We start from the raw sequence: 144179 nt of genomic DNA on the forward strand, positions 1-144179 counted from the left end.
AGAACATTTATTCAAAGTCAAAGCCACCTCAACGCCTCTTCTAGAATTCAGAGAATGAAAAAGATAGTTTTCTCTCAGTCTTAGTTTTATAAAACGGCTTATAACGGCTGCCCCACCACTGAAACCGAAACGTATTAAAGCTTCACCGCAGAAATAGGCACGGTAGCCCCATGCATCAGCCCGCTGAGTTTCTCGCCGGATCTTCTCAGTGGGTCGCAATTCCGATCCGGTAGTAGATTCATTCGCGAAGCAATTGCTCTTAAGTTGTTAGGTCTCCTTCGGAGGCGCTCGGGCAGTTGTTAGCAAATCCCACCCCTCCTGGCTGAGCCTTTGCTCGCACTCCTGTCCTGGTGAAGCTGGAAAGGCCTCCGGGCCACCAGTAATCTTTCAATCATAAAAAAAGGCACAGTAGTTGTACCTACCCGTTCGGGCGCATAAGACGCCCTACTAACAGTAAAATACACAATAACAGACATAATAATTATATTAGGACTTTTTTTGCAGTATTGTGCAGAGTTTCACAGGTCGTTATCAACAGCAACCTATTTAATAAATTAAAATGCTGCATATAATATCTAACTTGTATTCGAATTACAAGGATCCGAATCTTAACAATGTAAAATATTGTAAGATTGCATCAATATATGTACATGTACAAATACATACTGTTTGTTCAGTTTTTATTAATTATTTATTAATACGAGTAATCTATTCATCTTTCTAGTTCTTATACAGACACTGTTATTTTGGCCTCGGAATGTTTTGGTTTTTTTGTACACTTAATTTAAAAATGAAAATTACGTTCATGAGTTTCACATTTCGCTGTACCTGTTGCGAGCCCTTTAGACTTAATTAAAATGAGCTGTCTAATTTATCTTAGTTCACACGTTAATTTTGTTGGGATATGTTTTGATTCATACTGCCAATTGTGTACCAGTGAGCTTAGTGCGATTTTTATAACGTTCTCGACAGGTAGCGTAAAAGTTAACTAAAATATTACGGAGTTGGAACGTTTGCCTACGGTTTCCACTAGCAACGCTGCTCTAACTGCATGCAAATTTGAGTTAACTTTTACACGATCGAGAACGTTAAAAAACTCGCACTAAGTACACTGAAGCTAAACGATTTAATGGTTTTATGAAAAGGCGATCGTTGTCTGTTTTTTTTTCTTGTAGAAGAGCAGACGTTCGGCTCGTCTGGTGTTACTGACCTTGAGACGAGTTTTTTTAATTGTATTCTAAGATATGTATATGTGGATAATTAGTTGTTTTGTGGCGGTATATTGAAACAAAGCAAAGTGAACAACATCTGAGTGCGATCCAGTCGGCTTTGTGGGACAGCTAAATAAAACGATTAAGCTGTAAAAACGAAAATGATCAGATGGATAAAGCAAAAATTTAATAGGACTAATTTAAATTGAAACGGCTCGTAACGTGAATTGAGTGAGACAATAGTTTGTAAGACATAAGCTCCGCCTATTTCTGCCATGAAGCAGTAATGTGTTTCGGTTTGAAGGGTGGGGCAGCCGTTGTAACTATACTGAGAACTTAGAACTTATCTCAAGGTGGGTGGCGCATTTACGTTGTAGATGTCTATGGGCTCCAGTAACCATTATAACACCAGGTGGGCTGTGAGCTCGTCCACACATCTAAGCAATATATTTTTTTTATCTAAAATGGTGTTATATACATATATGAATAATATAATAGCATAATTTTATGAAATCGTTTCTTTCTGCCGCGAGCAGTAATTAGTTTTAATTTGAAAGTTAGAATAGCCACGACGCAATTCGTTCACAAATATTCATTAATTTATTAACCAACACCCCTGCTAGGCTCTTTTCGCCATCACCCTTAATTATCTTGCGAAATAAATATTTATAATTACAGAAATATTAGATAATTTACTATCATGGTCATTCAAGACATTTAATGTCAACCAATTTTATCTGTTAAAAATGTCGGTCAAAAGTGTACCTACTTTAAAATCAAATTAATTCAAATTTATTTTTTTAAAATGGTTTTTAATAAGCTTTTTTTTCCTCAGTTATTTATTTTTTACAGTTATTCCCGTATTGTGTTTACGAAGCGAGAGCATCAGAGAGAAACCGACTATACACCTGTACTAGATGTCATGCATTATCGTCGCTTCAATACAATTTATTACTCGCATCAAAAATGATTTGCCTTACATTTACTTACTGACACATGATAATTTTATATTTTCAAAGTTTCCCCAACTCGTAGGTTGATTTCATAGTCTCCTAACAGTAGGTCATGCGCTGTTTTATTATGTTCAACGATTCGTAAACTTATTTAAATAATAAACTTAAAGTAGTTTAAATTTACATTTTACATTGTTGTATTTTAAAGTAATGAAAGTAGTGTTTGGCTTCCAAAATTTAGTTTAAAAATACTGTTCATCTGAAATTTGCTTTAAATATTTCATCTAAAGCTTGTCCTAATTCTATCCACCATAGTCTTTTTAATAAGTAATATAAGGTGCATCTTCTATATTAGTACACCATTTTTGTAGACATACTTCATTCTAGAATTTTCTATCATTTCGAAAATTCGTGTAAACTAATGGCTTTCCATATTGTCAAACCAAATACTTTTTAAAATGTGAAAATATTTGTCACGAAGGACACTTCACATTCAACAAAATTACCTGCAACGTGTTTGTGATTATATTTGTCGTAGATATAAATCAATCGAAAGATCGAGATTCAGTACTGTGACAGGTGGGTGTGTTTGTCGAAGAACAAGGTTAGTCTGGTGGTTGCACGATGAAAGCGAATCGTCGTATAATGAGAGTGGAAGGTGGTCGGACAGCGGTCGTGGTAGCAGGACGTACAGTGCTCGCGCACCTCGCCATGCGCACACGCTCGACACATGGCGCGTCGCCTGGCGCTGCTCGCGCTGCTGGCGTGCGTGGTGGCGCTTCGCCGCCCGCCTCCTACTTACGACGACATGTACTACTCCGACTCCGGGGACTCCTATTCCCTGTGGGATGATTATGACGACTCCTACGAAACAACCCCTCCGCCGCGATTACGTCCTACGACGACTAGTGCTAAAGTGATACTAAGGAATAAAGTTCCAAAAGTGAACGTGACGGTTAAAACGTCAAAAGGTGATGATAAAAAAATAATAAAAACCACAAACATTAATATTGAGAGTCATACAAACTTTATAGTGACAAAGGCTCCTGTTGTGAGTCAAGGGACGGTCACAAGGCGCCCTGTGATCCAAATCAGTGAAGACTATGTTATAGTTGAATCTCCAGAGCTACATGCCGATCAGTTTTCAAAATCTAGCACGAAAAAGCCTGTGACGTCACGTCGGCCATCCTCCAGCAAGCGACCTACGACAAAGCGGCCCCCAACGACTCGTCGATCGCGACCACCGCTTAAAACTACCAAAGCTCCAAAAGTAAAAAAACCTACATGTCCCCCGAAAAGTACTGGGTGGCTGTCATCATTTTTTCAAGATGTCAAAGAAAAAAAAACTCCCAAGAAACCCGCAAAATCAGGTTGGTTATTAGGTGGGTTCGAGATGGATTTATTTGGTCTATTTGCGAACAATTCTTTTTAAATTTAAACTTTTGAAGCCAGTATAGATTTTGAATGATTTTAATAGTCTGCTGATCTTAGACATATATTATGCGTATACGTAAGCGTCCTCATCCTCCTAAAGCCACTATTTCCTCACCTATTAGAAAACATCATAACTTTATAAATTTCCCTAACTCTCCCTTAATTTGTCTTGATAGTAGATATAAAGATAGATTACTTTTCATTTAAATCAAACCACCACAAGTCAACACAGAATCTATGAAAAACAATTTGGAGTTAAGTAGGTAATACAACACTTTGCGTCTTTATCGCTTTTACTTTAGAGTGATCTTTTAAAAGATCAGTTACAGAATGGAATCGTATTGTGATTGTTGATTTCCATGTTAAAGTAACCTATTGTAAGAACTTAAGCTGCTTAGGTACCTATAAAATTACATAAATATAAAGAGATTATATTATGTTTTCTAAACATACACGGGTTTGGACTGCAATCCTATACTTGCCTATTTTTTCCATGAAACAAAATGCGTTCCAATTTCAAGTCCAGACCCGCCAGACTCCAACGCAAGGCGGTGGTATCATTTTAGCTATGGTGTGCACGGGCATAGTAGCCACCGTAAGCCAGTTTATCATCTAGGTTAATAATTAGAAGATTAATACTATATACGCCGTGATTTTCACACAAAATTGTCAAGAGGTTTCTTAATCGAGTTGAATAAAACCGCAATAAAATCGTTGTATTATAGAAGACCATGATTGAGGTGGCCTGTGACAGTCAGGTACCGACAAATGTAACCGATTAAAGTAATTTCCCAACCGCATGCATTCGTTCGCAGAAGAGCTTTGTGATAAATTGTATTATAACACTTTCTAATTTCAAAGCTACTCTTAATTTAGTTTTTTAACAAAACGTTCCTTTCTAGACACCAAATTTTCTTATACTAAAAACATTATCCAGTATTGAACAAGTTCAACGGCGGATGTTGTGAGGTTAAACTAAAATGAAAACTGAATAATTTTTTGTGAAGAATGAAAGTTCCATCATCAATATTTTGAAAATATTCTTTACATATTTTTTTTTTTTATTATATAAAGTGATATAGAAGTTATTTTTTAAAGATTAAATTCTAATTTAATGAAAATCAAACAAATTAAGATTTTTTTTCATTTTTATTTATTGCTTAGATGAGTGGACGAGCTCACAGCCCACCTGGTGTTAAGTGGTTACTGGAGCCCATAGACATCTACAACGTAAATGCGCCACCCACCTTGAGATAAGTTCTAAGGTCTCAGTATAGTTACAACGGCTGCCCCACCCTTTAAACCGAAACGCATTACTGCTTCACGGCAGAAATAGGCAGGGTCGTGGTATCTACCCGCGCGGACTCTCCAGAGGTATCACCACCAGTAGGATTCGTGTTTGAAAAAAAATTAAGTTATCAAAATTATTAAACATGAGTAATATGAATTCCAATACGTAATTACAAGTAGAAGCAGGTATGTTAACCAATAATTACTTTTAAAATGTCTTTAGGTTTATGAGAAAACTGTTGTTTTCTATATACAACTAAAAATCATAACCGTATTAGAGATAAAACGGTAGGTTCTCTCGTACCAAAAGAAGACAAAATGTTCTTTATTGTAAAACGTATGCATTATTTTATTTCGGAGTCGATATTGTCTAGCAGTTAAATTAAGACTAAGGCAATAGACCCACTAAATGCTAAAAAGTATTTGAAAATAGTCAAAAAAGCAAACTTGATTTTGAATTGACTGTTTCAAGTCACACATTGATTAAAAACATTTTAGCAACAAACCTAGCATGAGAAATCAATTTCCTGTTTTTGTTTCAAACTATTTGGGCACACCTATTTTAATTAATTCAGATTAGGGCCATTTCAGTTCAGTTATTAAAATTAATTATTAAGCACATCAATTTTTCTGTACATACACCCATTAGTTAATGACGCACAAGTTTCTATACTAACAGATTAACTTCAAAGTTTTTTTTAACTTTCACGAAATCGATAATGTAAGTGGTTTACATACATCATTCACGGAAACGTGGCACGTCAAATTTCCTTTCTCTGTAAGCTTAATTTCATTTCACTTTAATTGTTTATATATTGACATGTCTTGAATTTCGTTTTTGTTTTGGAACCTTCGAAAGAGCCTCTGCTCTTGTAACTAGGCAGGCGAAATTAACGCTCAACCGGTCACTGATGCTCATTCACATGTGGGACCTCCCATGATATATGAATGAAATTTTCAATTTAATTAAATTACTTTTTGAAAGCTATTTAAAATTATACGGAAATTGGGATCTATGGTTCCTACATATTACAATAACGTATTATTGCCACCAGACGGCCGCCGGACTATTTCAGATTGCTTTGAGTACCTACACCTTTCCATAAAGTATGACCAATCATTTTAAGAACAGAATAATATGATAGGAGTATTATGTAATGTTGAGACCATCACTTTGGGATGGTTATATTATTAATATCTGCTTTGAATTATAATTAAAATGGTTTATGTCACCAAATGTTTTCTTTATAAAATGTGATAATAAAAATTCAACATTAATATGAGATGTAATGTTACATTGTATTTTTTACGACCTCGTTCAGGACAGATGATCATACAGGTTCAGAAGGATCTGATTAATGTCTTATATTATCTTCGACTAACGTGTTCTCTTAACGAATATTAATTAATATTTATTTTTCTGTTTATATTCGTCAACTTCCCAAATTGAATGCTGATGATGTTGTTGGGCCCTGTGCGTAATGCTGACTGCTTGTACCGCCACGCAATCACGTGTTTTGATCTGAAGAACAAGCTAGTCGTTAATATAATGCAACCGAAACTTAGACCATTTCGGATGCTACCTGAACATCAGCTGTAGCAAAAGCAAGGCTTAATATCTTAGTTAATAATAAATAATGCAAAAAAAGCAAACCGACTAAGACAAAATAAAATACGAATATCATCAGCGTAGTCGAAGTGAGATCTGGATATTGTTACGAAATTTTAATGAGATTGGATTAGAGACACCGGCTTTAATAAGAAGCAGCAAAATCATAAAAATCTGTTACTGTAGCTGTGTGTAACTGTGCTAACTAGATAAAAGTTCTGAGGTAAAAAAAATAGTCGAATTGATAAACTCCTCCTTTTTTTTCAAATTGGTTAATGTAAAACAAACATGTATGTGTTTGTGATTGTTGTTACATGATTTTTAAAAGTTTAAGAACAAGTGAAACAGATTCTCCGAAAATAATAGTATTCTTTCTAGTAGTTTATATTTATGGTCCCGGTTTTACCAGTTCATCAAAGTGGTCTCGTTGCGACTGTGCTCACCTCTGTCTGTCTCATAAGTCGCTGTGCCACTAACATTAAAAGTTTCTCCATAAAAATGTATCAGTTGCTTTTATCAAGACGCTAGATGTGAACTGAAAACCAAGTCGATTAGTCGATGAGAATTATTTCATAGAAGGAAAATGACTACATTTTTGTCTACATATAATGTTTTCGTGTGTGTGTGTGTGTGTGTGAAGTTTCTCTTTTATGTCGATAGCAAAATAAATGGTTCATTTGTGTGTAGGGGGCGGTACATTTAATAATAAAGTATGAATGTATTTTTGTTTGTATTTTTTTTTATTAAAGTTCCAGGTATATTTTCAAATATATACAATTGGTTTGTGAACAAAAAAACTTCATGGTTCGGCGGAGACGGCGGATGGTTCCAAGGTTCGGTAAAAGCCAAAAAACCAAATTATATTTTTCCAACGACAACCACACCAGAGCCGCTCACGCCTGCGCCCAGCTGGTTCCATACCCTTGTTGAATCGGAGGAAAACGATGGTGCCTACGCCAGCGAACTCAGTACAAGTAAGTACAATGCACTACATCAAACAGTGCGGAGCCTCGTTAACATAAAATATGATAATATTGTTCTAGTTAAATTTTCCAAAACTTATAATTCATATATAATTTTCAGCTGTTCTAGCCTAATTATTTAATTCTATTTTTATTTAAATGTACGTCTGTATTTAGTTTTTAATAATCTGTAATTTCTTCATTACAGTAGGTACGTTTACTTAATGGCTACTCAAGAGAGTACGAACATTAAAAACACTGCGAATAAATAATAGGTTAACTAAAAAAATCTTAAAGAACCACACAAAAGAATTTTCCAAACGAAAGCATCCTCATTATATCTTTTCACTTTCTTTTCGTAAAGGGTGAATCATTAGATGTTCACGTTGATGACCGCACTTGATGCATACATTCAAAGAGTCATGTCATGTTACATACAATGTGGCGCGCATTTACCAGATGACAGCCTCCGCCCAGCGTGTAAGCACATTATCGCTTATAATAGGCGATAGGTTACGTCTTTGTGTCACGGTAATAACTCTTGGTAAGATACTTCAGTTAGTGATGATAGGACGTACCTACATGGTACCACCACACTTGCCCATTTCTGATTCCGAGGATAGGCTAGCCATACAATAAGACTTTGATTTCACGTCTCAAGGTGTGTGGCAGCATTCACATTGTAGTGTGTATGAGATACAGAAACTACTTAACACAGGGATTTGTGAGTTCTGCCTTCGTTTATAGGTATTTCGTGTAGTAGGTGTTTCGTGTTCATCTGCGGAAAAACTCATACAACTCATACACTCAATATCAAATATTCAAAATGATCTGTAGGTACTCCGTTTTTTTATTTGTGTTTTAGCGCGTATTTATTCAATTGAGATGAAAATTGGAAAGCATACGCTTTCTAGACGAGTCGTTGTTTAGTAGTTGAATATCAATTTGAGGCAGGTAATGCGCGTTTATTTTCATCAAAATGCTGTTTTTCGTTATCTATTTCGCGCGTGGAAGAGATTCAAAAATAGCTGTGACCGTTCTTTTTTTTTCTAAAAATTATTATAATTTACCATTAGGTAAGAAACCAACAAAGAAATCTTTGAAGAAGACATACAAAGGTTATCAGTTGTTGCGAACATACCCAGACGTACAATGGAAGGTTCAAGAAATGTTAGATTTACAAGAAGAAGCTCAAGGTTCTGGTATAATGTGGTGGACTCCACCCTCTCTGAATGGCACTACGGATTTAGTCGTACCCTCAGACTTACTAGAAGACGTCAAAGAACAGTTAAAATCATCGCAGATAGATTACGATGTAGTTATTTGGGACTTGCAGGTAACTAACTATACCAAACTGTTTATAGATATATGTATATTTAGATAGGTACAGCGTGTGAATTACATAAGTTAAATTTTTTTTTCTGCAGAAAGCCATCGCCTACGAAAATCCACGTTTATCAAAAAAACAAAGAATAGAACTTGAACAAGTTCGAGGACATCCGATGACCTGGAGACGTTATCATCGTTACGCCGACATATTACGTTATTTGGAGTATTTACAACATTCTCATTCCGATGTAATAGAACTGATTCCTCTCGGTCGCTCTTCCGAAGGTCTTCCTTTAGTGGCTGTTAAGGTATTTCAATTGTATTTTTTATATGATATTATGTAAATACTATCTACATTTTAATATTATTTAGTCTTACTTTCAATTTTACACATTTTATTCATTTTGTTAGATCTCGGTATCGAATGACAATCAGATGAAGGAATCTGGAAATAAAACAAATAAAAAGAAATGGAAGCTTCGGTCCCATATGAAACCAGCTGTGTGGATCGATGGAGGAACTCACGCTCGGGAGTGGATAGCACCGGCTGTCGCAACATGGATAATCCACACTCTTGTTGAAGGAGAAAAAGGCTTAGGTTAGATTAAGAGTCCGTATTGCACTTTAAATTACTTCGAACAATGTTTATTTCTACTGTAGGTTTTTAAGCACTTAATCGATTTCTTGGACTAGTGATTTATTAATCTAGTAACCGTTCGCTGGGGACCAGATTCGATTTTAGATCGCTGATCAGTGATACATATTTAGTATTCGAAGTACTGCACTATACTGTACTGTACTGTACTGTACTGTACTATACTTGACTCGATGTTCGCCTGACCTGCACATGGCGCATAATAACTAGCTTGGTCGCACATATGTAGAATGCTTAACGTTTGTTACATTGCTTCGTAAAATATAGAGATATTTTAAATTTGGACTTCAATTATTATAATACATATTGTACGAAATGACATGCTTTCTAATAATAGGAGCAGACTTAGAAGTACTAAAGCAAGCTGACTTCTATATAATGCCAGTGTTAAACCCAGACGGGTATGAACACTCGCACACGCATGACCGACTATGGAGCAAAACGCGTTCACGCTCCCCCGATCATTCTGACGACTACTTCGTTGGCTGGTCAGTGAAAACTTTTCATAATTATATAACAATAAGTTTAAGCCGGTAATCGTATAAAGCGTACACTACACAGACTAAAAAAATACTCAAAACAACTCGACTCATGGTAGGACTTCTTGTGAGTCCGCGCGGGTGGGTATCATCACCCTGCCTATTTCTGCCGTGGAGCAGTAATGTGTTTCGGTTTGAAGGGTGGGGCAGCCGTTGTGACTATAGGTACTTGAGACCTTAAAACTTATATCTCAAGGTGGGTGGCGCATTTACGTTGTACCTACATGTCTATGGCCTCCAGTAACCACTTAACACCAGGTGGGCTGTGAGCTCGTCCACCCATATAAGCAATAAATAAAAAAGTGTATTTAGTACTATTAATGTATGTTTTTAATTAATTATTATTAACTTAATAAATTAGTGCAACAATTATTTCTAAATGACAGATTTGTTTTATGATTAGGGCGTGTGTGCTTAATGTGAATTTATTGGCGATTTTTTCCTAGGACGAAATGAGAATATCGTTTGCGACTTCTGTTAGTTGAAAAAATTTTGATCATGTGTTTTGTTTTTGTAAATATAGTTAGACAAGCTTATAGCCCATTTACTGATGAGTCTTCATTGTTAATCATGAACATCAGCGATGTTAGGGGAACGTTTTTCCATCCTATCCGTAATCTTATAAAGCTATAACAAATTCTGCATGTTCGATAAACACAAATGACGAGAGTTCACGAACAAGTTCAAGGCTGACATAACGGTTTTGTTCGAATCCGATGTTAATAGTGAAAAGTGAAATTTTGTAACAATTTAATTTGGCACTAATAACCGAGTTTTGGGTTCATCAAGCTACAAACTTTATGTACTTTTAATAAAATGTTCCAGTAGGCCATTCACACATCTACAATTACACGTAACGACAGAACCTGTTTAGTTAACTAAAGTTGTTGTTGTTAGTTAAGTTAAAAGTCAAAAGTAAAAAAAATATACCTCAATCAAACAGTCAGTTAGTTTTCCGATCAATCAGATTTTATTACACGATAGAAAGTCTAAGAACAAGCTTGGTGTACTTGGAAAAGTCCGTACCCACAAACAACATCATTAAGAATATTTGGTTACTTTCCATGTGAAGTGATTATGCATAATTCGCTTAGTACCTACCTTATCTTAGTGCATCTCAAAAGCGTGTCTGACACGCCGTCATGGAACAATACAAGTTTCCTCTGAGAAAGTTCAAGAAAAAAATTCCTTTCATATAAAACGTGAACACATTGAATCGATGCCTCTATAAACGACAATATAATGTCATTGTCGTTGCATGAACACGGTTTTATACTAACGTACCTACAGTTATTAAAAACACATTATTACGTCTGAAACAAGATGTTCAAGTTACGTTAAATAAAGACCATCTGTCACAGTGCATTATTTATGCTAAACATCCGTGTATTGGTTTTATTTTTTATCTTAAAGTTAAAGGATTGGACAATATTTTAACAAACAAGTCGTTTCTTTCTTTTGTCATTCTCCTGTTCTCTACTCTCTGTCCTCAAATTGAATAATAAAGCTTATATACTTATATCGGGAAACTCTTTTCAAATAGCTTCATCTATGGGCTCCGATAAACATTTAGTATCAGATGAGGCATCATCATTCCATACAGACAGAGCAATAAATTCATGATCGGTGCAATCATAATTCCATTAGAGCATGAACATGTCAAATTGAAGTGCCTTTTTTTTCTAACTTAAAACAACGGAAATCAATCTTATGTAACTATAATATGTTTAATTTGAATAATACCAAACGGTGGCACAAAAAATATATACTTAAGTGCATGTGTGTATTGCAATGAAAACAAAGTAGAAACACTCATGCTTTCTCCATACATTGTTTGTTGGTCGAAGGAAAATCTAAATAGTACTACTTCTGTAATTAGTTATGGCTAGTGAAAATTAGTATAGTGTATTAAATTTTCAATCAAATTCAAACTCGTTTCTCGTGTTATAAAATAGGTTTCCATGGAACTGGGGTCAAGTTGAATGTGTGGGTGTGGATGCAGACCGCAACTGGGACTACCATTGGGGCGAGAAAGACTCCTCGACGGATCCTTGCTCAGATAACTACGCTGGGCCCCATCCGTTCAGTGAACCCGAGACGCGGGCTGTTTCAGAATTTCTTGCAGAGCATCGAGGACAAATTAAAGTAATTTCCATTATATCATTGCCATTCTCTTTTGTTGGTCTCACCAATTTGATACTTAATAATAATTGGCCTTCACATGGTATATTATAGATTTAAAAGAAATGATTTTTGGTTTTAATGTAACTTATGTAGCAATAGTATTATTATTATGGGTGTGATTTCATGTTAATAATGGTCGTTGATTTCACGCGGCTTTAAAGTATACTAGCTTAAATAATAAATTAATTATTTTCGGCATCTTCAACCTAAGGTATTAAAATTTCAATGTTTGTGCCAAGCTTCGGGTAATGCAAATTGTAAAATCTTGTTATCTTAGTTCCTTGAAGTCCTTTCGTGTTAAGTTCAGGTTTCTTCAATAAGCTTATTAGATTGTAATTGCATTTGTATTTGATTATACTCGAAAGATAACTATGATACTTATTATATAAATCTTAATTTTTTAAGTAGGAAGTAAGTAAGATGGTTTTGAGAAAATGTTAAAGTACGTACCTAATGATTTCTAGTTCCTTATCGTCATTTTATATTGTTGGATTCGTTTTTTTAATAAATATTTAAATGCTTAAGAAATAAAATCGCATAGAAATGTGGAACGTTGTATTAGCTCAGGTCTTTCATTTCTATCGTCAGTCAGAGCACGCGCTAATATACATAATTTTATTCATCTACATACTTAATAACACTACCGGTCGTCTGAGATATTCTGAGTTCTCAGAATTTATTTTTACATTATGCTAAGATTAGTGTTCCTTAAATTTCTATTGGAGAAATTTATGATGTTATATTTTTTAAAAATTAAGACTGAGTAACAATTTTAATTAAAAAATTTAAACAATATTATGGTTGCTACTTGTGGTTTTTTACTTGTAATCGAGAAAGATTAAAAATCTGGTCTTGGCAGTATAACATCAGACGTACATACGTTTCATTTAAGTTAGTCTAATATTGTGATTGATCAACACTCGTGTGCTAAATACGTTAATATATCCAATCACATTCTATGGGAATATCTGACAGGATGAATGATGAAATAAATACGAAAAGACAGCCATTCACATTCTTTAAGAATATCCGACAGAATGAACGCGTTGATATGTTAAATTCCTAAAGCGTCGAATCTGGAATATTTCATTGAACAGGCCTCTTGGTAACTGGCGGAAACCTCAGTCCATTCAAACGTTTTTGTCGCTATTAATAACGTCATATTATTCGGTATGGCTTCTCTTAGCGCAGATCCTGTTCTGCATTTTTTTTTATTCCATATGTTGGTGGACGAGCTCACAGCCCACCTGGTGTTAAGTGGTTAGCAGAGCTCATATACATCTAAAACCTAAATGCCGCCATCAACCTTGAGATATGAGTTCTAAGGTCTCAGTATAGTTACAACGGCTGCCCCACCCTTCGCAGTTTCTGAGTAAACACTAATTCATTGTCTTCCGCTTCGAGAGTAGGAAAATTGGAACCTTCTTCTTATACATTCGCTGTGTGATTAAAGACAAGACTTTTCCTCGCGTAGCCTGGACCTTATCGTTTAGTATTTTCGTTTAATCATCTCCGAAAATGAGAATAAGTGAGAGACAAAAATGTTTTAATAATGTTATATGAAAAATATAAAGCTGTGGGTTGTGTTTAATTCTAAAATTAAAATCATGAGTGCACAAAATACAAACCACTGAGTTTTTCGGTGGATAATCACAGTGGGTCGTGATTCTGATTCGGTAGTAGGTTCTGCGAAGAACTGCTCTTGGTAGGGCTGGTGTTAGTAAATTCTCTCAGATTGAGCGCGTGAGCTCACCTACCACGGCGAGAAGCTGGAAAAGACCCTTAGGTTGTCAGCGAATAGGCAGGGAAAAAAAGCACAAAATTACAAATAGTTTTGCCGTTTAAAAGTTATTAGTATTGTTAGGCCCGCAAAGTAGAAATCTGACCTGACTATGGAGGTTCGAGACTCAAGTAAGCAAGTATGACAATATATCATTGGTTTAAAACCGTGAGCGCAAACCGCACGTCAAATAGAGAAATTGCGTCGGAAAGCGGCATATTTCGCGACATCAAATTAGATTAGTACGTTCGTTACTGTTAGATTACTGCGAACATTTTTAAAGTGAGATTTTTAAACGAGCCTAAGAATTTTGTGATTTTTCTACGTAACTTTAAAAATCACAAAATATTACATCACCATGACTAATTTAAAATTTTGTTATAACTGAATAAAAACATGCCAAGTATAGTTAGTTTCAATACTTTTTGCTTCAGGTTTTTATATCTCTGCATGCCTATACCCAAGCTTGGCTAGTACCAAGTTCCCAAGCCCACGCGCCCTTCGCCGATGATGGAATACTCATGGAAATGGGAAAATTGGCAACAACGGCGCTTTCCGACTTATTCGGTACCAAGTATCAGGTGAGCTAATTCTTCATACTTAACACATTCGCAAACGATCGGGCTGCATTGTACTTTCATTATTTAATTTGTTTATTTTCAGCTGGGCACTGTGGCAGATTTGCGGCAGCCTGCGTCTGGGATGTCTCATGATTGGGCCAAGGCTCGGGCTGGCATCAAGTTTTCCTATCACGTTGACTTGCGAGATTCGTTTGGACCTTACGGCTTTCTACTACCTGGATCGCAAATTGTATCAACGGCTCGCGAAACTTGGCAAGCAGTTAAAGCAATTGTGGACAATTTGACACCTTAATTTACTTTCTAGCAATATGACTCGTATTCGAATGACGAATGTACATACACGTATAACTAGATTGACTGTAATCATTTAAAATTATAAGTAAAATTAGATTATCAGATTTAATATGCAACCTTTGCATACTGAAATGGTATGAAAAAACGCGATAATTAATTTGCACGTAGGAAATTTTAACAATGCAAAATTGTAACGTTTAAAATGGGTGTTATAACCAAAGTTAAGATATCGGATAAGAGTTAATTGGTTTAGGCAAAGTTTTAACTGTTTAAATAAGTAAATATAGCGTTAAGAAAGGATGAATTAACAACATTAATGTTAATGTTAACGAGGGAAAAATTTGAAATGAAAGTTTGAATTGAGCTTTAAAAACACGAAAACTGTCGTCGGACAATCAGATATTACTTAGATTATTTCTTAGATTAACATTACCTATATATAGTATTATACATTAATAATTTAAATCATTACATCTTAAACAAATATTTTAAAGTATACATTTTGTTATTGTAATAATTTTACGCAATAGTTATTAAAGGCTATTCGATTCCTACGTTAGTAAGTTTATCCAGTGAAAAACGCATTTATATAAATCTAATTACAGAAAATTTAGTTACTTATTTATTTGTTTGAGAGTAGTTGTGTGATAATAGAAATTAAATTTATTAATTGATCGCGGTACGTGAGGTATTATAGTATATTAATAAATCAAAATAAGGAAAATTAGTTGTCAATTTCATTTCACTGTTACTAGTGTTTGTTCCTGCTGCTGGCATCGTTCGTTGATGTGGCTTCAACATTTCGCTACCGGATGCCAGCATCTTGTAACTGGCGCACCTTTAATTAGACCCAAATCAAGGCAAGTTGGATGGACTCGACTAAACGCCATGTTAAGTTCTCGCTGCTTTGGCAATTTAAGCGGCTATGTGGCATATATTTTTTCGCCCATATTTCACTAAATTAACGTCCCTTAATCACTTTTCTTTTATTTATTTATTGCCTAAACGCATGAACGAGCATACGGTGCACTTGGTATTTGGTCGTTACCGGATCCCATAGACATCACAAATTGAATGCCGCCACTAACCTTGAGATATGAGATTTTGGTCTCAATTGTATAGTTTACTCGCCTTTCAAACAGGCACTTTTGAAATATTGCTTAGCGGTAGAAATAAGTAAAAATTTCTGATAGCCTAGTGGTAGCGTTATTATGTGACAGCGTGGGTAGGTATTTCTACCCGCGCTGACTCACTGGTATGGTAATAAATAAATAACACTGGCAAATTATTAATAGGATTAATGAACTGAGAAGAACTGGCAAGAAACTCGGCGGGCATGTCTTTTTTTTTTATATTAAATATTATCAAAAAAATATTTATACAACAGAAATGAAAGTACATACTTGTTGAACGTCAAAAAGAACTACCGCCAATTCACAAAAACTAGCCTCCGTCCTGAGAAGAATTGGCAAGAAACTCGGCGGACATGTCTTTTTTTTAATATTATATTTTTTCTTTTTTTCAAATATTCATTTTTACAATGAGTATTAGAACGTAACAATTACTGAAATATTGAAATGCCCGGAGCGAGCAACTAATTCCCACCTTGTGAAATCTTCTAGATTCTGATAATCATTGACTTTATAGTAAGCTTTATTGCACAGATGTTCTTTAATAGTTTCCTTAAACCTATGTATATGTAGATTCTGAACATCTTGTGGGATTTTGTTGTACAGGCGCACAGACAAACACCCGAATGAATTTCGTATCTTATGTAACCTACTCATCGGCACAACAAGCTTGTGTTTGTTCCTAGTATTTCTATTATGTATGTCCGACTTATTAAGAAACTCCTCAATATGTTTACGAACATACATCAAATTTTCAAAAATGTACTGGGGTGGCATAGTGAGAACCTTAATTTCTTTAAATTTTTCCCTCAGGGATTCCCTTGAGTGCATGTTATAAATAACAAGTATAGCTCTTTTCTGTAGAATAAATATCATTTCTACATCGGCCGCATTGCCCCATAGCAAAATTCCATAGGACATGACACTGTGGAAGTAACTAAAATAAACTAAACGAGCCGTGTTCGCGTTTGTTAACATTCTCATTTTTTTTTACTGCGTATGCTGCAGGGCTGAGCTTACTCGCCAATTTATGAATATGAGGTCCCCACTGCAGTCTTATAAGGTGTTGATCTTATTCCGCCTGAATCATTTTTCATTTTATTGACTTTTATTCTATATCACTTTTTATACAACAAATATGTCTTCAGCTGTTATGATAAAAAATTTGGCTATATTGCCTGCGTTCCGTTTGCCTATTTAAAGAACAAAAAAATTAGTCAAAAAAAACATAAACAGACACAGACAAAGAAAAGAAACACAAAGGTTATGAACTGCACGAAAAAGGATTCCGAAGATCTTTTTCTTATTGCAAATAACGTACATTTATACATTAAGAAAAATATCATTTTAATTAATTTGTACTATTCTCTGGATTAAAAAATTGATGTTTAAGGCTAGCTAGGCTAGCTAGGTATAATTAAAGCCCGGAATCCTAAAATCCGGACAATGATCGAAGACACAGAAATAGCAGCGTTATCCACAACTGGCAAGATAGATCCGACAGAGTTCGATGTGACGATTGCAGCGTTATTGACGGGCTTAGGTGCAACTAAATATATTAAGATTTTCAAGTAAGTTTTCGCAACTAATTAATATCAAAGTAACAGCACATATTCCCCCAGTAAAACTTATTATTTTCTTAAAAAGAAGTAACTAGTTCGGTATAAAAAAAATTAGATTAAAGTCTAACTAAAATTCAAAGGAAGTTCAGCAAATTTTAAAAAAATCGCTCTCTAAAAATGTATTTCATTGAAAATGCTTTTAAGCAAAGATAAGGAAAATATAGAAAAAAAAAATGTAATTCTTTTAAAAAACATAAAAGTTTTACTATGTGATAATAGATTTAATTCATAAATTTTAAAATGCTTCATTTAATGCAGTGTATTATTTAGTTTTTTGCAACTAAAAGATTTGAGACTGGAAACAAATTGCTACCATTTTCAGTTTTTCTAAATAATCCAATTCATATGAAACCACAAATAACATAATTTAATGTTCATATAACTAACCCAACTTCGCAGTTTGCTAAGAACTCATGTTTGTAACTGTATAACTGTAGAGTGTATTTAATGGTCTTGCTCTTGACTGTGTAAAGTAAAAAAATATTTGTTTTCTTTTTTTAATTAAATGTATAAATATTTTAGAAAGCGCAATATAGGACAAAGTACTCTTATAGAATTAACAAATGAAGACCTCATAAAACTAGGCTTAGATGATGATGACATCAGAAAGAAGTTATTGGAAGAAATAAAAAATTTACCTATTTATGAAGAGTTCTCAATAGAGTGAGTGACTTATTTAACTTGTTTGCTATTTCTTAAATACATATATAAAAAAATGCTAACTATCTGCCATATATCGAGAGAGATAAAGGAGAAACCCCATTTTGGGCCTAAGCGTTACACGAATGGGATATGTACCAAAAAATTCGTCTATTTTGCTTGATTAACCTATTGAAATCTTAGCTTCATTGACAATGGCCAAGTGTAGAAAATAAGTTGAATTCAATTTTTTGTTTTAAACAATCTTTGTAAACATCTGCAACACTTATTTCAATATACGTAACTAGCTCCACAAACGTGCGGATTAGAATTAGAACATCCATAAAATAGGATCGATTTAGTGGAAATCAAGTGTAAAAAATAATTAATACTCTTTTGCTTTAGGATAAATGACTGTTTTTATAGGTATTTTAATCAATGTAAATAGAGTATGGCCATCGAATCGTGACACAACTACTTATAATGGCGGCAATTCAAAATATCTACAACTGACAACATTAAATATAGCATGAAAGAGTAGTTTTGCATTTTTATATTAATGTGACTATGCCATAGAAAAACACAAATGTATCAAATCGTGTTATGTTATCTTTAATGTTGCCAACTGAAGATATTTTGGATTTTGCCGTAAACCAGTAATGCGTTTCAGTTTGAAGGGCGGGGCAGCCGTTGTAACTATACTGAGACCTTAGAACTTATATCTCAAGGTGAGTGGCGCACTTACGTCGTAGATGTCTATGAGCTCCAGTAACCACTTAACATCAGGTGGGCTGTGAGCTCGTCGATGGGTATCTAAGCAATAAAAAATAAAAATAAAAAAGGCATGAAATAAAATGAAATGAAATGTGATGAGATAATATGGGAGCACGTAATGATTTATATTTTATATAAAAAAGGTTATCATATAAATATAGTTTTTCATATAAAAAAGTTTTCATTAAAATTAAAATAAGACTGACCTAAAGGTCTTAGTTACCAGGTCATAAAATCCCTTAAAAAAATCATTTCGTGCGCAGCGCGTTTCGCATTACGTTGTTTTTAATTTTTGGCTTTCGTTCGTTTTCGTAAACAACCTAACGCGCGATTTCTCGTAACAGGTTCCATTTTTATTTTAAAGCAACCTGTTGCTGCAACAGGTTTCGTAAAAAATTACTCATCTTTAGTAGGAAACAGCCTCAAAAATATCGTTTTTATTAAAATATCTCGAACAATAAACATAACCTAAAATGTAAACATTGTCTGATTTTACCAATTTGGCCATTGCTGGGAGACCTGAAAATTGGGCTCATGAAACCTTCTTAGGTATTGTAAGTTATGCCCAAATTCTAGCACTGTAACGCCAGGCCCAAGTTTGTATGGATTTCGGGTTTGTCCTTTGTAGCAATTTTGCCCTTCTATCTTATCCTGGCTGGAACACCTTGACTTACCAATAACCCTATTTAGTATCGAACTGTAATGAATAAATAAAGTGTACATGGGAAATTATACCAAGCTTAATATTAACATAGGCATTTTCTTGTCCTTGTATTTTGCACTCTTAATAGAACATGTGAAATCAGATATCAGGATGTAATAAACCAGTTTATCGAATGATCATTATAAAGGTGTAACCATTACTTTCCCCGTTTTCTGACTATATTATCTTTACAGCTCCTGTTAATTATCATGTTAACTTTCTCATACTATCCAGTGAGATAAGGGCAAGATACAAAAGAAGACACAGTGAAATAAAGTTTCTAATTTTCAAAATATTATTTTTAGTCTCTTAAGAAAATTTCTTCAATAGTTCAAATGGAACATTTGTGAAATATAATTAGTTATTTAGATGAAAATTTTTAATTCACCAAAATTCTATACTTGAATCTGTAAAATTGAATTTTTACTAAAACTCTTCTGATTCGACCTGAAATATAATAAGCAGCACTATGAACATGATTGTCATCTCATATTAACAAGAACCATGTGAAAAATTGACAGGTCGAGAAATGATTTTGGTATTATTCCAACTGAAATTGCTGATATATTGGAAGCAAGCTCTGAGCACCTGTACAGAATATACTTGAGTATAATGGCCAACACGTTAGCTTTGAAGAAAACTAAGAATATTACAGACTGTTTGATATACCGTGATCAGTACGCCTCGAATATGGCACAGGCAGTATTGAGTGAACTGACAACGATTTTAAATTCAATGGAAATCGCATTGCACACAAGGCTAAAGGTAAGTATAAAATAACACTACTGTATTAGTAGATTGGAGAAAAACAGGCAGTTCTCTCTAAACTTCACGTCTTAAACTTTCGCTCTTTTACCTTGTGGTTAGAAACGAAATACGAGCACCGTCTCGTCTCTTCCAAAAAGTCCGCCGACCTCGATGACGTATAAATCTGATGAGCAGTCACTCCATAAAATATTAATGAAAAAAACAAATAGGCCTAGTATAATAGCACCATCCCATTACTTACTCTGGTTTTGAAGAGGTTGCATAAGGGATTCACTGGTGAAACCATGTACTCGCACATTTAAATACGACTTTCTTCTTATATCACTTAAACACCAGGTGGGCGCGAGTTCCTTTGCCCGTCTGTCTAAAAAAAAATTACTAACGTCGCGTGACAGTACGCTTGACTATTTTCTTGTACCACTGGGAAAATATCTATTTGCCTATGCAGATCTCTCCACTATGGCGGAAATCGAGCCTAAAACTAGGCAACCTCATTGAGCATAAAGGATATCCTAATATACAAGAAAATGCACGTAATAATACTAAATTTATATGAGCAGATATATTTATTTTTTCAGGTACTCACGTCTGATACTAAAAAGCGTAAAAACAAAAAAATCATCGTGGGAGTCACAGGTAGTATCGTGATAGCAGTTTTAGCCGCGTTTTTTGTACAATCTTTAAAGAGACTTTGATAAATAAGTATGTTACTTATTGACCCACGCTATCAGCATACGGCCCAGCAACTATTAATATTTAGAATGCGATAAGTTTTTCCAACATATTAAAATATATTTTATTCTGAAATGGTTTTTAATTAAAACATTTTTACAGTTAATACAACCTTCGATGTAGTACGTAAGTGAACTAAATAGAGTGATGAAGAATCTGATAGCCCTTAAATTATCCCGCCAACTTTACAAATCTCAGCTAAACAAACGCTCGAAAATTTATTGTGCAATGGCACAATGCAAGAAAAGTCAATAGGCTAGCTAAATTATGTGGTAGGCAGCGGCTTGACTCTGCCCCTGGCATTGCTGAAGTCCATGGGCGACGGTAACCACTCACCATCAGGTGGGCCGTATGCTCGTCTGCCTACAAGGGCAATAAAAAAATATACATAAATAATCCAAATGTTTAAAAAAAATGCTTTATGATTGGGCATTTAGAGGTTTGAAGCATATTGTTACATGTCCCTGAATATAAATAAATAATAATATCCAAGTCTTGAAGTCGTCGTGGCTAAAGGTATGACGCCCGGTGCTTTCGTATCAAGCGAAGCAAACGGTGTTCGAATCCCGCAGGCGGATACCAATTTTTGTATTGAAATTACATACTTTTATTAAGTATGTATTCGATTAGAAACATTGGTAGATAGATAGGTTCACGATAGAATTCCATGGTGAGAGAATAACATCGTGTAATAAAAAATCAAACCCGTAAAATTATAATTTGTGTAATTACTGGTGGTTGGACGCCTTGTGAGTCCGCACGGGTAGGTACCACCACCCTGCCTATTTGTCTGCCGTGAAGCAGTAATGCGTTTCGGTTTGAAGGGTGGGGCAGCCATTGTACTGTAAAAACAGATCTTAGAACTCATGTCTCAGGTGGGTGGCGGCATTTACGTTGTAGCCTATGAGCTCCGGTGACCGTTACTTCGACCCAACTAAGCAATAAAACTATATAAATGTATACAATAATAATTTAATATAAAAAAAAAATCATTTTACAAAAATAATTATAAATAGTGGCAGTGAGGTTTTTAAATCGTTAAATATCCTTTACAGCTGCTATTGCTGTTTTGTTATTGATGTTCGCTTACGAATTGTATGCATCACAATAAACATTTCCAAAATGCAATGTAATAAACATGCATGCACGTAAATTAACTGTAACGTTGACCCAATTGGTATGACCCTACAAATCAATAATTTGATTATTTACCTTACGTAAACGGTGAGCTGTCTGTTGGGTAGACGATGTGGATCATCGGGAGTGACGTCAGACGCGGGGCGCTCCGGAAGCTGGAAGGCCGGTAGCGGAGTCCCGCTCTCCCTGGACCGCCGAACCCGCTTTATTGCGGCCGAGCTCGCCAATTGAAACGCGTGTCCGCTGCTCGAGCCCAATCTGCACTTGCCCCTTCGACACTGATATTTTGAATATCGTATTTATGATTTGAAGTGTTGTGTGACAATGAACCGCATAGTGCATATCGTAGTTTTAGGTGTACTACTATTGACGTGCTGTATAGCCGACGAAGTTATTGAAACAGGTAAATGAAACGCTAATTTATAATACTTTTTATTGCCCGTGCCGCTTAGGCAGACGAGCATATGCCCCACCTGATGGTGAGTGGTTACCGTCGCCCATGGCTCTCAAAAATCCCAGGGGAGAGCTAAGCCGTTGCCTACCGATATAACACAATAACAATTTGGAAAACTAAAACTGAACAAGTAATAAAATTAAATGGTAACTCGAGATTTGGTTTGAAGATTACACCTACAATCACAAAAATTTCCGACCTCAAACTATGTATGTTCGTAGACTTCACAGAAGCCGACTTTCACTTTAGAGACCTATGAACCCGCGTACCTTCTATAAAATATCTTTATACGTCTAATATAGACAGATCCAATTATAGTATAATCCAGCGTGACAGATAATGACCATGCGTGTTTCCATCTCGATTCCTATCTTTTATCTAAAATCTAAAAGACGTTCCCACGAACGTTCTGAGCAGACGCTCGAAAATTTCAAAGCGTGCCTACTGCACATAATTAATGGCAATTTTAGCAAATTCAGTAAAAAAATAAAAATCAATGATGATAAATATCTCGGTCGATATAAACCACCATTAACGTTTTAAATATTTTATTTATAAACCAAATTACAAACAAGCACTGTTGCGGTTTGTATAATTTTTTATTGAAGATTCATCGTTCATCCTGACTTGGCTTGACCGAACATGACAGTGCAAAAAAATTATAATACCTACATGTAACACTTTCTAGAGACTATGAAATCTCACTTCTTATTTTGTCTGCCTCGTCTGTGTTGTCTATTTTGTTTGTGTTTCACGGAATGATGAGCAACGGTTTCTTATTTACGACTTATTTTCTAAAGCTGGCACGGTATTTAAACGTTCTTTAGAGTTTAACGTGACCATTGTGTCGGACAAGTAATAAACAACATTGCTTTAAGTTAACATATAACCATAAGAACTCGGAATCTAACTTATTATTAGAGCTACGTTCGTATACTTTTAGAAAAAATGATAAACCCGGTATCGAACGCTTGATACCTTTATGGAAACGTTTACTTCACAGCGATAGGTTTAATCTTTTAGATATACTAGTCTTCAACCAATGACCGAAATTAGACGATAATGACTGGTACCTTAAGAATAAGATATTACATTTGTTTGTTATAGAAAAGTTTAAGAAAAAAATATTGAAAAAGCTAGCTGCCAATGGCTCCTAAAAAACAAAAAAAATGTAGCTACAAAACATTTAAATACCAAACCGAACTAACAATGAATTTACCTCTTTTATCCAGTTGATACAGGGCCAAATTCAGAGTATTAGAGCGAAGTAATAAAGTTATTGTAGTCCTAAGTTATCCTAGTCCAGCCATAAGTTCTGTTACAAATGAAAATGCATTTTTTTTAATGAAGTAACGTAATATTATTAAAATTTATACTTACATATTTATTAAAGTCTCAGCAAAAAAATAAAAAAAATATTCTATTCGAAACGGCCACTTTTGGCTGTTATACAGACTTTTAATCTGTTTGGCCACGAATCTATGGATTTACGTACTGTTTCCAAGTGAAATTTCGCCATTGCTAGCTCCAAAGATTTTTTAAGACACTCAATGTCGCCGTGTCGTTTAGAGCAGGCCATATCCTCTAAAACTGACCATAATTTGAAGTCTAAGGGTAGAGATCTGGGCTAGATGAGGGCCAGTCTTCAGCTGTTACAAAGTCCGCAAGGCTGGTTTCAAGCTAGGCTTGGGTAGTTCGTGCTTTGTGACCAGGTGCGACCAGAAGAACATACGGCTGATACCAAACTTTTGAAGTGTCTGGAATATGACCGACGGCTACATACCCACTTTGTGCAAGGCGATCACTGCAATACTATTTTCTTTAACACCCCATTACATATTGTAATTTGGTAATGAACACGAAAAAATATGTGAAATGGCGCAAAATCGAAAAAGGTTTTTAAAATAATATACGTGTTCCAAATTCAAAATAATTAATAAGTTGAAAAAAAGACAAGTTTTTATGTAACAGTATTTATGGCCAGGCTAGTTATAGTCATCAGTCTTTGATGCGTGTGCAAATTTTCAAGTTAATCAGACACCATGAAATCACATTCCGATAGAGGCACCCGTCACGTGCGGACGTGCTCATCGTCCACTCGATCGCCCGGTCTTTGTTCGCCCGGCTTTTGTTAGCCCGGCCATTGTTCGCGCGGCCTGTGTTCGTGATACATCTGCCGACCAAGTGTGTTTCCTGGAAGCTTTTATTTGTTTTGTTTTAGTTATTTTTGTGTTCGTGGAACATTTGCCGACAAAGTGGTTTCCTGCAAGTATTTATTTGTTTTGTTTCTTTTCGTAATTTCTGTTTTGTTGTGCTTTTTCTTTGTCCTGTAGTAATCGCGCCGCATTGCCACCTGTGTTCAATAGAACCGCTCAGGTCCGAGAAGTTGGGGCCTCGCCGCAAGGCGAGTGTTTTCAAGACCCGGGGCCGCCCCACCTGGGTACTCAGCGATCATGGACGCTGTATTCGCGGAATTCCTCCGACTTCGCCACCCACAGCTCGCCTCGGAGTTTCTGGCCTTCAAGGCCAATCACACTGCGAGCCCTCTCGAGGACTCCGCCGCGCTCGCTGCTCCTGCGTCGCCTGTACCTGCGTGCAGAGCTTCTGCATTGAGCACCGCAGCCTCTGTCGTGCCTGCCGCTCCCGTGTCGCCTATACTGGCGAGAAAAGCTGCTGCGTCGTCCGCCGTGACCATCGTTTCAGCTGAGCGATCATCCGCGGCCTCCGTCGCGCCCTCTAAAACACCTACACTTGCTCGTAGGTCGCCTGCACCCGCCTCCTCGTGCTCCGACTCTGACTCGGACATGGAGGTCGACCTCGCCCCCGCCTCATCGACGGATGGATTCACCCTGGTACAGAAGGGTAAGAAGCGTGCCGCGGAGTCTCGAGCTCCCGCGGCCGCTAAAATTAGCAAAGCCGTGAACGCGTCGCGCCCCCGCCCTCAGACTCCCGTTGCGCCCCCAGCCCGTGCCACTCCGTCGCCGCGTCCGGTGGCACAAAATAAAACCCAGACCCCTCCCCCGGTTATCCTTCAGGAGAAGGCAGCTTGGGATCGAGTTTGCCTGGCCCTTAAGGCCAAAAATATAAATTTCACGAATGCCCGTAACCTCGCGAACGGCATTCAAATTAAGGTTCAAACACCCGACGACCATAGGGCCCTCTCTTCTTACCTCCGTAAGGAGCGTATAAGTTTCCATACGTATACGCTCCAGGAGGAGCGCGAACTCCGCGTTGTAATACGCGGAATCCCTAAAGAGTTAGATGTAGAGCTCGTAAAAGCCGACCTGTTAGAACAAGGCCTACCAGAGAATTCTGTGCACCGTATGCACACCGGTCGCGGTAGGGAGCCATATAATATGGTTCTAGTCGCTCTCCAGCCTACCCCCGAGGGTAAGAAAATTTTTAACACACAGACCGTCTGTAGGCTCTCTGGTATCGCTGTCGAAGCCCCCCATAAAAAAGGCACTCCTAGCCAGTGCCATAACTGTCAATTGTACGGGCACTCTTCCCGTAACTGTCACGCGCGCCCCCGATGTGTTAAGTGTTTGGGCGATCACGCCACGGCCCTCTGCGCTCGCGACCAAAAAACCGCGACGGAACCGCCTAGCTGCGTCCTGTGTCGAACACAGGGTCACCCCGCGAATTACCGTGGTTGCCCCCGAGCCCCTAAAATAAATCGCCGCGTCGCCCGCCAAAACCGCCTCCGAGCTTCCGGCCCAGACATCAAAGCCTCGGCACCCTCTGCGTCGCAGGCTAAGCCAGCGTTCGTTCCGGCGGCGGTGCCCAGTGTCTCGGCCTGGGCAAAACCGCTGCCGTACACGAACACGGCTACAACTCCCTCCTCCGCGATTCGTCCCGCCCCCGCGACTCGTCCCTCTCCCGCGACTCGTCCCTCTCCCGCGACTTGCCCTCCGACCGCGTCCGACAATCTCGCTTTAGCGATCGACTTCTTTCAGTCGATCAACTTTGAGCGCGTTAACGCTTTGGGCGACGCCATTCGCGCTGCCTCCACTGCACAACACTTTATCGCCGTTGTGCAGGAATACGCCGACGTATACGCGTCATTAAATACGTACGTCCTCCCCTCACTCCGCCGGTAATCAATGGCGTATATAAGTAGAATAAAGCCCCTATCCGTAACGATAGGATTTTTTAACGCTTACGGTCTCGCAAATCAACGTGATCAGGTTTCTGACTTTTTGCGTGACCATCAAATTGATATCTTTTTAGTGCAGGAGACCCTACTTAAGCCCGCGCGCCGTGACCCTAAAATCGCGAACTATAACATGGTCAGGAACGACAGGCTCTCTGCCCGTGGTGGTGGTACCGTCATTTACTATAGAAGAGCCCTGCATTGCGTCCCGCTCGATCCTCCCGCGCTCGCTAATATCGAAGCATCAGTGTGCCGAATCTCACTGACGGGACACGCGCCGATCTTTATCGCGTCCGTTTATCTTCCACCGGATAAGATCGTTCTAAGCAGTGATATCGAGGCGCTGCTCGGTATGGGGAGCTCTGTCATTCTGGCGGGCGACCTAAATTGTAAACACATCAGGTGGAACTCACACACCACAACCCCGAATGGCAGGCGCCTTGACGCGTTAGTCGATGATCTCGCCTTCGATATCGTCGCTCCGCTAACCCCGACTCACTACCCGCTAAATATCGCGCATCGCCCGGATATACTCGACATAGCGTTATTAAAAAACGTAACTCTGCGCTTACACTCGATCGAAGTAGTTTCAGAGTTAGATTCAGACCACCGTCCCGTCGTTATGAAGCTCGGTCGCGCTCCCGATTCCGTTCCCGTCATGAAGACTGTGGTGGATTGGCACACGCTGGGCATCAGCCTGGCTGAATCTGATCCACCATCGCTCCCGTTTAACCCGGACTCTATCCCGTCTCCTCAGGATACCGCTGAAGCCATAGACATCTTAACGTCACACATCACCTCGACATTAGATAGGTCATCGAAACAAGTTGTAGCGGAGGACTTCCTTCACCGCTTCAAATTGTCCGACGATATTAGGGAACTCCTTAGAGCTAAGAACGCCTCGATACGCGCCTACGACAGGTATCCTACCGCGGAAAATCGTATTCGAATGCGTGCCCTACAACGCGACGTAAAGTCTCGCATCGCCGAAGTCCGAGATGCCAGATGGTCTGATTTCTTAGAAGGACTCGCGCCCTCCCAAAGGTCTTACTACCGCTTAGCTCGTACTCTCAAATCGGATACGGTAGTAACTATGCCCCCCCTCGTAGGCCCCTCAGGCCGACTCGCGGCGTTCGATGATGACGAAAAAGCAGAGCTGCTGGCCGATACATTGCAAACCCAGTGCACGCCCAGCACCCAATCCGTGGACCCTGTTCATGTAGAATTAGTAGACAGTGAGGTAGAACGCAGAGCCTCCTTGCCACCATCGGATGCGTTACCACCCGTCACCCCGATAGAAGTTAAAGACTTGATCAAAGACCTACGTCCTCGCAAGGCTCCCGGTTCCGACTGTATATCTAACCGCGTTATTAAACTTCTACCCGTCCAACTCATCGTGATGTTGGCATCTATTTTCAATGCCGCTATGGCGAACTGTATCTTTCCCGCGGTGTGGAAAGAAGCGGACGTTATCGGCATACATAAACCCGGTAAACCAAAAAATCATCCGACGAGCTACCGCCCAATTAGCCTCCTCATGTCTCTAGGCAAACTGTATGAGCGTCTGCTCTATAAACGCCTCAGAGACTTCGTCTCATCCAAGGGCATTCTCATCGATGAACAATTCGGATTCCGTACAAATCACTCATGCGTTCAACAGGTGCACCGCCTCACGGAGCACATTCTTGTGGGACTTAATCGACCAAAACCGTTATACACGGGAGCTCTCTTCTTCGACGTCGCAAAAGCGTTCGACAAAGTCTGGCACAATGGTTTGATTTTCAAACTATTCAACATGGGCGTGCCGGATAGTCTCGTGCTCATCATACGGGACTTCTTGTCGAACCGCTCTTTTCGATATCGAGTTGAGGGAACCCGCTCCTCCCCACGACCTCTCACAGCTGGAGTCCCGCAAGGCTCTGTCCTCTCACCCCTCCTATTTAGCTTATTCGTCAACGATATTCCCCGGTCGCCGCCGACCCATTTAGCTTTATTCGCCGACGACACGACTGTTTACTATTCTAGTAGAAATAAGTCCCTAATCGCGAAGAAGCTTCAGAGCGCAGCCCTAGCCCTAGGACAGTGGTTCCGAAAATGGCGCATAGACATCAACCCAGCGAAAAGTACTGCGGTGCTATTTCAGAGGGGAAGCTCCACACGGATTTCCTCCCGGATTAGGAGGAGGAATCTCACACCCCCGATTACTCTCTTTAGACAACCCATACCCTGGGCCAGGAAGGTCAAGTACCTGGGCGTTACCCTGGATGCATCGATGACATTCCGCCCGCATATAAAATCAGTCCGTGACCGTGCCGCGTTTATTCTCGGTAGACTCTACCCCATGATCTGTAAGCGGAGTAAAATGTCCCTTCGGAACAAGGTGACACTTTACAAAACTTGCATAAGGCCCGTCATGACTTACGCGAGTGTGGTGTTCGCTCACGCGGCCCGCACACACATAGACACCCTCCAATCCCTACAATCCCGCTTTTGCAGGTTAGCTGTCGGGGCTCCGTGGTTCGTGAGGAACGTTGACCTACACGACGACCTGGGCCTCGAATCAATTCGGAAATACATGAAGTCAGCGTCGGAACGATACTTCGATAAGGCTATGCGGCATGATAATCGCCTTATCGTTGCCGCCGCTGACTACTCCCCGAATCCTGATCATGCAGGAGCCAGTCACCGTCGACGCCCTAGACACGTCCTTACGGATCCATCAGATCCAATAACCTTTGCATTAGATGCCTTCAGCTCTAATACTAGGGGCAGGCTTAGGGACCCCGGTAACCGTACTCGTCGAACTCGACAAAGAGGTCGACGTGCAACCTAACCCATGCATCAGCCCGCTGAGTTTCTCGCCGGATCTTCTCAGCGGGTCGCGATTCCGATCCGGTAGTAGATTCATTCGCGAAACAATTGCTCTTGAGTTGTTAGGTCTCCTTCGGAGGCGCTCGGGCAGTTGTTAGCAAATCCCACCCCTCTTGGCTGAGCCTTTGCTCGCCCACCTGTCCTGGTGAAACTGGAAAGGCCTTCGGGCTACCAGTAAACTTTCAATCATAAAAAAAAAAAAAAAAAAAAAAAAAACCATGAAATCTGTGGAAATGATTCCGTTACACACAAACAAATATACATACATACCACATGTTAAAATTTGTTTCAAAAACAGAAGAAAATACTTCTAAACTGTTTTGTCTTTAGATATGCCTAAATAGGCATGTAAAATATATAAATTTTTATGAACAAAATTTTATGTAAAACCTGCAAAGTTTTTTAATACTCTAGAATAACACTATGACTTGAATTGTTGATACTTGGACAGACGATCTCACGGCCTAGTGCTATATGCTTACCGGAGCCCATTGATATCAGAATGTGCCCTTCTGATCTTCACATTTTATCTTAGTGGTTCGCGATTCCAATTCGGTGGTAGATTCAGCAAAGTACTACTTCCTAGGGCAGATGTTAGCAAATTCTTTGTGGCTGAGTCCTGTGAGCTCACCCACCGACCAAGGTTAAGGACAGAATGGACCCTCAAAGTTCCACGCAAATACATACGTGGAAAAAATAATCAGAACGCGAATTCTACCACTCAAATTCAGATGCGAAATCTATCACGTCTGTATTCACAGCTGTTTTTTGTTTTCGATTCATTTTAAATAATAACATAATTTCGAATGAGCACAAGAACTTCGGTTCATCACATAAGTGCTTTGTTTATCAAAAATCTTATACCGTTTATGACACCGCTCGTTGACCAGAGGTCGAAGTCTTAAATGCATTAAAGTACCGGAGACAAAGAGAACACAAATCATTTAGTAGATAAATAACAAACACTTCATTGCATACCGAGTAAATAATAAATCATGAGCACATAATATTATATATATTATAATATTGAAAGGTTTTTTTCGTTCTAAACGATTGTGCCACTGAAACTTATTTTTCACGTAATTTAACATTTGTATTATTTTTATACTTATATGTTAGTAGAAGTCATTGTGGGACACAGCGCAGAGCTTCCTTGCAATGTCACAGCCAAGAACGAGAATGACAGACTAAGCATATTGGCCTGGTATCGTAATGAATCTGCGGTGGCTTTCTATAGGTATCGTATGTTTAAAATTATTAACTTAAAATACTTTTTTTTTGTTACTATAGATTTCAGCGGCTTGGCTCTGCCCCTGGCATTGCTGAAGTCCATGGGCGACGGTAACCACTCACCATCAGGTGGGCCGTATGCCCGTATGCCTACAAAAGCAATAAAAAAAAAATCTCTGTGAATATCGAATACTGTAATATCGAATCAAGTATTTTTTTAAAACAATAAATAGTATATTTAATTTATGTATAAATGGCGATCACTCTATAATGCATGAGAGTAAGTAGGTAAATAACAGCATTAAAGTCACCTTGTTTCTTATTTTATTCTTTATCGGTTAGTTGGGTGGACGAGGTCACGGCCCACCTGGTGTTATGTGGTCATCGGAGCCCATAGACATGAACAACGTAAATGCCGCCACCCACCTTGAGACATGAGTTCTATCTAAGTCTCAATTTTATAGTACAACGATTGCCCGACCCTTTAAACCAAAACGCTTTACTGCTTCACGGCAGTAATAGGGGCAGGGTGGTGGTAACCCTACCCGTGCAGTCTTATAACATGCCCTACCACCAGTGATCATTTTTGCGGTTTTGATTTTTATTATACGATGTTATTCCTTCACCGTGAAAGTCATTAGTGAATATTTTATAAGTACGTATTCATTATAAGAAATGTTACCAGTATGATTAGTGCGAGTTTTTTAACGTTCTCGATAGCGTAAAAGTTAGCTCAATTTTGTATGCAGTTGGAACAGCGCCCCTAGCGGCAAACGTAGGCAAACGATCCCATTCCATACAAATATGAGCTAACTTTTACGCTATCGAGAACGTTAAAAAACTCTCACTAAGCGCACTGATTGCGGAATTCGAACACCGGCACAGTCGTATCGCTAGATATGAATGCATCGCGCATCTTATACCGCATGTCACCTTAAAACCTTGCTTCCGATCTAGAGTTTTATTTATCTATCTATGTAAACACTAATAAAAAATATATATATTGCTAACGAAGTCTCATTCCATTCAACCTCTATCATCAGTCGCGACCTCCGTGACGGTGCAGAAAACAGCAACCCATCTCCCGACAGTCGATACCGACTTGTTACTTCAGACTCTGAAGTCATGGATAAGCTGCAGATTGTAACAGTACGACCATCAGATGCGGGTCTCTATCACTGCCTCGCGGACTTCGAGTTCAGCCCTGCTCACAAGACTAACGTGCAGTTAGTGGTTATTGGTTAGTGTTAAATTATAATTGTATATTAATCTATTTTCTATGCCATTTTAAACAACAGCCTTTCTTTTATAAAATAAACGCCGAAGTATTTTATGTTACGGATGCAGTAGTTCCAGTGTTTATCGTTCAAAACAAACGTATTCTTTGCCGAACGTGAATTTTACTTGTACAGCAAAACGTTGTGTTTCGGCCGCCTCCACTAATTGGCCCGCCGGATAATGAGGAAGCTGACAACGCCGGAACAATTCGCTCTATTTATTAAACCATTGCGCGATGTAAACATTTCAACGAAATTAGCAATTTAATTAGGTACAATGTATGGCGTTAGAACGTCACACGTAAAATTTCGAAACACCATTAAAGTTTTGCTATAGAAAATAATCAGATAGAAGATAGTGTTTTAAATAAATTAAATAATTGACTTAAACATTTATAATAAGTCGAATTAAAATTTACTTACTATATATAAATTTATCTTTAGGTCGTGAGTAGAAAAGGTATATAAAAAAATAAAATAAAAAACCTATCATTCTGCTCATCCTAGTTACTTGAATTATAATTATTTTAATCGTTTGAAACCTCTTGGTCTACCTTAGTTTTCACTATTTCTCGTTTTTACCACGGCATTGCCTGCCACTGGAATACAGATCATCTATACTACCTAGAACCACTGCTTTAATCCACATATCTAATGTAGAGCCTCCACGTCACTTGTGGGTGATCCACGAGAACGGAACTCAGGTAGCTAAAGCAAGCGCAGGAGTCAACGTCAGTAGGAATGTGGGACCATACTACGTGGGAGATACAGTACATCTATTTTGTGTCGCCTTTGGTGGTAAGTTTTCTCTAACACGTCTTTTCAAAAATAAATAACAAGTTGTGTTATTTTAGATTAAAACGACTTCTTTGTTAATAGCATTTTATATTTTGATGTGTCTGTGTGTATTTATTTTCATATAATTTATCATTAAAAGATTATCGTCGTATGGACATGTGATCCGTAAAGAGCAAATGCATATGACTAGGAGATGTATGGAAATGGTAGTGTAAGATAGTGGGTTAAGAGGTTAACCGAAAAAGACATGGATGGAGCGTGTGAATGATGATTTGAGAGAGAGAGAGGACTGAGTATTGAGATGACGGCTGATAGAAGAAAATGGAAAAGAAAAATTCGCTGTGCCGACCCCACCTAGTGGGATAAGATGGGGACAAAGAAGAAGAAGATAATACATCATTAAAAGGATTTTGAAATTTTAGATAGACAAATCTCTCTCACAATAATCATCAATATAGTTTCTAAATCATGTTAATGACAGGGAACCCTCAGGCGACACTATCCTGGTGGACAGAACAACGCCTCCTGAAGAACTCATCGACAACACTCTCAGAGCAACGAGTTCGCACTAACATAATGTTCGGTCCTCTCCGGCGTGAAGACCACGGCCGCGTACTCACCTGCTACGCAAAAAATAATGAAAGAACGAAGCCTCTTTCAATAGACATTATCATAAACATGCTCTGTAAGTAAAAAAGTTCTCTATCATACTAAGGAAGTAAATCGATTAAAATAATTTATACTGTAGTATTTTAGTGTACAGGAAAAGCTCCTTATCCGCGCTTCCTTCATTCGCGGACCCAATTTTTATATTCGCGGGTAAATTTTGGTAGGCAGCGGCTTGGCTCTGCCCCTGACATTGCTGATGTCCATGAGCGGCGGTTACCACTTACCATCAGGTGGGCCGTATGCTCGTCTGCCTACAACGGCAATAGAAAAAAAAGATTACTTTATTCGCGTATCTAATCGGTACATTGGTAACATTGGTACAAAAGGATTTCAATATGTGAGTATCTAACCGAATATCCTCTGCAATTAGTAAAATAGACCTTATTACAACTATGCCTAAAGTATATTTTTATTTTGTCACCTAGGAACGTATCCCTTATATGTAGATGTAAATTACCATTCCTTAATTACATAACATATACCCCGCGAATAAAGATATAATATAATTACTGTATATTAAAATATGCAAGTGCCAACCCTAATACAATTATTTCTTAAAGGACGTATTGATTCGTATTATGAAATCGAAAATTTCTGGTTAAATTTTACGTAGTGCCTCCGGAACTTGTATCTATACGGGCTGAGGGGGCGTTTACTTCGGGCGGCGTTGAAGGCAGAGTGCGAACTGGAGAAGCCATAACATTGCAGTGCAGAGTAATTGGGGCACACCCCCCACCCCCACTGCTGTGGAAGCTTGACGATTCGAAGCTTGTAAATTTAGAGCAGAACATAACAGTGAGTCATAACATTCGTGAACCGTTTATAGTAGGCTTACCTAGTCATTTTCTTTTCTTTTACGAGTTGGTCTTGTTAATTAGTCCACAATAAAGTTTGTAATTTTAATTAAAATGCGTTTATTGTCCAGCGATACTATGAGGTACGATTACTCTAATCATAGTCTCACTAATTTCAAGGCATAAATCAAAATACTGTTTCTTTAGGTATATCTGTAATTCATGTTAGCTTACGTAAATTCTTGCGTTTTGACATTTATAGAAACATTTTTTTCCTTACCTATACTGATAGTCTTGAGAGGCTATTTCAGCTTCGCCTTAACGTGTAGGTGAGCTCACGGGGCTCAAACCGGGAGTGTTGCTAACACTGACCCTAACAAGAGCAGTGCTTCGCAGAATCTACCACCGGATCGGAAACGCGACCTACTGAGAAGATCCGGCGAGAAACTCAGTGGACTGTGTCTATGGGGGGTAGAAACATATTGAACGCTGTCTGTTAAGAAAAAACATGTGTGTTTTTGTCATAGATGGAGCCTTCGCAGCGCTTAATAGTTAGTGAGGTCCAATGGACAATAGACCGTCGGTACGACGAATCCCGCGTGACGTGCTGTGCCCTCAACTACCAAAGAGGAAATGACACCTTCGAATGCGCACAAGGAATACCTCTGATTGTTTTGTGTGAGTCATTTTCCAGGATTGATCATTCTTCGCTGCATACTATCCATACCTACTAAAATTAATTTATGTTTGTGTGCAATTCACACGCGGTATAAGTGAAATCTTCAAAAGTTCTCAAAAATCTTTAAAAGTCTCATTTCGTCGCGGGCTTAATCCTATATATCGAAATATATTGTAAAACACGAAATATATCGAATTATAAAAACACAACTGTGGCGAAGATCGTTCGCTTCAATAAAAAATGCTTTGATTAATTTTTATTTTTTGTATTTCCTTTATTTACGTTAGCTTATTTCAGTATCAATTTCAATAAAATAAGTAAGTGGTATGTAATTTGAATGACCATTTGTTTCCGCTTCTTTACCATTGTAATATTATTATTACCTGTATTATTACAAGATACATAATAAGCCAAATCGGGACTATAATCGGAGCAGTTGCTCCATTTGTTGTAGAATAATTCCAATAAACAAATATAAATAAATAATATAATAAGCTGTGCGAATGACTTCAGATGATATTAAAAAGATTATCCTATCCATTAGATCTAATGCTGTTGGTTATGACAAAATCATCCGTCGTATGATTACCACAGCTTTAGACCATCTTATTCTCACTATACCCACATCATTAATTTCTCCTTTAGTACCAACATGTTTCCCTCCCAATGGCGTAAGGCTTATGTCATTCCTTTTCCTAAAATACCGAATCCTACCCTTGTTACTCACTTCCGAACTATATCCATACTTCCTTTCCTATCTAAGGTTTTAGAAGCTTGTGCGCACAAACAACTGTCCAACTTTATTCATTCACACAATTTATTGAGTACATTGCAGTCCGGTTTCAGACCTTGCCACAGCACTACTACCGTACTCCTTAAAGTGATTGGCGATATTAGAGCAGGTATGGAGGACACAAAGGTTACGGTATTGGTTCTGATAGACTTCTCAAACGCTTTTAATAACGTCAATCACGACATCCTCTCATCCATTCTCTCCCATCTTGGGATGTCATCTGGAGCATTGGATTGGTTCTCGTCCTATCTTCGAAGTCGTCAGCAGTCGATACACATCAACGAGTCTTCGTCTAGTTGGTGTGATCTGCACTCTGGCGTTCCTCAAGGCGGCATTCTTTCTCCTCTACTATTATAAATTTTTATTAATCTCATTATCGAAAATCTTCAATGTGCGTACCATTTATATGCCGATGATTTGCAGCTTTATGCTCAGGCTGGAGTCGATAGTGTGTCTTCGGCAGTTGGAAAAATAAAACGACCTGTCCTACATTAAATCCTGGTCTGACAGTTTCGGCATAAGCGTGAATCCCGCCAAATGTCAGGCTATTATTATTGGAAGTCAACGCTTGTTATATCGGTTGGATATGGCATATGTCCCATCGGTTATATATGATGGCTCAACCATCAACTGGTGTTCAGTTGTAAAGGACCTAGGCCTACTTATTGAATCCAGTCTGAGTCGGCGAGCCCAGGTCATCTCCGTGTGTCAGCGAGTTACACTTACACTCCGTATGCTTTACCGCCTGAAGAATTTCCTTCCGCCCGAGACCAAGACAATGCTCGTTCAAACTTTGGTCTTCCCCATGATCGACTATGGTGATGTGTGCTACTTTGACCTGAATGCAGATCTACTCAATAAACTTAACCGGCTTCTCAATAACTGTATTCGATTTATTTATAATCTTCGGAAATACGATCACGTATCTTCTTATCGCTCCCAACTCAAATGGCTCCCCATTTGTCAACGCCGTAGCTTGCGTGCTCTCAGTACTCTTTACTCTTTGTTGCACTCCCCAAATCCACCTGCTTATTTAACTACTTCTTTTCAATACTTAGGGTCTGACCACAGCCGAAATCTTCGTTTTTCTCACAATCTTCTTGTTCGCTGTCTTCCACATAGTTCTGACTTTTTACATTCTTCATTCACTATTCAGTCTATTCTTCTATGGAATGCGCTCCCACTCAAAATAAGGTCGGCCACTACACGTGAAGCGTTTAAGACGAAGGTTCGAGAACTGTTTCTCAGAGAGTTAGCAAAGTCATCTAATTGATAATATTTGTTTATATATGTTTTTATATGTATATATTTATGATATGTATATGTAAATATTTATGTATATCTATTTATTTAAGTACGAGTATTTGTATCTATAAATATTATGTATGTTATATATACACATATTTTTAAGTAATATCACCTTCACACTACACCTACCAAGCTTCATCTCTGCACTCCCCTAAGGTAGACCGTTAGAGAATTCCTATGGCATTAAGTCCGCCTTCATACTTTCTAGTATAAGAAGTTATAAATAAATAAATGTAGTGGATATCGATTACATTTGCCCAATAAGATATGATATGATATATCATACACGTATGTACCTACGCCCGATAAAACTACACAAACTGACTGCACAAAAATATCGCAAAGATACATCGTTACCGTGTGTGTCGCCCATTAATGACACTAAATGATGACGCAAAGGTTTTATTTTCATTGTTGTAACCAGGCGAACAAATTAGCTTAAACACCTAAGTGTTAAGGTACCACAGCGTAATTGGCGTACATGATGTCGAAGTCTCTACTGTAGCTGGTAAAATAATGGTTGTTTAAATAGAAATGCGTAAATGCGCAGCAGAAATATGAAATAGAATGTATCTAATGGGATAATGATGGCATACCGGTACGGGCCGATTTTTTTTGGTTTTTTTCTGGTGGCCGGTGGCCTTTCCAATTTCACTATGATGTGCCGAACACGGGCTCAACCAAGAGAGACGGGCTCAGTAATTACGCACGTAAACACCCATAAAATACGAAAGGTTTTCTCTTACAGACCCTCCAGTTGTAGAGATTATTGTTGAAGGAGAATTAAATAATAATACTTTGGCTGTTGCAAAAGGCTCTAACGTAACGCTTGCTTGTAGCTATCTAGCTAATCCATCTGTGGACCAAATAATGTGGTTTCATGAGGTAAGCATACACCGTTTTCTTTTAAACCTATTACAAATTTATCAAGCATGGTAGCAGCAAGCTTTAGGTAGCAAATTTTAGGTGGCTTTATTCTAAACGTCTCCAGGCTACATACAAAGATTACGACAATTTTATCTACTGTTTGTTCAAAAGCAAAAATGGCCTACAACTTGTTATAACCGGAATTAATTATTATTACTTCACTACAATTGGTATTGACAGTATCTTAGATTGTTCTTGTTTAAATGAAGGATATAAAAATAAAAGAAATACCTAGATAAGAAAATAGGAGCAGAAGCTCTCGAAGTCCACGGTAATTTTTTGCTAATAAAAGAGACCGTATACATAATGACTTCTGACTGAAAATCAATCTCTGAATATTAGGATTGATATGTTGTAGCCGATATAATTAACGTCTATCTAATACCGAAAATAACTGTTATTAAATGCAGGTGTCTCTTCAGTCTTATCCTCAACGTTCACTATAAAAAGCTGTGTCAATGAGAAAGTTAATGACAGTTCCGTTAATTGTAACAATTATATACTTTCTATAAGTGTTGACTTGCATATCGCTAAAGCATAACCCTTCCTTTTTACAATTCCTTCACGAAAAATTAAAGCAAACAGTGCTTAGTACGTTTTCTGTGGCATTTTAAAATATTCAATATTATTATTAACTAAATTTCTGTTCTGCTCTTGATTGTTCCTTAATGTGTATGGTTTTTCAATAATTATTAACACTTTTAGGATGCCGTACAAGGCAATGAAGGTGAGGTAACTGATAAACTACACCCGATTTTGGACCTGAAGAATATATCTGAGAGCGACGCCGGCAAATACATGTGTACCGCACATAACGAAGAGGGGTTCACAGACAGCGAACCGATTTTTATAGATGTCACGTGTAAGATGATTTTACGAAGCTTTACTCTGATGTTTTAGCGCAGCAAATAAAAAATAATAATATCGACATATGTATGAAAATATAATTTTCTTAAACTCTGGCTGCATTTTTTTAGTTTGCTCGAATTAAGTCAGCCGACTAGTTTATGTGTGACGCCCGAACTAACCTGTTATTATAATAACAAGTGCTCTTTTGGTTGTTGTTTTTTTAAGTATTTTATTAGATTTTTCTAGTATATTTATCGCTCTAAATACCTACAAGTACACAGTCGACCTGGTGAGAAGTTTCTACCCAAGCTCATAGGCGTTAGGACATGAAAGCTCCAACCAACATTCTGACATCAATGGTAGGCAGTGGCTTGCCTCTGCCCCTGATATTGCTGAAGTCCATTGGCGACGGTAACCATTCACCATAAGGTGTTCCGTGTGATCGTCTGTCTACAGGGGTAATAAAAAAAACTGCAGTCTATGTCTCAACTGTGTTGTATAACGGCTAGCCCAATTTACAAAACAAAGGCTTTGCGACAAAAATCAGCAGAACTACGGTAACTAGTACATTGTACAAGTACTAGTAAATTGGTTTCTCTCAAACTTCTCTTAGAAACTTAATAAACAAAAAGAACACCTATTAATATTCAATGTTTATTTGCGTAACGTTACCTATTCCAGATCCAGCTTACTGTGAAAATTCAATGATAATAGAATACGGTTTGGGCGATGAGGAGTCTATAAATATGACGTGCAATGTCAAAGCAAATCCAGAGCCAATCTCATACCGTTGGATTTCGGTCAACGCAGCCGCGAACATCACTACGCTGCGCAACCATCCCCAGGTTATGAAGGAAACAGATGAACCAATATTGGTTTATGAACGACCAAATAACACAGCGTACAGTAAGTTTAATAAATTTTATTTTTAGTTTTAGATATTACTAGCTTTTGCCCGCGACTTCGTCCGCGTGGTATACTTCACAAATAATGTTTTATTTTAGAACAAATTTGGTTAGCATAAAAAACGTTATAGTGAGCCAACCTTAACACATAGATATATTCTTTTTTTTAATTATTATTGCTTAGATGGGTGGACGAGCTCACAGCCCACCTGATGTTAAGTGGTTACTGGAGCCCATAGACATTTACAACGCAAATGCGCCACCAACCTTGAGATAATTGACTACAATAATGTCCACGGTAGCGCGGTCTCCGTCAATGTTCCTTCGGAGTTGTCCGATTGCGCTGAACTTATTTTAAGTGAAATAGATGTTTTTTCTGATTGTCTCACTACTTACAGGAAAAATCTGTCGCGGATCATCTCCCAATTAAATTAATCTTAAGCAATGAATGAAATGTATTCAAATCTTAGCTGTATATTTTTTTTATTTTTGATGTTAATGCACTGTCGATTGCACCTATAATTGAGGTGACATCTGCCATGAACTTTTGTCAATTTGTCAATGTTTTGTATTGATGATCACTTTGTTGGTGCGACTTAATAAATAAATAAATAAATATAAGTTCTAAGGTCTCAGTATAGTTACAACGGCTGCCCCACCCTTCAAAACGAAACGCATTACTGCTTCACGGCAGAAATAGGCAAGGCGGTGTTACCTACCCGTCCGGACTCACAAGAGGTCCTACCACCAGTGCTGTCGCGAATTTTTTTTTAGGTCTTTTAAAGGGGAACAATTCTGTCATACATTATTTTAGCAAAACTCTAACGCACGCAGCGGAAGCTCTCAAAAGATAAAAATAACACCGATTTTGAAACATTCTTTATTGGTGCTCCGCTTGCATTGGTCTTAGCCTGATGTTATATAGCCTATAGCCTTCCTCGATATATGGGCTATCTGGCACTGAAAGAATTTTTCAAATCGGACCAGTAGTTCCTGAGATTAGCGCGTTCAAACAAACAAACTCTTCAGCTCTGTAATATTAATATAGATAAGCACGCTAGTGGTGCATTACACAAAATTCACAGTTTATTTAATTGTGTATTAGGTAAACGTATAAACACATCTAAAATATACACATAAAAAATAATTAGGTACAAAGGCACTGCTAATTTCTTTAAGAAATCACTACCAGTAGACCTCCTAAGGGAGCTTCAAGATAATGATAAAAAAATGATGACTTACTTGACATGTCCTTGAACCTTACTCAGTTTTCTGTTTCAATAAATATTGTCATTTATTTGTTTATTTCTATTGAAACAGGTACAGTATTTTGTTGGGGTCTCAACGGTGTGCCTGATAAGGAAGCCACGCAAACCCCTTGCACGTATTTAGTAACAGATGAAACGATCCCACGACCGCCTTCTAATTGTGAAGCTTTGATAACTGAAACAAGAGACATTATTGTTAACTGTGAGAAGGGTCACAGCGGGGGATTGCCACAGGTTAATAATAATATGTTATCTATACCGATGTAATTAGGCAGGGACCTTGTTTTTTTCGGTTTTAAAGACCTATATCTACATACCTAGTCAGGTCATAAATTCTGTCACATGTTTAATGTAAAATAATTCAAACAAGTTTATTCATTATGTAACCATTCATATACCAAAATGAACTTAACAAAACATAGATTCTTATGACACTAAAGTTTATTCAAAATGACCTCCGTGATTTTGAATACAGGCCTTCAATCTGCGTGGCCAGTCGTCTATCGCAGCACGAACGAGGTCCATGTCAATATCGGCGGCTGCCTTAATCAAGGATGTCTTGAGTGACTCCAAATTGGGATGAGGCTTTGAGCACGCCTTTTCCTCCAAGTGTTGCCATATCTTGTAATCTAACGGATTCAAATCTGGACTGGAGGAGGGCCAGTCTTCGTGCCGGATGAAGTCGATTTCACGCGCTGCCAGCCAGTCTTGTGTGCTCTTCGCTCTATGAGCTGGCGCCGAATCTTGTTGGAATACCCAGTGCCTGTTATTGAACATGGTATGAGAAACAGGTTCCACAAGGTTCGTCAGGACTGTATTTTGATACACAACTGCATTCGTTTTTACACCTTTCTCACAAAAATGTATCTCTGTTAAGCCCCAATAAGAAACTCCCAACCATACCATGAGCGAGGATGGAAAATGACCTTGTTAGACACGCGGAATACGGTTGCTCGCTTCTTCACTACTGTGTGCGTACACCTTATCATTTTGTTTGATGTAGCTCTCTTCTACGGTAAAAAATTTTTCATCCGAAAAAAGAATTTCCCGATATTTTTTTCCCGCGTACCGCTTCAACAAAGCGCGGCATCTCTTCAGTCTCAGGTCCATTAGACGAGCATTCAAACGATGTTCTGTTTTTCTTCGATATGCCCGAAGCCCTAAGTCTTCATTTAACACCCTTTTCACCGTGGTTCTGCTTAACCCCATCTGAAGGGCCAACAGTTTCTGCTTACGTTTGGGATTTCTTTGAATTGGCGCCTTCACAGCTTTTATCACTGCTGGAGTCCTAACAGACCGAGGGCGACCACTTCTTGACCTGTCATCTACACTAGAGTCTTCATTGTATCGTTTGATGGTAAGATAAACGAATCTTTTGGTTATATTCAAAATTTTCAGTATGTTAAAAATTTGAATTGGCGCGTAACCGCAACGATGCAACGCAATAACTGCAACACGGTCTTCTTTAAGCGTCCACTCCATATTTAAAAATGAGTAAAATTCTAAAAGTATACATTTTTATTTTCATGAACAATTCGAAATTCGAATTCAATAAACTTTTATGGCTTTAAGCACTTTTAAGCACTTTTACTTTTTAAGCACTTTTGTGGCCAGCATTCTAAAAGAAAAGTTTTTACTGTGTGACAGTACTTATGACCTGACTAGTTATAATTAAAATTACTTTTACCGTTTACTTACGCTTTTATTGTTTTTCTTTTATTATTTCTGACATTTCGTATACTACAGTTTCAGTGGTGAAGGAAGATTAAGATCTTGTACGTCCACATTTAAATTTTCTAACTAAATTTCAAGCTATTTCAAAATAAAATAGTTAAATACTACCGATTTCCTTTTTTTGTGTAGTAGGTATCGCCAGCCGTTATCCTCTTTTTTTTTCAAAAATAGAAAATCATACAAAATAGAAAATGTGATAAAAATCTTATTATTGAGGCGTCAATAAAAAGTTAAATAATTTTAATACTTAACAGTAGCGTACAGTGTGGCTAGGATTTAAAATGTATCCTAAATATCTACTGTGTATTGTAGATACACTGTTCATTACTATTACTAGTAAAAAAAAATGATAATTTGAAAAATATTGATGTAGCCATGTATTATGTTTCAAACGTTAAATAATTTCACAGCGCTTCAAGTTTTTCGTGAAAGAGGAAGACACAGATAAACTCATAATATCCATTGTGAGTACAGAACCGGAATTTAAAATAGCGGAACCGAAGCAAGAAAGATACAAGTTTACTGTAATTGCAGTAAATGACAAAGGGGAAAGTGATAGTGTAGAAATTCTTAAAGAAGACATCATTAATAACATTCCAGGTTAATTTGGTACCTCAATAATTCGCATATGGATAGCCGTATTATCATATAAATTGCACATTGTAATTACTCGAGCAGCGAAAGACGCCCTTCCTGCAGTTATTGCCCGTTTAAAATTATGCAGACTTCATTTGGTGTTTCAACAAACGAATCGCCTTATCAATACAAATTCTTAGATTACTACAATTATATAACGAGCGAATGGAGCATACGATAGTCGAATGATATTTTCAAGTATGTTCTGGGATCCATTTAATACACATCGAGTAAATGGTTTGTGTCCTTATCCGACCGCGACGGGGCAACGCAAAGCCGCCGTCACCCGAAGCATGTCTTGTCGGATCATCCGGATTCACTCTCCGTGCTTTTAGGCCTCTGAAGCACCGGTCACCATCCTCGTCGAATTCGTCGATTACAACGAAGAGATCGGCGAGTGAACTAGCCCATAGACACAGCCCACTGAGTTTCTCGTTGGATCTTCTCAGTGGGTCGCGATTCCGATCCGGTGGTAGATTTTGCGAAGCACTGCTCTTGCTAGGGCTAGCGTTAGCAAATTCTCTCAGGTTGAGCCCGTGAGCTCACCTACCTGTCCGGGCGTAGCTGGAATAGCCTCTTAGGCTACCAGCGAAATCCAGAAAAAAAAAGTTTGTGTCGGTTGGTTTAGACCCGGATCAGCCCCAGAGCGCTGTTGCGAACATAACGACGCTATCCCTGGCGCTGTGCGGCGGCGTGGCGCTAGTGGCGCTGGCGGCGTGCGGGCTCGTGCTGTGCGCGCACGACCGCGGCTCCGCGCTCGACCTGCCGCGGCCGCACTCGGACCCGCCGCTCTGCGCCTACAATACTGAAGGTACGCTTACTGCCCACCAATACCCCACGCTCAGTGTGCTTAGTGAGAGTTTTTTAGCGTTCTCGATAGCGTAAAAGTTAACTCAAATTTTTATGCAGTTGGAACAGCGCCCCTAGCGGCAAACGTAGGCAAACGTTCCAACTCCATACAGCATACAAGAACCAAAAAAAACTCGCACTAAGCACACAGTTGCCTGATTGATGTACATGGCTAATATACTCAGATAACTGAAAAATCTGAATACCGTCACTTGCGTTTTTTTTACTTTATAAATTCACTTACTGAAATTACTTTTTTTGACAAAATTCGTAAATGTACACATTTCATTTAGATTAATAAAATAGTAACTGCGACAGCCCCACTTTTGAATCACCATTGTTATATGATAACCAGAGATACAATCGCGTCATAAATATTACTGTTTTTTTTAACATTATATTGAATTGAGAAATTGTATTGTAATTAATAAAGCTTAATTACAAAATGTATTTCTCTTAAAGAATCGAACTGCGAGACTTACCACGGCAGCGAAGACGGGAGCGAGTGCAACGTGAGACGCACGGAGTCGTTCCGGCGAGCCGTCTCGAGGTACCCGTCGAAGAATTTCGACGTGAGGAGAACGAGCTCGTTCCATTCGGCGCGCTACGCGAATGATACCGAGCCAGAACCTTCGAGCAAGTGCAACGACGTCATCCGCTACGGGAACAACTGCAGAGTGCACTCGCTACAGAACATCAGCAGGAAGAGGGACACGGATGCCTTGTGCGATCATTTAGTTCTACATCTGCCGCCGGAAACGAGCTACGGTGTTCCTAAGCCGGTACGACTGATTGTGCAGATTGCATCTCGCCGATACTCAAACGTTTATTTGTATAAAACAAAACAACAAAAACAAATTCTTAAGAAATCTTTTTGTGGAATATGTACCAAAAATCTCATAGTGAATTTACAAAGCAAGCAAAATTGATAAATTTGTGTAAATACTGATCTGTCTTGCCTATTATCTGCCGTGTGGCAGTCATGCGGTCTAGTTTATAAGACCACTAGCAACCCGCCCTCGATTCGCTTCGGAAACTGTCATTTATTATTGATTTCTCCACTATTTAATGGATGTTATTATACATATAAACCTTCATATTCAATCACTCTATCTATTACAAAAACCGCATCAAAATCCGTTGCCTAGTTTTAAAGATTTCTGCATACATAGGGATATAGGAACAGAGAAAGCGACTTTGTTTTATACTATGTAGTGAAGACACAATAGGATTGAGACATAGAAGGTGGTTCGTGGGAACATCTATCTATCTCGCTTTCACGATAAAATTTTAATGGAGGTTTTGATTTTGATTGTATTATTATTACAACAATTTACGTTGCTTACAGATGAACACGTTTTACACGATACCGCGTAAAACGAGGCAAAAACAAAGCAGGGAACTGAGCGACGAGACTTCCGAAATAACTCAAACGTCCGACGGATTTTCGTTGCCGCCCCCGCCGGACGAGTTCGGGACCTACAGGGCCGCAACCAGGATCCGGGATATACCGAAAGCCACGCCTACATACACGACGGTCGTAAAGAAGAACTCCACCGGAAAGGAGCCAGTCAAATATCAACAGTACAACGATGCGATATCGTCAATGAACACTGTCGGAGTCGTGCCGACAATTAGCGCGACGCAAGCGAGCGTGTACACGTATCCTGACGACGACCACCGCGGGCACCAGGTAAATACTAATCCTTTTGAAGACGATTCATCATAGTCGAATGTTTTTTAACGAATTCTTAATTTTAAAGGAAACGCCGAGCACTCTCGGAACCGCTAGCGTCATACCCACTTACAAAGCTTATTTTACCCCAAGAGAGTGCGGACTGTAATAGCATTATGTACTTTTTAGTAACAACGATTTCAATATCATTTTTAGGATTTTAATTTATTCGATACTAGCGACCCGCCATCGCTTCGCTCCGGAAACTGTAATTTATTATTGATTTCTCCACTATTTAATGAATGTTATTTATTATACATTTAACTTTCCTCTTCAATCACTCTACCTATTAAAAAAAACCGCATCAAAATCCGGTGCGTAGTTTTAAAGATTTAAGCATACATAGGGATACTATGTAATGAAGATGAGAGAATCTTACACCTTTTACCAATAATCTAGATCTCACTATTCAGTAGATTTAATAATGAAACGAATATTGTTACACGATAAATATTTATTTACAAAAATAGAAACATTTTTTTTTCTTCACAAAATCAGTTAAGAATTAAACTAGATCACTTTTCGAAATACATGATTAAATGAGGTATTATATTATATGGAACAATAACCGTGACTATTACATTATACGGTACAAAACATTTTCATTATAATTCAATGTTATTATCACTGCCAACGGAACAAACAATTCTGCCAGTTAATTATGTATAGTCTAAATATTTGTGCACACTAAAATGTTATTAGTTATATCTGAGAACTGTACCAATGAAACGAAATAAAAAAATAAACAAGCAAGATTCCATGTTTTTATTTATGATCAAATTATTCAATATTTATTTTTATCAACAGTCAACAGTTTTTGATTTTATTTACTAACAAATAGAATAATACAGCTAATTAGAAATATTTTATTGAAACCAGTTTTTGGTAAAATGTCAATCACGCAAAGAAATTAAGCTCTCATCACATTTAATAACCTAACATAGTACAAACAGGCGAATTAAGAGGCAATATTAAAAATAAGTGAAAGTTATATGAAAACTATCACTCTGTGTTTTGAATTAGTAACCAATGCTTAAATTCATTTGTAAACTTTATCTCTGTGCTTTACTCAAAGACGCTCAGCTATAGATGGGATACTTAATATTAGATATATTTTAATGAATATTTGCCCAAAGTATACGTACATTGTTTAGTATATAAAAATTAAAAATCCATGTTAATATATTAATATCAGTCTTGAACAAAAAAGGTGACGAAATCAGACTGAACAGAATTTAAAAAAAAATACTAAAATGTTTCAGTGAAAATAATAACTAAAAACTTATCATTAATCCATACGATCTAGGTGCGCCTGTGCGACTGACAACCTTTCTATCAGGTGTTGTGTGTTGGGACGAGCCTGTTAACAATGACATATTAAATACATTTCTGTAATATATTGGCAAATGTGACAATGTAAATGTAAAGGAAACAAAGGAATCATTAGATTAGCAGGCGAGAGTTACATCTTCTGCATGAATCCGTTCACAACAAGCCCGGACAGTTGCAAGGAATCTTTTGTACTCCCCATAATATTCGTTTTAGCAGTAAACACCACGACTTTTCAAATATGCATAAATAAACAAAGCAATGTATTTCGACAATAAACATACCATTACTTATTATATCATTACTAATACCAGGTCACCGTCCTCGTCGAACCCGTCGCTTGCGACGAAGGGCTCGACGAGCGAATTAAACCATAATAGACACAGCCCACTGAATTTCTCGACGGATCTTCTCAGTGGGTCGCGTTTTGGATTCGGTGGTAGATTCTGCGAAGCACTGCTCTTGCTAGTGTCAGTGTTAGCATCACTCCGGTTCGAGCCTCGTGAGCTCACCTACACGTTAGGGTGAAGCTGAAATAGCCTCTCAAAGCTATCAGCATAGGTATGATAAAAAAAAAATACTAACACAATATATTTATCGACAAATTCTTTTTTGATAAATCGAATTAAAATAATGATTTACAAAAGGTTGAAAGGCGTCTTCGTTAGTTCTAAAAGATAAGTCACAAAGTACGGACCTGAAGCGCGGACAGGGCGGCTTCGTGTAGGTCCTTGCAGCGGGCGAGCGCGCGGCGCCGCACGTGCGCTGCGAGCGGCTGCACGTGCGCGCGCGCCGCCTCCAGCAGCCGCGCCGCCGCGCCGCACGCGTGCGTCTCCTCGCCGCAGCCCAGCCACACGCGCTCGTTCACGCTCACCAGCCTGCGACCACGACAACTCTACATCTGTGTGGCTTAGTGCGAGCTTTTTAATGTTCTCGACATAGTATAAGTTAACTCAAAATTTGTATGGAGTTTAAACGTTTGCCTACGTTTGCCGCTAGAGGCGCTGTTCCAACTGTTGTAACTGAGACCTTAGAACTTATATCTCAAGGTGGCGTTTAAGTGGTTAGATGTCTATGGGCTCCAGTAACCACTTGACACCAGGTGGCAGCGAGCTCGTCCACTCATCTAAGCAATAAAAAAAAACTGTATACAAATTTGAGTTAACTTTTACGCTATCGAGAACGTTAAAAAACTCACACCAACCAAACACTGGCTTACTTACGTGCGCTTTCGAGAATCGCATAACCCATACACAATACAATTGAAACTACTACCGAGACATGATTCAAATTGTTTATTGATGAGTAAAGAGATGAGTGATTGGTATGAAATATAGCTTTTTTTATAATTTACAACAATATAGGAATTAAGCTTAAGAATAAAAACGAACATATTTATTAGTGTTAAGACTGGTAAAATAAACATCACACAAACATTTAATTTTAATTGTATTTTTTTGTCCAGGCTTATGTTCTGGTTGGTACCAATTGTACCATAGTATGTGGTTTGAAATTCTCGTAGACATTATGAAGTAAGTAGGTATCATAATTTTTTTTTGAATGTCTTTGAACATCACAGAAGTTTTTTCAACATAATTTAGCAAAGATAGTTTATTTATTATACATTCTTGTTTTATTACTTTCATAATTTATTTATAAAAGGACAGACTTCGTGACTATAATCAAAATATACGACTGTTTATGATGACTTCTTTAGACATTAGATTCTTACGTGACTCGTAAAAAACACTGCAAATACCTAAACACAAACTGGACTAAAAATTATAATATAAATAAAACTTCCATACTTGATGTAAATATCCAGTACTTGTTCAAGCGAGACTCCGATACTTAGAATCGCTTTGAACACCATGCTCTGATCCGCTCGAAGTTTACAACTCATTATTTCTAACTGGCGTGCAATGAAATCTGTAATTAACAAAAAAAAAGTTATTTTTGTTAATAAAGTTGTTTTGTTCGCTTTAGTCATTTTGCGGAACTTTTTTTTTTCTACCTAAGCTGAGAGCCTTGAGAGGCTATTTCAGCGTAACCTTAACTAGTAGTGAGCTCGCGGGGCTCAAACCTGACGACGTTACTAACAAGAACCCTAGCAAGAGCCGTGTTTCGCAGAATCTACTACCGGGTCGGAAACGCGACCCACTGAGAAGATCCGGCGAGAAACTCAGTGGGCTGTGTCTGAGGGTTAATTTACTCGTCAAGCCCTTCGTCGCAAGCGACGGGTTCGACGAGAACGATGACCGGTGCTTGGAGTACCTAAAAGCACCGTTAGTGGATCGGAAGGATCCGAAATGATGTAGCGGAACTGCTAAGCACTCACACAAGGGGAAACAATGTCCGGTGTTGACATATTCGCGTCCCAGAGTGGTGATTTTACTGAGCACCGAGGCCAGCCTCTCGTCGGGCGCGGGCAGGGCGCTGGCGGCCGCCTCCGCCTCCGCCAGAATGTTGCTCCAGATGTTCTCGACCAGCAGCGCGTCGTTGTGCCCCGAGCACTGCACGATGGCCAGCTTGCACTCCCACAGGTTGTAGCGGTCCGCGTACTCCTCATACAGCTGTCAGATTTATAAACAAGAATAGTACATTGTGCACCAAGGGAGACACGCGGGATTAGATGTCCTACTTTTTTCCCGCGGTACACATACTATTTTTTCTCCTACAAGGCCGAAAGTTCGTGGAGTATAGAGCCGGGGACCAGGGGCGAAGCCCCGGCGGGGGGTAGAACTCATAAAAAAAACAATTTAACTGTTTTTTAATTTTTAAATAAACTACTACTAATTAAATAAGAACTGTCTGATAAACTCATCTTTGTTTAATACTTCACTATTAAATTTTATTGCCCTTTTGTTTATTTCACTTTTACACTAAACACAATATTGCAAATTACTCGAGCACAACAATGTCGAAGAATTTTAGGTGCGTGAGAGCAGACGTAGACACTAACGCGCATGCGCACTTTTCAGTACCTAGGGAGAAAAAGTTACACTTTCTTCCCTGTTCAGCGGGAGGAAAAGTTACACTTTCTTCCCTGTACAGCGGGAGGAAATGTTACACTTTCTTCCCTGTACAGCGGGAGGAAATGTTACACTTTCTTCCCTGTACAGCGGGAGGAAATGTTACACTTTCTTCCCTGTACAGCGGGAGGAAAATTTACACTTTCTTCCCTGTACAGCGGGAGGAAATGTTACACTTTCTTCCCTGTACAGCGGGAGGAAAAGTTACACTTTCTTCCCTGTACAGCGGGATTAAAAGTTACACTTTCTTCCCTGTACAGCGGGAGGAAAAGTTACACTTTCTTCCCTGTACAGCGGGAGGAAAAGTTACACTTTCTTCCCTGTACAGCGGGAGGAAAAGTTACACTTTCTTCCCTGTACAACGGGAGGAAAACCGAACTTTCGGCGTAGGTAGGAGAAAAAAAAACTTTTCTTTAACAGCAGTCGAGCCGAGCTAAGTTAAGCTGCGAGTTCATGACGCATTTTAATCATGTTTTAGATACTTTATCTATTGTAGTGTATTATAGTAATTGAAAGTTTGACAGCTATTTCAAAAACATGTAAGTATTATTATGTACTAGCTGTACCCGTCCGCTTCGCTGGGCATTTAAAAATAACATTATTATTTCTCACCCCACAAAGATTCTCATAATTAACGCCCCCGCAACTGGTGTAGGGGGTTCAACACTCATATAAATATTAGCCTATCCATTAAGTACATGTATTTTCTACACGGATACCATGTTTCAAGTCAATCGGATGCATGGTTCAGTAGTTATAACGGAACATCCGTAAAAACCACTGTAGATTTATATATTAGTATAGATTAAGGATAAAAGGTATCTGGCAAAAACGTTAATAGTTCAAGATGATTGAGCATAATAAAGACATTTTTATAAGTATTTAAATAAATTTAAAATGTGTGAGCACCTGCGTGATCTCGAGCAGCTCGTCGTCCAGGCGCTGCATGTGCGGCGGCGGGGGGCGGCGCGCGGCGGGCAGGGCGGCGGCGGCGGCGCGCACGGCCCGCTGCACGCGCGCCACCTCGCCCGCCTCCTCCAGCCGCCGCACCACCTCCCCGCCGCCCGCGCCCGCGCCGCGCACGCACACCACGCCCGCGCACAGCCACGACATGCGCTGCGCCAGCGTCGCGCCCGACCTGCACAAGGCAAACCACACGTGATAACATTATCTTAACGCTGTTACCTTTCTCAAGTCAATTACTTTTGTGGGTAAATTATCGTGCGCTGTAAACTTATGGGAGTTCAAAATTCATATTTTAAAAATATGGTTAACATGATTATAAAGTACTTGAAATAACAATAGCATCAAATTAATTATACAATACAACAACAAACTTTCTTTTTATGTCCAGTACCCATTGACGAGTATACAAGTTACCCTTAAACATCACATTGTAATATTATTATTAATTAATAGACACAAAACGAAAGTAAGCATACCCCGGTCTAGTAGCGAGTCCCTCTAGGACTTGTGCAGCTGCGAGATGATCTCCGCACTTCTCTAAGACCTTCCACAGCAGGTCCAGTAGGTGGAGGGAAGCTGCGGGCGGCGCCGATCTAGCCGCCGCCTGCAGGTACGTCCGCAATGACGCAGGCGGCGCCCTCCCCAGCGACAATAATTCTGCAATGTTATCAGAAATGTTCACTTCGCTCCATTTCCGCCTCATCTCAGTCATAGAACTTTATCTCTGACATGCACGTACCCGAACCGAGATTCTTGGAGACTAGCCATTCATAAACGGCGACATGCAGCAGTTCGTCATCTCGTGACAAGCACTCCCACACCAGCTTTCTACCCTGAAACCAAGGAAAAGACAAGATTTAACGATGCGATAAATTTCCAAAAAAAATTCAACAGAGATATTTGTAATAGCGTCCGGTTGGTCCAGTCTACTGTCTTTAGCCCAACTGTTTCACAGTCGAATAGACTAAACTCACTAGCGCTACCATTATTACTCATTTTCCTTATTTTGGTTCTGTTAATGTAAAATTTTATATCTATGCAGTAGGTAACGTTGATATATAATGTTGAAAGTGAAGTGGATGGTTATGAAGTCCAAATCCCGCAAGTTGTTATCAATGTTATATATACAATGCAATTGAGACTTGGACCTCTTGTATTAAGGTGAGTGACAGCTTATAGGTGTGATACCTATGGGCTTTGGTAACCACTTTACATCAGATGAAGAAAAAAAACAATCATGTCGAAAAAAAATTATATCATATACCACTGCTACAGTTATTAGACAACTTTAAAATATAATTAGTAATATTGCATACTTGATAGTTGGCATCAGCTGGGGACAGAGTGACGTCAGCGTCGGCGGAGTGCTGCGAGGGCGCTCGGTGCGGGGAGGGCTCGGCGCCCGGCGCTTCGTTGCTGCGCTCGTAAAGACGCTCCAGAGCAGCACACACTTCGCGATAAATTTCCATTCTAAATTCATAACCATTAATTAATTAATTTCTATAAAGTAGTCAATAATTAAATACGTGATCGTAACTTAAAAAATTACACGACAGTTCGTTGTATTCTATTATTGTTTCACGAGCTATTGTCGGCCCGAAAGAAGAAAAAGAATATCATTTGTTCTTTGCCCACTATGCATATTTTTATGAACTTTTGCATTGCTATGTGATGGTAGTTAAATGCTTTTTAAAAGAATAGTATCTTATTTTTTGATTAGTGTCAATAAGCTCTCTTGTATTTCCATATTACTTATAGAACTGTTGTTTTGTACGATTTTTTTTTTTTAAAATAAATATAGTTAAAATTAATTAAATAATTTTTAAAAAATTAATTTTACCAACGTTTGGCGATAAAAAATGCATATACATTTTTTTTATTATCTCCTTTTGGATAAGAAAATTATTGTAGTTCTCATTTATTTCAGTTTGTGATGAAACTTGTACTAGTTTTTCTATTTCTTGTTGGTACTCTAGGGAAGGTTTCTGTCATGATACCCTAAAGTATGACAGGTAGCGAATAATTCCAAGAAATATTTGTTTTTCACACCAGTAGAACTTAAAGGGGTCTCACCAGTCATATTTTAAAATAACATTTTATATATTTACAACTTTACCTTCTGTAATAAGCTAGATGTCCTTCTCGATCTTGCGTGGGCTGATCACTTTTATAGTAATGCAGTGCTTTATCCTGAGGATCGAGTTTGCAGGCACAAGTAGCGCACAGTTCCACCACCCCCGAGTAAAACCCAACAGATGCCAGTTTCGAACAAACCAATGGCAGGTTCACATTTGGGGCCACATCCTGTATCAAAATATATATATAGATTAGCACTTAATATTATACATAACTATGTTGTTTACGTGTATGACAGCAAGCTCTTCACTTACTTTACACAGTTTTAGGGCATGCTGCAACATTTCTTCCCTTTCCGTGGGATTCTTTTGTTGTTTGGCAAACATCAAGAGTTCGTTGGCCTGAAATAAATTAACTTTTAATAAAGTAATTATTTGCATAACTGCAACATATTTGGACAAATAAATTTCTAGATTACCTTGGAGCAAGTAGCGTCTTCTTGTCTGTATAATGTTGGACATAATTGTCGTAGTTTCTGTGAAATTCCATCGACAGAAGCATTGTCACGCAGATATCCTGCCACCAAAGATCCTAGAAGTAAGCATGCTACTTCCTGACCGCCAACCAGTAATTCTCTAAAAATTAAAAAAGGACATTAATAATATTAACATTTGATGATTGTTTGCTATATAAATTTTCCAAAAGGACAATTTACCAATTAATAAAATTTAAGACAAAGAGCGAGTGAAATACTCAATAATAAAAATAAAAAAAAATTATGTATTACAGATTTTTTCATATCTGTTGTTATAATAGTTTTTACCTAAAACTTGCTGCTTGAAGAGCATTCTGCTGATCTGCGGGCAGGCTCGCGGCTATCACGTGAAACTGGTGCTCACATAGTACTCTCCATAGATTCAACATTTCTATTGCCATTGCTGCAAACATGAATCAACATCATTTGGAAATACATGTGTAAAACTGTAATTATACAACAATACTATAAATGGGAGTGTGTTTGTTGATTTATATTTCTTTCATGAAACAGAACAATAGATTCATGTGGTTTTTTTCAAAGAACTAAATCTTCATTTTTATCCTGAGAAAAAGCAATATCAGCAAAATACTTAATTATTACAATGTTAAGTCTAAAATGTAGTTCTGGTGAAACTACACCTAATGTTTAATAATAATTTTTCTTGCCATTGAACGTATTGTTTAACTAGTTGTCACTGTACCATAACACCAGATTTCGATTCCCGGTTGGATTCAATTTAATTGTTGGAGAAGTTTGGTATTCGAGGTCTGAATGTATTGCAGAACCCATAACCTAGGAGAAAATCATCAATTTGGGCCGTTGAATGCCAGTGGTTCATTAATTACATATCTAAATTATTACATTTAATATTGATGCTAGTGAAGTGTGAAATATTAGCATTACAAAAAATTCTGTATTGATATTATTATTGCTGCTTTATAATTAATATAGTTTAATGAACAAAGATTGAAAATCGTTAATAAAGATTAAAAGAATTACGATATTATTCTAACAGTCACAATTCTATGGAATACCTACTCAAAAATGTAAGTTTACTTACAGACAAATAACTTCAATGCATTTAGCGATGTGTACTCTTCAGAATGTTGCGGCGCTAATGTGCGCTGCATGAACGCCGCCACACGTTGCAATTTCTTGGCTATGTACGCACAGTCCTCGCCTGTCACTTGACTAGACATCTGAGAATGTACGGAATATCAGATCTCAATTAATTGTCATACGATAATTAGATTTAAATTATGGTGACTGGTTTATTACTTACGAATTCTTTACTGTCCGGAGTCTGGGATTTCGAGACGCATTTTAAATTCCATATCGGCAACAGTATTCGACCGACGTAAATATAGAGGCCGTTGTGTTTCGCACTAAATTCAATTGGCACAGGGTAGTTAGGGTCTCTTTGTTGCTGAGTGATGTTTCCGTTGAACGACGTCTGGTTGTACGGGGTCGGACTCATAGAGTATTGCGGCTGTTGCGTCATCATCGAGTGGTTCGGCGACCCCGGGAATGACTGGTTCATGTGTTGTTGGTACGACTGATTGAATTTGTTTGCTTGCGGTCCCTGAATTTGACCCTGCGGTCCTCTCGACATGGGCGTTGACATTTGTCGCGGTGAAAATTTGGGTGAACCTAAAAAATCGCGAATAATTTATTGCAAGACATTCAACTTAAAAAAACGAAAACTTAAATAACATTTTTGTGTATACCTACCTATACTGGAAGGCATCTGTGAAGAGTGCTGATAGATTGGAGCAGGAGTCATCTGGGTCCCATATAAGAAGAATGCTCTGGTAGCCCACTCGCTGATTGAGAGGTCACTGCTGGTGGTATCCTCGCACGCCAAATACAAGGCGCATGCGCATGCTTGTTCTACACTGTGCAGCTGTAATAATAGTTATCATTTACGATTATGTTACGACAGTACAAGTAGAGTACACTCAATATTGTTCTGTCCTACCATGTGGGTGTTTAAATGTATATCATGACAAACCTGAAAGAAGTCCTTGACAGCATGTGCTTCAGGACCCCGACAGTCTCTAAGTAATGTTCGTAGTATGTCTGGAGCAGCTCCGGCTGTTATGATACAGGCTCCCGCCCCTGTCACTACTGCCCATCGCGAGACACACCACACTTCTGGTAAATGGACATTATTTTGTTTATTTTATCTATATACTGGATTCATGTTTTTTATCAACCTGGATCGAGAATCCGATTTGTGAATGTAATCATGGTAATAAAAACCTTTTTTAGTGAGAAGAGCGTTGGATATGTGAGCGGCATGCTGGTGAGGCAGCGCAGTAAGCGCCCAGGCGGGCCCGTCCAGCGCCAGCACGGTGTGCGCCTCGCTGAAGGCCGCGCTGCCCGGGATGACGCGAGACAAGCACCACAGAGTCTCCGCCTCGCCGCCGCCGGATGAACATATCATTACCAGGGAACCTGCAATACAAATTAATCCATAATTATGGATACCTTGCTCGACTTTCATCACCGTTGCCTTCGCACGTACTATTAGTCGACGTCGTGGCCTAAACGCTAAAAGCCACGGGTTAAAAAGTATCAACGATTATGCCGGTATTCAAATATCGGTAACAATTTCTTTAAAGGAAATGTGTAGTTACACCTATTCACATACAAGTACCCTAATGAAGGATGTTTTAAGTTTCAAGGTAGGTTGTCTAATGTCTATATATGTCGGTATCCTATGCTACAGTCATTACTGAAAATAAAGAGATCTTTTTTTTCCTACCTAAGCTGATACCCTTGAAAGTCTATGTCAGCGTAAGCGGGCCAGTAAGTGAGCTCACGGGGCTCAAACCGAGAGTGTTGCTAACACTGGCCTTTAAGTACTTCGCAGAATCTACCACCAGATCGGAAACGCATCCAACGGAGAAGATCCGGTGAGAAACTCAATGAGTTGTGTCTATGGGTTAATTTACTCGCCGAGCCCTTCGTCGCAAGCGACCGGTTCGGCGAGGACGGTGACCAGCGTTTGAGGTAGCTAAAAGGAGAGAGCTCAAGCTTGTTTACTTACATCATTCAATAAAAAAATTGTTGTATCTCATTTGTTGTAAGTCATTATTTGTCATTTGTCCTACAGAGATCAACTAAGTATTCACAGCATTTTGTGGCAATTAATTCAACACTTACCATTTTCGTAAACAGCACTGTGAACTTGTTTTGGCTTTAACACTGATGAATTAGGAGTGAATCCAGGGGGCAGCCTTACATGCAGCATTGTCAAGTACTGTGGTCTCTGTATACCACTTTGGTTTGTACTGTAAATCAAAATAGCCTTCATATAATCAATATTTCATCATGTATTGCGTATATAATGTATATGTAATAATTATATTGGTTTTTTTATGCAGCATGGAAGCATTGCATTACTGGTGGCCCTTAGGTCTTTCTAGTTTCACCAAGACAGGTGGTCGAGCACAGGCTCAGCCACACTTGGTGGATTTGCTAACAGCTACCTAAGCGCCTCCAAAGAAGACCTAAGAACCCAAAAGCAGCTGCTTCACGTATGAATCTACTACCGGATCGTAATCGCGACCCGCTGAGAAGATCCGGTGAGATACTCAGCGGGCTGATATTTAGGTTGAATGGAATTACATTTGTTAGTATATATTATAGTATAGTATTATAGTAGTAGTAAATAAATAGTAAGTAAATAGTAGTATAGTTTTTGGTGGTATAAGTCTGATACAAATCAATACTTACTCTCCACTTCCCGTGCTAAAATATAATCTTGCTCCAGTCTGTGTGACTGCTACTAAATTCAAATGGTCAGACTCTGATTCATCTACAGCAGAAATTGCTATGACAGGTTTGAAGTTGCTTACTTCCAAAGTTCTGTAAATAAAAATTTTGATATAAAGTTTTTTACTACTGATTATTTACTTCTTTGATTTTTCAGAGTTGTGTTTGTATTGAATCTTAAATCAAAAAGAATAATGGTAATGTTAATGTTAAATAAATCATTTAATATTACAAGTCATTTAATATTTACATTTCTTAAGTGAGTTAAATCATAATCTTTTTTTGAATCGGCTAAATGGACCTATTTTTTTTCATTATATTTAAGACTGACTCAACTTACTTCACTATATCCACAGCTGCAGATACAATCTTTCCTTGTGTTAGCCTTACAACTCGACTGAGGCTGTCACCATCCTTGCCAAGATCAAATACTTCTATACAGCCTTTTTCACTGAGTGTATACAAAATGTTCCGGGAATCATCAACTTCAATTTTTACTATCGGATCCTCGTCATATAATGCGGCATTTAGAAATGATGGTACTAGGAATGAAAGAGTGCTGGTGGAATGGTTCACTTTCTTGCAATGTTTACCAAACCATCCTAATTGTGCCTGCAAAACAAGACATCAATAATATACTATAGTCAACTAAGATTTGTTTTTAATCTAATATTATAACTAATTATAATGAATACCACACTAAATTGTTTTTCCCATTTAAACTATCTTTGTACTTCTTTTGCCAAATTAATAATTTTATTATATAAGAAAATAATAAAAGAAAACATACTATGTGTAGATGTGGTAAATACTGAATCCCAAATATATTCACTCCAATTGTAAATCAAACCTAGTTATTATCTTAACTTCATCTTATCATTTCTTTACATAGAGTATTCTTTTTAATTTTAATAAAAAAGAGGAATGTGATGTTAAAAAAGCTACAGCTATCTGTGATAAAATTTAGATTCTCATGGCCTTGAATGGCATTGAATGGGCATACATGACTTTATTTAAAATTATAATTTAATTTTTTTTGTCTGGTCCCTATTTATTTTCATTAATGTATAATTACTTATGGAGATATATAGAAATAGCGTTCCTTATATTTATTAAATATCTTTAATTTATCCTGGATTTAATTACCTGATAGGTTATTTCATACAGACAGCCATCTTTACCTCCCATAAATATTCGACCTCTTGAAGTGGATTTAACACACATCATTGACACACCATCAGTTGGCAGAACAAAGACAGGTTCTGAGACAAGATGTATTTCTTGAAATTCTCTTGGAGAATCGCTTTTGTTTGATGAAAATGTCACACCTGGAAATTAAATTCTTAAAGTCGCAATCAACCATCACAATCAAGCATTTTGAATTTTGTATTCTTACCTAATACAACAATTTCCACTGTTGTCGTGAGAACAAGCAAATACTTGACAAAATTCTGAAACACCCCTGGTTTTGGTTTAACTAAGCCAACACTGACTATGGTTTCTCCTAATCCATCGAAATATGCAACATCGCTCCCATGTTCAAATGCCCAAACATATATATTGCTGTCTATTGCAAGCCAAACTCTGCTAATTTCAGGGAAAACTCCCATTAAACAATGGCATTGCATATCTGAATAATATTTAAAAGGAAATCATGAATTATAATTAATATTATAAGCACATTTTTTTAAGTTAGAAAACAATCAATTTTCAGAGTGCTTTCTGTTTGATATACTTTTATTGGGTTAATCTGTCTCAAGCTCATTTATTTTTACAGTTCTTTAAATATATTTTTTAATTTATTTGTTTTCTTTACCAGTACTAATTGCATTTTCAGAACCAAAGTAGTGTGAATCTATTAAATATTTTATGTGAGATCATCAATTACCAACAAATTACTAATAAGAACTATAAAAAATTTGTAAATTTAAAATTGTAAAGGATACGAGCAAAGTGTTCCATAATCTCTGGTGGCAGAGGCACTTTGTTGAGAATTTTCAACTGGGACAAGTTAGGATGGTTCAGGAGAGCAGCAAGGTTGCGGTAATCGCCAGCATTTAACCCACTGCATGTTGGACTCCGTTGTGCTGCAATGCCAGTTAACTGAAAATTATTACATAAATGTTTATTTTTAGACTAAAATTGAAAAACCATTATTCTTAAATAGAACTTATGCTCAAAAATTTTTCGATGATGTTGATGATGATACCAAAATATGTTTGTAACCTATCTAAGAACATATTTTTGGTTAACTAGATTGAATAGGTAAAAAGAAAGTAACTAATTTTTTGTTTTCAATTTTATACTTTCAATTTATATGCTTTTATTTAACAATTATTTAAATCGCTCAATTACTTACCTCCAAAAAGGAAGGGCGCGAATTATCAAAGCTAATGTACCGGTCAAGCGTACAGCCAGCCAGCTCCAAAGATTCTAGCTGCATTTTGTAGGCACCTCCGTAGAACCTGAGCAATAAAGTATTGCTTAAATCACTTGTGATTGAAAATCTTTATTTCCTATTCCAAAAAATAAAAACTTTAGTTTATTAAAATTCAGTTTTGAGAGGTTATGTATCTGTCAAAAAGTTTATCTTCACACCTTTTCCTAACATATATCTGTTTGTTCGCAGACTATGAATGATTTTTTTAGCAAAAATTTAACTAATAAACGCTGTTAAATCATAAAAGTTAGTGAAACATTTTGTGTTTCATAAGTTAAGCTATAAACACAAACGGCTGTCTTTGAAGTTTGAACTTTAAAGACACAGCATTGCCAACATTTGAGAAAAAATAGAGTTGCTCCTAAATTAGTATTTTATCAGTCCATTATACCTTAATTTAGTTTTAGTCGTTTTGGATTGAAACAGTTGACACCATTGATTTACAAAATCAACTGAAGGTTAATTATTAGTAAATATCAAAGAATTACACCATAAGAATAACATTTTATTAAAGTTTTCCCGAAACAAATTATTATATTTTTATCAAGGGAAAATATTTTGATTTAGAAATAGTGCAATTAGTATGCAATCGACTCTTTCCAAGTGAGAGTAAAATCGTGTTTTATGTAATTAACACCACAATGGAAACAATAGGAGTTTTATTGTTGCAGCGGCATAAACAATTCTAAGCCATTATATTATATTAGTTATTAATAATACACATTATATTTTTTTGTCCGTTTTAAATTTTCGGCGGTAAAAAGGTCCCATGTCACAGACTATCTTCTTTTCTCACTTCTCGTGCGTTCCAGCTCACGCATCGTAAAAATGTGCGTTCTTAAACGCCACACAAGGCTGAAATATATTTATTTTAACAATGAAAACCCTTGTCCGGTAACGCTAACATAGCTTCTCAAGGCTATCAGCTTAAGTAGGAAAACCAAATGAAAATTATCTTTGAGAGGTTTTTTGGCGTGAACGCGAGGAGCGTAGGAAATGTTTTATTTTCTTATTTTAATGTTTCTGTATATGTAATCATGCAACGATGATGGCTTAATAACCGTTTCGCATCTGCGAAAGTGCACAAGTGTGAAAATATTTAGATCAGAACAGAACAAATATCTTTCTGGGCTGAACTTGTTTGTTAGGTGGGTTTTTATATTATGTAGGTACCATAAATACAAATACAAAAGAAGACCCTGAGAATTGAATCGGCTTATTTTACCTTTACGGCTTACTTTTTTACAGCCCTCAAAATAAGTTCTGAATTTGACTATATTTTTTATGTGTGTCTACTACCCCAGAAGTTTTTCCTAGGTGAACCGATTTTGATAATTCTTTTTTAATGGAAAACTGTTGCTTTTCAAAGATTATTTTAATAAATTTCCTGGATAAGCCGTTACACACCACCCACAGGCTGTTTTAACGTTTCTTCAGTATCGACATCGTTTAAATGGTAAAATAGCCTTATACTAACGTCATTAAAGTTTTAATTTAATTTCATAAAATACGTTTTAAGAGTAAGGGAATCCATTCTATAAATTTTTTCTTTGTTGTAAATTCTTTATTTCAAATATTAAATTTAAATAATATATTTAGTAGTAGTTTATTTTCAGACAAAAGAGGCACAATGTGTTTGAGTTGCGTAAAACTGTCGGCCTTTCAAAATTTAAGATTCTTTCAGTAATAATTCTCCTATAGGTTGACCAATAACATTGCCATCTCTGTATATCAATTGACCACGAAGATATGTTTCTTTTACTACGCCCTTGAGTTTCATATTCAGATACGGTGTTAGCTGTAACAAGTAAAACATTAAAAATAATAAACTGAATAGTATGTTCGTTGCATTGAATCAAATTTGTCTTAACCTTACCTTATTTTTGTGCCGGATAATGTCAGTAGTAATGACAAATTCAGCCTCTGGATCGAAAAACACAAGATCGGCATCTAGACCAGGCTTAATAGCACCCTTCTTGTGTTGTATACTACACAAATGGGCTGGTCCAGAACTTAAGTATTTACTGATCGAAGTCAAATCCAAGCCACGAGCTTCGGCTGCTGTCCAAAACAATGATAGCCCTGAAATTATGGTATATTGTATTATCTGTGCTGTGGTATTATTTTTTCTTTTTCATTTACGATTTACATACATTCAACAAAATCTATATATTAAAATAATTTTTAAAAATATAATTAACTATATTAGGTAATATACTTTTTTTGCGGATACTTTCGATATACACTGCCAGTAATTAGACAACGTTCGAAACAGATTAAATAAACGCTTCAAAAGCTCCGGTCTCCGGTCTAGAGTCAATCACACGACAGCAATTAATGTTCAATATTAGAACAAGAATAGGTAATCCAAATGCCCAACCGCTCTAGGATTCATTATTTATCAAATTTGTGAAGACACGTGCCCAACTGAAGACGGAAAAATAAGCCTGCATTATAATTTGTGTTAAACATGAGCAGTCATTATCAATACAAATTATTTTGACAGTGCAATGTAACACAGTCCAAAATTTAGTACATCTTCAGATCACTTCAGATCCAATCAGAACTCTTGGTTTTGTGAACTAACTATTCAGATGTTTTTCTCGTGATATGCGGACTCACTGTAGGTACAAACGACGCCGCGGGCACCGTTAATTTAAAATAAATCGTTATCTTCGCTGCAATAGCGTAATTAAAATTTTCTTCACGAGGACAAAATGGCCGCTTAAATTGACATTTAAAATAACGAACAACAACATAACCATTTTCCATTAACAAGAACCCCTCCTTGTGCTTTAAAAGCTTTACAACTACAATTACAATTATTCTCAAATTACAATCTTTAGAGACGGCAACAAAGCTCTTAGTACAGTCGGTACTAACCGAATTGCACGGAAGAAATTCCACCCCACGCTTCCATAAGATTTTTGTTGCACTTAAGGTCTGGAGTACACGGGGAGTGATCGGATACAATTAAGTCTATTTTATCTTCTAACAGGAAATCCCATAATTTTTCCTGAAAAAAAATTGCTTTGATTATATCTGATCTAATCCCATCACGATTGTCTGTAAATATTTGAAATATGCGAATATAATGCTTGGAACCTAATTTGATTTGATATCAAAGTTGTTTTCAATTTAATCAGATAAACCATGATGCGCGAATTTATAATAAGTTTTATAATAAGAATTTATAGTAAGTATAGTATTTATTTCAACAAGTAATAACTCATTTTCAATATGCTTAGCGACTAAATGATTTCTTTCTTTCTTTTTTTCTATAAATAAGAAATCACGCACTGTAGCATGTTCTTCTTCACATAAAGCTGCGAAGAATCCTCAACAATAGGACCTGGCATTGCTGACATCCACCAGAGACAGTGACTACTTACCATCAGGTGAGCCGTATGCTCGTGTGCCGACAAAGACAGTAAAAAATCTAATAATTCGCGAATAAACAATTATTTCTCTGTCAATGACATGATGAACACTTTTTCATCTTTAGTACTAATGCGGACCACATCAATATTTGATTTAAATAGAACGTAGGTAATGTCTGAGAATGGATATCATATTTTTGACCTGTTTTTAAGAACGAGCTCCAAAATTGTGTACCTAAAACTTGTTCACGGACGACCTTACTGTTTAAGGATAATGATATCGTTTAATAAAAATCACATCTGCGAAATGTATTCTTTATTGGGATTGCGTTGTGTGCCTGCATGGTTGATTGAGTTGCTTATATTATACATTCCGGTTTTAAGGGTAGAACAATCATCCTATTCATATTATAATTATTTATAATAAACAAGCGGCTCGCTCCGGCTCCGCTCGGGTCTTTAACAAAAATTTCAACGATATTTGACGTTATGTTATTTTTTTAAATAAAAGAACACTTATTTTAAAATAGTTAGACATAATATGCTGTCGCGACACTTTTTGTAAATAATGATGTTTTCTACAAAGTCGTAGTACATTATTTTATTCTATCATCAATAGTTTTCGCAGGGCACGCGATGTAAATAATATTTTACGTGATTTTTTTACACCTTGAGTTACATTATTGGAGTTTTAGTAAGGATCTCTAATTTTTTTCAAAGATTATAGCCTATGTCACACGGGAATAGTGTAGCTTCCAAACAGTGAAATTATTTTTCAAAACCGGTCAGTAGTTTCGGAGCCTATTCAATACAAACAAACAAACAAATCTTTCCTCTTTATAATATTAGTATAGATATAGAAGTATAGATGAAACTACACTCTTACGGCTACGTCACTGCTTCAGGTCGGCTGAGAAAGAAAAGGTTCAGCCGGCTTTTGAATTAAAATTTAACACTCATCTATGTATTCATCGACCAAGTTAAGAATTCCTCGAGTATATCGTCGAAAATTCATATAAAATCTACAAATAGCTGAAATTTCTCCCTATCTATTCGATGGTAGCCTAAGGGCTATTCCAGCTTCTCGCTTCTGGCGGACTGGTACTTCAGCTCACGAGTTAAACCTGAGAGAATTTACTAACACTAGCCCTAGCGAGAGCAGCACTTCGCAGACTCTCTCACCTGATTGGAATCGCGACCCACTGAGAAGATCCGGCAAGAAACTCAATGGGCTCATATATCTAATAAATACGGACAATCGAAAAATATTAGATTAATTTGAAAGCGAGTATGAATCTGTGGGCTATTTCTTATTTAGACACCTTGAATAGCCCAGTAGTTTTGTTATTTACCTGGTTATTTTTATCTCTAATGGGTGGAGCGCATTTAAATTCGCTATGCCCTTTTGGTATTTGCTCAGCGCTAAATGTTAAATAGTGATGGCAAGTTTCAGCTGTAATTCCGTTCCGCCAAAATCCATTGTTCTCACTTCTTGCTCGACGCAAGGCATGAAGTAAAGGGATTATTTCTGCAGATGATACGTGTACTATATGAACGCGTACACTGCAAAATAAACACAGAAATCAAATCGGAAATTGTACAAAATTACCACATTATGTGGCTCCCTGCTCAAATATAAGATCCTCGTTTTCTAAATATCGCTAATTTAAAACTTTCGTAAAGATATACATTTCGCTAATCTGGTCTTCTTGCTTCTGACCTTGCCTGTACAATATATCAGATACCTATTTTTTATTTGGTATTTCGATACATGTCTTAAAGTTAAGCAATATATATTATAACTATAGAAATAGCATTTTCGTAAGGTGTTTTAATTATTATGAGTATGACTTACTTGTGTTTCTTAACAAATTTTTTTATTAAATTGAAAGCTTCGAGTTCCATGCTTGCAGGTCTCGATTCCAGGAATGTGTGATATTCTTCAAGATCTAAAATTATTCAATATAAAAATTTATATTTCGATATTTAGCTACTTAGTATGAAAAACAATTGAGACTTCGACCTCATGTCTCAAAGTGGGTGCCGGTATTCATTCATGATGATTATTGGCTCTCTCCTCCTCGCGTCGTTTCCTCACTGCTGAGGGTCGACACCATCATGTTTGGGCAGATTTTTTTCATTTGTGCTGTCTTTGTAAATTAACAATTTAATATCGGCTTGGCCGTTAGTTCATCTGCCCGACTACAACCAAAAGGAATAATTCATATGTAGCTTAACAACAAAAGACATGGTTAAATAAAATATAAAAAACACGTGTGGCACTCGGGGACTGCCGCGGTAAAGCTATTGCATAGCATTTTTTTTTCAACTTATGGAATTATAATTAGATAATAATAGTTTAATATTAAAACAATAACAAAATAAGACCACGCTATATTTATAAACATTAACAAAATCAAAACATTAACTGTCACACTCATAAGCTAGACCGCGCGAGAAAGAGATGGGCAGACTTTTCATGATGCGCATGCAGTGTAACGTCAAGCTGCGCGCTTTTTCACAAACACTACACAAGCGCAACGTGTGAATGAGTTGAACGCGAGCTACATGGTAGACAGAGTGGGGGGTGTTAGATTTTATTTTCGTTATGGAATTTCTTGATTCGGTCGCCGCGCTCAAAGCCCGCGATAAAAGCTATACAATAGCTTAAAAACCGCACTAACAAATAATTTAAAAATTTTAAATCATGTTGATACTGGTCAGGAAGTTCAGTTATAATAAATTGTATTATCATCGGTCCTTGATGCATGAGTAAATTTTAAATAGAAATGTTGAATTCGGTGAGAAATACATTCAAAGATTCCGTTACATGCAACATACACGCGAACCAAACTAATAAAAGTGTGTTTTATAATAATATTTTGGTATTTTGGTAGTAGATAATAACCGAATGACCGATGCCAAGTTTTGGTTCAAGTTGAATGTTTATCCAAACAAACCAATCTACAAATATAAATTAAAAAAAATTAATTATTAATATATTATTATTGATATAAAATAGTTGCATTTTTTTTATTCAATCAAAAACTACGTGCTCACCTTTCTTTCTCATTTTTTCTTTATGGCCTTGATCGTAAGCGCAGTCGATTTCAGCATGGAACTATAAATACGAAACCAGTATAAAATAAACTTTTTTTTTTTTATTGCCCTTGTAGGCAGACGAGCATACGGCCCACCTGATGGTGAGTGGTTACCGTTGCCCATGGACTTCAGCAATGCCAGGGGCAGAACCAAGCTGCTGCCTACCGCAACCTAACCTTCATAGACTACCATGGCTCTTTAAAAACAGCAGTACAGGATCATAGAGACGGTTGTCAAGCCATTTTGGTCCGTCACGCCGACTAAACGTCTCATTATCGTCATCATCATCGTAACTATACTTGAGACCTTACAACTTATATCTCAAGGTGGGTGGCCTATTTACGTCGTAGATGTCTATGGGCTCCAGTAACCACTTAACAGCAGGTGGACTGTGAGCTCGTCTACCCATCTAAGCAATAAAAAATGAATGAATTAATTCTTATTTATTATTATTAGAGTGAAATAGAACTTTTGATTTAGTTTTTAAGCTAATTTATAGACATTAGAAAATGCCCTCAATGACGGTCTAATATGTAGTAAAGTTGTTGTTTGATATTCGAACGGATAAAAGAATATTCAATGATTCGATATTTTTAGCCATACCAAATTTTTATGGCAAAAATCTTGAGTGTAAGCTTATGTATTTATTTTATAGTGTTATAACAGCATTAAAGATAACCGAATAAGTATAGTTTAAGACGTATATGTTGTTACCGCAAGCACCGATCCAGTTCCTTCAAGACAAGCAAAGGCTTTTTGTAAATCCTGTAACTCAACGTGAGGAAATTCATCCACTCCACTGGGGCACAGAAAACATTTAAATCCCACAACGCCGGCTTCGACCAGATCCTGCAGTGAATCCTTTACAAAAAACCAACAAACAACATTAATTTACGAAAAGTAAACATAATATTGAAATCTTTTGCCGACCGAATTTTGGATTACTCGATCAACTGTTCATTTAAAATGCGTTAAAGACCTTATCGATTTAATTACGGTTTGCCAAATCCCAGACAGAACAACATGTTCTTATTAATAAGAAATACCTTTTATTACACGTATACTCATTAAACGAATCGGTGCGAGATTGCCGCTTTATATATAGCATTATAAATAATAATCGATTTTAAAATACAAACAGATTAATTAGTAACTTTATAGACAGTATTTGAGCATCGAATTCGACGTGGCCTTAAGGATAAGACGCCTGGTACATTCGTATCAAGCGTTGCGACTACGCCGGTGTTCGAATCCCGTAGGCATGTACCAATTTTTCTAACGAAATACGTGCTTCACAATTAATTGTTCACATTTCGCTTCCAGGGTGTAGGAATAGCAACGTGTAATAAAAATCAAACTCATAAAAATATAATTTACGTAATTACTGGTGGTAGGACTTTTATGAGTCCACACGGGTAGGCATTTTGCCTATTCCTGCCGCGAAGCAGTAATGCGTTTCGATTTGAAGGGTGGGGTAGCCGTTTTACGGTAACAAAACTGAGACCTTGGAGCTCATATCTCGAGGTGGGTGACAACACTTACGTCGTAGATAGCTCTGGTAATCACTTAACACCAGATGAACTTTTTTTTTTTTTTTTTTTTTATGATTGAAACTTTACTGGTGGCCCGAAGGCCTTTCCAGTTTCACCAGGACAGGTGGGCGAGCAAAGGCTCAGCCAAGAGGGGTGGGATTTGCTAACAACTGCCCGAGCGCCTCCGAAGGAGACCTAACAACTCAACAGCAATTGTTTCGCGAATGAATCTACTACCGGATCGGAATCGCGACCCGCTGAGAAGATCCGGCGAGAAACTCAGCGGGCTGATGCATGGGTTAGGTTGCACGTCGACCTCTTTGTCGAGTTCGACGAGTACGGTTACCGGGGTCCCTAAGCCTGCCCCTAGTATTAGAGCTGAAGGCATCTAATGCAAAGGTTATTGGATCTGATGGATCCGTAAGGACGTGTCTAGGGCGTCGACGGTGACTGGCTCCTGCATGATCAGGATTCGGGGAGTAGTCAGCGGCGGCAACGATAAGGCGATTATCATGACGCATAGCCTTATCGAAGTATCGTTCCGACGCTGACTTCATGTATTTCCGAATTGATTCGAGGCCCAGGTCGTCGTGTAGGTCAACGTTCCTCACGAACCACGGAGCCCCGACAGCTAACCTGCAAAAGCGGGATTGTAGGGATTGGAGGGTGTCTATGTGTGTGCGGGCCGCGTGAGCGAACACCACACTCGCGTAAGTCATGACGGGCCTTATGCAAGTTTTGTAAAGTGTCACCTTGTTCCGAAGGGACATTTTACTCCGCTTACAGATCATGGGGTAGAGTCTACCGAGAATAAACGCGGCACGGTCACGGACTGATTTTATATGCGGGCGGAATGTCATCGATGCATCCAGGGTAACGCCCAGGTACTTGACCTTCCTGGTCCAGGGTATGGGTTGTCTAAAGAGAGTAATCGGGGGTGTGAGATTCCTCCTCCTAATCCGGGAGGAAATCCGTGTGGAGCTTCCCCTCTGAAATAGCACCGCAGTACTTTTCGCTGGGTTGATGTCTATGCGCCATTTTCGGAACCACTGTCCTAGGGCTAGGGCTGCGCTCTGAAGCTTCTTCGCGATTAGGGACTTATTTCTACTAGAATAGTAAACAGTCGTGTCGTCGGCGAATAAAGCTAAATGGGTCGGCGGCGACCGGGGAATATCGTTGACGAATAAGCTAAATAGGAGGGGTGAGAGGACAGAGCCTTGCGGGACTCCAGCTGTGAGAGGTCGTGGGGAGGAGCGGGTTCCCTCGACTCGATATCGAAAAGAGCGGTTCGACAAGAAGTCCCGTATGATGAGCACGAGACTATCCGGCACGCCCATGTTGAATAGTTTGAAAATCAAACCATTGTGCCAGACTTTGTCGAACGCTTTTGCGACGTCGAAGAAGAGAGCTCCCGTGTATAACGGTTTTGGTCGATTAAGCCCCACAAGAATGTGCTCCGTGAGGCGGTGCACCTGTTGAACGCATGAGTGATTTGTACGGAATCCGAATTGTTCATCGATAAGAATGCCCTTGGATGAGACGAAGTCTCTGAGGCGTTTGTAGAGCAGACGCTCATACAGTTTGCCTAGAGACATGAGGAGGCTAATCGGGCGGTAGCTCGTCGGATGATTTTTTGGTTTACCGGGTTTATGTATGCCGATAACGTCCGCTTCTTTCCACACCGCGGGAAAGATACAGTTCGCCATAGCGGCATTGAAAATAGATGCCAACATCACGATGAGTTGGACGGGTAGAAGTTTAATAACGCGGTTGGATATACCGTCGGAACCGGGAGCCTTGCGAGGACGTAGGTCTTTGATCAAGTCTTTAACTTCCATCGGGGTGACGGGTGGTAACGCATCAGAGGGTGGCAAGGAGGCTCTGCGTTCTACCTCACTGTCTACTAATTCTACATGAACAGGGTCCACGGATTGAGTGCTGGGCGTGCACTGGGTTTGCAATGTATCGGCCAGCAGCTCTGCTTTTTCGTCATCATCGAACGCCGCGAGTCGGCCTGAGGGGCCTACGAGGGGGGGCATAGTTACTACCGTATCCGATTTGAGAGTACGAGCTAAGCGGTAGTAAGACCTTTGAGAGGGCGCGAGTCCTTCTAAGAAATCAGACCATCTGGCATCTCGGACTTCGGTGATGCGAGACTTTACGTCGCGTTGTAGGGCACGCATTCGAATACGATTTTCCGCGGTAGGATACCTATCGTACGCACGGATCGAGGCGTTCTTAGCTCTAAGGAGTTCCCTAATATCGTCGGGCAATTTGAAGCGGTGAAGGAAGTCCTCCGCTACAACTTGCTTCGATGACCTATCTAATGTCGAGGTGATGTGTGACGTTACGATGTCTATGGCTTCAGCGGTATCCTGAGGAGACGGGATAGAGTCCGGACTAAACGGAAGCGATGGTGGATCAGATTCAGCCAGGCTGATGCCCAGCGTGTGCCAATCCACCACAGTCCTCGTGACGGGAACGGAATCGGGAGCGCGACCGAGCTTCATAACGACGGGACGGTGGTCTGAATCTAACTCTGAAACTACTTCGATCGAGTGTAAGCGCAGAGTTACGTTTTTTAATAACGCTATGTCGAGTATATCCGGGCGATGCGCGATATTTAGCGGGTAGTGAGTCGGGGTTAGCGGAGCGACGATATCGAAGGCGAGATCATCGACTAACGCGTCAAGCCGCCTGCCATTCGGGGTTGTGGTGTGTGAGTTCCACCTGATGTGTTTACAATTTAGGTCGCCCGCCAGAATGACAGAGCTCCCCATACCGAGCAGCGCCTCGATATCACTGCTTAGAACGATCTTATCCGGTGGAAGATAAACGGACGCGATAACGATCGGCGCGTGTCCCGTCAGTGAGATTCGGCACACTGATGCTTCGATATTAGCGAGCGCGGGAGGATCGAGCGGGACGCAATGCAGGGCTCTTCTATAGTAAATGACGGTACCACCACCACGGGCAGAGAGCCTGTCGTTCCTGACCATGTTATAGTTCGCGATTTTAGGGTCACGGCGCGCGGGCTTAAGTAGGGTCTCCTGCACTAAAAAGATATCAATTTGGTGGTCACGCAAAAAGTCAGAAACCTGATCACGTTGATTTGCGAGACCGTAAGCGTTAAAAAATCCTATCGTTACGGATAGGGGCTTTATTCTACTTATATACGCCATTGATTACCGGCGGAGTGAGGGGAGGACGTACGTATTTAATGACGCGTATACGTCGGCGTATTCCTGCACAACGGCGATAAAGTGTTGTGCAGTGGAGGCAGCGCGAATGGCGTCGCCCAAAGCGTTAACGCGCTCAAAGTTGATCGACTGAAAGAAGTCGATCGCTAAAGCGAGATTGTCGGACGCGGTCGGAGGGCAAGTCGCGGGAGAGGGACGAGTCGCGGGGGCGGGACGAATCGCGGAGGAGGGAGTTGTAGCCGTGTTCGTGTACGGCAGCGGTTTTGCCCAGGCCGAGACACTGGGCACCGCCGCCGGAACGAACGCTGGCTTAGCCTGCGACGCAGAGGGTGCCGAGGCTTTGATGTCTGGGCCGGAAGCTCGGAGGCGGTTTTGGCGGGCGACGCGGCGATTTATTTTAGGGGCTCGGGGGCAACCACGGTAATTCGCGGGGTGACCCTGTGTTCGACACAGGACGCAGCTAGGCGGTTCCGTCGCGGTTTTTTGGTCGCGAGCGCAGAGGGCCGTGGCGTGATCGCCCAAACACTTAACACATCGGGGGCGCGCGTGACAGTTACGGGAAGAGTGCCCGTACAATTGACAGTTATGGCACTGGCTAGGAGTGCCTTTTTTATGGGGGGCTTCGACAGCGATACCAGAGAGCCTACAGACGGTCTGTGTGTTAAAGATTTTCTTACCCTCGGGGGTAGGCTGGAGAGCGACTAGAACCATATTATATGGCTCCCTACCGCGACCGGTGTGCATACGGTGCACAGAATTCACTGGTAGGCCTTGTTCTAACAGGTCGGCTTTTACGAGCTCTACATCTAACTCTTTAGGGATTCCGCGTATTACAACGCGGAGTTCGCGCTCCTCCTGGAGCGTATACGTATGGAAACTTATACGCTCCTTACGGAGGTAAGAAGAGAGGGCCCTATGGTCGTCGGGTGTTTGAACCTTAATTTGAATGCCGTTCGCGAGGTTACGGGCATTCGTGAAATTTATATTTTTGGCCTTAAGGGCCAGGCAAACTCGATCCCAAGCTGCCTTCTCCTGAAGGATAACCGGGGGAGGGGTCTGGGTTTTATTTTGTGCCACCGGACGCGGCGACGGAGTGGCACGGGCTGGGGGCGCAACGGGAGTCTGAGGGCGGGGGCGCGACGCGTTCACGGCTTTGCTAATTTTAGCGGCCGCGGGAGCTCGAGACTCCGCGGCACGCTTCTTACCCTTCTGTACCAGGGTGAATCCATCCGTCGATGAGGCGGGGGCGAGGTCGACCTCCATGTCCGAGTCAGAGTCGGAGCACGAGGAGGCGGGTGCAGGCGACCTACGAGCAAGTGTAGGTGTTTTAGAGGGCGCGACGGAGGCCGCGGATGATCGCTCAGCTGAAACGATGGTCACGGCGGACGACGCAGCAGCTTTTCTCGCCAGTATAGGCGACACGGGAGCGGCAGGCACGACAGAGGCTGCGGTGCTCAATGCAGAAGCTCTGCACGCAGGTACAGGCGACGCAGGAGCAGCGAGCGCGGCGGAGTCCTCGAGAGGGCTCGCAGTGTGATTGGCCTTGAAGGCCAAAAACTCCGAGGCGAGCTGTGGGTGGCGAAGTCGGAGGAATTCCGCGAATACAGCGTCCATGATCGCTGAGTACCCAGGTGGGGCGGCCCCGGGTCTTGAAAACACTCGCCTTGCGGCGAGGCCCCAACTTCTCGGACCTGAGCGGTTCTATTGAACACAGGTGGCAATGCGGCGCGATTACTACAGGACAAAGAAAAAGCACAACAAAACAGAAATTACGAAAAGAAACAAAACAAATAAATACTTGCAGGAAACCACTTTGTCGGCAGATGTACCACGAACACAGAAACAACAAAAGGAAACAAAACAAATAAAAACTTCCAGAAAGAGCACTTAGTCGGCAGATGTACCACAAACACAGGCCGCGCGAACAATGGCCGGGCTAACAAAAGCCGGGCGAACAAAGACCGGGCGATCGAGTGGACGATGAGCACGTCCGCACGTGACGGGTGCCTCTATCGGAATGACCAGATGAACTGTCCTCCCATCTAAGCTATTGAAAAAAAAAACATTTTGTTCTAATCTTATTTTAATGCCAATTTATCAATCTATGCCTTCCATTTCACCGCACAAGGAACTTACATGATTTTGCGGTATCACTCCTCCCCAGAATCCTACATCAACAAATACATTTCCTTTAGCGGCTGTTGCTTTAATTTTCAAGTTTTCCAACGAGGTAGTTGGCGGTATCGAATTCCTAAAGATAAAAAACACATATGATTAAATATGTTACCTCAAAATATGGAATTTACTAATTGAAACATTTGATTTTGTGAAACATGTTAGTTGACAACCAGGGTTGTTATCGACAGCAATAGTACATTGTACACCAAGGGAGAAAAGTTGGTTTCCTCCCGCGTGTAAAATTGCGTGGCAAACACGAGGGATGCGTGCATGCGCACTTGTCAGTAACCAGGGAGGAAAAGTTAGACTTTCTCCCCTGTATAGCGGGAGGAAAACCGAACTTTCGGCGTAGGTAGGACAAAAAAAAAAAACAAAAATGTTTCTGTACGTGTAATGAAGATAATTCAAGAATGTTAACGGCTAATAACGGCAACCCTGAATTTGTGCTATAAAGCCATTTACGAGCGTAGAAGTTTATAAAACATAAAATATGAAAGTTATATTTACAAGGGCATATCGATTATCGTGGTAATCCCACCAGCAGCTGCAGCCTTAGTTGCCGTTTGGAATCCCTCCCAAGCGGTTCGACCCGGCTCGTTAATATGGACGTGCGAATCAACGATGCCCGCTATCAGCGCTAAATCACCACCGTCCACTACCTGTAATAATTGATATGTTAACAAGTTTATGACTGAATGATAAAATTTATTTTAATGTGATTTTTTCTATTGCCCATCTGATTGAGAGCTCATGATGCTCCTTATGATGCTTATGAGCATCAGCAATGCCAGGCGCATAGGTGACCACTGCTCGCCGCTTAGGACTTTTTTCGTTCGAAGAAAGACATGTCACAGGCCTTAGGACTGGGGAGTATATTTCAGAGCCGGATTATACGTGGTAAAATTAATGTCTCGGAAACTGTGAATGAACTCCGCTTCGTTAGCGAGTGTTGTATGGAACATTAACAACTAAACACAAACATAGTGTAGTGTCTCTATTTATAATACGGTTTTACGAAGTGTTAATGTATGAAATAACAATTATGTATGTATGTGCTCACTGTACATCTGGTGTGAAGTAAAATGAGGCGTGATGTTATCGACGCCGTGTGATAAGCAATTAGAACACAGACAAAAGTTGTTTTTCAAATAATAATAAATTACTTTGTGGTTCAATAGCCGTAAAACTTGAAGGTGTACCTAAATTACACTGGTAATCATTTACAAATTGTATCCTAATAACCATTAAAAGGTCTTTTGTTCTGTTTTAATATATCCAAAAACAACATATCGTCATTAAACCTAACCTACACATAATAAAGAAATTAAAGCTCTCAGAATCCCATACCAAAAACCCGAATAAAACTATAACGTACTAACTACTAGACTTTTATAGGAACAAGGTATATAAGAACGAACTTTGGTCCTCTTTATACCTTCTACTAGACTTGTCCTTGTACTAGTACTACCTTGTCTAGTGGGTTGTGGCTTTAAGAAATGGTTTATGATGATTTTGCCAGCGGTGTTTTATTATCGCATTAGCCACCAGTGTTAATATTATTGTGTGAAACTGATGTACTGATCTAGAATGAACTTTCAGTGAATGTTTTTACTAAGCACCGCCCACAGGTAATCCGATTGAGTTGAAACTTTCCTGTAGCTCTCCAGGAAACTTGTTTGAAAACATTGATGTTTCCATGAATGCTTTTCATCAACAGCTTACGCGCGGATGTCGCCATAACAAAAAACGAAGCGAAAGATTTTTAATATTCGACAATTTAAGCATATATACTTAAGTTAAGTCATCGACCCATTTAAAATCATGTTTAATGACATTCAAGTTGAGATAAATGAATTTGAACGTGTAGCGTCGATTTATTGTAATAATTTAAACACACATAGACCAGCAACGTGGACCTGTTTTTATTATGGACCACATCATTAATAAAATTACTAGTTTCCGTGGGTCAAAAACCTATTTCGCAAAATAAACTCTTGTCTGCAATCTTTACGAATTCAAGCAATTATTCTGATTTTAATTATGTTATTAATTATCTGCAAATTTATAATCCATGAGTTTCCTTGTGCATACATTAGAATAATATCAAAGAATGTTGTGTTTTATACGTATTTCGTATAAATGACGCATTGAGTATTTCTTGGCTAAATCTGTTTAGGATTTATTTAATATTACCACAATTTGCAGGCCTCGTCTATGATATTAACCTTGGTTTTATAGACAAATAACTAACGTTAAATTAGTTCAATATTTGTTGCAATGGCGTATACGTTCGATGCTTAAAACACGTGTATAAATACGAGCAGACAGACAATCATATCGAAGAGGAATGCATTGCAAATGTTTGCATACCTAACAAGATGAACGCATTTATTTATTGAATCTGGTTTCTTTTATTAAACAGAATTTGTGGTCAGCCTCGGTGCATTCAGACATTTTGATACGAATTATTAATGGGACCATAAATACCATGATCACAAAGCTAGTTTCATTCTTTATTTAGAAATGGTAGTTTTGCTTCTCTTGACCCCGATATTTCTCAGTCTCTGATTAAGTTCGGTTCTTCTTAGTCTCTAGTTAAGGGTTATTACGTTGCACGAAATCAACTTCATTTAGTATGTTATAAATTGTCTACTTGTTTATCTAGCTGATAAATAATTAATACCGGATCTTTTATAAATTATTATTTTCTAGTATACACTAAAATAAATGAGGTAGATTTTATCGCTTAAAGCAATCTCTTTTTAAAAACAAATCTACCATCAAGTCGGCCATCCCCAGCTAAAGAAAAAACGATTACATACCTTAATATTTTCACCACTTTCGTCCAAAAGTCGACTAACTTCTTTTCTTTCAAGAACTCTTTCGATAACACCATAGCTATTGACTAAAATACCGCCATCGAAAACCTTGTCTTCGACAACTAGACGCTTACTCAAAAACAGTTGTCGGCTTAACACCATTTTTCCTGTGTTCACACAATGTGACTATTACTTACAACGTACGGACGGCGTACGTAGAGATTAACTTAAATGTATTCAATGTACACACACATCATAATATATTTCGTAAGCAAATGTGAATACTACAGCGATAAGACATGGTAGGTTATCGAAAAATAAAACAATGACTTTTTTCAAATATCGACACTTTTATAGCAGTAATACAATGTTTTAGACAAATTATATAAATGGCTTACTCTTATCGCCAGCATTAAATAAATCTCTTTTTAATAAATTAGTCAAGCCATTATTATAACCCACTTAATAAGAAAAAAATGTTTTTTTTCTTTGTGTCAAGGGTTTAGGTACTGGTAACTATAGGCATGACAACGCGAATGCTGTAACCCACCTTGAGACATACGGTCTAAGCAGTTATGTCGCGAAGCAGTAATACGTTCTAATTTGAAAGGTAGGGCAGACGTTATACTATAGAACTCATGTCTCAAGGTGGACTGCGTTATTGATGTTGTTGATGAGCTCCGGTAACCGCTTAACATCAGGTGGGCACTAAGATCGTTCAACTAAATAAGGAATTTTAAAATAAATCGTCATATGAACAGGTTTGTTTGCCCTATCTGGGTTTTAAATATTTACATATGTATGTACATATACACATATATAAGTAAATACTCGTATATCAGTGTCTGACCGTAGTACAGGGAATTTTAATTCGGGGCCAGATTTATTTGTTTATTTTATGAGTGTATTTTTTTATTCCATCCACGAATGAACATGCTCCCGGCTTACCTCGTGTTAAGTAATAACGGATCCAATATACAATACAATGCAGCCACCCATTTCATCTTGATATTTGAGGTGAAAGTCTTCAATTATATTCTACTAGCTGACCCGGCAAACTTCGTAGTGCCTCAATCGATAAATAAAAGACCTAAACTTTTGTATAAAATAAACATCAAAGGAAAAACAAAATTGTTATTTTTATTTAATTCCGAGCATTTTCATATTTACTTACCTTTTAAACCTTCCCTGGACTTCCACGAATAATTAAAGACCAAAATTAGACAAATCGGTCCAGCCGTTCTCGAATTTTAGCGAAACTATCGAACAGCAATTCATTTATATATATATAGATTATATTCTATAATGACTCTCCCACCCTTCAAGTCGGAGCGTATGACTGTTCGCGATAGAAATAGACAGGATGGCGGTACTTATCTACGCTGACTTACCACTATTAATTAAATAAATTTATAAATTTTACGGGATTAACTTTTATTTTACTAGACCGGGAAAACGCAAGAATGAGGAAGATTTTTTATTATACGATTTGAGTCGATTCGACCAAACAAGAGTAAATCTTATTCTTAGAATAACTCGTCAGTTAATCGAGAGTAAATCAATTTTACGTTTTACCATCTACAATTCTAAAAATAGTGGGCCTATTCGGGAATTGTTACTATACCGCCGCCGCGCCGCCGTTTCGCACGGAATAACGGAGCTATTCCTACAATAAAGTAATGGCGTCAGTCAGTCCAACATCTGATTTCTGTCATTTCATAAATATTTATTCTGTTTTAATTTCAAGTCAACCCAATGCACTAAATTATTATTAATAGTCTGACATTGTATAATGCAACGTTTAAACGAAAAAAGATAAAACCACACGACAAAACTTGACAATTCCCTCAAACAAACAACAAATAAAAATAATACGTTTGACAGCTGGATATCTTACACAACAGCTACTTTTTCACACTAAAATACGGCAAAATCGAGTTGACGATTTGTATGCTCTTACACTATGCCGTTGACAACAACATTTATTTGCCGGATTTTATTTTTGTTCACCATTCCTCTGCTATTCGCGTATTGTTATTCCTAGCGCAAGTATACGTGGAAAAACGACTATGGATTTACTCGAAATTAAAATCATGGAATAGGTTATTCCTCGTATAGTTACTCGAGTATAAATTTAAGTTTGGTCGAATCCACCCTTACTGATTTATCATCGAAGTCGTTTGCGACCACGTTTTATTTATGTACATATGTATTTCCTTCGAAAAGTTCGTATCTTCCTGATGGATTTGAAAAACGCTCTAGGCGCAACACTTGACCCAATACACCGGGCGTCCTGTCGCTATCTTTTATTAATTTTACTAAAGTTTAACTTGTATCAGCAATGTTTTTAATATTAAGGCTTAAGCAGGCACTTACTTTCAACAACTTTACTCCACATGGATTCCGCTAAATTATTATTTTAAAACGAAACTATCACCTAAGATTGGTAAGTAGAATTCATTAAGGTAGCCGGTGATTGACATCGGATGGCAAAAGCTGAAGATTGTTGACACAGTATCTTAAATGCCAACGCTCCGCCTTGAACTTCACCTTGAAGAGCACGCGGGAGCTAACAGCGCGGTTCGCCGCCGTCCGCAACCCTCAGTCGAAAATAAGTTCTACTTTACCTCCATTGAGAGCGGCCTGCGAGGCAATACCGGTTTTGATCTCCTTAAAAAGGACACAATGATCCAGATTCAATACAAAGCACTACACATACTCTTAATATCATACAAACTAATAAATATCTTGAACATATAAGTAGAAGTTCAAGGTGTGTGGCGCATTTACGTTGTAGATGTCTATGGGTTCCAGCAACCACTTAACACCAGGTGGGCTGTGAGCTCGTCCACACATCCAGGCAATAAAAAAAAAAGTAGCCTAACACGAAAATGTGAAAAACGATAACGTTGACAGCCTTCAGACAGGTAGATCACGTTTAGGTTGACATTGTATGCCTAAAACAAGGACAGTGACGATTTCAGGGTCTACTTAATCAATGTACAGTTAGGTATAATGGTGACGCGACGGTGATGTGCCGGCAAACAATGCGAGTGACATTGGCGGGAAGAAAGGAAGAAACGTTGTTTGCATACCAATGACGGCAGACAGCGCCCAAAGCCGGCGAACCAAATAATTGCTAAGAAGTTGAAAACTTCATAATAGCCTTTATTAGTTACTGTTTTAACTGAGCTCCTGGAAAATAAATTAACCGAGCCATTTAATGACTAATTGAATTATGAGAATTTAAATTAAAGTTTTGAATATTACGTATTTGATCTTTGGCACAACCTATTTTCTAGGTTTTTGGGATTTTTTTACTTACACAGCATTAAATCAAAAAAATTATTAAGTATAGTAGATATAATTATTTTCATTGCTCGACCGTTACCTGTGAGCTATAAAAATGTCACACGAATAATTAAATAAACTATCCAAGCAAAGTGAGTGTCTTTCAACAGTTGGCAACCACTGGACGTCGTAGACTGTGTAACTTAGAGCACAGCTAGCAGCCGCTAGTTAGTGTACATTGTTAAAGCACTGTGAAAAAAGTGTTAACGAGAAAAGTGACTAATGATGCTGCTATGAAATTGATTCCGTTTTGTTGATCAAAAACATAAGGTGAGTCCTGGTCTTTTTTTATGAAGTTTTTTTTTTTTTTTTTTATTAATTGCTGCTTCTTTTTAATCATCTATTTCGTTATATTATCTTGACAAAATATGCGATGTTCAAAGAAAATGGCACACTTGGAACGTAGTATGTATCATTTATTTTTATAATCGATAAACTAATCTCATTCATCCAAGTTTATATTTTAGACGTTTTTAGTTTTTTTTTAAATAATTTATTTCTATAAAGAATGATTTATAAGAACATTGACAGAAAAGCTTGGATAGGAACCGGTAGTTTTCTCTAAAAAAACATTGTGGCTATGATATGTGACCATGATTCCGTTTAAAAAGTACACAATTTAAAAATCGTTCTAAATTACGATGTCTATTTTTATAAGCTTAACTTGACCATTTAAAACAATGGAAGTTATACCTATATTATTATATAATATAGAAAACACACATAAATATATTTACCATATAACGTTGTTTACCTCATGTTTATTGTTATGGTGGATAATTGTTTTTCTTTTTCTCCATATTACATGCTTCTTAATTTAACAATGATCTCAATAACATCATGCGCAGACTTAGCATAAAATGACTGATCAGAATTAATTTGTTTGAAAACAATTTAGTTTTATAGAATAGGCACCGATGCCTAATAAAAAAAAAGTTCTAGGGCACACTTTAAATTGAAATTGGCATGTTCTTGTTAGAAAGTCTTTGTTATTCATTTAATTTTCATACATGTACTTTGGACGCTTACCGCGATTCCTTTCACGTTACTTGTAATTTTACGCACAATGGTTTTTTAAAGCAGTTTTTAAAGCATTTCAAAGCCATATCCCACAAAGGGTGTGATATGGCATACATTACTGTATGATTTTTCCACTTGATATAGAGTAAATATGATCTCATTCATTTACCATCGCCTTTCGTCGTCGTAATTGTACACAATGTATAAGTCTATTCATAATCATTTAAAAACGAACATAAAATTTAAAAAAAGAAATTGGTTATTTGCAGTATACTTAAACGCGATTTCATAATATATTTCTTGTAATTGCCTACAATGCAAAGGAACCTGTTTACAGTACCTGTACTAAACACATGTGTATGAGATGTAAAAAGTTATTTTTATATTTACAAATCATACGAAAATATATATTTTTAACGATCGATCCAAAATTAAAAGCAATGATGGGTACAAGAATATGTACGAGATTCGATGAGATCCGATGACATCTGAGTATTTAACGCTTGGTGTTTGGCGCGGCGGCCGCTCAGTACAACACACGCCGCACCGGCGTAGCCTCATCTCCCGAAAAGACCATCCACAATAATAAACTAAAATCACTTACCATAAACTTTTTTAAGGTAACGAGCACAGAGAACATACTGCAGATGAGCTTTTTTTAAAAAAAAAAAACTTAATTCGGAAGTGCTAAATGCCTATTATTTTTACAGAATAAAAGGAGTTGGCAGTATTGACTTATCCCCGTAATGGGGCATACTACAGCAAAATGGGTAAGTTCCTTTTTTATCAATAAATCTAATAAATCAAGCGATTGTATTTGATTGTCAATCTGAGCTCATAAAAACCATTTATACCTGTACTTTAAGCTATAAAATACTTAAGAAATTTGGGGATCCGTAAATGTCTAGTTGGCGACTGCAGTTTTTTTTGTATAAATGGGCTCTGCTAAACTTGTCACATCCAATTAACTGAGTAATTAAAAATAATTGTAAAAGCTACTCCGTGATCTGAGTATTAAATTACAAAAACAAATGTTTTCACTAACCACAGCTTACTCATTAACTTTCAATGAATCAATTCAGTCATCAAATTTTAAGAAACATAACAAATCTAAAATTTGTTGTTATCAATCTAATCACATCTTGAAATTATTCATCGTTGTTTGCTTCAAAACAATAAACTAACGTAATAAAACATTAACGTAACGTAACGTACATTAACGTAATAAAATCAATTTTATCTTTTACTAGCTTTTACCCGCAGCTTCACTCGCGTCAATGGATTATAGTAAAATCTATACCTCAGGATTAGTAGACCCTCGTTTGTAGCCGTTTTAAAGCGTGACAAACTTCGATCAATAATATAGATCGAAGGTGACAAACCAATACACTGTCTTGTTTAAAATATTAGTATGGTTTATTGAGCTCACGTCCACTGCGAGGATAGCAAGAAGGAAATACCACTAACATACGCCCTTCGCTCCGCTAGGAAATGGACGGGATGGTAGTATTCTTATTTACTGGATCATAATACGCACTACCAACAGGAAATCCAAAGTAAATCAAAGTTAAATATTCAGAAAGATCATAAATTTAAATTCAATTATGCATTCATAGTATGCAGTCTACTTTATCAGCATACAGTATACACTACAAGAATATTCGTTTGAAATGTCATTGAACTCTCCTAAGCTTAGCGGTAGAGAAGCGTATTCATTCTCGCAAGAAGAAAAATTAACTTCCTACCCAAAAAAATTTAGCGAACTTAAAACAAGCCGCAGTGATTTCCATACACTCACTGGGCACCGTTAGTAGGCCCAAAATTTCTTTTCACTGCATTAGTTAACTACTCATCGTTTATTGCTTGGCTCATTGTATATGCGCAACATATAAACCCAGTTTTTATTATGAACTCGCACGCGAATCATGCACATACAACTTCGATCAACAACAGTATATACAACGATATAGGGCAGTGGAACTTGCTTGATCGGGAAGCATCTAGAAACACTTACAGAGACATTAACTTTTAAAGACTAGGATCGCGTATGTCTATATAGGTATTAAGTCCACTGGATAAGAATTTATATGAAGATATTGTGAGATTGACTTATTAATTGCAAACAGTGTAAAGTGGTGGCTTTTTTTTTGTAATGATTGCTCTTTCTAATCCTATTTATTTAGCTGAGCTAATGTACGTAAATAAAGTTCTAAGTGCTACTGAACAAATATTAAGTGGGAAAATATGAGAACACAGTCATTAACCGGTAAAACGTTGTTGACAAAGCTTTACTAACTGTTGTTTTGTCTTCATGTGTTAAACAGTAGTGACTAATATTACCCAAAATCGAATTATAAATACCTAATTTAGTTGTTTGCAAAGTTAATGTATGCTTTAAAAAAAAATTTTGTAGTCAATTTTTTTTAATTACTTTGATGGGTGGACGATGTCTTTTTTTTATTTATTTTTTATTGCTTATATGTGTGGACGAGCTCACAGCCCACCTGGTGTTAAGTGGTTACTGGAGCCCATAGACATCTACAACGTAAATGCGCCACACACCTTGAGATATAGTTCTAAGGTCTCAGTATTAGTCACAATGGCTGTGCCCACCCTTCAAACCGAAACGCATTACTGCTTCACGGCAGAAATAGGCGAGGCGGTGGTACCTACCCGTGCGGACTCACAAGAGATCCTACCACCAGTAATTACGCAAATTATAATTTTGCGGATTTGATTTTTATTGCACGGCCCACTTGGCCATAAGTATTTACCGGAGCCCATAGACATATATAACATAGATACTGCCACCCACCTCGATACAGGAGTTCTAAGGTCTTAGTTTTTTAGTACAACAGTTGCCCCACCCTTCAAACCGAAACACATTACTGCTCCACGGCAGAAATGGGCAGGGAGGTGGTACCTACCCGTGCGAACTTACAAGACGTTCTACCACCAGTAAATTCTGTGATCGAATGCTACCATGTCTAGGAATATCTGAAGCGTCTTAAAGGTGTCAGAGTGAGCATTCAAGAAGAAATTCAATTCTTTTAAGCCCGTCTCAAGCTTAATGGTGGTTTGCAAATTGTAACGTTTATAAACCTCGGTAACCACATAACATCAAGAAGGCCATGAACCAATCTACCCATTTACACCCTTAAAATTAATTCGTTATGGTTAATTTAAAATTTATATTCTTGTGAAAAATTGTCCCATCAGGTACGCTACATTAAATCAACTCAATGATACTGCTCGTACCTTGATAGTATTCAGTCCACGTGTAGACTCACTCGTCCCTCCTTCAACCGTCGCGTTCCGTCAATGCCATGTTAACCCTCTGGTTTCCTAGTTGTTATAATCATGCGTTTATATTACCTTAAACGCTTGCAGTATTGGCGATTAGCTCTATCTTATTTTATTCAACGTTCATAAGTCTTCTTGTTGATTTGCCATATGCTTAATAATCGTTTATTTATCACGTTACCTGGTTTTGTCCAAAAAAGTATCGTGTTCAATTTTTATGACCAAAAAAAATTGTCCTAATAATTGCTAAAATGTCATGCAAAACACCTTGGACTGGTTGGGATGATGACGATGACCCCGCGGGCAGTCGCTCAACTACCTGCCTCTGATACCTCTATGCAAATTTTGTTGTTTTCCGACTGGCTAAGTCAACGCGCTGGAAATCGATTCAAAACTTTATTAAATCAATAAAAATGTACGGCACGGACAAATTTTATTATAGACCTATTAATGCAATCTACTGCACATATTCATGAAATCATGCATACATCTCACCTTTTTTTTTAATAAGCAAATGCAGAATTCAAAATCTATTTTAATGTAATAGGATTGTCATTGACTCCTCGTTGAAATGTTTATTATAATAGAAATATAAAATAAAAATATTTCTAAGCCAGTCAAGTCAAGTGTTGATCTTGATTCTTGAGTTTGTCAAGTTATGTAAATTACGTAAAGAACGAGTGAAATACTTGATTATAATTCGACAGGTCAACGACCGCCACCTCCCACACAACATTTTCAGCTGAGGCATCTTCGATTGAAACTACATTATAGTCAATAATAGTATCTTTGACCTTAACAAATTATGCAGACAATAGAATTCGATAGAATGTTTTTTTTTTATGTTACTGTTTAGCAAGCTCCTCGCATAACGGTGCTAGAGTTCACTACAGATGTCCCAAAGTAATTGTCATCTATTGGATTTACGTAGGTAGCTACATAGCTCACAGCATTCAAAGCTTTTTTATACGGGGCAATAACCTCAAGCTTTTGTTCGACAAAATCAAGAGAAACATGATGGGTGACAAGAATACGAACAAGGATCTACATTTAAAATACGCTGTCAGAACAAAATGTTTTTGTCAAACGAAATTTTAAGCAAACGAGAAAGTGTGTTGCTAAGAATACAATATACATTGCGTTTTTTTCTTTCAGTGTGCAACGACGCTCCTGCTATGCGTATCTGCATTTGCGTCTCCACGTACATCAAGCAATTCCTTCATCAGAAGCGCAGTAGAAACTATCCCACAGCATGACCCCATTCCTGTACCCATTCGTGCATCAGTCGAAAGTATTCCACTTAGGTAATAGACATTTATATCTAAAGCGATGAAACCTACGAAACATTATCCATTATTACCGGTCACCGTCCTTGTCGAACCCGTCGCTTGCGACGAAGGTCTCGACGAGCGAATCAACCCATATACACAGCCCACTGAGTTTCTCGCCGGATCTTCTCAGTGGGTCGCGTTTCCGATCTGGTGGTAGAATGAAATAGTTAATAGTGAAATAGCCTCTCAAGGCTTTCAGCTTAGGAAGGAAAAAAAATTCCATTATGAATACAAAACAAAACCATTATTATTATCTCGTCTTATAACTTTCAGGAGCATACGGGATGAAGGTGAAGGAAGACTACCTCTAAGAGATGCGGTCGAAAAGCGACCGATACCCGTATTAAATGCAGAATATAACTACAAATTATTGGGGGCAAGTATTTATTTAAAACAATGCAAAACAAAACATAAAACTAAATATGTTACATTTTATTATAAGTTTTCGAGTAGCATTACTTATATCTCTTGAACCATGCATTTAAAAGAAAAAGAAGCATTAAAAAGATAGGATTCTTCAAGTTTCAAAACAAAATATCCAATATTTTTGTAACAAATTAACGCACGTTTGCGTACTTCTGTTGTTTCCACGAAGCTAAGTCACCGACATCACGTTTGTTTACTCGTGTAGGCTATATGCACAAAGAAAATTGATCTTTCACCAGATTTTCTTTGGGTATTTAATTACTATGTTTTTGTACAGGACGTGGAACGTATTAATAATGCAAATGGTTTTAATACCGAAGGATACAAACAATATTATGGCGCAGCCAGTTTTCTTAACAAGTAAGTCAACAAACAAGTCCCGTCGCAATATTTATTAAAAAATTAATTGAAAATCAATCGATCGACACGTTTTCTTTACATTTTCAGCGCCACACATAGTGATGAGCGGCTTCATTTAGGCAATGCGAACTTACAAGGTAATGTTTGGAAGAATTAACAATGCAATAATAAAAACACGAATCAGTTAGGTTTAATGGAAAATATTTTATTTTAGAAATGCAGCAAACTTCTGGGGTTGGTGCTGTTCGTCGATTAGTTGTTTGCTACATCGAATCGTGGGCAGCTTACAGAGCTCCACCGTTGGCTTTCACGGCCAGCTTAGTGCCACGATCTTGTACGAACCTTCATTATGCTTTCGCTTCAATGCACCCACACACATATTCAGTCTTGCCCGCTAACGAAGACTTCGATGTTATAAAAGGTACATAGTACACAATAACATGATATTTTTTTTGCTTTTCAAACTTCAAAACGAATAATTACTGGTTACTTGATTATAGGAGGGTACCGCATTGCGACTGGACTGAAACGTCATATACCTGGATTGAAGGTTATTTTGAGCGTTGGTGGTGAAGGCTCGGATCGTTTGTTTAGTGAGATGGTACAGGAGCCTGTGAGGAGAAACATGTTTATCGAAAGTGCCTTATCATTTTTACAAGAGCATGATTTTGATGGGCTCGATTTACATTGGGTGTATCCAGGTATTTATAAAAAAAAACAATAACACTGGTCTTATATAATCTTACTCTATGCTGTAGACAAAAGTTAAAAACCCGATTGAGTAAAAGTAACTAAGTTAAAAGAAGAAGAGGGTAGCAAACTATTATAATTCTTTGTATTGCTCAAACCTTTTTGATCATCTTCGGGCATCTTATCCTTTAGACTTTACGGAACAGCCAAATGCCGATAAAAATATGTTTTTTTAGAAAAACTTGAAAAAATACATATAAAACAACGTACTATGTATATTTAAAAAATGTAATAAAGAGGAGTTGTTTTTATTGTGCATATCTTGCTATATCTCTCCGGTCGCGTACGATCATACTTTGATCAGGATAACATCATGAATCATTATGTTATTAAAACTCTTCGTTTATTTCACAATTACACCCATCCCCAAATTTGGAAGGATCTCAACTATATCATTTCGGATGGAACAATAATGAAATTAATTGGACAACATTAAGCAGCAAAAACAACAACGCAATTATAATAAATCAAACGACACCTCATTATAATTTTATGCTAAAACCTGCCGCGCATGTTATGCCACATTTACAAAGAAAGAGATAATTATACATACATACCTACGTAATGAAATATCTTTTTATGCGTATACATTACGTTATATGTTGTATATTCAACAACATTAATGTTGTGTGTAACATTACAATAAGAACATAACTCTTCCTTTGGAACGATCGGGTAAACCAAATTAATTATACTTACTAAAAACGGTTAAAATGTCATTGTTTGATTCTAGGTGAAAAGGATGAAAAAGAAAAAGATCTGGTAACAACTTTATTATACGAGATCAGAGAGAAGTTCTCTTCGTATGGCTATTTGCTATCGACAGTTTTGCCGCCGTTTAGGTGAATATTTTGGTCGTTTTATGTCATTTTCATGGTATTTATTGATATAATACACGTGTTGGACAACAAAAGCTTTCTACTGATTAGTTTTTGTAAATAAAATAAGAACTTGTGGAACAATGTAACAAATTATTATTTTTAGATATCAAATAGAAGACGGCTATGATCTGAGTGCTGTGAGTGGGGCAACGGATTATACTATACTACAAGCGTGGGATATGACGCACGGGAGACGGGAGGAACCTCCTGCCAAAGCTGTTCAACACAGCGCTCTACATAGAGACCCAGGCGCTACATCACGGGATCAGCGATATGACAATATTGTAAGCATAAATTAGTTCACTGGTTTGAAATTTATTAAAACTAGAATTTTTAGTAAGGATTATTAATACATACTTACTTACTTTTTTTTTTTTTTTTTTTTTTTTTTTTTTTTTTCGGGCCGGGGGCCGAACCTCCTACGAGGTCCCCGCGCCTAGGGGGCGCGCGGGGTATGTGAGACTCAACGATCTGCAGGTGTTGAGAGCAGATCGCGGGCCCAAGGATTTTAGGGCCCACCCACTAAACGACTCCCCTGCACTCTTACACCCGACGTCCGATCTCCGTCCGGGGTCAGAACCCGTTCAGAGTAGGGGGGTTCCCGCGGTCAACACTACAACCAGACACGCGGCGCCACCCCGAGGACGCCCGACCGACGGGTCGTCGAGGCGATAGTCGACGACCAACGACGTCGGTCTCCGCGGTACGGCGGCCCTACCAGGCCGCCCGGGCGGTGCCGCTGGTGTTCCAGGATACCCCGCTGGGCCAGAACCAGCCTGCCGGGTCGGAACGCGATACACCGCCGACCGGGTTGCTCTTCAACAGTATGTTCGGCGACGACAGCGACGACGAAAATGCGGACCGCATCGCAGTCCGCAGCCGCCGACGCGCCGTCCCGTCCTCCTGGTGCCAGCGCGCTAGAGTGACGGTAGCGTGCGGCGCAGCCTCAACCCCCTTAGGTCGCCCCGTGACCATCACCGGGAGGAGACTGCCTCCTCATAGGGGCTGGAGCTGGACAAACGCCCTCCTCCGAACCCCGGCTCGACGGCGGCGGCACGGCGCCGAGAGGGAAGAAGAGCTCTCCCTCTCCCGTTCCGCCGCCTCCTTCTGCGAGATGGTGGACTCGCAGAAGTCGAGCATCGCCTGCCAGGACTCGTCGCTGCCGAGCATCGTAGCCACGACGGTCGGAAGCGACAAGTCCGGTCCTATTTTTGCAACGAGGACGCGGCGCTGCTCCGCGAAAGCGGTGCAGTACGCGAGCGTGTGCTCCGCCGTGTCCTCGTTGCAGCCACTGCAGTGGTGGCACTTCGGCGTCGGCTCCCTCCGGGCGACGAGGTGCAGGTAGCGACCGAAACAGCCGTGTCCCGTGAGCACCTGCGTCGCTCGGAAGGTGAGACGTCCTCGGTCGCGATTCACCCAGTCCGAGAGGACCGGGCGGATCGCCTCGACAGTCCGTCGCCCGTAGGCGGGGTCCGCCAGGCGGCGAGACCACGCCTCGAGCACGGCACGCCGAGATTGAAGTTTCCGCGCTCGAACTTCCGCCGCGCCGGGACGCGGCTCCCCCCTGGAGCGGAGATCGCATCGCCACGCGTAATCCGCAGCGAGCGCCTCCGCTTCTAGGTCCCAGGGAGGCGTCCCAGCTAGCACGCACGCCGCCTCAAACGAGACGGTGCGGTATCCACGAACCGCCCTGACCGCAATCGCGCGCTGCGGACGTCGCAACGCCGCAACGTTGTCACGGGTCAGGGCGTGGCACCACACGGGAGCCCCGTACAGTGCCATCGACCGCACCACCCCCGTGTAGAGGCGGCGCACTACCACGTCAGGCCCCCCGACGTTCGGCAACAGCCGACTCAGCGAGCCGGCAGCCGCCATCAGTCGGGGACCTAATCTTTCAAAGTGAGCGCGGAAGCTCCAACGACCGTCCAGTACGAGACCGAGGTACCGCAACCCGGTTGCCTCGATCTAACTTAACTTAATTAAGGTTTGATCTTGTTGTATTGCGTGTACTGTTTGAAATGTAACATAGCGTACCCATCGCTAAATCCGGTCACCGTCCTCGTTGAACTCGTCGCTTGCGACGAAGGGCTCGACGAGCGAATTAACCCATAGACACAGCCCACTGAGTTTCTCGCCGAATCTTCTCAGTGGGTCGCGTTTCCGATCCGGTGGTAGATTCTCCGAAGCACTGCTCTTGCTAGGGTCAGTGTTAGCAATGTTAGCATCACTCCGGTTTGAGCCCCGTGAGTTCACCTACTAGTTAAGGTTACGCTGAAATAGCCTCTCAAGGCTATCATCTTAGGTAGGAAAAATAATAATCACTAAACTGTTTTTCCTTGATTGATCTTTATTTTTTTTACTTTAAGTAAAAACAATCAAACTGACTATTTTTTTAAATTAAGAAATCGCATGTTCGTTTTACCAAATCGAAACTAATATATTTATGAATCTCTTTAAACAGGAATTTATGGTAAAATATATCCTGCGACACGGAATGGCCCCAGAAAAATTGGTGCTGGGTGTACCGCTTTATGGTCGCAGTTATACTTTAGCACCATCGACAAATCCTTATCCGGGAGCCCCCATCGATGGATGGGGAGAAGAAGGACCATACACTCAAACGAAGGGACTTCTAGCTTATTTTGAGGTTTATATTTTGGTTTCCTTAATTAAAGATAATTGAAATCACCTTTAACATTTCTGTAGTGACAGCTTTGTTGTTTTATTTTTAGATATGTATGGCTGAACGCGAAGGTAAAGGCGTAAGCGGTGTGGATGAAGCTGGTAACGCTTACGCGGTTTTCGATAATCAGTGGGTGACATACGATACCCCATCAACGATCGTTGATAAGGTAATAACAATTAAACAATTTAAATTAAGAACTATTTATTTTTATTTATCTGATTTGTAATAAATTACAGATGAAATACGTCATAAGTAGTGGATTAGCTGGAGCTGCAGCGTGGGCGGTCGACATGGATGACTTCAGAGGGTTATGCGGTTCACCATTCCCAATTCTAAGTGCAATTTCTAAAACATTAAACGGTAATAAAATGTTTATGACGATTTTTCTCTTCAACTATTTGCTTTTACTTTGTTTAAGGCATACTTGTTTTATTACAGGGGAAGAAGTACAAACTGACCAATCGACCCTTAAAATCGGATCGTGCGACTCAAATGCTCCTTACTTAGCTTCCGACGAGGAGTCGTGTGCCCACTTTCATTTCTGCACAGGAGCTATTAGTTATAGAATGTCCTGTGAAGATGATCGTTTATACGACCCTTCCACCGGTTACTGCGGGTATTATTTCGAAAATGACCATATCAATAATCAGATTCTCATAACGATTTTTTTTTCTAATTCCTTGATATGTGTTTAGGCACCAGGATGTAGGTAAATGCCTCCCAGGACAAAGTTTGCGAATCAGTGTGGAAGATGCAGCTCGTTATCTGTCACATGTTTATGAAACAGACTTCGAGGTGAGTGGTTATGATTAAAAATTTAATTTAACTAAAAATACGGATCGATTAATTCATATTCATCTTTTTTTTCAGTGGAACAATGAACCTATGAAAGCAGTGGCCAATCGAGACTCAGAACGCCTGACTTCAGACGATGTAGATATTAAGAAAAGTAACTACTTTGATAAACTCCACAATCATTTCGAGATAATACCGCGGATTTAAAAATAAATGCTAACATTTTAAACCAACCAATTTCAGATAAGGAAAACGACAACAAAGTGGTGTGCTATATGACCAGTTGGGCCTTTTATCGACGTGGCGACGGAAAGTTTGTACCCGAACAAGTGGACACACGTCTGTGTACTCACGTTGTATACGCATATGGCTCACTGTCCCCTGATGAACTTGTTGCCAAAGAATTTGATCCTTGGGCTGACATAACCAATAGTAAGAATTTAAACACAATTTAAACGGTTTTCTCATCATTATCAAAAATCGACTTTCATTCGATGAGTAATAAAACTTATTTGATCTTCTTTGCGCAAAATAATATTTAATTTAATTATATTTTTTTAGATTTGTACGAACGTGTCACATCACTCAGAGATGTTAAAGTCCTCCTTGGTTTAGGAGGATGGACAGACTCAGCAGGAGATAAATATTCTCGTTTGGTATCTTCAGATTCAAATCGATCTAAGTTCATAACGAAACTAATACCATTCCTTCGGATGCACAACTTTAAGGGCCTCCACCTGGATTGGAACTATCCCGTTTGCTGGCAAAGTAATTGCAAGAAAGGTGCTCGTTCTGATAAAGCAAATTTTGCTAAATTTGTACAAGAATTAGCGAAAGCATTACACGGTGCCGAAATGGAACTAGGAGTCGCAATCTCTGGTTACAAAGAGGTCATTGAATCAGCGTACGATTTAGCAACAATATCGCGTGAGGCCGATTTTCTAAGCGCTATGACATATGATTACCACGGTGGTTGGGAGAGAACTACCGCTCATCACACGCCCCTGATTCCATCGCCCAAAGACGCATTATCGTATTATTCTATTGTGAGTATTAAATTACAAATTCTGATTATTCTGTAATATGTAATGAACTTTACTTAGTAAAACACAACACATCACGCCGTTGATTTTTGAGATTATTTTTTATACTGCACTCTTTGTCAGTGAATATTTAAAATCAAGCGCAGAACAAGTAATTTATTGTTCGTTAATGAAAAGCATATTTGGGTTTTGATATCAAATTAAATTCAAATTAGCTGTTGATTAGCACTTTAGAATAAATGGCTGTTATTAAAATTTCTTTCTTTTTTACAGGAGTATGCAATCAAAGCGATAATTAGCGGTGGTGCCGATCCGAAGAAATTGCTCCTCGGCTTATCGTTCTACGGTCAGTCCTACAGATTAGCGGACGTGGAAAGCACCAGCGGACCCGGGGCACCGGCCGCCGGCCCTGGCGAACCTGGGGAGTTCACCAAGCAGCCCGGAATGTTGGCCTATTACGAAGTCTGCTATAGAGGTAATTTCTTGTGTGAACAGTCTTCATGTAAACATTTACATTAACGCATAAAGTGGCCTAAGCGTCAACATATTGATTATCACATACAACCAGTTTAATAGGAATTTCTTTTTACAGTGAAGAATTTGCGTTGGAAAACGGGACGACAGACAAACGCAGGACCTTACGCCTATTCAGACAATCAGTGGGTCGGATATGATGACCCGAAGTCTATTACCGAAAAGGTTTGTTCAATATTTGTTAATTTACGCTACCAAATAATCCAGCAGTTCAAACGGAATTCTTCGACTGATTGGATCACATTTTTAAATTACACTAGTTGTTTGATGGTCCAACTTTCGGCCGACCTGGTCATTGGTGATTACCAAAGCCACAGATACTACATCGTAGATACGGCCACCTACTTTGAAAGATAGATGTAAGTCTCAATCCTTTTCATTACAATGTGAAACCGAACCACATGACTATTCCACGCAATAATAATAGCAGGAAGGTGAATTTGCAGTATGCATTCTGCAAGTTTGATTTTCAATTAAAGGTCTTCACGAACGATTGTGATGGTAGCTGTTTGTTTCTGCGGCAAAGGAATAATGCGCTATGATTTGAGCATAGCTGTTAATCCAGTGCAATACAAATTTAATCGAACACCGAATGAGTTATGTATTTATTTATTTATTTATGTACACACAGAAAACAAGACACAGTACAGAGTAATAGGAAAATTATGTAAAATTATATCCGTTTGCTGCTTTATGCCACCGAAAACAAATGTTAACGTTTAATTTATAATGGTTCAGGTGGAATGGGCGATGCGTCTGGGACTGGGCGGCGTGACCGCTTGGGCGATAGACTTGGACGACTCCAGTAACCGATGTTGCGCAGAGCCGTACCCGCTACTACGAGCCGCTGGCCGTGCTCTCGGCCGTTCTGTGCCTTCGCCGCCCACCACGCCCTGCGAACGGCCGCCCGAGCCTGTCACTCCCGCTCCCCCCACTACTACCCCTGCAGAGTCCGATGGTTCGTTTTTATTTCAATAACACAACGATTTTATTAAAATATATTAGTTTCTTCGTGTATTGAAACTTATTAATACGCTTTTATTAGCTTCAGACGTATGTATGTTTGTAACGGAATCTTTGAACATAATTTTGACTCCCCTTCAAAACGTCGTATTAACTCGAAGTTTGGTATACTTATTAAGGGCCGATGACAATTAAATATTTTAAAAAAATTTGAAAAAATTTAAAATTAACTAAAAAATGAAAAATAAATATATAATAGTTTTAAAAAACTAACAAAATACGCTTTTATAGAAAATCCAACTAAAAAATAGAAAGTAAATTTTATTAAAATTTATATTAAATTAGTAATAATTAAATTATTATTATATTATTAATTAAATTTTTATTAAAATAATAAATTTGAATTAAAAATAGTGTAAGAAAAAATTTTTTTATTGTAAAAAAAACGTGGGGTGCATGGTATCAGTTGTTACAAACAGTAGTATACAATAAAATAATTTTCTATAAAAGCTTATCTTGTTAGTTTTTTTAAACTATTATTTATTTTAATTTCACGATCGCCGCAAAGACTGGTCTTTTGATGTCATATCAAATCATAGATATACTTAGTTGTTTTGTGTCTACATACTAAATGATGTAATTTAATTTGTTATCTCGCATATTCAGGTGGAGCGCACGGTGATCACGGAAGTCACGACCATCATACCTCCACGACCTGGCCAAGCTGGAATCCAACCACTACAAAACCAACCACTACAAAACCGACCACCGCTCAAACCTGGTGGCCCCCTGCTACCACCACCACCACGACCACCAAACGCCCAACCACTATTTCCACCACCAGACCAACAACTAAACCAACAATCAAACCAACAACCAGACCAACAACCAAACCCTCGACTAAGCCGCCATCCGTCACAGGTCAGTTAAAAGTCAAACAGTTTTCCCGAAATGATCATTATTTATGTAGGTACATAATGTATTTTTACAATGCATAATGCAGATTCAGGTACAATGGTAGATCTAAGGACATGGACATTTGCTAAAAAGACTTAAAGTCATGCAATTATTTTTATGAATTTCATTTATTTCCTTAATTTGCGTAATTACTGGTGCTATTACTGTTCTTAGCACTACAAGAACGGGTTCTGTTCCAATAGAATCGACAACCGGCTGTACAAACAGTTTTTTTTTTTCGTAAATTATTTCTCTCATTCGTCTATTCTCGTTCTATTAACAAGTACTTATTTACCGCATTTACTTATAGCATAGCTTTATTTCGTTATTAAAAATTAAACATATTGTGGCGAAACATTTGGTTCCGTAACGCGCATGCGCGACTGAAGAAATCTAGGAGGCCATAACCCCCGCCATGACAAGAAAAAACATTGTACATTTTTTTTTTAAATTACTAGATGGCTGGACGACCTCAAAATCTCAGGACCTCTTGTGAGTCCGCACAGGTAGGTACCACCGCCCCGCCTATTTCTGCCGTGAAGCAGTAATGTGTTTCGGTTTGAAGAGTGGGGCAGCCGTTGTAACTATACTGAGACCTTAGAACTTCTATCTCAAGGTGTGTGGCGCATTTACGTTGTAGACGTCTCTGGGTTCCAGTAACCACTTAACACCAGGTGGGCTGTGAGCTTGTCAACACATCTAGGCAATAAAAAATAAATAAATAAAGCCGCTTTTATTTAAGCGTCCTAATATATCCTGTACTATTAGGAAGTGTAGAAGGCGGGTCATGCACTGCCGGTGAATACAGCGCAGCGCCCGGAGACTGCGAGGGATACTTGCAGTGCGAGGGGGGACAGTGGCGGAAACATCGCTGCGCACCCGGCTTGCACTGGGCACCTTCTGTCAGTCGGTGCGACTGGCCCAGTTTCGCTAAATGCACTGGTATAACTTACTTATATGTATATGCTTTAATTGGCGTAAATGATACTTTAACTTTCCAAACACTTTGCGGCAGTGATAGACAAAACGTTGACAACATTTTTCATACGTGTATTCACAATTAGACAAACTATTTATTCTCGGTGACAGTAATAAATAGCGTATTGCACTGGGTATCTAGACTTTATGAAAATTACCGCAGATATTTTGGAAGCATATTTTTTATCTATCTGCTGCACTAGTGTTTAGAGGATCTAACGTTATAATTATAATCTGTCCAGTTTAAAAAAAAAAACTCGTTGGGTTAGTGATATTTATTTCTTTCTAATCACCCGTCTGTAGTCACCTCAGCTTTTTTTTCATGCATAGATGAGTGTTAACTTGTTATTAGTTATTGCTTACCCCGGGGCCTTTAAAAACAAAATTGTGAACGACGTAACAGAACTTGAAATTTTATAATAGTTCCCCTCATTCCTACCTCGCGGAATAATTGTGGTATGCCCTAATACTTGTGATGCCTTCGATGCCCGCACATATGCTGATACCATCCTTTCTACTTGTCCCACCGAAGCAATTATGCATTGACGTTTAAAGTGCAGTGAAGCAGTTTAACTTTATTTCAAATAATTTGAAATTTCGACATAACGTTTCAAAATGGCGGCATTCACTCTTCGAAGCAAACGCCCAAACGAATTTATATTAGTCCTTCGACATTTGAAAAAAGACTATATTGACACTCAATGGATTATCAGAAATGTTTATTTTCTAGCTACATCCAGTAGTGAATCTAGTACGGCAACCACAACTCTGGCTCCGATGACGTCACGTCCGCCGCCTAGACCCACAACTAGTAGGTGGACGACGACCACGACAACTACCACAACAACTACCACAACTACCACTAAGAGACCGACAACTAGACCTACAACTGTAGCATCAGGTTTATATGAATTTCCTAATTAATTACAATTATAGTTAGAACCCAATAAATGTTTTATATATGGCGACAATAAGATGGAGCTCACGATTTTGGCGTAAGCTTTAAAATTGGCATAATTTTCATTTTAAATTTGCCAGTGATTTCAATGAAACAATTACTAAAGTTAATTGATATGTTCAATACTTGTTGGTTCGACCACTGTGAGAATTGTGTGACCAAGTGTTCTGATAATTTAAGATCAACAAAAGTCCGTTTACGTTTAACAAACATCCAATAATTATTATTTTATTGAAAAAAAAGTGTTTAAATTAGAATGTATTCATAACACTGCTACTTAACAGGCATTCATAAGATAACTTTTTCATTGTATTTCAAGATCCCGTTTCCGAGGGGAAGCCATGTGGCAGTCAAGATTACGAAGCAGTGTCTGGTGACTGCAGCGCGTATCTGCAATGTGACAGCGGAACTTGGCGCATTCAGCACTGCGCTCCTGGATTACACTGGAGCCCGGCCCATAAGCACTGCGACTGGCCTAAATACGCACAGTGTGGAGGTAGCGACTTTATAATACTCAAAACGTATAAAAGGGTTCGTCTCGCGTTAATTCTATTCGTTTTACAATTCCCGCTACTCATTCGTGCAAGATTATGAAATTCCACAATCCCTGAGTAGTGTACAACGATAGCAGACTGGGATTCCTGGCATAGTAGTCATACATCTCTTTGATCAAGATATTTGGTGAACCAAAACTTGTATGTATTATCGGTATCCACAACACAACATCAAATCCTAACTTGAAGTTGCTTAATATAAAAATTTCAAATGCTTATAAAAAAACATTGCATTATAAAAACAACATTCAACTGATTAAGCAGCTACTATATTAACGCTTCTCACTTTATACAATTTAATGCTTTTTAAAGAAAACTGTTATAACATATACAATGAAAACAAAACTGTAATTGCAACGAAGTTGGTCATGTTGAGATGAAACATTCTTTTAAAAAAGATTTATTGAATTATATTTTCTCCGGATCTGGCGTGTTGTGAACACAATTTAAAACCACTTTTACTGGTTAAGCTCCCGTTTATTTATTATCATTAGCTTATTTCGAACGTTTGGAATATTTTACAGTTTTCGTGATCATGAAAGAAAATTAAAATATAATGACAATTAACAATGCGAGGTTGAGCTGTAAATGTAGTTTTAATTATTTATTGAATTGTTTTAATAGATTCCGCAACTACTACAACAACCCTTAAGCCGAAACCAACTCGTCCACCAGTACAAGCTACAAGACCAATGACTACACAAGGTCAGTAAACCTTAAAGTTTTTTTTTTTTATTGCTTATATGGGTGGACGAGCTCACAGCCCACCTGGTGTTAAGTGGTTTCTGGAGCCCATAGACATCTACAACGCAAATGCGCCACCCACCCTGAGATATAAGTTGTAAGGTCTCATCAGTATAGTTACAACGGCTGCCCCACCCTTCAAACCGAAACGCATTACTGCTTCACGGCAGAAATAGGCAGGGCGGTGGTACCCACCCGCGCGGACTCACAAGAGGTCCTACCACCAGTAATAAGTAATAACTTCCCACAATGCAATCTATTTAATTGATAATACAAATTTTTAACAGAAACAGAAAACCGATTTCACAGAATAAATTAACTATAAACGAAAATATGCTTTTTTTGAGAATAACTCAAAAAGTATTGGTTAGATGATAATGTAATCTAAACGGCACTACATGAGGGCACTAACTTTCAAATGGAAAAAGAAGCATCGAAATCGTTGCTCGTAGAAAAAGTTTTGACATATTAATATTACACCCAAAAATATAGTTAATTTAATGATCCTTTTTGTGAAGTCGTTTTTTCTTCAAACCCAATAAGTGGAAAATACCCAAAATCAGCAGCGATCTCTAAGCATTAACGTATGAGCCACCTGGGTACAAATAACCAATTTGCTTCTTTCTGGTACGAAGCAATAATACGTTCAATTTCAAGGGTTCCTTTCTGGTACGAAGCTATAATGCGTTTCAATTTCAAGGGTGCCTTTCTAGTACCAAGCAACAATGAGTTTCAGTTTCAAGAGTGGGACGGGATAGCCGTTATACAATTGATATTTCGACATCACGTCTTAAGGGACAATGGCAACATTCACGTTGCGATCTATGATCTTCCCGTAATCAATAGCACCTTTTTACAACACTAAAAAGTTTGGTTTTAAATGATCACTTTAACATCTCAGCTTCATCAAGTCAACCACATGAAGACGACGAGTGCAGCAGCAGTGACGTACACGCTTCAGCGTCCACATGCGACTCGTACTTGCTGTGTGTGAGCGGACATTGGCGCAAGCAGATGTGTCCGCCGGGACTTCACTGGGACAAACGGACCAAGCGATGCGATTGGGTCGAATTCGCTATGTGTGAAAGTAAGTATCAAACTATTTTAACAATATTGTCAAAAAAAAATCATATTTGGAAACAGATAAATTACCAGAATAGCTGAGATAGACCAAAATATAACAAAGTAGAGAAACGTCAGAAAAAAAAAATTCTTTTCATTCTGAAATGTCGATATAAAATAAAAGTGACTGGACAATCAAATGGTCTTTGAGGCTGCGTAAATCATAGTTCCAGTGGTAACCGGAGTCGAAGTCTGTCTGTCACCATTCGTTACAACGTTTGTTCCTAATATAAACCGGCAAATGCGTATTCTACTACGATATCGCTCAGCACGATATATGCTACTTCAACCAAGGCTTAACAAAACTATTTTAGAGTAGGCAGCGTTCAGACTGATAAACGTTTATCAGATGTGTCCGGAAGTGTGTCGATAGAAGAACATAAAACATATTTCCCGCCATAAATTTTCATTTTTTTCCACCATTAACCAACATTAACTTGAAATGTTTCGCAGCAAAACCATCAGCTACCAAGTCGCCAATAACAGTACCGACAAAAACGACTACGTCAGCTACCCGCAGACCAACAACTACGAGACGACCATGGACGACTACTACTTCAAAACCATGGGCCGACGAACCCCAGAAACCTGGAAAAGTATGAATATTTCTTATTTGTACTTTACACTTATATTGTTTAAATGGCAATTTGAACTTTTTTATCGCGTACCCTAACTTGAAAAAAATTGGCAAAAAAAAAGAAATTATTTCATACCTTATTGGGACATTCCTACCCCTCTTGGAATGAAGAATACAATAGGCTTACATTAATCAGTGAGTCATCGCACCCAAATTCGTTATTTATATTTAACTCTTATCACACATAAATAAGTTCCAATTCAATAATGGGCTCGTCTTTGCACGACAGGGTTGCCGCACCGGCACGTATCATGCGCACCCGAAGTGTGAGAAGTTCTACGTTTGCGTGAACGGTCTACTGATAACGCAAAGCTGCGCGCCGGGGCTGGTGTGGCGCCCAGATCGCTCGCAGTGCGACTTCCCTGGCTCCAGCTCATGCTCTGACCGCAGGCAGGGCGTCTCTGCACCCATACTCGACGCGACTAACTCGGCCTCTACTGCCGTCCATGTGCAAGAAGAACCGGGTGCGTCTACCTACACACTACATAATTTTTTTAAAATCAATATTAGTTACATTTGCCTTTTCAGAAATTGCCATTCATTCGTTTATCCTTTTTGTCACAAACATTATTTTGTGATTAACTTAATGAGCATTGTTTTTTTTTAGAATTTTGTGAAAACGGCCAATATGCTTCATTCCCAAATGATTGCTCAAGATATCGACATTGTTTATTCGGTAAATTCGAAGAGTATTCATGTAGCCCCGGCTTACATTGGAATCAGGTTTGTGAATTTTAGAAGCTCTTAATTTAAAGGGACAAATGCTCAAAAACAACTTTCACGTGATTAATTCTAATCAATTTGGCAGGAAAAACAAATATGTGATTGGCCAAACAACGTCAAATGTTCAATGAAAGGCACGACTCCGATAACCACGACCACGACTACGACGACATTTCGTCCCGTCGAAATGGATACTATTCACGAGGAACCTCAAAAGCCATATGTACCGTTAAGACCATCAGCACCCCCTTCTGGAACAAACTCTGATATATCAACGAGACCGGCTCTGCTTAATTGTAAGTTTTACCTTTCTGATTCAAAGTAAGAACTTTTATTTTTCGATAAGACCGCCATTTTCGAACTCGCTCGAAATTTAAAAAAATCCCAAGTGAATTAAACACATTTTTTAAAATTTATTTTTAGCACGCTATAAGCTAGTTTGTTATTACACAAACTGGTCCTGGTACAGGCCCGGTATAGGAAAATACAGTCCAGAAGATATCGACCCTACGCTTTGTACGCATATCGTTTACGGATTTGCAGTCCTGGGATCAGATGGACTTATAACTGCCCACGACTCTTGGGCAGATTATGATAATCGTAAGTTTAGGATTACAGCTTATTAGTAAATTTATTTAACATTCTACGAAGAAAACGGTGTCAGAAATATGGCGCAGTAATTATAAGCCCCAATCAATAAATTATGTACCTAACAAGAATTATACGATTATTTCATTCTTCCACAATCTAATATTAATTTTTTTTTGGCAGAATTTTATGAACGCGTAGTTGAATTTAAAAAATACGGTATAAAGGTTTCCATTGCTATCGGAGGATGGAACGACTCGGCAGGAGACAAATATTCTAAGTTAGTGAACGATCCCGCAGCAAGGGCCAGATTTGTAAAACACACTTTGTCATTCGTTGAGCAGTACGGATTCGACGGACTGGACCTCGACTGGGAGTATCCTAAGTGCTGGCAGGTAATTGCGATTTGTGTTCGAAATTAGTAGATGCGCTTCTGGAATAAAGCTTCTGGAATATGAAAATACTCGCTATATAATAATATGAAAATTTCCGCTTCATTGACTTTTAATGACATTAATTGGCAACTCTTGTGTGCTTTGCTACCCAAATAGACAAGAGCAGGAGAAGATATATTACTGATTAAAAAAGTGTGTATTTAAAGAGTATTATATGTGTAAAAATTGTATGACAAGTATATAATATATAAATAAGTATATATATATAAGAATATATAATCTCGCAAAACAAGTTCAAGTATATAATAAAAGAGAATCTAGGACTCGTATTTCTAGAAATCGCTAATAAGAAAACTTACAGCTAGTTTTAATCATTCATGTCGTTCTTTTTCTAGGTTGACTGTTCTCTAGGCCCTGATTCGGACAAGGAAGCATTCGCTGACTTAGTTCGAGAGCTCTCAGCAGTTTTCAAGCCTAGAGGCTTGCTGCTATCGGCCGCTGTATCACCTAGCAAAATGGTTATAGACGCCGGTTACGATGTCCCAGTATTGGCAAGACATCTTGACTGGATTGCTGTTATGACGTACGACTACCACGGACAATGGGACAAACAGACAGGACACGTGGCGCCCTTGTACTATCACCCTGACGACGACAAAACTTACTTCAATGCCGTAAGTTGAAGATTTTGTAAAATAGAATAAGTACTTTTCATTAAACAAACAACTAGCATGAAAACTTTATGATTAATGTATGTGTGAAGTATTCGAGGGCCTCAGACTTGGATTTGCTGCTTTGTTATAGCAGACCTCATATACATATAGTAAAGATACTAATTTGAGTCGTGATCGATCCAGAACACCGTGAGACAGTAGTCAGAGTGACTTACCCAAATGCCAAATACGTAGGCGTTTATTTTTTTAATTTAACAGAAATTGGACTTTTTTTTTTTTATTACTCTTCCTCCTTATAACTACTAACACTCTCGCTTGGCTTAGTGACCTCGCTCAGTATTAGTTGGATTTTCTTCTCGCACTGTCGCAGATATTATAGCGGTAATATTATTTTCACAGAATTATACAATGCATTATTGGATGAAAAAAGGGGCTCCAGCTTCTAAATTGGTTATGGGTATGCCGATGTACGGGCAAACGTTCACTATAGAAAACAGAGGGATACACGGTTTGAATGCCCCAGCCTCGACCGGCGGAGCGGAGGGTGAATACACAAGAGCCAAAGGATTCTTATCTTACTATGAGGTAAATAATACTTTAGTACTCTAGCGTTCACATCCAATTTAAATTATAACAGACTCGAATGGAACTTTCGTAATTTATAATTTTGCGTGATCACTAGCAGTAGGTTATGGTGCACTGTAAGTCACAATCTCGTGTTCCAGACCTGCAATATCATGACGTGGTCTATGGGGCTCTAGAAGATGTTTTATACCAACAGAGGCTTAAAATGTTCTGTATATTTTTGTCATAGACAAAATAGACTTAAACAAAGCATTTTTACGGTCAATGAAACAAACAATGTTCACATTATTACAGATATGCGATCGAATCAGGTACGACGGATGGACAGTTGTCAAAGATCCGCTACAACGAATGGGACCATACGCCTACAAAGGCGATCAATGGGTCTCATTTGACGACACCGACATAATTAAGCAGAAAATTAATTTCATCAAATCCCTTAACCTTGCTGGTGGCATGGTCTGGGCTTTAGATCTTGATGACTTTAGGAATAGGTAAAGCATTTGGTTTTTACGTAAATGACTAAAGTGTGTAAACAAATTTGTGATTTATCATTTTCTATTTAAAGGTGCGGACAAGGCAAGCATCCCTTAATAAACGCGATTAAAAAAGGTTTCCTTGATCAAGAAATCCATGACGATCCTATAGTAACAGAACCTCCATTGTTAGAACCTCCAAACGATATTGATGACTCTGACGATATTGAAGTGAGACCCGTTCATTCAAGACCAACTTCCAAGCCAATGAGAGATCCAATGCAAACAACTATGGCAATACAAACAACTAAGAAACCGTCAACTACCGTAGCTCCGTTCGTTGAAGAGCGTTACAGGGTTGTGTGCTACTATACAAACTGGGCTTGGTACAGGTAAGATCTCTCTCTGTCCGTAGTCGGGTGAAAGGATTGTTAGCACAACATATGCTAGCACCGGAGTAAGGAGCAAGTCCAAATTCTTGTCGTACTGCGCCAGATCGACTCTTCATCGAAATAGTGGCCCAGTCTGTATGTTCACGTATAAATCGTTGTGGCAAAAGCTAGTTCTGGGAGAATAATAACTGAGGAAAGATAATTAAAAAGTGCTGCACCAGCTTTCACGATTTATCGATATACCACAGTCATACAGTGTCCGAGCTTTATTATAAAATGAATCTATTAAGAACATAGGTGCATATAAGCACCATGAAAACTCGTAGACACAGACATTTTTCTTTAAGTACATGTGACACGTAGAACGCTGAGGCCTGCCCATCCTCGAATCTACGGATTTTTTAAACGACAGGCACGCATAATACGGTTGGACATGGAATATATTTATTTGAAATACTTATTTTTTTAGGCCTGGATCTGGTAAATTCACTCCTAGCAACATAGATCCTTCTCTTTGTACACACATCGTATACGCGTTTGCTGTCCTCGATACAACCCGCTTAGTTATAAAGCCTCATGACATTTGGTTGGATGTCGAAAACAGTAAGTCAATAACACTTTTATTATATTGATCACTAGATTTAGTAGTTAAAAGTGGCGCCTAATCGGTGTACTGTAATCAGTTTGGTTAGCTTAATAGCAAATATGGTATTTATTCTTACTTTACACAAAATTTTACACAGTATTTGATAAAAGGACTCAAGGATTATGAACTTTTTTCAGAATTCTACGAGAAAGTAGCTTCCTTGAAGAGCAATGGTGTTAAAGTTGTTCTCGGTTTGGGTGGATGGGACGATTCAGCAAGTGACAAATACTCGAGATTAGTAAACAGTGTATCTGCTCGTAGAAAGTTTATTGTACACGCCATAGACTTTATTGAACAGTATGAATTCGATGGCTTAGATCTAGACTGGGAATATCCAAAATGTTGGCAAGTGAGTAACTCTTGGCAACATTGATATTCATATGTAACTTTTTTGGGACCATACTTTATAGTAAATAATATTTCAGGTAAATTGTGAAAAGGGCCCAAGTTCAGACAAACAAGGATTCGCTAATCTTGTAAAAGAATTAAGAGCTGCGTTTGGTCCCCGAGGTCTTCTCCTTTCCGCTGGCGTTTCTGGAAGTAAACGCGTTATCGACGCAGGTAAATTACTCTCAGTGTATAGAACATATAAACGAATAAACTATATAAACTTTAATCATATTTTAACCACCAACAAGAAAATTGTGTTTTAATAATATGCCACGTTTTCTTATTTATGTGAAAAGAAGCAAATTTAATTATTTTTTTATTTTTAATAATTATTATTACATTATAATACTTTGTGTATTAATTGTATGTATATTTACGGAGATATGTATGTGTATATGTATGTGTACATATATGTATATGTATTTCACTGGAATAGTACACCGCGCATAGTTCGTTTCCAAATGATTCTTGTCCACCTGATGGTTGTCTGGAAGAGATCGCTCTTAGCGATAAGACCGCCAATTGTACTTTTTTGTGTTTAATGTATCGTACTGTTTATTTGTTTTTTGGTGTACAATAAAGAATACTCTCTCTCTCTCTCTTACGTTTTTGTTGTTTGACTTGTCCTAATATGTTGTTCAAACACATTATGATCACGTTTTAATGATGATGATTTCAATAGGATATGATATACCAACGCTGTCGAGAAACCTAGATTGGATTTCTTTGATGGCGTACGACTACCACGGACAATGGGATAAAAAGACAGGTCACTTAGCTCCCATGTACGCTCAAGAAGACGAAATTGATGATACTTTGAATGTAGTAAGTAAAAAACTCAATACTAACCACACGAGCGAAATAAACTGCTATTTACCATTTTCGAATTACTTTCTAGAACTACACAGTTAATTATTGGATAGACAAAGGAGCCGATAAAGAGAAACTGGTTATGGGAATTCCATTCTACGGGCAATCGTTTTCATTAGTAGAGGGCGTTGGAACTGGTCTCGGAGCTGAAGCCTACGCTGGCGGAGAAGCTGGAGATGAAACTAGAGCTCGAGGATTTTTATCTTTCTATGAGGTAAACTTTGTTTCAATTAAAAAGAAACACTTTGAAGTCGTCGTGGCCTAAAGGATAAGACGTCCAGTGCATTCGTGTTGAGCGATGCACCGGTGTTCGAATCTCAGGCGGGTACCTATTTTTCTAATGAAATACGTACTCAACAAACGTTCACGGTTGACTTCCACGGTGAAGGAATAACATCGTGTAATAAAAATCAAACTCGTAAAATTATAATTTGCGTAATTACTGGTGGTAGGACTTCTTGTGAGTCCGCGCGGGTAGGTACCACCACTCTACCTATTCCTGCCGTGAAGCAGTAATGCGTTTCGGTTTGAAGGGCGAGGCAGCCGTTGTAACTATACTGAGACCTTAGAACTTATATCTCAAGGTGGGTGGCGCGTTTACATTGTAGATGTCTATGGTCTCCAGTAACCACTTAACACCAGGTGGGCTGTGAGCTCGTCCACCCACATTAGCAATAAAAAAAAACTGTGCATATCTGAAAAAAACTTAATGTTTAATTGTTGTTGTCGTCTAGATATGCGAACGAATTAGGGTGCAAGGTTGGAAAGTAGGTCGTGACCCGGGCGGCCGAATGGGTCCTTATGCTGCATTCGAAGACCAATGGGTATCATTTGACGATGATTACATGGTACGTCATAAAGCCGAATACGTTCGGGCTATGGGACTTGGAGGTGCTATGGCGTGGGCTCTAGATCTTGATGATTTCACTGGAAAATATTGTGGATGTGGAAAGTCGCCTCTTTTGAAAACTATTAATCACGTACTGCGTGGGAAAGAAGCTTCTCCATCGTGCCCACTAGAAGAAAGTAAGTCCGAAATATAATATTAATCTCTTAACTCAATATGCAGTAGTAAAATTGGCCAGAATTTTTTGAAAATCTTATAAATGTTAACAGTACAAGCACCATCTACTGAAGTTGCAGTCGTTGAACACGATCATGATCATGATCATGAACATCATGATAATCACGATCATGGTGAAGACGGACATGACCATAATGAAGAACATATGACTCCTGATATGGAAAAACCTCCACCTAAGCCACAAGAAAGACCAGAGGACGTTGATATTACTGTAAGCTTTATAGAACCCCTTATCTAAAATAAAATAATTTATTTACAATATTACCTTTTAAATATTTTAGTAGAGAAAAAATACGTTTTTTTATATCTGCTTGAAGATTTCAAAATTATAACGCGGGCCATTTATTCGCTCGCGAGCAAGTCCAACGTAACGTCTCTTTTTTTCAGGGATCAAGCCTTGAAGGCAAATCTTGCACAGGAAACGTTTTTAGGTCAGACAACGCCGATTGTACGAAATACTATTTATGTATCAATGGAGCGTACATACAACTTCAGTGCCCTGAACCTCTACACTGGAATAAGGTGATAATTTACAAACCTTTATCTCAACTTTCAATATGTTAAGAACTATGTTTTTATTATCATGCAATGTATTAAATTTTAGAATCACTGCGATTGGCCCGAGAAAGCTCGTTGTGGAACTAAAGCTCAGTTGAAAATAGCCGGACAGTATGACCAAGAGACCCAAGCCGACAAACCTATCCTTGCTTGTTACTTTACAAACTGGGCTTACTATAGGTAAAGTTTTTACATTACATCATTATCCCAACTCCTAAATTCAACTACAAATTATCGAAACAGAAATTATCAAAAACAAATAATGGATTCACTATTCAAGCTGAGTCAGGTGAATTAATACGATTAAAGTGTATCAGTACCTAAGACGATCAATGCTCTGGAAGCTATTCTTATTCCATTGCATTTACTTATATGCATTGACTGTTTCATTATAGGAAAGACAGCGGTAGTTTTGGACCAGAGCAAGTTAACCCATCAATGTGCACACACATCATTTACGCTTGGGCACATCTTGACGACGAAACCTATAAGTTAGTACCGGGAATACCGGAACTAGATCTCGAGAACGGTGAGAATTATTTCGATTAAAAATATAAAGTGATGTGACACATAATTGATTACTAATTCCATATCATTGAATTTCAGACTTTTTCGGAAAAATTACCGAATTAAAGAAAACCGGAGTAAAAGTGATATTAGGTGCGGGAGGTTTAGTAGATTCGGAAAGCGACAAATGGAAACGGATGGCTTCTACTGCTGAAAACAGAATGATATTCATAGACTCAGTTGTTAAGTTCGTGAATAGGTGGAATTTCGACGGAGTGCAGATTGCTTGGCAGTATCCAGTTTGTAAACAGGTTAAGGACTTATTATTAATAAATATAAAAATGAATTGCTGTTCGTTAGTCTCGCTAAAACTGGAAAATGGCTGGATCGATTTGGCTAATTTTGGTCTTGAATTATTTGTGGAAGTCCAGAGAAGGTTTAAAAGGTAGATAAATATGAAAATGCTCGGAATTAAATAAAACAGCAATTTTGTGTCCCCCAAAAGCTTAGGTCTTTTATTTATCGATTGAGGCACTACGAAGTCTGCCGGGTCAGCTAGTTATTAATAAATAAACAAGAGAATCAACAAAACCTATCTTGCTGTAATGTGGATTACTAATAATTGTTTCATTATTTTAGGCTCCATGTATGTATGCATCACGAGACTTCTCTGACGTGGACAATTTTGCCGATCTCCTGTCAACGCTATCTAAAGTACTCCGACAGCACGATCTGGAGTTTTCGGCTATGGTCTCAGCCAATCCTGAGATAGCGGCGCTGGCATACAAACCCCACATACTATCAACAGAATTAGACTGGATATCTGTAGCGGCTAACGACTTCTATGCATCGAATACGGGTCGAGCATCGTATCTCATGCAACTGGATAACAATCAAAATGCAGGAATCAATAGTATGGTTAGTACCCACATTTGGAAAATACGTTTTTCACTTTAATTATATCTAGTGTCTGCTTTTTCTCAAAGAACCTACACAGACGATGCCTAATGTCAAAGTATTGGGATTACAAAGCTTGGTAATAAAATTCTTGCACCGATAAAAGTTGTATAGATCGGTACGTATGCAAATTTCCAGGCCAATCGGACATCTTGAATTTGCTGAAAATTACATTAAATTATTCAAAAAGTATGATTTTAGCACAGTATTCAAACTACTAAACTAGCTTTATAGACCGCCAAGCCAAGGGATCTGAGTGTGTTTTTGTTGTAATAGATGGGTAAACGACCTGACGACCCCCTGCTGTTAGGTTATCGCAGCTCATAGACAACAGCCCGAGATCTATTGTCGAAGTTTCAGTTGCATTGTGTACGATGCAGCCTGAGTCTGAGAGGCTACAAAATCTTTATATGACGTTTTCTCGATCAAAGAAACCTGAACACATGACTGCATCGCCACAAAAGCGGAAATTATGATGATACATAAATGGGCAGGTTTACAATCCCTATCTTACTAATAGGACAGTGCACGTAGGCGGATAGTATAATCATCGGTCGATTTCAGAATGCATCTCTAGCGTATTGGACTAGTGTAGTACAACTACAGAAGCTAGTGGTGGGAGTACCAGCATACGCTCGCGCCTACACATTGCGAAGTGCGTCCAACGCTGTTGCAGGCGCCCCGGCCTCAGGGCCTGGGGAGCCTGGAAAGTACACAGGGATACCTGGTTTCCTTGCATATTTTGAGGTTGGTTTAATATTGCACGAATTAAACGTAATTAAACGAAGGAATCTACACAATTTCCATTCTGTTCAATTTACATTTCACTTTAATATTATTTACAGTAAATTTGGGGACAAAAGCAAAGTTATGATACCAAAAATTGGATGGCTTTGTTCGAAAATCATATTTATACTGGTTTCCATTGTTGCTATACCGTTTGAATAAATATCGCGAAAACTGAAATTGCTCTGACGATAATTTCAAAGAATCCTTCATGTACCGATACTGTTTAAAAAAAACCAAATATCTATCTTTCTCTATAATTCGTACCGATTCTTTACCTTCATTTTCATTTATTCTACTCAATAACATAATCGAACATTTTGGACAGAAATTTAAAATTATGCTTAATTCTTATTTAGTCTTATTTTCATTTAAATCAAATTAATTTCATAGGTGAGCTTCTTATTAAAGTGAAACATTTGAGTATATTTTTTCAACGCATCATGTATTTTATTATATGCATAAATTTGGCATTCCTTTTAAGTCTGCAGTTTTTATTGACTACGTTTTGACAATAACCCTCGGGATAAATATTCAAGAATGACCATTATTGATGTATTAATCATCATTTATCTTGCCAATGCGTTAAAAAGGAAATTTACTTTTTAGATTTGTGAAGGTATACGTTCTGGTGAATGGAAAGATACTCATACACGTGATGGCACATTCGCCGTTCACGACAGACAGTGGGCTTCGTACTTAAGTGTCGAGGACGTCCACCGAGTGGGGACGTGGGTGTCGCGTGGTGGCCTGCGGGGCGCGGCGCTGTGGGCTCTCGATCTGGACGACTGGCGCGGGCGGTGCTCCTGCATGCCGCACCCGCTATTAGCTGCTCTACGACAAGGATTAACTGACCCCACGATACCGCTCACTTTATGCGCTTAGTAACAATTTATGGATTTCTGTCTTCCAACAAAAGTGAATCATGTAGATTGCTCATGAATTCCAGCATGAATTAATGCTTGAAACAATATATATTACGTATTTCCCTGAACAACGACACGGATTTTGTATTAATTTTAAGTTATTTTGAGGTAATTTACTGTTTCAAGACTATTAGTGAAGTATGAGATCTATAAAGAATGTGATATAAAATGTACATTTTACGTAAGATAAGAATTGAAATAAAAAAATTCCTTGATTTTTACTCGACTGCATTTCGACTGAATTATTCTTTGAGTAAGAGTACAAGGATTATTGACGGGAGCAACATGAATAAATTAAGAGTCATTCGAAATTCGAAATGTGTATTCAATAACCTTACATTTGTGATAGAAATAAGCATGGATGAAAGTTTTAGAAGCAAATAAATGTTTACAATTCTTTTAAATGGCTTTTATTCACTTTCGTTAGATATTTATGGATTAAAAATATCACTGACATCACATAAGCCTAGACTTGCCCAATCCCCCTGCTGTACATAGAACAAAATAACATGTGGCGGGTAGCCATCACACAATACAAGATAATTGACAGATACCTGAATCTCACTTACGACATTATCAACATAAGTGTATATATGCATACAAGTCCGAACAACATTCGCATTCTCGATCCTGCGGAAAGAATGGGAAGCAGTCGACGTCGCCTAAAACACGTCATCTCGGATCCTCCCGATCCACTAACGCTGCTTTTAGGTACCTCAAGCACCGGTCACCGTTCTCGTCGAACCCGTCGCTTGCGACGAAGGGCTCGACGAGTAGGTAAATTAACCCTCAGACATAGCCCACTGAGTTTCCCGCCGGATCTTCTCAGTGGGTCGCGTTTCCGATCCAGTAGTAGATTCTACGAAGCACGGCTCTTGCTAGGGTTCGTGTTAGCAATGTCGTCAGGTTTGAGCCCCGTGAGCTCACCTACTAGTTAAGGTAGTTAAGGTTACGCTGGAATAGCTTCTCAAGGCTACCAGCTTAGCTAGGAAAAAAAAACAACATTCGGACCGTCGGTCTACCGAACGTCGTACCCGCTCGGTGGAAGATCTTTCCTTTGTCGTTAAATATCCCACACTGGTAACCTGCGACGGAACAATTACAGCCTTCACACTTCATCATCAGCGGATCAAGAACTTCGGTTACCGCCATTCCTGCATTCTCGCAGATAAAAAAAAGTCATCAACAGTCGTCCCACCGCAAGCCAGCATCGCAGCCTCAACAGGACCATCGCAGCTGACTCGCCGCGCTTCCTAGTCCTACGGCACGAGTCTTCACTGCCTCATCACGCCACTACAGTCCATCGCAGCCCACAACCGGATCATCAACGCTTGGGGTCACACATCTCCGGCGTGGCAGCTCTGCATACATGGACTACTCGCGGTACTGACGCAGCATTCAAGCTCAGTCTCGACTTACCGCAGACTTCGAGCAGCACTGGCACTTGTAAGCTAATATCAGCACGGACAACGCTAATTTAATGACACGACCATCGGTCTCGGAGGGGACTGATGTGGCGAGTAGCCATCACACAATACAAGATAATTGACAGATGCCTGAATCTCGCTTACGACATTTTCAACATAAGCGTGCACATATAAGTTCCGAACAACAACATTCGGACCGTCGGTCTACCGAGCAATATGACCCGCTCGGTGGAAGATCTTCCCTTCGTCGCTTAAGCATTCCTGCAAAAACTTCAGTCATCCATGACCACAAAAACTGTAAAGGTTACGAAAGGGTAGAACTATAAAATAATGAACCCGAGATTCAGTAAGAATATTGACTTAATCAGAATTTCGCTAAATTTAATTTCATTTAAATGTTAATTTGGAAAAAAGAAAGAAAAAAGAGAGAAGTCTTATGAGCACCTACCCGGTAGGAACGCATTTCATTTTCTTTTCTTTTTGTGTTTGTATTAATAACGATTATATAAAAATAAAAATTTATAAATCGGGAAAATCGAGGGAAAAGGGCCTAGGGGTTAGAGGTCCCAAACGATGGTCGGACCAAATAGCGGAGGAACTAAAAATACCTGTCAGCGACGCACTCCACCAAGCTACAGGAACGGGATCGATAGAGACAGCTAGTAGACGGACTCAAACGGAGTCACGATCCTCAGTAATGAGAGACCAATTGGAAAGAGAGAGAGATATAAAAAATAGAGTCAGTATAAAATAATTAAATGAATCATAAAATATAAATAATAGCGAATCTAGTTGGTATTGCAAAAAATATATATATTCGGAAAACGAAAGCTGTGAATGCGGATGCCCAGAACAAACTGTGCGCCACATTGTCATGGAATGCCCACTAATGAAATTCGCAGGCCAAATGGAAGATCTCAAAAATATAACAAAAGAAGCTATCGATTATTTCACAAACTGTAAATTTGAATTATAACCACGCAGTGTAAACGAATTTCTGGAATATTAGTTAAGAAAAATAATATTATTTTATTTTACTGTATTTATTTATTATTATTGATTAAAGACACCTATAAAAAAGATTTCAGTTTTGTTAAGCATATAACATGTTGCATACATTACATGATAACATGAACATACAAGATAAAAGGTTTAAAGTCGTCGTGGCCTAAAGGATAAGACGTCCGGTGCATTCGTGTTGAGCGATGCACTGATGTTCGAATCCCAGGCGGGTACCAAGTTTTCTAATGAAATACGTACTCAATAAATGTTCACGATTGACTACTTCTACGGTGAAGGAATACCATCGTGTAATAAAAATCAAACCTGCATAATTTTAATTTGCGTAATTACTGGTGGTAGGACCTCTTGTGAGTCCGCGCGGGTAGGTACCACCACCCTGCCTATTTCTGCCGTGAAGCAGTAATGCGTTTCGGTTTGAAGGGCAGGGCAGCCGTTGTAACTATACTTGAGACCTTAGAACTTATATCTCAAGGTGTGTGGCCCATTTACATTGTAGATGTCTTGGTTGGGCTCCGGTAACCGCTTAACACCAGGTGGGCTGTGAGCTCGTCCACACGTCTAAGCAATAAAAAAAAAAAAAGCTGAGTTTGCAAGACATGTCTCCCTAACATTGACCTAATAGAAAGAAGGTCACACATCAACAATACTAAACGTAATTAAATAACAGAAATGAACTAACGCCAAACGCCGCACGCGAGACTGTAGCTTCTACAAGTATATATGAATTGAATTCGAATAGCAGTAGGTAAAAAGTTTTTTTACAAATATATAATTACGTATTTCAAGCTGAATTGTAATTTTTGATAATTTTAGATTAAACGTCCGCATTCAAAGAATCTGTATCGTTTCAAACTATTTGGCCTTGTATTGTTTAGCCAGCGTGTAGTTACGTACTAGTTTGAAATTACGTCATCGAATAATAGATTACTCAGTTTCGCTATTAGGTTACGAAATCGTAGCGATATTTAGTAAAAATTTAATAAATATTTCATAATTTTTGAAATGTTCGTTAAGACCAGATCACACTTATCAGTTAATTTAGAGAAGTGACGCTTAGCTTAGGTAACATGTCGAGGATCAATGACATACAAACATAACCTATTTGTACAACACTCATAGCGTGTAGTAAAGCCGTGTTTCGTATATGTAATACTCTACTCTTATCTGGTCTAGTATTATACGACTTGTATTAATATAATTTGGTGTGAAAGTGTAACAAACGGTTCGAGTTGACACTGCTGAAAGTGCAAATAAGGATGGGGAAATATTTATTACGCCAAGCTATTTTGTTCTCTAAGGTGGTTGAATTAAAACCGACTTCATCACTATTTGGAAATATTAGTAGAAAACTACACACTGATGAGGTATGTGAGGCTGAATTAAAATTATTTCTTCTACAATAGGTACAGTATTATGAACCGTCTTCTTCAATAATCACCGGAAATTATAACATTAATGACCAATAAAAATAAAGGTCAATATATTTTTTCGATAATGGTAATATTTGGAAATACGATCGATAAATTACTTATTGTCTGTGTGGACTGATAAATTATTTCGACAAAATTTAGTAGCATTTAAGAAATTTTAATTAACGATGGAATAAAGTAAAATATAATTTTAGAATGAGTTAGCAGTATTGAAGCATATACACGCGGAAAATGGAATTAATTTCGAATATTTTTTCATTTACCAACAACTCATTTATTTAATGTTTTGATTTTTTAGATTCCTGTTAAAGAAATCGAAATACCAGTGCAATGGGGTCGCCTATCGGCAAAATTATGGGGTACAGACCAACGCAGACCGATATTAGCTTTACATGGATGGCAAGATAATGCAGGCACCTGGGATCCAATTGCGCCTATGTTATGTAAAAACCGCTCCATATTAGCCCTTGATTTTCCTGGTCATGGATATTCTAGCTGGATCCCTCCAGGTAAGGAACTATTAATTACAATTCCAATATATCCAGAACAAAAACCGAATGCGTGGTCATTATTTTTCGATTATAATAAAAATAAATTTTAATTCTTCACCCTATTTGATTGAATTTTAAACAGTTTTTATAATATTTGGGACTTGTTATTAGTTATTACGACAATAACAATTTTTCCACATCCGTTTCTTCACAGGTATGCAGTACTATTCTTGGGAACTACCACGACTCATCATGTACCTGAAAAACTATTTTAAATGGGATAAGGTTTCATTATTGTGTCACTCTATGGGCTCTATAGCGGGTATGCGTTACGCGAGCGTGTGCCCTGACGATGTCGACATTTATATTGCAATAGACAGCCTTATTTACGACGACTACGATTTACATTTAGTGGTTGACAAATATCCAAAAATTTTGGAGAAGAGCCTTTTCGCACAAACACGCTTAGAAGAAGAACCACCGTCTTACACGTTAGAAGAAATAACAAAGCTATGGCACTTAGGAACAACAAAGTCAGTTGCGCTTGAAAGTGTACAGCATTTGTTGAAGAGAGGGGCAAAAGAATCAAAACGCTATCCAAATAAATACTATATCTCGCGAGATGCCAGATTGAAGTACACGTTGTTTAATCCTGAAAGCAAAAAATTTGTAGAGGCTCTGATTAAGAGACTGAAAGCTCCAACACTGTACATCAAAGCGATAGACTCGCCTTATGCGTCAGATGCTTTTTCTGTGGAAATGCGGGAAATAATCGAAACAAACAATGATAAATTCGAGTGTCACTTTATCCCTGGCACGCATCACGTACACCTCAATAGTCCAGAAACAGTGGCACCTTTAATACAATCTTTTCTACAAAAATATAATGTACCAATTTAAAAATTTCTAAATGTGAATTTGTATGTAGACTTAACATATTTATTTCACGCCGATTACATTAATCTTTTAGAAATAAAAATGCGGGTATGCAGGTTAGTCAATTTCAATAGATTAAATTAGGAAAATCTACATGTTATATTTTTGTTAAATGTTAATTAATTTATTATTTATAAATTTTATTACAAGTAACTACTTCGTATGATAAACTACAAGAGAACGATTTTTGTTTTTACCTCGTATGGTTGATATATTTATTATTTGACGTTACTCATAGCATACTAAGAAACATGCATATGATATACAATTCCAAAATTCATTGAAGAGTAATTCGTTATATTTGCATATGGTCCTGGACAATATATGGTTTAAATAAGTCTTTTAAAAATAAGTTTTCATGTGCGGTCATGATCAGCTAAGATAGCCGCCTATCACGAGACACCGTCAACTAATTTATGATTGTTGTAGCTTGTTGGTTTTAGGGTTTTGAGTACCTGGATGTGAAAATAAAATATTATTCTTTTCATTTACTTTTTTATTTTAAATAATGAATTTCTATTATTTATTTACACAATTCAGCACTCATATAGAATTCACAGCATTTTCTGAATCTAAGCTTAAATTTGAGTTACTAGCGTTACAAATGTGAGCTCCTTTTCGTACCGGGAGGACCCTTATCAGGGTCTCCTGCCATGTTAGTCCTTCAGATATCTTGAGCATAATTTCAAAAACTGAAAACAAATTTTTAATGCAAATTATGTAATTAAAAAAAAAGTAACTTTCATTAAATTGTTGTTGCCGTGTTGAAGGCAATAAGTTTAATTCATCACAACCTTCCATATCCTTTTTCTTTTAATAGGGTTCTCCACAATAAACTTTATTCTACCATTCATCTCCATTTTCAATCACACTCTTGTTCACTCTGACAGCTAATCAAGCTTAATAAAAGTAAGTAACTATCCCACATTCAACAGCCTCAAGCTAGGATTTCCTCCTGTATTACAGGTGCTATAGATATACAAGTACAATAAGTATTGTACATCCAGACCCTGAATAAGTTTCATGAAGGTACTGACACTGAAGCTTACTTATAAAATGCTACTTATACTGGTGGTAGGACCTCTTGTGAGTCCGCATGGGTAGGTACCACCACCCCGCCTATTTCTGCCGTGAAACAGTAATGCGTTTCGGTTTGAAGGGTGGGGTAGCCGTTGTAACTATACTGAGACCTTAGAACTTATATCACAAGGTGGTGGCGCATTTACGTCTTAGATGTCTATGGGCTCCAGTAACCACTTTACACCAGGTGGGCTGTGAGCTCGTCTACACATCTAAGCAATAAAAAAAAATTGTTTTCCTATGTTCAATCAATTAAAACACCAAAAAGTGAGAGATATGTGAGATAAAAGAAATTCAGTCTTAATTACCATGATCTATTGTTAAAACCTTTCTCGTTTTCATGTTAATATATTTATCTAAAGGTAAACGGCCATGCCTTATTCCTTGTTCCACAGATATATTATGACAAACACCCTGAAAATTAATTTGATGAATATATAATACAGACCCATTGAATTTTAAAATTAAACGAAATGTTTTTTATCAGAATTTACATACAATGGCTCCAAGCTAGTTCTTTTTTGTATTATGGGTATAACCAGTACCACCAGTCTCAGACCAAATATAATAAATAATAAAATAGGTATGTTAGACAAAAGTAGTGCTTCATGACATTGATTAATGATCCTAACTAATATAAACTCTACACTACTCTCTTTACTACTCTGGTTTTCCATCACTTGACTGGGTATCCATAAATAGATTCCCAGCATTAAAAAAAGGTCGGGTTTTCGATCCTCATGAATTAATATCTTTGTTAAAACCATTTTGTGAACAGGGTTCCCAGCACACATTTAATTTTCACTCAAATATTGTACACGGGTCTTGTGGCATGGTTACCAGCCTTACCAGGTCACTAGATCAACAAGGCTATAAACTACTAACAGATATTTCGAATCAATATTCAAAAAATGACTGTACTAGGTCTTGATTAAAAATATATATTATATTTCAATTTCACACAAAGATTGTAAAAATATATTATGTAGTACCATAGATAGACTACTATACTATAAATATACTAGTCACTATTGTGAACATAAAATATACTTTAAGAGCCATTTTCGATCCCTTATATAATATCTTCATTTTTTTCAAGTTTCGCAAGTTATAGATATAATGCAAACTACTTTTAAAGTTCAACTGACAATGAATACAAAAAAATAATCATTTACAATATACATATAGTTGTTTCTTTTAAATGTAAACTTTCACTTTACAAATACTATTATTAGTAGTTGAAGCATTAAAATTTATAATTTTGAAACAATCCAACACACATTACCTTATATTGATTATGATCAACTAACCCGCCTATTATGTAATAAGTATCATCATCAAAGCTCTCAATGATATTTTCAGATTCACTTGTCAAGTAAACCAGTTTTTCTTTTGGGAACACTTCAAGATAAGGTTGTTCATGAAATGCAATCTGAAAAAATTAAATACCTCTTATCAGTGATTGATACAATCATGTGTCATACATTTCAGGTTGAACTGCAGTTGTTATTCTAATGGAAACAGCAGTTTTTTAATAATATAGACACTTTTAACCTCTTTACTTTAGGCAGGATATAATGTCTACCTGTAAACATATACATATAAGTTATTTTCAAACAATACAACAAATATATATTAAAGTGAGTAGATGAAACTTTAGTAGTTGTTGTTATTGTAGTCCTAGGGCACCCTGCTGATAGATAGGGCCCTTACAAGTTATCTCCTCTTCACTCTGTGTTGCACTTCAGGTCAGGCTGCCAGTCCTCATCTCGCTATTAGTAGCAGTATATTTATGAACAATTTTCCATTAGAGCATTAAATGAAAAATTAATACTCATGTATACTAATGCACAAAATGAGTATTTCGATTTATACTATAAATAGTATATAAATATAAGTGCATGAAATATGAATGTTTGTCTATTTAGAAAAATCTAAAAATGCTGTTTTCGTATTATTTAGTTTCATATTAAGGACTAATGCACTTTTTCAAAATTTAGCATTTATTGTTTAAAAAGGACATTATTTAAATAAATACAAAAATAAAAATTCTTACATCCCAGTTTTCATAGCCATTGTGTCTAGACATATCATTTCTAGATTTCTCACCAAAACTAGTTATGTGAAAATGCAGTGGTTGTTCTGACCGTCTGTTTATGGAATAACATCGCAGGATTTGTTTGATCACTTTAAACCTATCTTTTTCAATCATTAAATGACCGAAACTTAAATCAATAATTATACCACCATGTTTCTTATGTTTTTCTTTCATTTTTTTCAATGCTTTACGACTTGGTCCTATGTCAATATTAGCCGCCTGAGCTTTTCTTCTTCTTTCCTTTGCTCTCTTTTTTTCTCTAGCACGTTTTTCAGCTTTATGATTTTCCCATTTAACCTTTTTAAGCCACTTACGCATTTGGCTTTTTGTGTAGGGTCTTGGCAAAATATTTCCTTCATTATCTTGCAATCCAGTGTCTATAGATATGTCAAAAAGAGTAATCTGAGGAAATAATTCCTCGAACTTTACAGTTTTAGCAGATGAAGAATTTTCGACGTTTTTTTCATTTTCTTCAGTCATAATTACATGGTACTTACAATTATTTCAATTATGAACTAAATACCTAAATGGTAGTGAGAACGTGAATAGAGAACTACTCAAAGCAGACCAGGAACTTCTTAATTTTAAAACACCACTGCAATTTATAATGCATTATTGTGAGTTTCGCGGTAGTTTAACAAATCATATTTATTAACTTATTATTATGTAGTTATTGGACAAATAATCATAGACCTAGTGCAAATAATACATTATTGTAGACACCACGTTGTTGATATTTATTTGATTTTTGCTTGTGTTACTTACGTCAGTTACGTCTTACTGGTTTATTAAAGAGGCAAAAGGAACATAGCCCATAAATATGATTTTAAATAAAAGTAAAACAATTATGAAATGATGCAGCTTCTCAATAAAATTGAGGGAATTTACTAAGCTTTTAGTGGACTTTTGGAGGAGAAGAAACATCGAAACCAATCCCAATAATTTTCTTTCATCTTAATACATATTAAGTGCATTTTCACAAATGCTAATAGGTTAACAAGCTACAGAAAAATCTATCGGTACACTTAATACTTATCGTGGCTTGTATCAGTTATACTTATTAGCTTGAAGGTCTGGTGTACTCTTAGCAAATTTTAGTTTTTTTTTATGTGTATGGTATTTTAGGTATTTTAAGCACATAAAAAACTATTAACTTAAAATACTTAATGACGTTACACTATGTTTTCTATTTTAAAATAATAATATTATGAACTAGCGACCCACCCTTACTTCGCTTCGGAAACATGAAATTTTATTATTGATAGCGACCCGCCCTCGCTTCGCTTCGGAAACATCAAATTTTATTATTGATAGCAGAGTCCCGCGATGTTACCCCCGGTTATTGTCATACCACGGGTGACGCCGCGGGGCGAAGCTAGTTTAAAAAAAGTTTGCAGAGATGAGCCGGAACAAACAGACAGACAAACAAAAATTGTAAAAAATGTTATTTTGGTGTATGTACCGTATATTTATTCATATACATGTAGTAAAAAGCGGTTATTTCAATATTACAAACAGACACTCCAGTTTTATTTATATGTATAGATAATCAATAATGATAAGACATGTTATGGTCGTATACCTACATCCAAGAACATATTTGTATTTTGTTTATCATACTTAAAGCATGTTTTAAATTTCTAAATTCTTTTAACAAATTGTTGAATTTCGATTATATTTTTTTTTGTCAAAACCGGCCTATAAGCAAATAGTGTCTGGAACAGATTAAATGTATATGTGATATAATTTATACACTAAACGTGTTTAGGGTGTCCTCACAGTTTAGTCCGCTACTATCTTTACTGGTGGTAGAGTGTTTTGTGAACCTGCACGGTTGGGTAGGTACCACAATCCTTCCTATTTCTGCTGCAGAGTAGTCATACGTTCCGGCTTGAGGGATGGGATAGCCGTCCTCCGTTGTGCGTTGTGATGTTTATACACTTTGGAAACGGCACTATACCAGGTGACCGTGAGGTCATTCACCACACATCTACAGAATAAAAATAAAAAACTTCGTATTTATTTGCATACTTTGTCCATTTAAATTTTAAATATAGCGAATTAAATTAAACTTTAAAGTTAAACTTTGTGAACGCGACAAAAATAACGCACACCGCCCATCACCCTCTTCGGCCAACTCATACCCTGGACCAGGAAGGTCAAGTACCTGGGTGTCACCCTGGATGCACATGACATGTGCAGAAATGAAATGTGCGGATCGAGTCGCGTGTAAAACGCTTTGTCTAGACACGCACCAAAATTTCATTTAATTACACATCATCTTGAATTGACCTATTAACCCGGATGATAAGAAGAGGGCACACGACGAATGATAAAAATTTCTTTTCTTTATTCTAACACGGCACTCGTTAACGTAATGTCTTCAGTAAGTTAAATCTTTTGTTTTCATAATTAGAATGAATCAAAATTAACAACACAAGCGAATCTAACTTGAGTGAACATTTTCGGTCTAGTGTTAACCAAACATTAAGCCAAACATAATAGTAAAGATCGTACATCTTGTATTGACATCAGAACATGAACATCAGCCACTTTGAAAAAGAAGACCCTCAGTAAAAATACAACATTTTTATTGTATATAGACCCATTGTTCGAGGCAACAAAAACGGTAGCCGGTATCAATCAGGATCGCAATTATCATCAAATAATATTTAAGCAAATTAAAAAAAACATTTGCGTTGATTTAATTACGCGAAATTGTCGTGAGCATTGTAATAACCACTTACTGTGAAATTGTTTACCAAAATTTTATCGGAAAGCGATCGTTTAACGTTGCAAATACTAATATTAATTGAATTATCCTCGGAGTCCAGGAGCTACGAAAGCTTAATACATAATTATCTTTGTAACGGGGATAATGAGGAAAAACTATGTGGCTTTAATAGTAATTCACAAAGTGAGCTTACATTTCGAGAAATTACTATTTATTAATTAAGTATATTACGGTCGGACACGAATCAAGTAATTATTCTATATTTCTGTTAAAAGATTTTTGTAAGTGCACTAACTATTTTTATTTACACAGAGCAAATTTCAACTTTGGGGTGGGTGTTTTGAAGAGGAACCTTCCTCGGTGCTTCGACGTTTGAACGATTCTTTACCGGTGGACTTTAGATTATTTCGTGAAGATATACAAGGAAGTCGCGCGTGGGCAGAAGAATTATTTCAGAGCCACCATTTGTCGGCCAATGACAATCTTGCTATACAAAAAGGTCTTGACAGTGTAAGTATAAATCATTATCATCATAATCATTCAACCGCAAGGAACCCGCTACAGAAATAACACTCGACGGCTTCGTCAAGTTAGAATGTTTTCTTGTTTGTAAGAATGGAGTTTTACGCTACGCTAATCCTTTAATTATAACTATATAGTATGATCTCTTTTACTTTAAAAATAACATTTCAATGCCAGTCGCACCCTAGATTACTCGCCCATTTCCACGTCAACTTGTTCAATTATTTTTATGCAGTTCTCAAACCGCAATTCTAATTATGTTGCCTAATTAATAATGATATGTTGTGTCCACCAAGCCATCTTTGATGGTGATATCTGTACATTATCTTATTTTGTTGAATCAGATCATTTTTGAGAGCCTAATTCTATGTTTTATTAACAGAGTTACATGCAAATAATTTCAGGACGGAAAAAGCTAAATTTTTTGAGGTTTATTCTTTTTCAGGTCGAAAAAGAAATAGAACAAGAACTAACAGAAAACGGCAAGCTTAAAGATGCTGAAGAAGACATACATTCTGTGATCGAATGCAGGTTATTCAAGCACAGTGGCGATGCAGCCTTTCGTCTACACACAGCACGTAGTCGTAATGACCAGTCTGCCACTGACACCCGCCTTTGGATGCTTGCATCCTTGCCAAAGCTGACATCTGCTATTGTAGAACTTATAACGGTAGGATAATGTCAATAACTTCGAGTCACCTACTGTTCAAGTTCGTGGTTGGGCAGTTCCCCCTAGTGTGATGACAATAAAAGTCACCTGCCCCACGTTCCCCATGCCAAGTAGTGCCTCGATGTCGCTACTCAGGAGGAGTTTCGGGGAGGGAGATACATGGATGCGATGAAGATCGGCTGATGTCTCATCAGTGAGATACGGCACACTGATGTCTCGATGTGAGAGAACGAGGAGGGGTTGAGTGGGACGCAGTGTAAAAGTGGGAATTCTGTCATTCCGTACATCTAGTAGATGAAAAGTTTTTAAGTATCAAGATACCCACCCAAATGATAATCAAAAATATTTTCACAGGTACTTGCCACTCGAGCTGAAAATGAGATAGATATTATATCTGCTGGCTATACTCATCTACAACGTGCTCAGCCAGTAAGATGGAGTCATTTTTTGTTGAGGTATGTTATTATAGTCTACAGTAGGTATAGTAACCGTTAATGTTGAGAAAAAAACAAAATATCTTACTGGTATCGTATTGTACTACTGATGGTATGAAATCCTGTTTATTTCGACCGTGAAGTGGACATGCGCTCCGGTTTGAATGGTGGGACAGCCGTTAGATAATACAATTGAGATTTAGACCACAAATCTAAAGGGCAGTGGTGGCATTTACGTTCTGATAGCTATAACCTCTAGTAAATACCATTGGTTCACCTAATTAAGCGAAAAAAAACCTAAAAAAGCAAATAATTCTCTCGAACAAATTAACAAATATAAATTACTCGCTTCGCTTCGGAAACATTAAAACACACATGAAATCAAAAAAAAAAATTAAAAAAAGTAGCCTATGTTCATCAGGGACAATGTCGGCTTCTAATGGAAAAAGAATTTTTCAAATCGGTCCAGTAGTTTCGGAGCGTATTCGAAACAAACAAACAAATCTTTCCTCTTTATAATATTGTACTAGCGACCCGCCCTCGCTTCGCTTCGGAAACATTAAAACACACATGAAACAAAAAATAAATAAATAAAGTAGCCTATGTTCATCAGGGACAATGTCGGCTTCTAATGGAAAAAGAATTTTTCAAATCGGTCCAGTAGTTTCGGAGCCTATTCGAAACAAACAAACAAACAAATCTTTCCTCAGATTTATCTCTCTCTCTCTCTCTATCTATCTATCTCTCTATTTAAAACTATTTTCGCCAGTCACGCATGGGCTCTCCGCGATGACGTAACAAGACTTGAGGAGCAAAGAAGTAGACTCTCACGTTGTCCACTCGGCAGCGGTGCGTTAGCAGGTTGCGCTCTAACCATTGACAGAAAAAGACTTGCGCTAAATCTTGGCTTTGACGATATAACGCCTAATTCCATGTTTGCGGTTGGTTCTCGGGATCACTTAGGTATAAAAACTTATTAAATCAACCATAATTATTTAAATTGACTCAAATATTATTAATTTCAATTTTTTATTTTATTTTAGTGGAGTTCTTCAATTGGGCGTCATTATGTGCATTGCATCTTAGTCGTTTAGCAGAAGATCTTATCATTTATAGTTCTCAAGAATATGGGATTGTACGTTTCTCGGACCAATTCTCTACGGGATCAAGTCTGATGCCACAGAAAAGAAATCCAGACGGTCAGGAATTGATTAGAGGAGCAGCAGGCCTTTTCTTGGGCGAGGCTTTTGGTTTTAGTTGCGTTTTAAAAGGATTGCCCAGCACGTACAACAAAGACTTACAGTCTGATAAAGAACTACTATTTCGAACCTACGACAGATTACTTGACTGTCTTAAAATTTCAGCCGGGTCCATTCGCACAATGAAAGTAAGTCACAAAGTTTCAATGTACGAGTATGAGAAATAAAAAAAAACGTTGCTATATCCATCACGGTATCTCAATTTCGACAACAAGCACTAGGTAATGAAAATGTTTTGAGGAGCGCAAAAAAGTGTGCATGAAACAGAATATCATAAATATTTATTAATTTAAGCTTAGGAAAAGCTTTATATTACGTGGGCTATAATAGGTACTTAACATTGCGCACCAGCTCTTCGAAGCCATCAATAAAATTATATATCCTATAAAGGGGGTATTTATATAAATAGTCACTGTAAAATATAGAAATATAAAGTAATTACCAGTAGGTATTCTATTGGTATTCATTGCAGTAGAATTACTGTTAGAATACATTTAAAATAATCGCATGATTTCTACAATAAGATGAATGCTAATCGTTTTCTTCTTTTGTATTAAAGCCAGTTTTTTAAATCTGTAATTATTTATATTTATGGTCAGTACTCACGACAATTATTCACAAAGGGAGCCTCGTTTAACCTTTTTGCGTTATTCTAAATCTGTCCAAGAATATATTCATAATTTTATAAATTTCAATAAAAAGAGAAAGGTAGATTTGTTCGAGATGGTCATGCTGGTTAACATTATACACTTTTTTAATACGGCCTATTAACTATTTGATTTGATGGTGGAGGTTGGTACCCACACAGGGGGGCTCACAATATGCCATGACATGTGTAAATTCCGGTTGGCGTGCGCAGTATGCTAGTATAATATTCAGAGAATACTACTACCTCTCCGTCATTGAATCCCTTATTCATCATTAAGTCTATCTTTAATGACGAATTGTCGTGAAACCCATCATCCATGAGCAAAGATTTGTTTGTGCTGCTTTAGACCATCGTGACATCACAAAGCCAGTGAAATGAGTTTCATATCTTAGCTACACTTGAAATACAAATTTCATTAATTCACAACGCTAATGATTAGCAAATTTTACTGAACGTTTTCTGATACAGGTGAATATTGATAGAGCCTTGAACTCTTTAGAACCCGGAATGTTGGCTACAGATTTAGCTCATATGCTAGTCCGCCGAGGAGTGCCGTTTCGCAAAGCACACCATCTTGTCGGGACTGCGCTTTTACGAGCCACCAACCTTGGATTGGATTTACGAAACCTGCCTTACTCTGAATATATCGCTATATGGTATGGTATTTTAAAATTTTATAAGTTTTACTGTAAACAATTAAAATTGTGCCGTAAAACCACCCTATATTTAACATGGATATACCTTATAATGTATTGATTTTCACCTCAATTTATAAATTATCTCATTATAGAAAACACACATGCAGGGTGTATCAGAACCGTTCTGCAAGACCTGGTGGTAGTATAAGTGATTGCAGAACCGATAGCACAAAGAATCACATTCGAAATTCATAATTTATTTATTAAAATTTTTACAAGGTGGGATTTCATGGGATGCTGGCAGCGTTTTGCTAACTTACAAATCCACAGAAAATTACTGCTTACAGCACACTATCATGATGAGCCCGGGTTAAGCCGGAGCTTAAAGTTAGCCTCTATAATAATGAAATATAAACCTCTGAGATAGCTTTTATTTATTTTGGGCGGATATTTAAAAGCGAAATATTATTTCTTTCCCACAAATAAATACTTTGTATGGAACAGGTATACTAGATATTATGAGAATGGACATTAATATAAAAAAAAAATAGCTTAATGCGCACCAACATAAAAAAATTGTATATTTCAATTTAATAAATATTCGAATTTGGATAAATATTTTGAATAATATAATTTTTTATTGATGTTTCAGTCCTGAATTTGGTACAGAAGAAGAACTAAAAGCGGTTTTTTCATGGGAAGCAAGCGTAGAACAATACACCAGCTCCGGAGGAACTGCCAGAAAAGCTGTCATTAATCAGCTAGAAATTCTACACATTTGGTTACAAAAATACAATAAAGAATGCACTGTTTGAGAGCGTCTATCATGATACCTTAAACTTTTCATTTAAATCTATTCAATTGGAAATTAAAAAGCTTTGTACACGTAAATAAAATGTTGAGCCTAGTATAATGAATATGTGCTTAATTATTTTTACTCAGCAATTAAGCAACGAAAGCTTAAGACCTACGCTTAATCCCTTTCGGGTAAGTTCCAGCTATTTTCAGTAATGAAAATTAGCATTTATATTACTTTAGTACATAATTTGTTATCCTAGTTTTCTATTTATTAGAAACAATATCGCTACGTTTTATCATATATGCGAGAGTATAATTCAAAATAGAAAAATTGTGCATTACTCAAGTAAACTTAAAAACAAACGGTAAGTATTCGTTATAAAATAAAAACAAACCATAAATAAGATAATACCACAAACACTCTTCAAATAAACAAAGTGCAACAAATAGTAATAACACTTTTTTATTAATAACATCAAATTAGCGAGGGTGTGGCGGTGGCTCAGTTACTTATTGCAGAGTCAATAGGTGGTTTAATACCTTTTTTTTTTAACTGTATAAATCCTAAATCTTATGTATTCTGGAGTAATACGTGATGTGAATTTTGAAATGTGTTTACGAACGCTCATATTCCACTGATCGTCAACAACGTATTTAGTTAAATTATTGTTGTATAAGAATTGAACTACTGTAAGCGCTTGTTTATAAAATAGAAAAAGCACTTAAGAGCCTTTTTTGAAAAAGTCAGGATTTTTGTTCCAAATAAATCCTTATTTATTACTCTCAAAACCCACATAAAGCACGACCTTAAAACGAAAATTAAATGACTAACTTCTAACGACACCTTTGTTATAAGGGGCTATCAGAGCACACATAAATTTTAAGCTATTAATGATTTTTATTAGTGTACTTTTTGTATTATAGAACAACATTCCCACCCTTCAAAGTCCAAACGTTCGATTACTTCGCAGGAGGAATACTGGTAGACCGAACTTACTGCCCACCAAACATTAAGTGGTTTCCATAACTTCTACCTTTGAACGTTCCTTCATAAACAGGCAAATTTTTTTCCTTGCTTTTTAAATTTGAGGACTATGATAATGGCCTTGAACGACTATTTATATAAAAAAGGATGAATTAGAATAAAAATATTGATAAAACTCACTGACGCAAGCAAGGCTGTCAAACGCCGAAGCCGTTGGAGATGCAGGGATTGCGGGTCAGAGCTGTCTCGCGCACCGTTCCGTGGGCGCCCCGCGAGGAAAAAATGCGGCGATTCACCCCCCGACCAGCACGCCTCACCCGCCCACCATGTTTTCCCATACTTGCCTGTCGGCCTCGGTACACACTCAACAGACAGCAGCGATAGAACAACACGCTGAAAAACTCAGTCTAGATGATAAAAAGTGTTTAAAATATTATAATACTGTTGATCTTGACGGTCTTATTGGAAAATAATAAAAATTAACTTGAAGTAATTTTCAGGTGAGTTTAGTTTGGGTAGCATCTTCGATTTCTAAATGATTATTATATCATTGTATACTTTTATTATCCAATTTTATAAACCAAAACATTTTCAATTTTTATTCGTTCATATATTTAGGGTAAATAATTTAGGTATGTACTTAAGTACTATGTTTTTTTTCCTACTTATGCTGATAGCCTTGAGAGGCTATATCAATGTTACCCTAGCGTGTAGGCGAGCTCTCGGGGCTCACACCGGAGGTGTTGCGAACACTGGCCCTAGCAAAAGCAGTGCTTCTCAGAAACAACCACCGGATCGGAAACGCGACCCACTGAGAAGATCCGGCGAGAAACTCAGTGCGCTCTGTCTGTGGGTTAATTTATTCGTAACCCTTCGTTGCAAACGACAGGTTCGGTGAAGACGGTAGCCGGTACTTGAGGTACCTAAAACCACCGTTAATGGAATAATTGCTACTGAACCAGACGTACAATCGATTTAAACCCAACCGTTGCCCACAACACGAAGAACTTCAATTATTTTCTAGCAATTTGTCCACCATTCGTAAACACACTTCGATTTACATTCATGCCTTTCTGAAACAGTGATGCGTTCTGTCTTAAGCCAGTAAACTCATGTTTGAGAGGCCCATACATTTGACTCCATACAGAAGAGGGCCATTCGGATTATCGATAATCCCATTCTCACGGATCATTTGGAACCTCTCAGTCTGCGGAGGGACTTCGCTTCTCTTTGTATTTTGTACCGCGTATTCTATGGCGAGTGCCCTGAGGAATTGTTTGAGATGATACCGTCATCTCGGTTTTAGCATCGCACCGCCCGCCACTGGAGTAGAGTTCATCCATACTACCTGGAGCCACTGCGTTTCCAGAGATCATTTTTGCTACGTACCATCCAGCTTTGGTATTAGCTCCTCTCCACGGTGTTTCCTGAGCGCTATGACATGTACCTACATCTTCAAACTTATGGAGAGTATTAAGCGGCAGACAGCTGCTTGGCTCTGACCTTGATATTGCTGACGTACATGTACAACGGTAACCACCTACCATCAGGTGGGCCGTCTGCCTGCAAGGGCAATTAAAAAAGTGTTCAACGTTTAACGGAGCGCATAGTTATTAAAATATCCACGTAATTACCATTTTTTGTGTATATTAGAAAAAACTATACGTACCTACCTAGAATTATATAAGTTAGCCTACGAGAAAATTATATAAAATACTTCTGAAAGTTACCACTTCTACCGCCTGTCAATTATCAATTACGTTAATGGTATACGTACATAGAGTGACTGAGAAAGTCAAAGGACAGGACCTTGTGGAAAACATTAGAGGAAGCCTATGTCGAGAGACAAGCTGTTTCCTAGCATTAAAATATATATAATATTTAGATATAAGCATTGTAAATTTTTAACAGCAATAAAGGCTTATTATTGTTATTTATTTATATTTATTTAAAATCTTATTAATTACATAATATTTTTTAAAAAAAATTATTAAAAATACAATTTTTAAAAAACACTATATAAAAATAGATTGCCGCTGATGGCGGTGTCTACGACACAAGCCACCAGTGGTTAGGACTCCAGAGTGAGAAACCTCCTCACAATGCGTGCAGTATCAAGGATAACTGCTTTCTGTATTAGGCCCTTAACCCAGCTGGATAACGAAAGTTTCTTAAGATGTTGATCGAAACTTTTCGCCATCAAGCCGTGTACCGACACAACTATTGGAACAATGATGGTTGAATCAACATGCCACATGGCGGTAGTCTCGTGGGCCAGGTCTAAATATTTTATTAATTTGTCCTTTTCTGCCTTCACGAGGTTCTCGTCATGAGGAATGGTGACATCAACCAACACTGCTCGACGTGCAGATCGATCTATTATCACAATATCAGGTTTATTGGCTACAATATACCTATCCGTGATAATAGATCGGTCCCAGTAGAGCGTAACATGACCATTATCAAGAACTGGTTGAGGTTGGTATTGGTAATAAGGTACAGCAGAATCAAGAAAACCATATTTCAGAGCAAGTTGTGATGGATAATCCTAGCCACTTGGTTATGTCTATGCAAGTACTCGCCGTTAGCAAACCGAGAACAGCCAGAAACAATATGTCTAATAGACTCTCCCGGACGGTGGCATGCCCGACAAATGTCGACCGTCCCATCCTTTAGTATATATTTCCGGTAGTTGTTCGTCATGATAACTTCGTCCATAATTGCAAAGATAAAACCTTCAGTTTCCCCAAAGAGGTTACTGAATCGTAACCAGGCCACGGAAGCTAATTGGTCTACATCAGGCCCCGTGAGAGCCCGGTAGAACCTACCGTGTAACTCCTTGCTCCTCCATACGGTTATGCGATCTGAAATACCCTCTACCTTCAGCCTCTTCCAATTCCCGTTAGCTAAGGATAGCGGAGTTAGCCCCTTATCGACTGCAACGACATCCCGATACATATTCACGTTCATCTTAAGGAAATATTCCCTAAGGTTGTATATCTCTCGGTTATGTAGATCCTTGGCATTCAAAATACCACGACCCCCACATTTCCGAGGAATATACAACCTCATTACAGACGAACGTGGATGATGCATTCTGTATGCCGTTAACAATCGCCTGACTTTTCTGTCCAGTACGTCCAGCTCTGATTGCGTCCACCTTAGTATGCCAAAGGAATATGTTAACATAGGCATGACCCAACCATTAAACGCTCGGATTTTGTTTCCGCCTGATAAATGGCTTTTTAAGACCTTTATAAGACGACCAAAAAACCGATCTCGAAACGATTGTTTCATATCTGCGTCAACAATATTCAGCACTTCAAACATACCAAGGTACTTGTAAGTTTCCGATTCACAAAGAGACTTGAGGACCACACTATGGTTAAGTAGTAAGCAATCTGAGCTTACAACTTTACCTCTCTGTACATCTATGAACGCACATTTATCAACACCAAATTCCATCCCAATGGCTTTACTAAAACTGTCGGTTATTTTTAGTAAACTCATTAAGTCTGGTTTTTTGGAAGCAAATAATTTGAGATCATCCATGAACAAGAGATGTGATATAGCCTCAGCTCCTCTGCGAAGTCGGTAGCCTGGCGTTGAATCTTTAAGTAATGTACTTAAAGGATTAAGCGCCAAACAAAACCACAAAGGACTCAGACTGTCGCCCTGAAAGATACCCCGCTTAATCCTTATTAAATTCGGGGCAGCAGAAGAAGTCATCTGACCTGGTTGACTAAGAAACGTAGACCATTGACCCATGCATGAGCTAAGAAAGGAGCATAGTATGGGATTTATTTTATATAGCTCTAAAACTCTCATTAGCCATGTATGAGGCACAGAGTCATACGCTTTCTTATAATCAATCCAAGCCATATGAACGTTCCTCTTACCCCGCCGAACTTGTTGAGTAATGGTCATGTCAATGAGTAGCAAATCTTTTGTACCTCGAGACCCAGCCTTACATCCATTCTGATTAGGTGATAAAATGTTATTATTAAAAATGTGGTTTTGAATTTTGATTCTCAAAATGGATGTAAGTAGCTTATAGATGGTAGGTAAGCATGTAATTGGTCTGTAATTCTTGGGATCCGAGGTATTGCCAGATTTATAAATCAAATAAGTGATACCAGATGTCATGAAATCTGGGAGTGATCCCATCTCAAGGGCCTGTTGGAATTGAGCTGCCAGGCGTTCATGTGAACTTCGGATCCACTTGATCCAGTAACTGTGCAGTCCGTCCGGTCCCGGACTTTTCCAATTTGGCATCGAACGTACTGCACGAGAAACATCAATGGCGGATATTTTTATTGGATCCATCTCTTTATACGATTCACATTCCCGCCTGACAGTTTGTATCCATTCTCCTTCAGAGTGACCAATGGGTATCGACCAAATATTTTTCCAAAATGTTGACATGTCCTCTTCATTGACATTGTATGGCTCATTGGTCACTTGGGATTGAGACGACTCCCAGTTTCTGTATACACTTCTTTGATCTCTTTGGAAAACTCTATTCAAATGGTATCGCTCAGATCTTAGACGATACCGACGAATACGGCTTGCCCAAGCATAAACTTTTTGCTTCCAGAAGTCTATGCGCTCAATAATACAGGTCATGTATTCGTTTGAGCTTAATCCAGTTCCGGCAAAAGCCTGATCGACGAAACACATAACCCGTGGACGAGTATTTCCTTTCTGGAAGCACATAAGCTTTGCTATAAGAATCCTGGCCCTATCAATTCGCTTCTCAATTCTGCACTGCCATTGTGGTTTAGTAGGGGGTCGATAGGCTGTCTGAGTTAAATTTGGAGACTTAACCTCAGCTACACGACAAACCGCTACCGCACCGCAGTACAGAAGTGAGTGCGTATCAATTAGATCCGTACTTGATTCTAAATAGGGTTTTAGAATAGAGTCCAGGGCCCCTACAAGCGAAACATTACGTCTATGCATAGGCAAACGTGGTAATCGTGGTCTAGAGCAGGAGGAAACTAACCTATATTCTTGAATAGAATCCTCCAAAGCACTACTCAAACGCTCATAGTCCTGGTTACTTGCACAAACCTGTTCTTGAATTTCCTCATCGTGTTGTATTATTGGGGCGACGGTGTCAGTTACCACTTGGTTTTCTTGTGGTTCGATGGGAACAGGTAGCGCTTCGTAGCGTAGTCGATCAAGAAGAGACTGGTCCAACAGCCTAAGCCGCTGAATAGCCCTCACCTGATCTGACAGTCGTTGTGTCGAAACATTCACGGTCGGGCACAATGTCTGAAACACAGAGAACATTTTTGAGCGATACGCAGAAAGGTTGGTTTCTCCCTCCGTAGCCTCATAGTACGCTCGCATGACATTCATATTTATATTTTCGTTCCAACGCATGCGAGAGCGCACTACACCACTGGTAGCGGGGACCGTAGACGGGGCATTTCGCCTCGTTGATCCCAAGCGTGCCAATGGTGGGCGGCCCCGGCGCACAGGTCTTGGCGGCGCAGGGGACGGCTGTGTTTCGTCGCTGGATAAATTTTCAATTCTCGTCGGACTTGGAGAGCCATCCGACGAACACGACGGAATACATGGTGATGTTCTTCGTGCGCCACAGGTCACCTGTCTACACTGTCGACTTGGATTTTTCCTTAATGCAGTTGTCGTCGACATGGACGTGTCACATTGCAGTTTTCTTTAAATTCTTTATTTTCGTTTTTGCATCCAACTTTACACTTTCTCTTTTTGTTTTTATCATTTTTTAAATTTAATTATTTGTATTTTTTCTATAAATATTTGTAAAAATTTAGGTAAAATTAAATAAATTTGAATTTTGCAATTTTTGACACGTCTGTTGTTGTAGACGGTTTCCATGGTTTTTTATTGTTTTATTGTTATTATTATTATTATTATTATACGTACATATGTATGTATGTATCTACGGATGTATTTCTATTATCGGTTAGCCATTGTAATTCTTCTAATGAGTCTTCGATCTTATGTATCAGGGTGAGCGGTGGCATTCGCTTTAGAGTGTCTATGTATTCCGGTAACCGCTTACATCAGATGAACCATGTGCTCGATTGCCGAGAAACACATTTCTTGTGTGATCCTCTTAAAAGATGCGAAATTTTAAAAACATTTTTACAAATTAATGTTATTCCTGGCGCGAAGCAGCAATGCTAACAATTCAATTGAAACTGAGACCTCATGTCTCACGGTGGGCGGAAGCATTAAGGTATGTAGTGATGTCTTTATTACGCTCCGGTCCTTTAAGTGAGCTGTAAGGTCGTTGACATATCTAAGCGATTAAACAAAACTAGTTTAAAAAATCCATCCATTATATTTCGGACGACTTTGAATTGACTTCTACATGGAAATGATAATTAAAACATTTTACATTTTATGATTCCTTATTTTGACGATTCCTATTCTATCGGAGTGAAAAAATTGGGAGAAACTGTTTTTATTTATGTTTAATTTTATTTTTTCAGCAGTTAAGGAATGAAATACAAGAAAATGAAATCTGTGACATTATTGTTTTTTTTGTTTTTAATGGAAGCATCTACTTATAGTGTTGCTAACAGCGAAGCTAAAATCAAATTAAACAGAAAAGTATCGGAATCTTCCTACGGATCTGATGAACAGGTGAAAATTAAATTATAAAAAATACAAAACCGTGCCAAGCTTCAATGTAGCTGTGGCAAAATTTAGGTACTAAATCTACCCGTTTGCATATCATAAGTAGGTATGCCAGAAACTGCGCACGAAGTGTAAACTCATCCGAAACAACGATGTATCGATTACAAAATAAACACACAATAGCACATTTCTATTTAATCATACCTAGCCCGTTCTTTCCCCTAAAATGTAATTTCAATTGAAACTTTTCTTTGTTAAAATTTACATCCTGTTTGTCGGCACAAATTCAAAGCAAGTAATCGGCCGCGCAAAACTAGGATTACTTTGATTAGATAACAATCCCTATTGCACAATACTTAATAATACGAGCTTCAGGCATAATTGGAGAGCCTCGAGAATTATGTAATTATTTTATATTTGTATGATTAAAAGAGATATCCCTTTTTTACATTACCCACGATAAGTACAAAATTAAAATTAATCCCGTCTAAAAATATTTCTAATATTTGCTGATAGACATAAAATTATATAGAAATTTCAATAAAAAATACCTTTATGCATACTTTAAGTACACAAGATAATCGAGAAAGACTAACGTTCATATCACTTACGACCGCCGGTCTAGTGTTTAATCTGCTCCCTAAGCCATTTAACAGTTAAATTTTGGCTTAAGGATGGTATAATTTTTAATGGATTCATGTACCATGCCACTCTACACAGTCAACACGTGCGGCGATAAACGTCCCGGCAAAAACAGATGTTAGTTATTAAAGCCCATCTTCCAAATCATTCATTTTCTTATTTAAATCTAAATAAATCGGACTGTTTAGATTTAAATGAAAAAATTAATCTACTGGTCTTTCCCTTTCAGACAACATTTACGCATATAAGTGGTTTGACTAAGAACAGTATTCATCTATTTCTTTTCTTTTAGTACATTCGTCAAATACACTCACTGGTCAATGCGTACAGAGAAGATAACAGCATGTTGGGCGAAAATTTCATTATTGAAACAAAAGCTTTGATAGACACGAAATATAGAACATGGAAAAGAAATGCTGATCTCATCAACTCGCTACTGGCCTTGCCTAAAGACATGAATGACGCCGGCCGTTAGACCATCCATCAAGGCTCGAAGGCTCGAAATCGGGAAACATTCGTCGGCATTTTTTTCATCTTATTTCTAATCATCCATGTAATATCTGAGCTATTTCTTTATCGAATTGAAACTAAGATTTGAGACAGTATGGTAAACTAATGGAAAATAAAAGGCTTTTTTCGGCATACCCCTATATTTACTCTTTTAACACTATTTTTATCTTTTTTTTTTTCATTTTAATACACCACTATATTACAAATTATGACAACATGACAATATTTACATGTATGATGATTTCAATAACAGGTAGATCAAAAGTAGATTGAATATTACAATTACAATACTTTCCATTTACTCGAAATGTATTACAGTTTCTCAATATAGAAAGAACAACTAGTCTTTATTTTCATTAAGTTAAAGATATCACTAACAAGTATTTTAGAGATTTTTTACTACATTCAGCAGTTTTAGGAGTTTTTATTGTAATTAATAATGTGTAACATACAAATAATTCTAACAGTAAGTTTTACAATTTTTTATTTAAACTATAAGATTAACTACATGACCGTAACATGTATACATAATGCAAAAATAGTATTTGACATTTACATATCGTAAAAACTTATTATAAGAAACAAAATGCCATTTTCAAAACGTTTACGAAAGACGCTTCGGTAATTAAAAATGTCCCAAAAAAATATTACTATTAAATTTAAACAATATTAAGTATACCAACATATTATTCGTTCACGAGATAATTTTCTTCAATAAATTTGAGTCATTGTTTTCTTATTTACCCTATTACGTAATCGTACGTAACAAAGAGCGGCGTGGTTAGAACTTGAGCGAGAAGCCGGGCGCTACGTTGAGCGAGCGCTGGTGCACGTGGAAGCCGAGCGCCTCGTCCGAGTCGGCGCGCGAGTACGCGGCGTAGGCGGCGCCCCCCGCCGGCGGCCGCGGGCTGTGCGTCGTGCGACGGTTGCCTTCCGACTTGGCCGGCCACGTTGGAAACATCGCCGGGTCGATCGCCACGGGTTGCTCCTGTTGAGAAAACGACGTCGCCATGTTACTGGTGGTAGGACCTCTTGAGAGTCCGCGCGGGTGGGTACCACCACTCTGCCTATTTCTGCCGTGAAGCAGTAATGCGTTTCGGTTTGAAGGGTAGGGCAGCCGTTGTAACTATACTTAAGACTTTAGAACTTAATCTCAAGGTGGGTGGCGCATTTACGTTGTGGATGTCTATGGGCTCCAGTAACCACTTAGCACCAGGTGGGCTGTAAGCTCGTCCACCTAAGCAATAAAAAAAATAATTAACAAAAATGTTATCGTGGATGTCGACTCGAAAACTATTTTCGATACTTTTTCAACGAGGCAGCCCAGCACAGTGCGTACAAAGCGATATGTACCAACATAAATATTATTATTGTGTCCACACACGATTACAGCCATTTCGTATGTTTAAACTTTGTACCGGTTTTTTTTATTCATCTGTACGCATTATTATAATTATTATTATTTTTTCCTTTGCCCTACATATATTATGTGATTTTGATGGTGGAAACTTGTTTGGTTATTGATTTAGATATTTTTTTTAAATATTGCATGTTTCTTTTGTACTGTGTTTCCCAAATAAATAAATACCTTGAAGTAAGCGTGTTCTAGTGCGGCCTCCGCGGTCAGTCTTCTGGCGGGATTGTATGTTAAGAAACCTTGCAACAGCGACAGTCCTGTCTCCGATAGCAAGTCTTGTCCTATCCGCTGGCGCAGACCGCCGGGCGGATGGTCGGCAAACGTCATCTTCTGGACGACGGACATCTCGCTGTATCCAGGCCATACTAAATCCGTCGGCGTCCCCAAGTCCTAACAATATTTATATCATTATTTATCGTGAGCAATGTAATATTTTAATTGTTTATTTCATTCATACACTCATCCATACTAATATAAATAGGAAAGTTCTGTTGATGTTTTTTTGTTCATGGTTTACCTTAAATTTAATTTTACATGCATTGTCTGTGGTACTGAAAAAACATAGGCTCTCCTCATCCAGAGAAAAGGTAGTATTCCAACGATAATGCAAACAATTTATTCACAATCAGGTGCAGAGCATATTGTTATCCTGTATGTGTGTGTAGTTCTCTTCCTCCCTAATTTCCACACAACGCAGTTACAAATTTTTAAGTATTTATAAAAAAACCTTTTACATAATAGAAACTGTCCTATCTCAACTACGGGGACTACTATTTCTTCTGTAAATATGTGGAGGCACTCACATCGTTCCATGATCTCGGCAACTACTTAAGACCAGTTGTACTGCAAGCTCAACTACTCATATACAGCAATACAGACAAACAAAAATAAACAAACCAATATCAGATTACACATAGTTTTACTCACCTTAAATATTCGATTCAGTTGATCTACTTCGCTTTTCCCCGGAAACAAAGGATTCATGCTTACGAATTCGGCAAATATACAGCCGACACTCCACACATCAATAGGCGTGGAATATTCTTTACAACACAAAAGCAGCTCTGGTGCTCTGTACCATAAAGTTACGACCACAGGAGTGTACTGACGGAGCGGCGATCCATACTCTCGAGCAAGGCCAAAATCTCCCACCTGTAATAAATTTCATATATTTGTTTCAAAATTGTTATTAAAATGCGGTCATCGTTCTCGTCGAACTCGTCGCTTGCGAGGAAGGGCTCGGCGAGTAAATTAACCCACAAACACAGCCCACTGAATTTCTCGCCGGATCTTCTCAGTGGGTCGCATTTTCGATCCGGTGGTAGATTCTGCGAAGCACGACTCTTACTAGTTTGTGTTAGCAACATCGTCATGTTTGAGCCCCGTGAGCTCACCTACTAGCCCAGCGACGCTGACATGGTCTCTAGACCATCAATTTAAGTAAGAAAAAAGAAAGTAATTAAAGATTACTTATATTCCCAATCTCGCGTCTTTTATTGTCATTATATTATTTCGTTTCAACATTTCGAATACTTAGCAGTTTTCGTGGTCCCTGACAAAAGTGAAAGTAATTTTAATTATGTTAACGACTCGCGAAATACCCAGAAAATACTAAAATGATTATTATCAATGAATGAATTTTTATTCTTACCTTCAATACACCCTTGTGTGACAAAAGAAGATTACTAGTTTTAAGATCACGGTGCAATATCCAATTATCATGCAAATGATGAACTGCTTTCAGTAGTTGGGTCATAAGGCATTTTACTTCTCCTAAAAAAATGAAAAAAATAAGCTGTACACAATTTCATCTCTATCTAGATATTTTTGATAGTCATAATATATCCAAATTAGCATTACTTGAATAAATAGGAAAACCTCGTTTTTAGCATAACAAAACGAACTGAAAAAACTGTTATATTATAGCTTCGGCTCCTACGGTGATTCCCCGATTATGGGGGTCTATTTGGAACACGAACATGTTCCTGCCAACACGTTTATACCGTGGCTTCTGTTTTTTAGATGTATCACTTAATTATGTGGTGCTAGCCTATATTGAGAGTTCGTCTGGGTAGGTACCACTACTGTCTATTTTTGGCGCAAAATAGTTTATATAGAGTGGGGATTTCCTTATAGAACCCAATTCAGGTTTCAACCTCATCTCTAAGGAAATGTAATTTGTGAAGGGGCTTCCTAAAAAAACTTGTATGGACTGTCTGAAAGAGAAAATGCTGCGTCGACTCCATATAGTGGATAAGGGTAAGAAAAGAAGAGAAGTCGGAGGCACGATGGCTGTGTTCACGTGATCAGTGATCTTGTTTAGCCATATAAATCAACAAAATAATAATAAAAACTTATCAATGCTAAAAAAACTGTGTAACAAAACAATTAAAAGATGATTTTCCTAGTCTTATCATTTTAAAACACCCTGTAAGTACTCGTATGTAATTAAAATATTTAGATCAATCATGAACGGCTCTTTTAGTTAGGGTATCAACCAAGTATCATTACAATCAACAGACGACCCCACGTAATGAGTTTATAATAATCTATTACCAGGTAGAAAGACTTGTTTCTTTGCGCGCATTGTTTCCATGAGACTCTTCAGGTCGTGCTCTACGTAGTCCATGACGATGAAGATCTTGTCCATGTTGGAACCGACTACGATTTCTCGCACCGTGACGATGTTCGGATGTTGACCCTGTAATAACACAATGGAATGTGTCTATCGTTAGTGAGAGTTCACGGGCGGGCCTCAATGGTATAATTGTTCGAAACTATACAGTGAATCTGTAGTGGTTTCCTGAAAAATGATAAATATCTGAAAATAAGTTACTTCACATGACTTTCAAGCTGTTCCAAAACCGAAAGTTACCTCTGAAGAGAAAGGAGGCAGTGATCAGTTTTACATTAATTTTAAATACCAGCCATTTTAATATATATCTTTATAAAAAATAAAAAACTGATCGGCAACCTATTTCCTGAACAGACACAAAAAAGGAAACAGTTTTTAATTAGTGATTGTGCAAAAATACAGAAGTTGCAACTTATAGAAAAATTACAATCCACTTCATCAGTAACAATTTTATGTTGGAACTTGTGCATGTACATACTAAAATAGTACAAAGTTCATTTTTGCACATTTCTAACATTATTGTGAAACCTGTAAAGTACAAAACGAATTAACAAAAAAATTCAAGATTTCCACAAAGTTATTTACTTACTCAACTCAATAGAAAACTTCAATATTAGTAATTTCTCTAAAGTTAACATGTATCGAGCGACTTGTGAAGCAACATACTCAGACGTTTATCATAATAATTATAACAAAATTAACGTATTAAATATTAAATACATATTTTTTTTAACTTAGATTGTACTACAAAACAGAGAAATATAAATATTATGGATATAATAGTATTAATAACGTATAAAATAAAATGTCATAAAGTTTATATAATGAACATGATTATCAAATAATTTAGCAAGAAAGGAATGACATCGCAAATATTTTTCAACGAACCTGAGAGTAATTCATTCTACAAACATAGCTCTGAAGTCGAGGTGAATCAGGAAGAAATAATAAAAAAATATATTATTCTAAATCTTTTTAAAACTTCTTGTCTGACTTTGAAAACAGTACTAAGATGCCCTTTTCTGAAATTCTCCTTAACAAATTAAAATCGAAGAAGAAATTCAAATCAGGGTGCGTACTTGTTTAAAAGTTTTTAAAAAATCTCTTGGTGATAAACTTATTTTTTATGTGACTGATGAAGATGTGATGATGAGACGTGAAGATCTCGCAAAGATCTTAATTTACAATCGCTTCACGAGAGCAACACAGAATTGTTCGTTAAAAATTCAATAGAGATTATGATGGAAAAACTTAATACGAAATTTCTTTAACCAATAGAATTAAAATATGTGTTGAAATACATTTCTCAATAAAAAGCAACACTAGTAAAGTAATTATTAAAAATGACTCTTTTTTTTTTTACTTCACCATAACGACAAAAAATAAATGATTTTGGTACCTTCAATAGCTCTTGAATTTTATATACTTTTATGTTTTTATAAAATTAAAAATATATTAAAACCTTATCTGTAATATGCACATATTAACGTGATTAAAAGCGATAAGATATTTTTTTGAAACATTTCGACGAATAAACCAAACCTCTTTCTTTTTAATTGAGAGTTCTTTCTGTCAGAAACATTTCAAAATATTTGTGTGGATTGTACATTCCTTTCAAACTATTGTTTCTAGAGTGAAATTCATAATTTATTAAGGTGGGCATGCGAGCCATTGATCTTATACGTGGAACACCACAGAATAGTATATAAATTTGTTTTTTTCTGTATGTACATATATACAGGATGTTCCGAAAGAATCACGAAAGTACAGATACAAGGTTGCTCTGTTTATTGAGAAATCATTTCCGAACCTCCTGGCAGTTCAGTGATTCTCAAAACGCGACCAAAATTACGTAACACAACCTTACATCTATACCCACCATTATTGACCTGGTATTACTTATTTATGAGACAACCTGAATATGTATATAAGAATTCGATCACTTAAACAATTAGTATTGTTCAATTGACCAATTCTTTTTGTTCAACTACAAAGGCAGTTTTATTACACAATTTTCTTCCACGATTTTTCACGCAAATCACGATATACACATATATATATAAATACATATGTGCTTTCGTAGTTTAGGTATTACACATTCCAAAATATTTGAACTTCGAATACGAACATCGAAAAAATACAACAATTTTATTGGCGAACACAAAACAACTTGACCCTACTTAAATGAGAAAGTATGCCACAGGGAAGTCGTTGGTTCAGTAAGTTTACAATAAATCTACATAAACGGACATATGGGGGACAAAAAATTTATCAAACCTTAAATATTGTTTTTTTTTTGTATCAAAATATGTCATACTCTCAGCAGACGTGAACATATATTAATTAAAAAATATACAAAATACATAATTTAAAACATATTTTGTTATAACATAAAAATATGACCGCCCTACGTCAGTTTACATCTATAGGTTTATTATAAACTTAAGTTTATAAAACGCATACACACTGCCAAGTTTATCCAGAACACACAAGTCGAAAACATCATTGTGGACTTAATTATTATACAAAATTAAACGCCTTAATAAATCGATTTAATTATTGTGCCTAACTTGACCAAATACATCATTATTTAGACCGTTGTAGTTCTGCAATATCTAGAAACTATTAACATGATTTTCAAGCATAATTATGTTGGAGGATTGTATAAAAAGATGAAAGGATATAAATAAAAAATGGATAACGAAATCCGTAGACCAAGCTCACTTAGGAAGGCTGGTGTAAATTTGGAGAGACCAGTAATAGACGACTGTGGACTGATGATGATGGAGATATAAATAAACATCAGGTAAGCACGCGTCGAACTTCGCACAATAAAGCGTTTCGTAGCCAGGATGAACGTTGTTAAAACATTTTAAAAAAAACCTTTTTAATTTACCATCCTAAAGATTTCGTAAAAATCTCCACATGATACTCAAAAAGCCGTTTCGACTCATATTTACAACGCCTTAAAAGCGTATCCACTCGTATCGACTTAAAAAAATTGGGTTGAGGCGGTGTGAAAATTCTTAAGGTCATGGCTGTTTCATTACAGTCGAGACTTTTTAGTAGAAGCATAATGAATCCGTTGAAATAGAATTATATTTTTTTTACATAGCCTGGTGAACGAGTTCTGGTAATTAGTTACCGGAACACATAGACCTCAAAAGGTGAAGACTATGAGTAAAGTCAGTCTCAATTACATATTTTATATAACAGCTGCCCCAGCCATCGAACTGAAAAATATGACTGCTGAAACGATTTATTTATTTATATAAGGATTTCAATTGTTTACTTGGGTAATCATCATAACTACAAAAATTGCTTTCACAACTTTTTTTCCTAAGAAATAATTGATAAACGAAAATTAAAATAGTTTGGGAACGATTTTGCGAAGAACCTTGGGGGTTCCGTAGTACTTATGTAAATTCAATCATTTTTATTCAACAACCATCGGTGAAAACTAAAAGAAATTTACTAATTTCGGCAAATAATGTTTTTTTTGTCCTTGTTGACAGACAATCAGACGATCCGTAAGGACGTGTTTTTTAACGTTCTCGATAAAGTAAAAGATAAGTCAAATTTGTATGGAGTTGGAACGTTTGCCTACGTTTGCCGCTACTGTTGCCGCACTGTTCCAGCTGCATACAATATCAGGTAACTTTTACGCTATCGAGAACGTTAAAAAACTCGCACTAAGCACACTGATGGTGAATGGTTACCGACGCTTATAGACGCGAGTAATGCCAACCCAAGCCTCTGCCTACCCTGCCTAGCTAGGACCTAGTTTTATGAAGTCTTCGGACCGCAAGGTCTGTTATTTAAGAGATTATTCGTAATAAATGTAACTTTTTTATAAGTTTTTGACTAAAGCTAAAGACTAACTACAAAGTGTGTTATAATTTGTGGCTAATTAAAATTAGGCTTTATACTATGATTACCACCAAGTTAGTAGTCTTTTTTTAGCCTCAGAAGACGTTGAAGTTGCGTTTGAGTAATTGTTTTTTGAATAAATTTAAATTTTACGCTACATCCGGCCACCCAGTTTAATCAATCGACACTTAACCCAAATTATTAACAGCATGATTTTTTAAATTTGTTCTAATTCATAGTTATACATACAGAATATTATACATATATACCGAACATTATACATACATACCGAACATTACACATATATACCGAACATTATACATACATACCGAACATTATACATACATACAGAAATTGTTCACACGCTCGCAATATTACATTTAAAACGGGTATGTGACGTGGGCGGGCTTCCGCTAATTTCCTGCTGAAGATTACCGTTTTACTTATGGCGCATTACCGCTGTAATGTCGCCAAAAGATGCAAACACCACAAGAACATAATATATCTAGCGACATGGTAAGCTAACGAGATATTGAGATCGAACCAATTTTTTTTTCCTATAATAAAATACCCAGACTGACAGACCGATACCATACGGTTTAGACCCAGTAGATCTAGAATGAAAATTTGCAGAAAAATCATTCATTTCATGTTTTTTCATTTCATCTTAATAAAAAAATCCAAAAAAGTTTCAAAACAAAATACAAAGGGATCAAAGAGT

At 37.9% G+C, this 144179-nt stretch overlaps 11 protein-coding genes across 25 annotated transcripts in view; 7 read left to right on the plus strand and 4 right to left on the minus strand.

Annotated features, from left to right (window-relative positions):
- The first annotated feature begins 2260 nt into the window (after positions 1-2260).
- LOC101747026 (carboxypeptidase A2) lies at positions 2261-15545 on the plus strand. 3 transcript variants are annotated; one of them, XM_021347076.3, is made up of 9 exons: positions 2261-3546; positions 7247-7471; positions 8536-8795; positions 8887-9096; positions 9200-9386; positions 9781-9931; positions 11938-12127; positions 14381-14527; positions 14610-15545. In XM_021347076.3, exons 1-9 carry the CDS (start codon positions 2895-2897, stop codon positions 14817-14819), a joined length of 2232 nt encoding a protein of 743 aa, XP_021202751.1. In that variant the 5' UTR covers positions 2261-2894; the 3' UTR covers positions 14820-15545. The 3 variants fall into 3 exon arrangements, with proteins under 3 accessions (XP_021202751.1, XP_062526625.1, XP_021202752.1); XM_062670641.1 differs by having other exon boundaries at positions 7253-7471; XM_021347077.3 differs by having other exon boundaries at positions 2261-3534.
- A 1626-nt stretch (positions 15546-17171) lies between these two features.
- LOC101742876 (uncharacterized) lies at positions 17172-21264 on the plus strand. Of its 3 annotated transcripts, none has more exons than XR_009974055.1 (4): positions 17172-17522; positions 18096-19540; positions 20211-20454; positions 21036-21264. XR_009974055.1 is itself a non-coding variant. In XM_004924808.4 (4 exons), exons 1-4 carry the CDS (start codon positions 17398-17400, stop codon positions 21150-21152), a joined length of 627 nt encoding a protein of 208 aa, XP_004924865.1. In that variant the 5' UTR covers positions 17172-17397; the 3' UTR covers positions 21153-21264. The 3 variants fall into 3 exon arrangements, 1 of the variants encoding a protein (XP_004924865.1); XR_009974056.1 differs by having other exon boundaries at positions 18096-19535; XM_004924808.4 differs by having other exon boundaries at positions 18096-18236.
- A 316-nt stretch (positions 21265-21580) lies between these two features.
- Positions 21581-47008, plus strand: LOC101735369 (neural cell adhesion molecule 2). Of its 3 annotated transcripts, none has more exons than XM_012689282.4 (16): positions 21581-22729; positions 30924-31041; positions 32078-32274; positions 32972-33109; positions 33591-33794; positions 34392-34573; positions 35100-35250; positions 38101-38237; positions 38985-39141; positions 39810-40034; positions 41354-41535; positions 43446-43635; positions 44300-44482; positions 44983-45302; positions 45869-46213; positions 46284-47008. In XM_012689282.4, exons 1-16 carry the CDS (start codon positions 22651-22653, stop codon positions 46362-46364), a joined length of 2889 nt encoding a protein of 962 aa, XP_012544736.1. In that variant the 5' UTR covers positions 21581-22650; the 3' UTR covers positions 46365-47008. The 3 variants fall into 3 exon arrangements, with proteins under 3 accessions (XP_012544736.1, XP_012544737.1, XP_062526600.1); XM_012689283.4 differs by having other exon boundaries at positions 30927-31041; XM_062670616.1 differs by having other exon boundaries at positions 22152-22729; positions 45869-47008.
- Positions 46692-60753, minus strand: LOC101735499 (nuclear pore complex protein Nup154). Of its 2 annotated transcripts, none has more exons than XM_038013333.2 (25): positions 60575-60753; positions 60336-60441; positions 59923-60079; positions 59373-59606; positions 59123-59304; positions 58317-58588; positions 57938-58069; positions 57365-57492; positions 56459-56653; positions 56208-56350; positions 55928-56099; positions 55479-55846; positions 55257-55395; positions 54482-54596; positions 54137-54293; positions 53973-54059; positions 53699-53886; positions 52899-53052; positions 52322-52415; positions 52059-52239; positions 51526-51754; positions 49923-50157; positions 49393-49513; positions 48282-48462; positions 46692-47615 (listed from the first exon to the last, which is right to left on the minus strand). In XM_038013333.2, exons 2-25 carry the CDS (start codon positions 60417-60419, stop codon positions 47544-47546), a joined length of 4020 nt encoding a protein of 1339 aa, XP_037869261.1. In that variant the 5' UTR covers positions 60420-60441; positions 60575-60753; the 3' UTR covers positions 46692-47543. The 2 variants fall into 2 exon arrangements, with proteins under 2 accessions (XP_037869261.1, XP_037869262.1); XM_038013334.2 differs by having other exon boundaries at positions 60336-60492; positions 60575-60745.
- Positions 60754-61958: 1205 nt separating this feature from the next.
- Positions 61959-78757, minus strand: LOC101743020 (allantoinase). Of its 5 annotated transcripts, none has more exons than XM_012689228.4 (11): positions 77802-78757; positions 76631-76794; positions 74316-74467; positions 73767-73881; positions 67613-67759; positions 66857-66917; positions 65652-65745; positions 65149-65359; positions 63300-63432; positions 62293-62498; positions 61959-62214 (listed from the first exon to the last, which is right to left on the minus strand). In XM_012689228.4, exons 2-11 carry the CDS (start codon positions 76787-76789, stop codon positions 62086-62088), a joined length of 1407 nt encoding a protein of 468 aa, XP_012544682.1. In that variant the 5' UTR covers positions 76790-76794; positions 77802-78757; the 3' UTR covers positions 61959-62085. The 5 variants fall into 5 exon arrangements, with proteins under 5 accessions (XP_012544682.1, XP_062526635.1, XP_062526634.1 ...); XM_062670651.1 differs by lacking the exon at positions 77802-78757 and adding an exon at positions 77026-77112; XM_062670650.1 differs by having other exon boundaries at positions 76631-78756.
- A 2756-nt stretch (positions 78758-81513) lies between these two features.
- On the plus strand, positions 81514-94856 carry ChiR1 (chitinase-related protein 1; the record flags this gene model as incomplete). Its single annotated transcript, NM_001043396.1, is given in 22 exon segments — positions 81514-81618; positions 81709-81768; positions 85457-85605; positions 85906-86008; positions 86336-86418; positions 86506-86555; positions 86633-86839; positions 86919-87119; positions 87902-88010; positions 88153-88333; positions 90511-90696; positions 90782-90901; positions 90972-91095; positions 91174-91351; positions 91431-91530; positions 91606-91684; positions 91774-91962; positions 92092-92576; positions 92847-93048; positions 93166-93272; positions 93846-94065; positions 94737-94856. Coding segments are annotated over 21 exon segments (3217 nt in total), but the record flags the coding sequence as incomplete, so codon positions are not given.
- An 18850-nt stretch (positions 94857-113706) lies between these two features.
- LOC101743166 (probable serine hydrolase) lies at positions 113707-116371 on the plus strand. The gene is made up of 3 exons (XM_004924810.5): positions 113707-114391; positions 114756-114966; positions 115163-116371. The coding sequence occupies exons 1-3, from the start codon at positions 114284-114286 to the stop codon at positions 115846-115848; spliced, it is 1005 nt and encodes a 334-aa protein (XP_004924867.1). The 5' UTR covers positions 113707-114283; the 3' UTR covers positions 115849-116371.
- LOC101735637 (tRNA methyltransferase 10 homolog A) lies at positions 116360-120107 on the minus strand. Of its 2 annotated transcripts, XM_038013404.2 has the most exons (4): positions 119021-120098; positions 118250-118396; positions 117273-117378; positions 116360-116576 (listed from the first exon to the last, which is right to left on the minus strand). In XM_038013404.2, exons 1-4 carry the CDS (start codon positions 119540-119542, stop codon positions 116428-116430), a joined length of 924 nt encoding a protein of 307 aa, XP_037869332.1. In that variant the 5' UTR covers positions 119543-120098; the 3' UTR covers positions 116360-116427. The 2 variants fall into 2 exon arrangements, with proteins under 2 accessions (XP_037869332.1, XP_062526645.1); XM_062670661.1 differs by having other exon boundaries at positions 116360-117378; positions 118275-118396; positions 119021-120107.
- Positions 120108-121053: 946 nt separating this feature from the next.
- Positions 121054-126885, plus strand: LOC101743306 (uncharacterized). Its single transcript, XM_004924811.5, has 8 exons — positions 121054-121448; positions 122109-122306; positions 122764-122988; positions 123343-123443; positions 124192-124385; positions 124466-124809; positions 125799-125986; positions 126621-126885. The coding sequence occupies exons 1-8, from the start codon at positions 121392-121394 to the stop codon at positions 126781-126783; spliced, it is 1470 nt and encodes a 489-aa protein (XP_004924868.2). The 5' UTR covers positions 121054-121391; the 3' UTR covers positions 126784-126885.
- Positions 126886-134258: 7373 nt separating this feature from the next.
- On the plus strand, positions 134259-135543 carry PDF (pigment-dispersing factor). The gene is made up of 2 exons (NM_001043455.2): positions 134259-134390; positions 135319-135543. Exons 1-2 carry the CDS (start codon positions 134262-134264, stop codon positions 135499-135501), a joined length of 312 nt encoding a protein of 103 aa, NP_001036920.2. The 5' UTR covers positions 134259-134261; the 3' UTR covers positions 135502-135543.
- Positions 135544-135657: 114 nt separating this feature from the next.
- CDC2L1 (cell division cycle 2 like-1) overlaps positions 135658-144179 on the minus strand; it is a 15589-nt gene continuing 7067 nt past the window's right edge. For 2 of the 3 annotated variants that reach the window (XM_012689207.4, XM_038013117.2), the window contains 5 exons: positions 139510-139654; positions 138605-138726; positions 137881-138105; positions 137125-137343; positions 135658-136524 (listed from right to left, as the gene is read on the minus strand). In XM_012689207.4, coding sequence (XP_012544661.1) covers positions 136318-136524; positions 137125-137343; positions 137881-138105; positions 138605-138726; positions 139510-139654 — 918 coding nt within the window. In that variant the 3' untranslated portion in view covers positions 135658-136317. 3 annotated transcript variants of the gene reach the window in all.

Source organism: Bombyx mori, chromosome 10 (genome assembly GCF_030269925.1).
Source record: "Bombyx mori chromosome 10, ASM3026992v2".
Taxonomy (NCBI): domain Eukaryota; kingdom Metazoa; phylum Arthropoda; class Insecta; order Lepidoptera; family Bombycidae; genus Bombyx; species Bombyx mori.

Bases quoted from the DNA above. Each gene is read 5' to 3' on its own strand.
- PDF (NM_001043455.2), top strand. From the start codon at position 134,262: ATGAAATCTGTGACATTATTGTTTTTTTTGTTTTTAATGGAAGCATCT. The intron at 134,391-135,318 runs GTGAAAATTAAA...CTTTTCTTTTAG, and splicing joins CCTACGGATCTGATGAACAG to TACATTCGTCAAATACACTC.
- LOC101735637 (XM_038013404.2), bottom strand. From the start codon at position 119,542: ATGACTGAAGAAAATGAAAAAAACGTCGAAAATTCTTCATCTGCTAAA. The intron at 118,397-119,020 runs GTAAGAATTTTT...TAATTTTTTCAG, and splicing joins ATGGCTATGAAAACTGGGAT to ATTGCATTTCATGAACAACC. The intron at 117,379-118,249 runs GTAATGTGTGTT...ATTAATTTTCAG, and splicing joins TTGATCATAATCAATATAAG to GGTGTTTGTCATAATATATC.
- LOC101735369 (XM_012689282.4), top strand. From the start codon at position 22,651: ATGAACCGCATAGTGCATATCGTAGTTTTAGGTGTACTACTATTGACG. The intron at 33,110-33,590 runs GTAAGTTTTCTC...TGTTAATGACAG, and splicing joins ATTTTGTGTCGCCTTTGGTG to GGAACCCTCAGGCGACACTA. The intron at 41,536-43,445 runs GTTAATAATAAT...ATAATTTCACAG, and splicing joins ACAGCGGGGGATTGCCACAG to CGCTTCAAGTTTTTCGTGAA.
- LOC101742876 (XM_004924808.4), top strand. From the start codon at position 17,398: ATGATCGAAGACACAGAAATAGCAGCGTTATCCACAACTGGCAAGATA. The intron at 17,523-18,095 runs GTAAGTTTTCGC...TAAATATTTTAG, and splicing joins AAATATATTAAGATTTTCAA to AAAGCGCAATATAGGACAAA. The intron at 20,455-21,035 runs GTAAGTATAAAA...TTATTTTTTCAG, and splicing joins CATTGCACACAAGGCTAAAG to GTACTCACGTCTGATACTAA.
- LOC101747026 (XM_021347076.3), top strand. From the start codon at position 2,895: ATGGCGCGTCGCCTGGCGCTGCTCGCGCTGCTGGCGTGCGTGGTGGCG. The intron at 9,097-9,199 runs GTATTTCAATTG...TCATTTTGTTAG, and splicing joins TTCCTTTAGTGGCTGTTAAG to ATCTCGGTATCGAATGACAA. The intron at 14,528-14,609 runs GTGAGCTAATTC...GTTTATTTTCAG, and splicing joins TATTCGGTACCAAGTATCAG to CTGGGCACTGTGGCAGATTT.
- LOC101743166 (XM_004924810.5), top strand. From the start codon at position 114,284: ATGGGGAAATATTTATTACGCCAAGCTATTTTGTTCTCTAAGGTGGTT. The intron at 114,392-114,755 runs GTATGTGAGGCT...TTGATTTTTTAG, and splicing joins GAAAACTACACACTGATGAG to ATTCCTGTTAAAGAAATCGA. The intron at 114,967-115,162 runs GTAAGGAACTAT...GTTTCTTCACAG, and splicing joins TTCTAGCTGGATCCCTCCAG to GTATGCAGTACTATTCTTGG.
- LOC101743020 (XM_012689228.4), bottom strand. From the start codon at position 76,789: ATGGTGTTAAGCCGACAACTGTTTTTGAGTAAGCGTCTAGTTGTCGAA. The intron at 74,468-76,630 runs GTATGTAATCGT...CAATTATTACAG, and splicing joins AAAGTGGTGAAAATATTAAG to GTAGTGGACGGTGGTGATTT. The intron at 67,760-73,766 runs GTAAGTTCCTTG...TTTTTTGTAAAG, and splicing joins GAGTGATACCGCAAAATCAT to GATTCACTGCAGGATCTGGT.
- LOC101735499 (XM_038013333.2), bottom strand. From the start codon at position 60,419: ATGCAGCTAGAATCTTTGGAGCTGGCTGGCTGTACGCTTGACCGGTAC. The intron at 59,305-59,372 runs GTAAGAATACAA...TTTAATTTCCAG, and splicing joins AGTGGAAATTGTTGTATTAG to GTGTGACATTTTCATCAAAC. The intron at 56,100-56,207 runs GTTTGTCATGAT...CTATTATTACAG, and splicing joins CTGTCAAGGACTTCTTTCAG to CTGCACAGTGTAGAACAAGC.
- LOC101743306 (XM_004924811.5), top strand. From the start codon at position 121,392: ATGATAAAAATTTCTTTTCTTTATTCTAACACGGCACTCGTTAACGTA. The intron at 124,386-124,465 runs GTATAAAAACTT...ATTTTATTTTAG, and splicing joins TGGTTCTCGGGATCACTTAG to TGGAGTTCTTCAATTGGGCG. The intron at 125,987-126,620 runs GTATGGTATTTT...TTGATGTTTCAG, and splicing joins TCTGAATATATCGCTATATG to TCCTGAATTTGGTACAGAAG.